The sequence below is a fragment of the Sus scrofa genome, chromosome 6 (assembly GCF_054392235.1).
Source record: "Sus scrofa isolate SSC_HxYL_T2T_F1_AM1 chromosome 6, Sscrofa_HxYL_maternal_Yorkshire_Landrace_v2.0, whole genome shotgun sequence".
Lineage (NCBI taxonomy): Eukaryota > Metazoa > Chordata > Mammalia > Artiodactyla > Suidae > Sus > Sus scrofa.
Window position 1 is genome coordinate 61,026,075 of NC_139388.1, and position 135,960 is coordinate 61,162,034.

General features: G+C 46.3%; 2 protein-coding genes, 1 long non-coding RNA gene and 1 pseudogene across 20 annotated transcripts; 3 read left to right on the forward strand and 1 right to left on the reverse strand.

Annotated features, from left to right (window-relative positions):
* The first annotated feature begins 4,564 nt into the window (after positions 1-4,564).
* Positions 4,565-25,921, forward strand: LOC106508676 (uncharacterized). The gene is made up of 4 exons (XR_002345352.2): positions 4,565-4,602; positions 15,669-15,700; positions 17,756-17,882; positions 23,572-25,921. It is a non-coding gene; the product is annotated as an uncharacterized LOC106508676 (long non-coding RNA).
* An 11,511-nt stretch (positions 25,922-37,432) lies between these two features.
* LOC146402437 (uncharacterized) lies at positions 37,433-81,241 on the forward strand. 11 transcript variants are annotated; one of them, XM_084961519.1, is made up of 6 exons: positions 37,433-37,476; positions 44,019-44,117; positions 49,501-49,627; positions 55,512-57,086; positions 63,663-63,778; positions 65,657-65,875. In XM_084961519.1, the coding sequence occupies exons 2-6, from the start codon at positions 44,037-44,039 to the stop codon at positions 65,780-65,782; spliced, it is 2,025 nt and encodes a 674-aa protein (XP_084817645.1). In that variant the 5' UTR covers positions 37,433-37,476; positions 44,019-44,036; the 3' UTR covers positions 65,783-65,875. The 11 variants fall into 11 exon arrangements, with proteins under 11 accessions (XP_084817645.1, XP_084817646.1, XP_084817650.1 ...); XM_084961520.1 differs by lacking the exons at positions 63,663-63,778; positions 65,657-65,875 and adding an exon at positions 81,140-81,241; XM_084961524.1 differs by lacking the exons at positions 63,663-63,778; positions 65,657-65,875 and adding an exon at positions 60,121-62,270 and having other exon boundaries at positions 37,433-39,387; positions 39,666-44,117; positions 55,512-59,925.
* A 3,784-nt stretch (positions 81,242-85,025) lies between these two features.
* Positions 85,026-102,841, forward strand: LOC110261291 (zinc finger protein 480). 7 transcript variants are annotated; one of them, XM_084961614.1, is made up of 6 exons: positions 85,026-85,069; positions 85,181-85,230; positions 92,736-92,833; positions 93,709-93,750; positions 94,710-94,839; positions 102,561-102,841. In XM_084961614.1, exons 3-6 carry the CDS (start codon positions 92,753-92,755, stop codon positions 102,602-102,604), a joined length of 297 nt encoding a protein of 98 aa, XP_084817740.1. In that variant the 5' UTR covers positions 85,026-85,069; positions 85,181-85,230; positions 92,736-92,752; the 3' UTR covers positions 102,605-102,841. The 7 variants fall into 7 exon arrangements, with proteins under 7 accessions (XP_084817740.1, XP_084817741.1, XP_020952922.1 ...); XM_084961615.1 differs by lacking the exon at positions 102,561-102,841 and adding an exon at positions 95,183-99,140; XM_021097263.2 differs by lacking the exon at positions 102,561-102,841 and adding an exon at positions 96,834-99,140.
* A 27,910-nt stretch (positions 102,842-130,751) lies between these two features.
* On the reverse strand, positions 130,752-131,412 carry LOC110261302 (small ribosomal subunit protein eS24 pseudogene; annotated as a pseudogene). The gene has a single exon (XR_014806608.1). The product of XR_014806608.1 is annotated as a small ribosomal subunit protein eS24 pseudogene (transcript).
* Between the last annotated feature and the right edge of the window lie 4,548 nt (positions 131,413-135,960).

The following is a 135,960-nucleotide window of genomic DNA, read 5'->3' on the forward strand; positions in this document are numbered from 1 at the left end:
AACGAATTAGAAAAAGAAGAACAAAAAAGACCTAAAGTCAGCAGAAGGAAGGAAATTATACAGATCAAAGAAGAAATCAATAAAATAGAGACTCAAAAAACAATAGAGAAAATTAATAAAACCAAGAGCTGGTTCTTTGAAAAGGTGAACAAAATTGACAAACCCCTGGCCAGACTCACTAAAAAGAGGAGAGAAAGAACCCAAATCACCAAAATTATAAATGAAAAAGGAGAAATCACAACGGATACAGCAGAAATACAAAAAACCATAAGAGAATACTATGAACAACTGTATGGCAACAAGTTTGACTATCTGGAAGAAATGGACAATTTCCTAGAATCTTACAGCCTGCCAAAACTGAATCAAGCAGAAACAGACCAACTGAACAGACCGATCACTAGAAATGAAATTGAAGAGGTCATAAAATCACTCCCTACAAATAAAAGTCCAGGACCAGATGGCTTCACAGGTGAATTTTATCAAACATATAAAGAGGAATTGGTGCCCATCCTCCTTAAACTCTTTCAAAAGGTTGAAGAAGAAGGAATACTCCCAAAGACATTCTATGAGGCCACCACCACCCTCATTCCAAAACCAGGCAGAGATACCACCAAAAAAGAAAACTATCGGCCAATATCATTGATGAATATAGATGCAAAAATTCTCAACAAAATCTTAGCCAACCGAAGCCAACAACATACCAAAAAAATTATACACCATGACCAGGTTGGGTTCATCGCAGGTTCACAAGGATGGTTCAACATACGCAAATCAATCAGCATCATACACCACATTAACAAAAAAAAAAAAGTCAAAAATCATATGATCATCTCAAGAGACACAGAAAAAGCATTTGACAAAGTCCAACATCCATTCATGATCAAGACCCTCGCCAAAGTGGGTATAGAGGGAACATTCCTGAATATAACCAAAGCCATTTATGATAAACCCACAGCAAATATAATACTCAATGGGGAAAAACTGAAAGCCTTCTCACTCAAATCTGGAACAAGACAGGGATGCCCACTCTCACCACTGCTCTACAACATAGTTTTGGAAGTCTTAGCCACAGCAATTAGACAAACAAAAGAAATAAAAGGCATCCATATAGGAAGAGAAGAGATCAAACTGTCACTGTATGCAGATGACATGATACTATACCTAGAAAACCCTAAGGACTCAACCCCAAAACTCCTTGAACTGATTAATAAATTCAGCAAAGTAGCAGGATATAAGATTAACATTCAGAAGTCAGTTGCATTTCTGTATACCAGCAATGAAACATTAGAGAAGGAATACAAAAATACGATACCTTTTAAAATTGCACCTCACAAAATCAAATACCTCGGAATACACCTGACCAAAGAGGTAAAGGACCTATATGCCGAGAACTATAAAACCTTAATCAAAGAAATCAAAGAAGATGTAAAGAAATGGAAAGATATTCCATGCTCCTGGGTTGGGAAAATCAATATTGTAAAAATGGCCATACTACCCAAAGCAATCTACAGATTCAATGCAATCCCTATCCAATGACCCATGACATTTTTCACAGAACTAGAACAAACAATCCAAACATTTATATGGAACCACAAAAGACCCAGAATCGCCAAAGCAATCCTGAGAAAGAAAAACCAAGCAGGAGGCATAACTCTCCCAGACTTCAAGAAATACTACAAAGCCACAGTCATCAAAACAGTGTGGTACTGGTACCAAAACAGACAGACAGACCAATGGAACAGAATAGAGAATCCGGAAACAAACCCTGACACCTATGGTCAATTAATCTTTGACAAGGGAGGCAAGAACATCAAATGGGAAAAGGAAAGTCTATTCAGCAAGCATTGCTGGGAAACCTGGACAGCTGCATGCAAAGCAATGAAACTAGAACACACCCTCACACCATGCACAAAAATAAACTCCAAATGGCTGAAAGACTTAAATATACGACAGGACACCATCAAACTCCTAGAAGAAAACATAGGCAAAACACTCTCTGACATCAACATCATGAATATTTTCTCGGGTCAGTCTCCCAAAGCAATAGAAATTAGAGCAAAAATAAACCCATGGGACCTCATCAAACTGAAAAGCTTTTGCACAGCAAAGGAAACCAAAAAGAAAACAAAAAGGCAACTTACAGAATGGGAGAAAATAGTTTCAAATGATGCAACCGACAAGGGCTTAATCTCTAGAATATATAAACAACTTATACAACCCAACAGCAAAAAAAAACAATCAATCAATGGAAAAATGGGCAAAAGACCTGAACAGACATTTCTCCAAAGAAGATATACAGATGGCCAACAAACACATGAAGAAATGCTCAACATCGCTGATTATAAGAGAAATGCAAATCAAAACTACCATGAGATATCACCTCACACCAGTCAGAATGGCCATCATTAATAAATCCACAAATAACAAGTGCTGGAGGGGCTGTGGAGAAAAGGGAACCCTCCTGCACTGCTGGTGGGAATGTAAACTGGTACAGCCACTATGGAAAACAGTTTGGAGATACCTTAGAAATCTATACATAGAACTTCCATATGACCCTGCAATCCCACTCTTGGGCATCTATCCGGACAAAGCTCTACTTAAAAGAGACACTTGCACCCGCATGTTCATTGCAGCACTATTCACAATAGCCAGGACGTGGAAACAATCCAAATGTCCATCAACAGATGATTGGATTCGGAAGAGGTGGTATATATACACAATGGAATACTACTTAGCCATAAAAAAGGATGACATCATGCCATTTGCAGCAACATGGATGCAACTAGAGAATCTCATACTGAGTGAAATGAGCCAGATAGACAAAGGCAAATACCATATGATATCACTTATAACTGGAATCTAATATCCAGCACAAATGAACATCTCCTCAGAAAAGAAAATCATGGACTTGGAGAAGAGACTTGTGGTTGCCTGATGGGAGGGGGAGGGAGTGGGAGGGATCGGGAGCTTGGGCTTATCAGACACAACCTAGAATAGATTTACAAGGAGATCCTGCTGAATAGCATTGAGAACTATGTCTAGATACTCATGTTGCAACAGAAGAAAGGGTGGGGGAAAAACTGTAATTGTAATGTATACATGTAAGGATAACCTGACCCCCTTGCTGTACAATGGGAAAATTAAAAAAAAAAAAGACAAAAAAAAAGAGGTAGGAAAATAATTGGTCTTAAATTTTAAGAAAAAATAAATCAATTATCAATAAAAAAATGTAAACTCTGAGAGTGGACTCTCTCTATCAGGTACTGTCTTCTTTTCTTCCTTTTCTTTTCTTTTTTTTTTTAGGGCCACTCCCGTGGCATTTGGAGGTTCCCAGGCCAGGGGTCAAATCAGAGCTACAGCTGCCTGCCTACACCACAGCCACACCAGATCCGAGCCGCGTGCACGTCTGCAACAGCTCAGGGCAAAGCCACATCCTTAACCCACTGAGTGAGGCCAGGTGCTGAACCTGCAACCTCGGGGTTCCTAGTGGGATTTGTTTCTGCTTCGCCGCCTTGGAACCTCCCAGGTGCTGTTTTCTAATATTTGTAGTGCCAATCTCTAGGGAGTTCACTTCTCCATCCATATGTCGCACCTTAGAAAACATTGAACTCCATTGGGACCTCCACACCATCTGAAGACCTGCAGGTAAGGCTTACTAGGATCTAAAGCTGTCCGAGGCTGACAGCTTTCCCAAGAAAGGGAAAGGCCTGTCCAGATCAGGCCTGTATAACTTTCCTTCAGTACCGACTCTTACCTGGTTTTCTCCTTCCCTTCCCACTCATCTGTATTTCCAATCCCTTAGGGAAGATGGCATCTCTGATTATGGGAAACCAAGGAGCAGTGGCCAGGTTGATTCACTCTATAAATAACTTCGCTGGGGTTCCAGATCCTTTTGTTTGTTCGCATTGTTCCGTGGGCCTAATTTATAAAGGCAGAGTTTTGTTTTTCTCGTTTTGGGCCGCCTCCAGGCATATGGAGTTCCTGGGCCAGGGATCGGATAGATCCCAGCCCCAGCTGCGACCTATCCCGCGGTAACTACCGGATCCTTTAACCCACTGCGCGGGGATGGGGATTGAACCTGTGTCCCGATGCTGCAGACAAGCCGGCGATCTCATTGCACCGCAGCAGGAACTCCTATAAAGTCAGAGTTTCAAGCTCTCCTAAACTTATCCCTTTCTCGATATGGCCTAGCCTTGAGATGGCAAAACCCTTAATATCTTTGGCCTCACTAGCAGGATCTGAGAGAAACCCGTGCGCAAAAATAGCTTTCATTTAAACCGTTTTCAGCTTGTTAAGAGGAAACGTCTTAGTTTCCCCTACAACTGGCCCTTACGAACGTAAGCGTTCGGTTACCAGGGTTACAGACTGCAACTTAAAGTAAGCAGGTCAAGCACAAGGAAGCCCCTTTCGGGCCCGCCCGCTTCTCCGCCCCCAAGCGTTGCGCGCTCAGACCTGGGCTCCCCCTCAACCCCGCCCATCGCTCCTAGCGCTCCGCCCAGGCCACGCCCCCGGCCCGGACGCCCCACCTCTTCAACCCACGCATGCGCAGTTTTATACGGACCCGGAAAAGGAAATCTTGGGACCAAGGTCACACGGCCGAGCGTAAGTAAACTCTTCTAGTTTAAATCTCCGTTTCGCGGTCCGTTTACTCCATCCTCAGGCTCCTGGAGTCCCTGCGGACTTTAAATCCCCCCCACTCCTGCCCCTCCGCCCCAAGTAAGTCCACACGTCACTGTTACAGATCGACTGTCCTTTCCTTTTGGGTTTTAAATTTCTCTTGAGGCCGGTCCTGGAGCTTGGCTTTTCTGCCTTTGGTTCACGTAGATCGCTTTTCGCCACATTTTCCTGCTTGAAACCCTTTGCTTCCTCCGCGGCCCTTCCGCCTCTTCCGCGAGATGAATCCTCGCCCCCAGCCCCTGGAGGGCGGCACGGCCGCCCGGCTCCCGGAGAGGCCGCGTCCTCGCCCTGGTCCTGGGACTCTGGCCCCCGCCCTCTCCTGAGACACCCTCCCTTCCAGGCCCTCTGTCCTCGCGTCTCCTCAGCCCGGTCCTTCTACTCTACAGGCCTCCCCTTCGCAGTCAGCCTTTCTCTTGACTCTGCGTTGGGGGAGATGACCTGTGCAAACTTTGACAACCAGAATTCTTCGGTCCTTAATTCACTTCAGTAGGAAAATGTTCTTTTCCTGTAGGGGGGCATCTTATTCAATGACCATCCCTGTTAATAAGCGGGTGAAGGGTATCTGGAGAAGCAGAAACAGAGCCAGAGAAAAATAGAAAAACTGAGAAGAATGAGGGGGAGTTCCCATCATGGCTCAGCAGAAGTGAATCTGACTAGTATCCATGAGGACGCAGGTTGCATCCCAGGCCTTTCTCAGTGGGTTGAGGATCCTGTGTTGCTGTGAGCTGTGGTGTAGGTTACACACGTGGCTCAGATCTGGCGTGGCTGTGGCTGTGGCGTAGGTCAGCAGCTACAGTCCAATTCAACCCCTAGTTTGGGAACCTCCATAATGCCGTTGGTGTGGCCCTAAAAAGACAACAACAACAACAACAGCAAAAAAGAATGAGGAAGAACCTAAAGAAACGTAGAGAATGGCTGAGGATCTTGCAGAGAGACACTAAAGTGAAAGATATTACGCTTTGAAAGTAGAAGATGGGTAAAATAGGGGAGTTCCCGTCGTGGCGCAGTGGTTAACGAATCCGACTGGGAACCATGAGGTTGCAGGTTTGATCCCTGGCCTTGCTCAGTGGGTTAAGGATCCGGCGTTGCCATGAGCTGTGGTGTAGGTCTCAGACGCGGCTCGGATTCCGCGTTGCTGTGGCTCTGGCGTAGGCTGGCGGCTACAGCTCCCATTAGACCCCTAGCCTGGGAACCTCCCATATGCCGTGGGAGCGGCCCAAGAAATAGCAAAAAGACAAAAAAAAAAAAAAAGAAGAAGAAGATGGGTAAAATAGACAAATGAATAACAGAGCCAGATTTCCTCGGATTGGAGAGGGGCCCTGGATCGGTGGTAGGAGTGGGGACAATGGTGAGGCCCTTTACACAGTGAGTAGGGGAAAAGGATGAAAGAGGTGGAACCTTGGCCATTAGAGCCTTGTGCTGGGGTAGAAACGGGATAACCTGAGACATGAAGAACAGAGGAAGAAGGAGCAGGAAGCATAGCCACTTGGGGGGACCAGAGAATGGGGAGGAAGGAAGTTTAACAGGCACAGAAGGGGGACCCCTGGGACAGAGAGGGATCAGAGATGGGGGAAGAAATAGGCAGAAATACATGCAGATTTAGAGCAAGAGATTTAGAGCAATCAGAAAGATTGGGGAGGAGTTCCTGCTGGGGCACAGTGGGTTAAGGATCTAGCTTGTCTCCCTGGCTTTGCTGGTTGGATCCTCAGCCTGGCCCAGTAGGTTAAGCCTGGCGCAGTGAAGCAGATGTGGCTAGGATTCCCTGGCTAGTATATATTGTTTTTACTCATTATGAAACAAGGTATCACAATAAGGTAAAAACTTCTTAGAGGAGTTCCCTGATAGCCTAGCGGTTAAGGATTCGGCATTGTCACTGCTATGGCTCAGGTTGATACCCAGCCTGAGGACTTCAGTATGCCTTGGCACGCTTGACCCCATCCCCCACAAAAAACAAAACAAAACAAAACACAGATTTGAGGGAAGAAATAGAGAGGAAGGCAGAAACAGCAGGCAAATAGAGGGGAACAAAAAATTGACACAGAGACCGGGAAAGAAACAGGAAGATAAACAGCATGAAATGGAAACACATAATAGTGCATGTAGCGAGGGAATCCTGGATCCAGGTGGATGCTGAGTTCTTTAAATATGGATTATTATAATGTTATGTTGATTTGGCCTTTAAAACCTAATACATTTAAAATCTATTGGAGTTCCTGTCGTTGCTCAGTGGTTAACGAATCCAACTAGGAACCATGAGGCTGCGGGTTTGATCCCTGGCCTTGCTCAGTGGGTTAAGGATCCTGCGTTGCTGTGGCTCTGGTGTAGGCCAGCGGCTACAGCTCCGATTCGACCCTGAGCCTGGGAAGCTCCATATGCTGCAGGTGTGGCCCTAGAAAAGGCAAAAAAAAAAGACAAAATAGAAAAAGTATTAGATTTATTAATCAATTAAACTTTTATCAGATTTATTAGGCTTCCCTAGTAGGGGTGTGTGATCTGAAGAAATTGGGAGGCCCTAGACATTATCATACTAAGTGAAGTAAGTCAGACAGAGACAGCTAGATATCATATGATAATCACTTAAATGTAGAATCTAAAAAATGATACAAATGAACTTATTTATAAAATAGAATTAGACCCACAGACATTGAAAACAAACTTATAATTCCCAAAGGGGAAGGGGACAGAGGGATAAATTAGGAGTTGTGGATTAACAGATAAACACTTCTATATATAAACAACAAGGACCAACTGTGTAGCACAGGGAACTATATGCAGTATATTTTAATAACCTATAATGGAAAATAATCAGGAATTTCCACTGGCACAATATGATCAGTGGTGTTTCTGCAACACTGGGACACAGGTTCGATCCCCAGCCCAGCACAGTAAGTTAGGGATCTGGTGTTGTTGCAACTCCAGTGAAGGTCAGAACTGCAGTTTGGATCTGATCCCTGCCTAGGAACTCTGTATGCCAAAAAAGATTTAAAAAAGAAAAAGAAAATAATATGAGAAGTTTCAGGAGACGTCATTTTGCTGTGCTCCTGAAACTAACACACATTGTAAATCAACTGTACTTAAAGCAAACAAAACAAAACAAAAAATAGGGAGTTCCCATCGTGGCACAGCAGAATGAATCCAACTAGGAAATTCGAGGTTGCAGGATCGATCCCTGGCCTCGCTTAGTGGGTTAAGGACCTGGTGTTGCCGTGAGTTGTGGTGTAGGTCGCGGACATGGCTCGAATTAGATATTGCTGTGCCTGTGGCATAGGCTGGCAGCTGTAGCCTCGTGTGGGAACCTCCATATGCTGCGGGTGCAGCCCTAAAAGGCAGGAAAAAAAAAAAAAGAAGCATACACTTTTTGCACTGAAAAAAAAAGTATGGGAAAACTTGCTTGTTGGTCTCTGTATAGGAGTTTCCTGTCCCTGAACCCCTCCTGGGACCGTGGGCGGCAGAGGCCTGTCTCTTCCACATGGTGAACTCTCCCCTGTGTGTGTAGTTGTGGCACAGGAAGGAATTTGTTGATTGTAAACATGCAATAGCATACTTTCTTGCTTTTTTTTTTTTTTTCCTTAGGGCAGCACCCACAGCATATGGAAATTCCCAGGCTAGGGGTCCAATCGGAGCTACAGCTGCCAGTCTACACCACAGCCACAGGAATGTGGGATCCAAGCTGCATCTGCAACATACACCACAGCTCACGGCAATGCGGATCCTTAACCCACTGACCGAAGCCAGGGATCAAACCCACAACCTCACGGTTCCTAGTCGGATTCATTTCGGCTGTGCCATGACGGGAACTGCAACAGCATATTTTCACCTTTCAGGATTAACTTCTAATTACTTATCCTGAGGAAGAAGCCAGGAAGAGGAGGAAGAGGAAAGATAAGGAGTCAGGAATGGCTGTTTCTCAGGTAAAGTCATATTCTCAGCTGGTTCTCAGTCTGTCCTTTTGGAAATGCCCTTCGTTGGACTCGCTAATCTGACACAGAGACAAGGAAAGAAACAGGAAGATAAACAGCATGAAATGGAAACACATAATAGTGCGTGTAGCGAGGGAATCCTGGATCCAGGTGGATGCCGAGTTCTTGTGCCTGACACCTGTGCATTCACACTCATGGGGGTTGTTCCCTTGGGGCCTGTCACCTCCACGTAGACTCCATGTCCCCGTGACCCAGTGACGTGGAGCTTGTGAAGAGGCCCCACTGGGCATCATCCTGGGCAGGGCTTCACACCCGTAGATTGGAGACAGCATCAGCGGGGATTGCTTAGGGCCCCAACTGGAGGCACGTCTGCTCCCTGTCAACCAGGATCAAGAAGCTGCACATGGAAGTCAGGTATTTCTTTGCACACACAGTACCTGGCAAAGTCTGGAAGTCACACCAATAACAGGAAATTTGTTCAAATTTTTCCTTTTTTGTTTTTGGTGGGTTTTGTTTTTTTTTTTTTTTTTTTGCTTTTTAGGGCTATACATGCAACATGTGAAATTTCCCAGGCTAGGGTTCGAATCAGAGCTATATGTTCAAACTTTTTCTAACACAGTTGAAGCTAGACGAGTCCTTGATTTTTTTTTAAATGATTTTTATTTTTTCCATTATAGCTGGTTTACAGTGTTCTGTCAATTTTCTACTGTACAGCAAAGTGGCCCAGCCACACATACATGTATTTTCATTCTTTTTCTCACAGTAATCCTCCATCATGCTCCATCACAAGTGACTAGATATAGTTCCCAGTGCTGTATGGTAGGATGCGTCCTTGATTTTCATCTTAAGGGTGACAATGGAGTTGAAATTCAGCAAGAATTATTAGTGAGAGAGGGTGTTTTATTCCATCATCAGTTGCAAACTATGAAATCAGTGTACATCTCTGGCACATGAAGAGTCTTAAACCATTTTCATCACCTTCATTCCCCAGACGTTACCTTTTCACTCTGTTTGTTGCCTTCTATGTACACAGCGCTGTCTCATTTTTTTTTTTTTTTTAATTTTCCCACTGTACAGCAAGGGGGTCAGGTTATCCTTACATGTATACATTACAATTACAGTTTTTCCCCCACCCTTTCTTCTGTTGCAACATGAGTATCTAGACATAGTTCTCAATGCTATTCAGCAGGATCTCCTTGTAAATCTATTCTAGGTTGTGTCTGATAAGCCCAAGCTCCCGATCCCTCCCACTCCCTCCCCCTCCCATCAGGCAACCACAAGTCTCTTCTCCAAGTCCATGATTTTCTTTTCTGAGGAGATGTTCATTTGTGCTGGATATTAGATTCCAGTTATAAGTGATATCATATGGTATTTGCCTTTGTCTATCTGGCTCATTTCACTCAGTATGAGATTCTCTAGTTGCATCCATGTTGCTGCAAATGGCATGATGTCATCCTTTTTTATGGCTAAGTAGTATTCCATTGTGTATATATACCACCTCTTCCGAATCCAATCATCTGTTGATGGACATTTGGATTGTTTCCACGTCCTGGCTATTGTGAATAGTGCTGCAATGAACATGCGGGTGCAAGTGTCTCTTTTAAGTAGAGCTTTGTCCGGATAGATGCCCAAGAGTGGGATTGCAGGGTCATATGGAAGTTCTATGTATAGATTTCTAAGGTATCTCCAAACTGTTCTCCATAGTGGCTGTACCAGTTTACATTCCCACCAGCAGTGCAGGAGGGTTCCCTTTTCTCCACAGCCCCTCCAGCACTTGTTATTTGTGGATTTATTAATGATGGCCATTCTGACTGGTGTGAGGTGATATCTCATGGTAGTTTTGATTTGCATTTCTCTTATAATCAGCGATGTTGAGCATTTTTTCATGTGTTTGTTGGCCATCTGTATATCTTCTTTGGAGAAATGTCTATTCAGGTCTTTTGCCCATTTTTCCATTGATTGATTGGTTTTTTTTGCTGTTGAGTTGCTGTCTCATTTTGATGCAGGTAAGGTTCCTGCTTTATTTTGCTGGCACAGACCTAGCTTGCCAGCACCGTTTGGTCCTGAGACTGTTGTGTTTCTACTGTTTGGTCTTGGAACTCTTGTCAGTGCATTTTACATATGTGCAAAAGTGGAGTTCCCATCGTGGTGCAGCGGAAACAAACCCGACTAGAAACCATGAGGTTGCGGGTTCGATCCCTGGCCTCACTCAGTGGGTTAAGGATCTGGCGTTGCCGTGAGCTGTGGTGTAGGTCGCAGACACGGCTCAGATCTGGCGTTTTTGTAGCTGTGGTGTAGGCTGGCAGCTGTAGCTCTGATTCAACCCCTAGCCTGGGAACCTCCATATGCCACAGGTGTGGCCCTATAAGGACAAAAGACAGAAGAAAAAAAAAAAGTTGTATTGCAAAACTCTTTCCGAGCATTCTGTTATCTTGGATAGCTTTATGTGTCTGTGTTTATGCCAGGCCCACACCATCTTAATTATTTTGTAGCATGTTTTGAAAATATAAAGTGTGGTCTCTATTTTTTTTTTTTCTTCTTTTTCAAGAGTATTTTGGCTATTCGGGATCCCTGGAGATTGCCCAGGAATTTTAGCATGATTACTCCTATTTCTGGAAATCTGCCATTGGAATTTTGATAAGGATTCCGTTATATCCATAGAGTACTCTGAGTAATTTGGTTGTTGTCAGAATATCAAGTCTTCCAATCCATGAGTACAGGGTGTCTTTTTTTTTTTTTTTCTTTTTGTCTTTTAGTTTGTGTCTCTTTAGGTCTTTCTATTTATTTATATATTCTTGTAGGTATTTAACAATGTTTAATAGTTTTCGGTGTATAAGTCTGTCACCTCCTTGGTGAATTTATTCCTAAGTATTCTCACTTTTGCTGCTGTAGCAATAGGATGGTTTTCTAGTTTTCTTTTTTTTTTTTTTTTTAATTTTTTTTTGTGTGTGTCTTTTTGCCATTTCTCGGGCTGCTCCCGCGGCATATGGAGGTTCCCAGGCTAGGGGTCCAGTCGGAACTGTAGCCACCAGCCTACGCCAGAGCCACAGCAGCTCGGGATCCGAGCCGCGTCTGCAACCTACACCACAGCTCACGGCAACGCCAGATCCTTAACCCACTGAGCAAGGCCAGGGATCGAACCCGCAACCTCATGGTTCCTAGTCGGATTCGTTAACCACTACGCCACGACGGGAACTCCCTCTAGTTTTCTTTTGACATTTTCTGTTGTGTGTAGAAATGCATCTGATTGTTGCATGTTGATTTTGTATCCTGCAACATTCCTCAAATTTTTTTGTGGGAGTGGCTGAAGCATGCAGCCACTTAATGTATGATCTCGTTCCCAGACCAGAGATTGGATTGGGCTACATCGGTCAAAGTGCCGAATCTTAACCACTAGACCACCAGGGAACTCCCTGAAATTATTTTTTGATGTAGCAGTTTATTTATGAACCTTTACAGTTTTTAACATATAAAATGCCATCTATGAAAAAAAGACAGTTTTACTTTTTTTCAACTTGGGTAACTTTTTTTTTTTTTTTTTTTTGTATTTTCTAGAGCCGCATCTGAAGCATATGGAGGTTCCCAGGCTAGGGGTCTAATTGGAGCTGTAGCCGCCGGCCTATGCCACAGCTCACGGCAACGCCGGATCCTTCACCCACTGAGCAAGGCCAGGGATTGAACCCGCCACCTCCTGGTTCCTAGTTGGATTCGTTAACCACTGAGCCACAACGGGAACTCCTCAACTTGGGTAACTTTTATTTCTTGTCTGATTTCTCTGGCAAGGATATTCTATACTTTGATTTTAACTGGCGTGTAAGACCAGTGTAACAATATTTATGCAAACACATTAAAGGAAGAATAGAATACATATTTTATGGCCATACCTGCAGCATATGGAAGTTCCCAGACCAGGGCAGATCGGAGCGGTCCTTTACCCACTGTGCACCAGGACTGGGAGTGAACTGGTGGCTCCTTGGGCAGCCTCAGCTGCTGCGGTTGGATTCTTTTTTTTTTTTTTTTTTTTTTTGTCTTTTTGCCTTTTCTAGGGCCGCTCCCGTGGCATATGGAGGTTCCCAGGCTAGGGGTCTAATCCGAGCTGTAGCCATTAGCCTACACCACAGCCGAAGCAATGAGGGATCTGAGCCTCGTCTGCAACCTACACCACAGCTCATGTCAACGCCGGATCCTTAACCCACTGAGCAAGGCTGGGGATCGAACCTGCAACCTCATGGTTCCTACTCGGATTCGTTAACCACTGAGCCATGACAGGAACTCCTGCAGTTGGATTTTTAATCCACTGTGCTGCGGTGGGAATTCCTGTACTTGGTTGAATAGAGAAGGCGTGTTTATCTTTGCCTTCCTCCTGATCTGAGAATGAAAGCTTTCTCGTTTGTTGAGTGTTTATATCTTGAAAGGTTGTTGAATTTTGTGAAGTGCTTTTTTCTGCATTAGTTGAGATGAGCATGTGTTTTTCTCCTTTATTCTGTTCATTAATTGATGTTTGTTTGCTGAGTCAGTTGTTGCCTTATAGTAATAAAATGTGCATAAAATAAAATCATTTTAATGTGCTGTTGAATTTGCTTTGGTACTTTTTTTTTTTTTTTTTTTTTAGGGCTGCACCCACAGCATATGGATGTTCCCAGGCTAAGGGTCGAATGGGAGCTACAGCTGCTGGCCTACACCACAGCCACGGCAACACAAGATCCGAGCCGTGTCTTCAGCCTACCCCACAGCTCATGGCAATGCCAGATCCTTGACCCACTGAGCAAGGCCCGTGATCGAACCTGCAAGCTCATGGTTCTAAGTCAGGTTTGTTTCCACTGCACCATGATGGGAACTCCGCTTCAGTACTATTTTGTTGAAAATTTTTGCTTCTGTAGTCATCAGAGATACTGGTTAGTACTTTTCCTTCTTGTGTCTTTCTCTGGGGTTGTTATCAGAATCATGATGCAGGCTCCATGGAAGGAATTTGCTGCTATCTCTTTTGTGACTCTTGGGAAGACATTTATCAGGGTTAGAGGTAATTCTTCTGTAAATGTTTGGTAGAATTCTCCAGTGAAGCTATCTGTTCTTTGCTTTTTCTTTGTTCGAGTTTTCTATTTACCACTTGAACCTCTCTAGTTATAAATCTGTTCAAATTATTATTACTTAAAGATTTAGACAGGAGTTCCTAATCTTGTGACTCGGTGATTGGGAACCCAGCTAGGATCCATGAGGATGGGGATTCAATCCCTGGTCTTGCTCAGTGGGTTAATGCTCCAGCATTGCCGTGAGCTGTGGTGTAGATTGCAGACGCAGCTAGGATCTGGTGTTGGTGTGGCTGTGGCATAGGTCAGCAGCTGCAGCTCCAATTCAACCCTTAGCCTGGGAACTTCCATATGCCATGAGTGTGGCCAAAAAAAAAAAAAAAAAAGTAGAGCTTTTTTGAGAGTTCCCATTGTGGTTCAGTGGGTTAAGAGCTCAACTAGTATTATCCACGAGGATGCAGGTTCAATCCCTGGCCTCTCTCAGTGGGATAAGGATCTGGCCTTGTCACAAGCTTTGGCGTAGCTCAAACATGTGGCTCAGATCCAGTGTTGCCATGGCAGTGGTTGTGGCAGCATCACTGGATCCTTAAGCCACTGTGCTGGGCCGGGGATCAAACCCGAGATTCAGCAGTGACAATGCCCAGTCCTTAACCACTAGGCCACCAGGGAACTGCATCCATGTTCCTTTTTTTTTTTTTTTTTTTTTCTTTTTAGGGCCACACCCACAGCACATGGAAGTTCTCAGGCTCAGGGTCAAATTGTAGCTATAGCTGCCAGCCTACACCACAGCCATAGTAACGCCGGATCTGAGCTGCATCTGCGACCTACACCACAGCTCATGGCACCCCTGGATCCTTAACCCACTGATCAAGGCCAGGGAGCAAACCCACATCCTCCGGGATGCTAGTCGGATTCCTCTCCGCTGCACCACAACAGGAACTCCTCCATGTTCATTTTTTTCATGATCTTCAATTCGCCAAGAAGCTTCTTTCTTTATTGTTGTTATAATATTTTTCTTAATATGTTGCATTAATATGTAATAATACTAAGCTAATTTTGTGTGGATGTTTTGTTAGTGGGTTATACAGGTAAACTGTTTTGCATTTGTTAATTTCTATGAAATTTTTAGATTCAATTGTACTTGTATTTTTGACTAGATATTCTATAGAGATAGTAAAGTATTCTATTCTTCTTTTTATGTTTGTACCATTTTCCTTTGACTAAGCAACTGTAGAATAAGGTTGACAACGTAAATTAAGTGCAGTTAATCTTTTTGCACTGTCCAAAGGTGCCGAAATGCATGTGGAGAAAAACGATAATGAAAAAATGATCATTTTTATTCAAAAATATGTCAAGAGGCAACCCATATCTCTTTAGATATTTGTGTGTTGGTATGTGTGGATGAGTTCCTGGATGAGTCTGTGGTTTTGAATAAGACGTCATAATTTCATTACTATGTGTTACATCTTTTTATAGTTGAAATTATGTCTGACAAATATTCCCTGACTTCAAATTTTATCTACACTATTGTGGTTTTTTTTGGGGGGTGTTATTTTTTTTTTTTATCTTTTTGGGACCCCCCACCACCACCACTAGCATATGGACGTTCCCAGGCTAGGGGTCTAATTGGAGCAACAACTGCTGGTGTACACGGGATACTTAACCCACTGAGCGAGGCCAGGGATCGAACCCGAATCCTCATGGATACTAGTTCTGTTCATTTCCACTGCACCACAACAGGAAGGCCGTGGTGTTGTGTAAATAGTAGAAATAGTAGTAAGATTACTAACTTGTTACATCCGTCTGTGTGGACCCACATCTGTAATGGCCTTTTATGCCCTTCCATGTTTTTCACCTTGAACTTTTTTCAGATTTTCTCAATGAACCCTCTGTCAATAGAGTTTTTTTTTATTTGCCGCTCCCACAGCATGCAGAAGTTTCCAGGCCAGGAACAGAAACTCTGCCTCAGCAGCGACAACGCAGGATCCTTAACTTTTGGGCCACCAGGAGACTCCTTAATGTACTTTTTTTTTTTTTTTTTTAGGTACACACCTGCACCAGATGGAAGATCCCAGGGTAGGGATTGAATTGGAGCTGCAGCTGCCTGCCTGCACCACAGCAACGCGGAATCCAAACCACATCTGCAACTTATGCTGCAGCTTGTGGCTGCAACGGATCCTTTAACCCACTAAGCGAGACCAAGGGCTGAATCTGTATTGTCATGGGTACTAGTCAGGTTCTTAACCTGCTAAGCCAAGTGGGAACTTCCCCAATGTACTTCTAATGCTCTTTCTGTCAATGAATTGTATGATTCTTTAGCTTTAATTCCAGAGCCCAACGCTCTGAGGTATGGTGCTTGCTGTGTCATCTCTTAGTTTCTTTCTTTCTTTCTTTTTTTTTTTTTAGGGCCACACCCTCGGCATATGGAGGTTCCCAGGCTAGGGGTCAAATCAGAGCTAAGCTGCTGGCCTACGCCACAGCCACAGCAACATAGCATCCGAGCAGTGTCTACAACCTACACCGCAGCTCATGGCAACACCGGATCCTTAACCCACTGGGCGAGGCCAGGGATCAAACCCGCAACCTCGAGGTTCCTAGTCGGTTTTGTTTCCGTGAACCATGATGGAAGGTCCTCATCTCTTAGGTTCTTGACCTGAGTCAAGTCAAGTGTCTCCAAGTGTTTCTGACACAGTAGTCTTCTCTGTAAGACGGGTACAGATCATTCTCTAATGACCTGTGATATTTTTTTTCTGTCTTTTCTTAGGGCCACACCCTTGGCTCATGGAGGTTCCCAAGCCAGGAGTCAAATCAGAGCCACAGCTGCCGGCCTACACCACAACCACAGCAACACCAGATCCTAGCCAAGTCTGCAACCTACACCACAGCTCACAACAATGCCAGATCCTTAACCCACTGAACGAGGCCAGGGATCAAACCTGCATCCTCATGGATACTAATCAGATTCTTTTCTGCTGAGCCACGACGGGAACTCCTGACCTGTGATATTGATGATAAGTTCATATATATAAAGAATTGTGGCGCAGCAGTTAACGAATCCTACTAGGAACCATGAGGTTTCGGGTTTGATCCCTGGCCTCAATCACTGGGTTAAGGATCTGGCGTTGCCGTGAGCTGTGGTGTACGTTGCAGGCATGGCTCGGACCTGGTGTTGTTGTAGCTCTGGCATAGGCCAGCAGCTGTAGCTCTAATTGGGCCCCTAGCCTGGGAACTTCCATATGCCAAGGGTGTTGCCCTAGAAAAGACAAAAAGACGGAAAAAAAAAATTTATTTAGAGGAGTTCCTTGGTAGCCTAGTGGTTAAGGATCTGGCACTGGCGCTGCTGGCTTGGGTCACTGCTGTGGTGCCAGTTTGATCTCTGGCCTGGGAACGTCCGCATTGCATAGGCTTGGCCAAAAAAAATAAAGAAAAAAAGAGGAATTTAATTAGAATGATATTTGGCATCGAGGACTGGTTTCAATACATTTAGTCATAGCTTTGACCATCGTCATAACAGATTTTGACCTTTCATCTAAACATTGAATGTCACTTAGCCTGTAGAACATAATACCTAACACTTCTGCACAGGCCACTTGTTCTTGAATTGTATTTCTTTTTTTCGTCTTTTTGCCTTTTTGCCTTTTCTAGGGCCACTCCTGCGGCATATGGAGGCTCCCAGGCTAGGGGTCCAATCGGAGCTGTAGCCGCCGCCCTACACCAGAGCCACAGCAATGCAGGATCCAAGCCGTGTCTGCAACCTACACCACAGCTCACGGCAACGCCGGATCCTTCACCCACTGAGCAAGGGCAGGGATTGAACCCGCAACCTCATGGTTCCTGTCGGATTTGTTAACCACTGTGCCACGACAGGAACTCCTTGAATCTTATTTCTATGTTTTTCATGTGTTATCTACAACAATGAAAAATCCACATTGAATGGAGGATATTATAATCTCTATGAAAAAGCTTAAGAAATTAAAATTTAGACACATCTTTGCTCCGAATACTTTAACGTGGATTTGTCAGAATACATCCTTGAACCGGCTCCACCCTTGCCCCTCTCTCCTCTTCTCATTTTATCTGAAGATAAGGACTCTCCTCACAGCCCCCTGGTGAAATATGTTTTCATTTCAGGAACAGTTGACCTTCCAGGATGTGGCCATAGAATTCTCGGAGGAGGAGTGGGCCTGCCTGGACCCTGCTCAGAGGGCCTTTTACGTGGACGTGATGCTGGAGACCTACAGGAACCTGCTCTCTTTGGGTGAGGACGCGTCCCCTCCAGAAGTCGGCATCCGCCCTTGAGTATCATTGCATTTTGCCTGTGTGCCTCTTGGGAGCCCCGGCCTTGCTTGGCTGAGCTCAAAGCCCTGTGGACTCAGACGAGTAAACTCCATGACGTGGCCTCAGGAGTTTCAACCTGGTTTTTCTTCAAGCGATCTCTCCATTTCTCCATAACCTCAGGATTGTTCCAGAGCTTAAGGTTTTGGATGTTTTCTGTTTTTTGTTTCACCCGTGGCCTGTGGGAGTTCCAGGGCCAGATGTCACACTCCCACCACAGCAGTGATCTGAGCCACAATAGGGACAAGGCTGGATCCTTAACCTCTTGAGCCACCAGGGAACTGTTCCCTATACCTTTCTTTTCTTTTCTTTTCTTTTTTTTTGCTTTTTAGGGCCACACCCACAGCACGTGGAGGTTCCTAGGCTAGGGGTCTAATCGGAGCTGCAGCCACCCGCCTACACCACAGCCACAGCAATGCCAGATCTTTAACCCATGGAGCGAGGCCAGGGATCGAACCTGCAACCTCGTGGTCCCTAGTTGGATTCGCTTCCACTGCGCCACAACGGGAACTCCTCTGCCTTTCTTGTTTCATCCCCATTTGTGTTCTTGTAAGGCCTCTTCAGAAGATGGGAAAACACTGGCTGTTTCTTGATTCCATCTGGCCCCTCAGAGCCTGCGTGGAGCTGTCTCAAGCCCTTTTTACCTGTTCTGATCTGGCCACATGCTTTAGGGAGGTACCTTGGATCTTGTGTTACCTTTACACTGGAAAACTATAAAGGGAGTGGAGAGAGAGAGCTTCCTTTTTATTTTATTTTATTATTATTTTTTTTAAGTATTTTTGTCTTTTTAGATCTGCACCCACAGCATATGGAGGTTCCCAGGCTAGGGGTCGAATCAGAGCTGTAGCTGCCAGCCTACACCACAGCCACAACGCCAGATCCCACCTACATCTGTGACCTATACTGCAGCTCACAGCAGCTCCAGATATTGATCCCACGGAGCGAGTCCAGGGCCTGAACCAGAATCCACATGGATACCAGTTGGATTCATAACCTGCAGGGCCACGATGGGAGCTCCAGGAACTTACTTTTAAAATATTTTTTTTTTGGTCTTTTTAGGGCTGCGCCCATGGCATATGGAGGTTTCCAAACTAGGGGTCAGATGGAAGCTGTAGCTGCCGGCCTGCGCCACAGCCATAGCAATGCAGGATCTGAGCCACGTCTGCGAACTGCATCACAACTCATGGCAACACCAGATCCTTAACTCATTGATCAAGGCCGAGGATCAAACCAGCGGCCTCATGGATACTAGTCGGGTTTGTTAACTGCTGAGCCACAACAGGAGTTCCTAAAATACACACTCTTAGGGAACTGTATCCAATCTCTTGGGATAGACCATGATGGAAAATAATATATTAAAAAAAAAAGGGAGTTCTCGTTGTGGCGCAGTGGTTAACGAATCCGACTAGGAACCATGAGGTTGCAGGTTCGGTCCCTGCCCTTGCTCAGTGGGTTAACGATCCGGCGTTGCCGTGAGCTGTAGTGTAGGTTGCAGACGCGGCTCGGATCCTGTGTTGCTGTGGCTCTGGCGTAGGCCGGCGGCTACAGCTCCAATTCGACCTCTAGCCTGGGAACCTCCATATGCCACGGAAGCGGTCCAAGAAATAGCAAACAAAAAAAAAAGGAGGAGTTCCTACTGTGGCATAGTGGCTTAAGAATCTGAGTGTGGAGTTCCCGTCGTGGCTCAGTGGTTAATGAATCCGACTAGGAACCATGAGGTTGCAGGTTCGATCCCCAGCCTTGCTCAGTGGGTTAAGGATCCGGGATTGCCATGAGCTGTGGTGTAGGTCGCAGACGCGGCTCGGATCCCGAGTTGTTATGGCTCTGGTGTAGGCCAGCGGCTACAGCTCTGATTAGACACCTAGCCTGGGAACCTCCATATGCTGCGGGGAGCAGCCCCAGAAGAGGCAAAAACACACACACACACACAAAAAAAGAATCTGAGTGTGGAGTGTGGAGGCTCAGGTCATAGCTGTGGCTTGGATTTAATCCCTGCCCAGGAATTTCTGTATGTTGTGAATGTGTCCACTTAAAAAAAAAAAAAAAAGAATGTATGTATATCACTGAGTCATTTTGCCGTATAGCAGAAATTGGTACATTGTATTTGATATATCAAAATTGGTAAATCAACTGTATTTTAATAAAAGATTTTTTAAATTGAAAAAAAGGATACCTATTCCTGGGAAGTTCCCTGGTGGCTCAGTAGGTTAAGGATCCAGTGTTGTCACTGCTGCGGCTCAGGTTGCAACTACGGCTCAGGATTGATCCCTGGCCTGAGAACTTCTGCGTGCCCTGGGTGCAGGCAAATAAGCAAATATAATGAAACACATATTCCTGGGGTCTGAAGTGTTATCTTTGTTTTAGTAATCCATGTGTAGTGGACAGCAATGGCTGGACTCTTCGGGAGTGGGTTTACTGAGTAACAGAAAATACTGGATGGAGAACACTTTCCCGCTTTTGTTGGTTTTTGTTTGTTTGTTTTTGTCTCTTTTTTTTTTTTTTTTTTTTTTTTTTTTTTTTTTTTTTTGCCGTTCCTAGGGCCGCTTCCCGAGGCATATGGAGGTTTCCAGGCTAGGGGTTGAATCGGAGCTATAGCCGCCAGCCTCGTCCACAGCCACAGCAACATGGGATCTGAGCTGCGTCTGCAGCTCACAGCAATGCCAGATCCTTTACCCACTGAGCAAGGGCAAGGATTGAACCCACAACCTCATGGTTACTAGTCAGATTTGTTTCTGCTGCACCACAAAAGGAACTCCTAGAAATATATTTTTTCAAAAATTGCGTTATCAATTTTTTTTTTTTTTTTTTGCCACCCTCAAGGCATGTGGAAATTCCTATACCAGGGATCAAACCTGTATCACAGGAGTTCCTGTCGTGGCACAATGGTTAACGAATCTGACTAGGAACCATGAGGTTGCAGGTTCGATCCCTGGTCTTGCTCAGTGGGTGAAGGATCCGGCATTGCCATGAACTGTGATGTAGGGTTCTAGACGTGGCTTGGATCCCTCATTGCTGTGGCTGTGGTGTAGGCCATGGCTACAGCTCTGATTAGACCCCTAGCCGGGGAACCTCCATATGCCGCGGGAGCGGACCTAGAAAAGGCAAAAAGACAAAAAAAACAAAAAACAAAAAACCTGCGTCACAGCAGCAACCTGAGCCACTAGGATGATAATGCTGGATTTTTTTTTTTTTTTTTTTTTTTTTGCTTTTTGGGGCCCAACTTGCAGCATATGGAAGTTCCCAGGCAAGGGGTCAAATCACAACTGCAGCTGCTGGCCGACACCACAGCCACAGCAACACGGGATCTGAACCACATCTTCGACCTAAACCACAGCTCACAGCAACGCCAGATCTTTAACCCACTGAGAGAAGCCAGGGATTGAACCCTCATGGTTACTAGTTGGGTTCATTACTCCTGCGTTAGCCATTCTTCATTTTCTACATGCTATGTCTTGTGATCTTAAATTGCCATTTTCTTAGATTTTTCATTAGATAGGCCTGTTTGGGATTATGTCTGTGTTCTTTAGCATTTATTTATATACCACAGAATGCAGGAGATATGTATAGAATCATATTTGTTGCCTCCCTGCTTATGAGACAGCAGTATGTTTATATTTAATTGGCAGGTACCTGAGGTCATAATAGAAAAATACTTTGAGACCTAACATACGTTTGCTTAGTGTGATTATTTTTGTTAGAGGGTGTTACAGCTGGGCTACCCAAATACTGATTTGAATTATATACATTCCCTGTTTCTTTTTTTTCTTTGGCAATAGATCTTTAACCCACTGCCCCACAAAGAGAACTACAGAACAACTCTTTCTTTACTAAAGAGTCCTCTTCCAGGAGTTCCTGTTGTGGCTCAGCGGGTTAAGAACCCAGAACAGTATCCATGAGGACTTGGCTTCATCCCTGGCCTCACTCGGTGGGTGAAGGATCCAGTGTTGCCACAAAGTGCCGTGTAGGTCACAGACGAGGCTCAGATCCCACGTTACAGTGTCTGTGGTGTAGTCAGGCAGCTATGGCTCCGATTCAACCCCTAGCCTGGGAACTTCCATATGCTGCGGGTGTGGCCCTAAAAAGTACGAAAAAAAAAAAAAAAGAGAGAGAGAGTCCCGTTCCTTTAGTGTCCCTAAACATTTTTAGTTCATGATTGGGAAGTTTTACAACTTTGTTGGGCATTACGCTTCATTTCTTTTTTATTTTTTTTTATTTTTTTTATTTTATTTTCCCACTGTACAGCAAGGGGATCAAGTTACTCTTACATGTATACCTTTTTTTTCCCCCCACCCTTTGTTCTGTTGCAACATGAGTATCTAGACATAGTTCTCAATGCTGCTCAGCAGGATCTCCTTGTAAATCTATTCTAAGTTGTGTCTGATAAGCCCAAGCTCCCGATCCCTCATACTCCCTCCCTCTCCCATCAGGCAGCCACAGGTCTCTTCTCCAAGTCCATGATTTTCTTTTCTGTGGAGATGTTCATTTGTGCTGGATATTAGATTCCAGTTATAAGTGATATCATATGGTATTTGTCTTTGTCTTTCTGGCTCATTTCACTCAGTATGAGATTCTCTAGTTCCATCCATGTTGCTGCAAATGGCATTATGTCATTCTTTTTTATGGCTGAGTAGTATTCCATTGTGTCTATATACCACATCTTCTGAATCCAATCATCTGTTGATGGACATTTGGGTTGTTTCCATGTCCTGGCTATTGTGAATAGTGCTGCAGTGAACACCTGGGTGCACGTATCTCTTTTAAGTAGAGTTTTGTCCGGATATATGCCCACGAGTGGGATTGCAGGGTCATATGGAAGTTCTATGTATAGATTTCTAAGGTATCTCCAAACTGTTCTCCATAGTGGCTGTACCAGTTTACATTCCCACCAACAGTGCAGGAGGGTTCCCTTTTCTCCACACCCCCTCCAGCACTTGTGATTTGTGGACTTATGAATGATGGCCATTCTGACTGGTGTGAGGTGGTATCTCATGGTTGTTTTGATTTGCGTTTCTCTTATAATCAGCGATGTTGAGCGTTTTTTCATGTGTTTGCTGGCCATCTGTATATCTTCCTTGGAGAACAGTCTATTCAGGTCTTCTGCCCATTTTTCCATTGGTTGATTGGCTTTTTTGCTGTGGAGTTGTCTAAGTTGCTTATATATTCTAGAGATTAAGCCCTTGTCCGTTGCATCATTTGAAACTATTTTCTCCCATTCTGTAAGTTGTCTTTTTGTTTACTTTTGGGAACGCTTCATTTCTTTTTGTCTTTTGTCTTTATAGGGCTGTACCCATGGCATATGGAGGTTCCCAGGCTAGGGGTCTAATTGGAGCTGTTGCTGCCAGTCTACACCACAGCCACAGCAATGTCAGATCCAAGCCGAGTCTGCAACCTACACCACAGCTCACGGCAACACCGGATCCTTAACCCACTGAGTGAGACCAGGGATCGAACCCGCAACCTCATGGTTCCTAGTCAGATTCATTTCCGCTGCACCATGATGGGAACTCTGGGCATAACTCTGTATTACTGGTGTCATAGAGTGTATTCCACATTAAATTTCTGTGAATGAATTATAATGAACAGGACATCTTGTGATTCTTTGTTTCTTGTAGATACCTCTCATATCCATGGGATGGGGAAATTACAGCCAACAGTAAACAATGACAGAGGAGATGTATTCCAAACAGGGACGTTGGAAAGTCAGGAAAGCCATCACATGAAACACTTTTACGTCCCAGAAATACAGGAAGATATGTATGACTTTGGGTGCCAGTGGCAGGATGGTGAAAGAAATTATGAAGTGATGCCTGGAGCCCAGAAGGAAAATGTAACTGACACAAGAGAGAGACAAGGCAATTGGAATGCAGTAAAGAAGCCTCTTGGAAACGGGCTGGCCTTAAGCTTTCAGGATGAACTGCGTATATTGAAGAAGGATATTTACACATGCAAAGAGTGTGGCAAATCCTTTAACCACGGCTCATCCCTCCGTAGACACCAGATAATCCATACAGGCGAGAAGTCCTACGAGTGTGGTGTGTGTGGCAGTGTTTTCCGCCGGAAATCCCACCTGGCAAGTCATTGGACAGTTCACACCCATGAGAAAACCTACAAGTGTCATGAATGTGGCAAAGCCTTCAATCATGGCTCTTCCCTCCGTAGGCATCAGCTCATCCACACAGGCGAGACATTATATAAATGCGACGTATGCGGCAAAGTATGCAGTCAGCACGCCTCCCTTAGACGTCATCAGCGAGTTCACACCGGAGAGAGACCCTACCAGTGTCCCGAGTGCGGCAAAACCTTTAACCGTGGCTCCCACCTCGCCACCCATCAGCTCGTCCACACGGGAGTGAAGTTATGTAAATGCGACGTGTGCGGCAAAGTCTTCAGTCAGAATTCATGCCTTAGAATTCACCGCAGAATCCATAATGGAGAGAAACCTTACAAATGTCACGAATGTGGTAAGGCCTTTCGGCAAAATTCTCACCTTGGACGACATCAGAGAATTCACACCGGGGAGAAGCCCTACAGATGTAGTGAATGCGGCAAAGTCTTCAGTCAGCATTCCAATCTTGCAGGTCATCAGAGAATTCACACTGGAGAGAAGCCTTACACCTGTCAAGTATGTGGCAAGGTCTTCAGCCAAAATTCCAACCTTGCCAGTCACCAGAGAATTCATACCGGAGAGAAGCCCTACCAATGCAATGAGTGCGGCAGGTCCTTTAACCAAAAGGCATACCTCGCAAAGCATCAGAGGGTTCACGATGACGAGAAGTCTCACACGTGTCATGTGTGTGGCAGGGTCTTCAGTCGCAATTCCAACCTTGTCAGTCATCAGAGAATTCATACCGGAGAGAAGCCCTACCAATGCAATGAGTGTGGCAGGTTCTTTTCTCAAAAGCCAAACCTTGGAAAGCATCGGAGAGTTCATACTGGACAGAAGCCCTTCAAATATAATGAGTGTGGGAAGGTCTTTAGTCAACATTCCCTTTTTGCAGTTCATCAGAGACTACATATTGCGGATAAACCTTTCAGCTGTAGTGATGTCGAGAGGCCTTTACTCAGATCCCAACCCTCCCGAAACAGGTGATTTCTACACGGGAAAAGCCGTAGAGGAGTTCCTGCTGGGGTGCAGCAGGTTAAGGATCTGGCGTTGTCTCTGTGGTGGCGCTGGTTCGATCCCCGGTCCAGTGCAGTAGGTTAAGGATTGCGTGTTGGCACAGCCATGGCAGAGGTCACAGCTGCAGCTCAGATTCTGTCCCTGACCCCAGAACTTCCATCTGCCGGGGGTTGGCGCCAAAAAACAAAAACTGAGAGAGAGATCATATAAATGTGATATATATGGGGAGGTCTTTTTTTCAAAATTTATGCTTTACGTGTAGTCAGAGAACTGATAGTGGGGAGTGGCTAACCAAATATTAGGAGTGTGGCGAAGCTTTTGTGCATGCGAGCCTCACTTTCAATCAGATAATCCATACTGGAGAGAAACCTAATGTGTGTAATGAGTGCCTCAGAGTCTCCATTTGAAATCCATACCATAAGATCCACCAAAGACCTCATATGCAGAGAAATCTTTCAAATATGATGAGTCTGCCAAATCCATTAATGTCTGTCAGGCCTGGAGTTCCCATCGTGGCACAGTGGAAACGCATCTGACTGGGAACCATGAGATTGCGGGTTCGATTCCTGGCCTCGCTCAGTGGGTTAAGGATCCGGCGTTGCCATGAGCTGTGGTGTAGGCCAGCAGCTACAGCTCCCATTAGACCCCTAGCCTGGGAACCTCCCTATGCTGCAGGTGCGGCCATAAAAAAAGACAAAAAGACCAAAAAAAGAAAAAAAAAAAAGTCTGTCAAGCCTAATTTACCATCGGGTAATCCATACTGGTGAGAAACTAGAAATGTAGTGAGGTGACAAGGCTCTTAGCAGGTGTCTACATCTTAGTCTTCATTAAAAATTCATTCTGGAAAGTTCCCTTGTAGCACAGCGGGTTAAAGATCTGGTGGTGTCACTGCTGTGGCTCAGGGCACTGCTGTGATGTGGGTTTGGTCCCTGGCCCAGGAACTCCCCCATGCCGGAGGTGCTGCCAAAGAAAAAAAAAAAAAAAAATGCCCAAAGATCTCATTCTGGAGATGCCCTCACAATGCCACAAATGTGAAATTATAATAATCCTGCGTCTCAGGTAAGACAGTTGTTTGAGAGTGACAGAGCTCGTGGAGCACAGCCATTGCAGGAAGTATGAGGTTTATCATTCTGAGCCAACAGGAAGTGCAGAGGGTGCCATGCGGGGCATGCTGCATCCCCTTGCCCTGTCTGCCTCCACAAACGCTTAGTCTCCCGTGGGTTAAGGGTCCACTCTTGTCACTGCTAGGACTCTGTTCTCGGCTCTGGCGTTGGTTCCATCCCTGGCCCAGGGACTTCCACATTCTGCAGGTGTGGCAAAAAAAAAAAAAAAAAAAAAGGTGAAATATTTATCCACAACAGACATCTTATGAAAGATGGTTGATAGAAGCATTTTTAAATTTATTCTTTATTTCATTTTTGTTAGAAGCATTTTTTTAAAGTAATAGCCAAAATGTGGGAAGAACGTAAAGCTCTGTCAGTGATGAGCGTATGAACAAAGTGGATGCTACTCAGCAGAAATAAAAAGTTACGGGGCACTGATAAAATGGATGGCATGGCCATATCTTTTTTCTTTTTCTCTTTTTCTTTTTTTTTTTTTTTTTTTTTGGCTAAGCCCACAACATGCAGAAGTTGGAGACCCAGGGATTGAACCCATGCCACACAGCAGTGACAACATTGGATCCTTAACCTGCTGAGGCCCTAGGGAACTCCTGCAGAATAGCCATATCCGTAGAGATGGAAAGTAGCTAAATGTTTGCTTGTAGTTGGGGGTAGACTACTAATGGGTATAGGGTTTTTTTTCAGGGGTAGGGATGTGTGATGAAAATGTGGTATTTGGAAAATGTTGTAAACATACTAAATCCGTCTGTATAGTACACTTGAAAACAGTATTTTATTGTATGCAAAGAATACAATAAAAGAAGTATCAGCTAATATCTCCATTTTTTTTTTTTTTTCTTTTTTGGGCTGTACCTGTGGCAGATGTGGACGTTCGTGGGCTAGGGGTTGAATCAGAGCTGCAGCTGCCAGCCTGCACCGCAGCCATAGCAAAGCAGGATCCAAGCCACATCTTCGACCTATGTGGCAGCTTGCAGCAATGGCAGATCCTTAACCCACTGAGCGAGGCCAGGGATCAAACGTGTATCCTCCTGGATACAACTTGGGATCTTAACCTGCGGAGCCACAGCAGGAACTCCCAGCTAATTATCTTCATATTGAATTCAGAAGATCATTCTCATCTACTAGCTCTGGCCTACAAGCTGTCTGAGAGGTGACTTCCAGTGTCCATTGTATGGATGGAAGGAAGAAACTGATGGAATAATGGCAAGAAAGGGGGAACTGGAGAAAGAGATTTTTTTTCCTTTTTTTTTTTTTCCTTTTTAGGTCCACACCCACAGCATATTGAGGTTCCCAGGCTAAGGGTTGAATCTGAACTGCAGCAGCCTGCACCATAGCCACAGCAACACCAGACCTGAGTCCATTTGCACCCTACACCTCAGCTAACAGCAATGATGGATCTTTAACCCACTGAGCAGGGCCATAGATCGAACCCACATCCTCATGGATACTAGTTGGGTTCATTACTGCTGAGCCACAATGGGAAATCCTGGAGAGAGATTTTAAAGTAAAATCCGGAGTTCCCGTTGTGGCGTAGTGGTTAACGAATCCGACTAGGAACCATGAGGTTTTGGGTTCAATCCCTGGCCTTACCCAATGGGTTGGGGATCTGGTGTTGCCATGAGCCTGTGGTGTAAGTCGAAGATGCAGCTAGGATCTGGCATTGCTGTGGCTCTGGCATAGGCCCGTGGCAACAGCTCCGATTCGACCCCTAGCCTGGGAACCTCCATATGCCGTGGGAAGCAGGCCTAGAAAAGGCAAAAAGATAAAAAATTTAAAAAATAAAGTAAAATCCACGTATCAGGAGTTCCTCTTGTGGTTCAGTGGTAATGAACCCAACTAGCATCTATGAGGTCTTGGGTTTGATTCCTGTCCCTGCTCAATGGGTTAAGGATCCAGCATTGCTGTGAGCTGTGGTTCAGGTCACAGCCAAGGCTTAGATCCCGATTGCCTGTGGCTGGTGGTGTAAGCCGGCAGCTGCAGCTCCATTTGACCCCTAGTCTGGGAACCTCCACATGCAGTGGGTGCTGCCCTAAAAAAAAAAAAAAAAAAAATCCATGTATGGTGTTTCCAAAATCGCAGGGAGGCACTTGCACATCAGCTCCAAGTCTCTTGCTTCACCGTCAATGAACTTTAGTTCATTTTCTCCTGTCATTCTAATTCTGTCACTGAACTTGAAATGTGAGGAGCTTCTTCATGGTTATAGAACTTCTACTTTGCATCTGTCATTTCTCTGTGTACATTTTCATGCCCCACAAATCTGCAAACACTCCCTTGATGTATACATCCTCGAGGCATTTCACCAAAGTAAAAGGGAAGACAAGCAAAGGAAATAGATCCGCTGTCCTTAAAATAATAGTGAAATAGGATTCAAAAAATAAGTCAGGAGTTCCCGTCGTGGCGCAGTGGTTAACGAATCCGACTAGGAACCATGAGGTTGCGGGTTCGACCCCTTCCCTTGCTCAGTGGGTTAACGATCCGGCGTTGCCGTGAGCCGTGGTGTAGGTTGCATATGCGGCTTGGATCCCGCGTTGCTGTGGCTCTGGCGTAGGCCGGCGGCTACAGCTCCGATTCGACCCCTAGCCTGGGAACCTCCATATGCCGTGGGAGCGGCCCAAAGAAATAGCAAAAAGATAAATAAATAAATAAGTCTCCCCAAAAAACTAAAAAATAGAACCACCTTATGATCCAGGAATTCCATTTATGGGTAAGTAAATACTGAAATTATGAGTGTACTAATTTTTTTTTTTTTTTTTTTTTTTTTTTTTTTTGCTTTTTAAGTCTGTACCCATGGCATATGGAAGTTCCCAGGCTAGAGGCTGAATTCGAGCTACAGCTGCCAGCCAACACCAAGCCGGATCCTTCATCCACTGAGTGAGGCCAGGGATCAAACCTGCATCCCCATGGATCCTAGTTGGGCTCATTAACCACTGAGCCCAAAGGGAACTCCCACGAGAGTACTAATTTGAAAACATACATACATCCCAGTGTTCATAGCAGCACTATTTCCAAAAGCCAAGATATAGGAGCAATGTAAGTGTCCATCAAGAGAAAGGTGAATAAAGAGGAAGTCTTATGTATTTACAGTGGAATATTACTCAGCCGTAATGAAGAAGGGAATTCTGTCATTGGCAACACCAGAGATGGGTTGAGAGCGTGTTGTACTTAGTGAAATATGTCACAGAGAAAAATACTACATGCTATCACTTATATGTAGAATTGGAAAAGAAATGAATATATAAAAATGAAACAGAGACGCACAGAGAAAACAAACTAGGTTACCAGCGGGGAGAGGGAAGGGAAGAGGGGTAGGATTGAAGTATGGGATTAAGAGATCCAAACTACTCTGTATAAAATAGAAAAGCAGTATCTTAATATATTGTAGAGCACAAGGAATCATAACCACTGTTTGGTAATATTTTTTTTGGCTGCACTTATGACTTGCAGAAATTCCCAGGCCAGGGATTGAACCCATGCCACAGCAGTGACAATGCCAGATCCTTTATCTACTAGGCCACCAGGGAACTCCCTGGTAATAAGTTTTAATGAGGTATAATCTATATAAATACTGAATCACTATGCTGTACATGTACAGCTAATGTGATAAAATAAAACCACTGTAGTTCAATAAATAAATAGGTATCATACATATATAATTAAATTTAGGATTCATAAAAATGTAATTTTCCTACAGTTGAGATACAGTGCTTATTACTGTAACTTCAAAAAGAGGTTTGTTTTTAAATACACTCACAGCATATGGAAATTCCTGGACCAGGTATCGAATCCGACTTGCAGCTGTGATCTGAACTGCTGCAGACACAATTCTGGATCCTTAATCCAGTGTGCCACAGCAGGAACTCCAAAAGGAGTGTTTTAAATACCCTTTCAAAATGGCTCTTCTGAAAAATTTTTATTTCTATTTATAATTTGATGAACACCTCCATACGTTAATTTTGTTTTTGTTTTTGTTTTTGTGTTTTTTAGCACTGCACCCAAGGCCTATGGAAGTTCCCAGGCTAGGGGTCAAATCGGAGCTACAGCTGCCAGCCTACACCACAGTCACAGCAACAACGGATCCCAGCAGCATCTGTGACCTACACCACAGCTCATGGCAACTTGGGATCCTTAACCCGCTGAGCAAGGCCAGGTATTGAACCCACAACCTCATGGTTCCCACTAGGATTTGCTTCTGCTGCGCCACAATGGGAACTCCCTCCATACATTAATTTTTATAATACAAATAAAAAATATCTTAGGCCATTCATCTATATGTATTTCCCAAGCATTTCCAATAATCCTATTGTGCAGTAAGATCCAAGGGCATCAAGAAGAGGAATGGATAAGTGTGTTATCAGTATGTGGAAAATCATGGCCTTTCTTAAGCAACACATCAGGAGTTTCAAGGGTAAACATTCAGTTTTATTTCTTTACTTAGTCTTCTTAGGGCCGCACCCAAGGCACCTGGAAGTTCCCAGGCTACGAGTCGAATCGGAGCTGCAGTCGTTGGCTCCAGATCCAAGCCACATTTGCAACCTACACTGCATCACAGCATCCTTAACCCACTGAGCAAAGCCAGGAATGGAACCCACATCCTCATGGATACTGGTTGGGTTCCTTACCACTGAGTCATTATGGGAACTCCAAACATTCCGTTTTATATGAGTCCGACTCCATCTTTCAGGTCTGACTATGGATCTTTAAGCCTCACTATGTGGACAAGGAAGGCTGATAATAAAGCCTGAGGGCTTCTTTTTTTGTCTTTTTGCCATTTCTTGGGTCTTTCCCATGGCATATGGAGGTTCCCAGGCTAGGGGTCCAATCGGAGCTGTAGCCACCGGCCTACGCCACAGCCATAGCAACACAGGATCCAAGCCGCGTCTGCAACCTACACCACAGCTCACGGCAACGCCGGATCCTTAACCCACTGAGTAAGGCCAGGGATCGAACCCGCAACCTCATGGTTCCTAGTCGGATTCGTTAACCACTGAGCCATGATGGGAACTCCCTGAGGGCTTCTTTGGCAGTAGTTGTAGGTTCACCCCACAGTCAAGTACCATCACCACAGCCTGGTCCTTTATCCACGATAATGCAAGGTCATCACCATTTTCTGCTGCTCTAGCCGTTTTAGAAACAACTTGTGAGTCCACCCTGTTCTCCCCAGAAAGCCTCATTATGTAAGAAACATTCTCCTGACACTTTAGTGTATGGAGCCTTTATTCCTGCCATCCAAACTAAACTTTGAAAGGGGTTCCATCCTTTTGCAACAGAGAAAGCCAAAGTGTAAGCTAACAAAACATGGGTTGGAGAGTGCATAGGTGAAATTTCTAGTTTATCTATGGAAAAATCCCATTTTGCATGTTTATTTGTAGAGGAAACTCACGAACACTGATCTCCAGTTCTTTCTCTGAGCACATGAACCACAAAAGATCGATTGAGTCATTATTATTATTATTATTTTGGCCACAACAAAGGCACATGGAAGTTCCTGTGCCAGGGATTATTTTTTTTAATTATTATTATTTTTATTTTTATTTTTTTTGCTTTTTAGGGCCGCACCCCCAGCATATGGAGGTTCCCAGACTAGGGGTTGAATCAGAGCTGCAGCTGCCGGCCTACACCACAGCCACAGTAATGCAGGATCCGAGCCATGACTGACCTACATTACAGCTCACGGCAATGCCGAATCTTTAACCCACTGAGCAAGGCCAGGGATCAAACCCATAGCCTCATGGATCCTAATTGGATTCGTTAACCACTGTGCCACGATGGGCACTCCCACCAGATCCGTCTTAACTAGGCTGGGGATCAAACTGTGTTCAGAGACAAGGCCAGGGGCTTAACCCACTGCACCACAGCGGGAACTCCAGACTGAGTCATTTTAATCCTCATTCCTGAATTTTTCCTTCCTCACGTTTTTTATGCCTGATGCATTTCTTTTCTTTTCTTTTCTTTTGGTCTTTTTTGCCTTTTCTTGGGCCGCTCCCGCAGCACACGGAGGTTCCCAGGCTAGGGGTTGAGTCTGAGCTGTAGCCACCGGCCTACGCCACAGCCATAGCAACGTGGGATCCAAGCCACATCTGCAACCTGCACCACAGCCCACGGCAACGCCAGATCCTTAACCTGATGAGCAAGGCCAGGGATCGAACCGGTAATCTCATGGTTCCTAGTCAGATTTGTTAACCAGTGAGCCACGACGGGAACTCCTATGCCTGATATATTTCTATTTTCATTTCATGTAAATATGTAAACCATGGGTCTAATTCCAGCACTAAAAAAGGCCTGTAGAAATATAATCATATAGTGGATATTCAGGCATGGAGGGAGGGGCAGGATGTAGAGAATTTGTGTTTTGAAGTTCCCAGTGTGGCATAACAAGTTCTGTGGCGTCTTGGGAGCTCTGGGATGTAGGTTCATCTCTGACCTGCAACAGTGGGTTAAGGATCTGGCGTTGCCAAATTGTGGCTTAGGTCACAACTCCTGCTTGGATCTGACCCCTGGCCTGGGAACTCCGTATGATTCAAGGTGGCCAAAAAGAAAAAAGAAAAAAAAAAAAGGAACTTGTGTCTGAAGTTCGTTTTTCAGGTTTGTTTGTTTCAGGGCCACACCTGTGGCATAGGGAAGTTCCCAGGCTAGAGGCTGAATCGGAGCTGTAGCTGCCAGCCTACACCACAGCCACAGCAACATAGGATCTGAGCCACATCTGCACCCTACACCTCAGCTCACGGCAATGCTGGATCCCCGACCCAATGAACGAGGCCAGGGATCCAACCTGCATCTTCATGGATACTGGTTGGATTTGTTTCCACTGCGCCACAACGGGAACTCCCTCCACTGCCATATTATTTTCGTTGTTTTTATTGTTTTGGCTGCACCCTCAGCATACAGAATTTCCTGGGCCAGGGATCGAAGCCATGCCACAGCAGTAACAAGAGCCAAAGCAGTAACCATGCTGGATCCTTAACCCCCTGAGCCGCCAGGGAACCCCTGCCATGGTAGTTTCATTATAGCTGCAGTAAAAATCAGGGGTACACTATGGAGTTCATAACTCTAATGCAAATTATGAATGTCCATAAAATTGTAAGTGGTGGAGAGAAATTGTTGTAGATACGCTTCAACCTAGACATCCTAACGCTGTATCATTAGTGATCATTAGGAAGTACTTCAGTGAGGTACGATTGGCTTGGCTCAGTGGAAAGCTTATACCTCATTCAGGATTTCATTTTATTATTAATGTTTTGGCTGCACCCTCAGCATGTGGAAGTTCCTGGCCCAGAGATTGAACCCTCGCTATAGAGTAGCCTCCAAGCTGCTTCCATGATCTTTAATCGCTGCACCACCAATCCACAAGGGAACTCCATTCAGGATTTTAACAAGACCATATTTCATTAGACATGAAAGTATAGTAGATTCTAACTAAGATGGTATCAAAATGCAATTCCGGTGAATCCATCACACTCTGTACTCTTGTTCTTTTCTTTTTTCTCTTACTTATTTTTTTTTTTTTTTGCCTTTTTGCCATTTCTTGGGCCACTCCTGCGGCATATGGAGGTTCCCAGGCTAGGGGTTCAATCGGGGCTATAGCCGCCGGCCTACACCAGAGCCACAGCAACACGGGATCCGAGCCGTGTCTGTGACCTACACTGCAGCTCACGGCAACGCCAGACCCTTAACCCACTGAGCAAGGGCAGGGACCGAACCCGCAACCTCATGGTTCCTAGTCGGATTCGTTAACCACTTCGCCACGACGGGAACTCCTCTTGCTCTTTTCATTTAACCATGGTCTCTAACACTGTGTCTTCAGGGGCCTGAAATAAGACTGGTTGTCATTAATCTACAATGTATCTATATTTTGGCACTTCCCATGATCCCCAATTTATACCATATCCGTTTTTTTTTTTGGCCATGCCCATGGCATGTGGAAGTTCCCGGTCTAGGGATTGACTCCTCCCCCTCCCCAGCAGTGACCCTCACGATCCCTGCAGTGACAGCGCCGGATCCTTAACCTGCTTCACCAGGGAACTCCAAAATTTCTTTATTTTATCGTTGAGTAATATTCCAGTCTGTATAGTTACACACCATTTTCTTTGTCCATTTGTCCATCTATGTTGCTTAACACTTTTTTTTTTTTTAAATCTTTTTGCTGTTTCTCGGGCCGCTGCCGTGGCATATGGAAGTTCCCAGGCTAAGGGTCAAATTGGAGCTGTAGCCACCAGCCTACACCACAGCCACAGCCACAACAACACGGGATCTGAGCTGAGTCTTTGACCTCCACCACAGCTCACGGCAACGCTGGATCCCCAACCCACTGAGCAAGGCCAGGGATCAAACCTGCAACCTCATGGTTCTTAACACATTCTTGACATCAGATTGATGAAGCCTTTTGTAGATACGTTTTTGCCCCCTGACCAGAGATTCTTTGTCATATTATCAGTATGGGGCCCAACTTTAATTATATTTAAGGTCCCCCAGGTGATTCCAGTCCAGATCCATCCTTGAGCAGCAGGGCTCCGTGTCCTCCCAATCCTGAGGGCTGGGATCTGGGCTGAGGGGGCGGGGGCTCTCCTCTGCACGGGGATGGAGCAGGGCTGGTCTGTGACCTGCAGGGGGTTGTGGGCTCCAGCGGAGGTGCACACGGCTGCAGGGTGGGTGAGGGCCTCAGCAGAAGAATACTGTGATCTGAAGAAAAGTCTGGGAAAACTCCTCTGTTGGTCTCTGTAGGAGTCTCCTGTCCTGAATCCGTCCTGGGACAGTGGGCAGCAGAGGCCTGTGTCATCCACATGGTAAGCTCTCCCCTGTGTGTGTGGTTGTGGCACAGAGATGGGGTGTATTGGTTCTAAGCATCAGGAACATTATCAACTTTCAAGATTGACTTCTAGTGGGAGGTCGAGGTTAGCAGATGTGAGCTATTACACACTGAGGGATAAAAAACAAGGTCTTGGAGTTCCCATCATGGCGCAGTGGTTAACGAATCCAACTAGGAACCATGAGGTTGCGGGGTCAATCCCTGGCCTTGCTCAGTGGGTTAAGGATCCGGCGTTGCCGGATATGAGCTGTGGTGTAGGTTGCAGACGCGGCTCGGATCCGTGTTGCTGTGGCTGTGGTGTAGGCCGGGGGCTACAGCTCCAATTCGACCCTTAGCCTGGGAACCTCCATATGCCATGGGAGTGTCCCAAGAAATGGCAAAAAGAAAAAAAGAAAAAAAAAAGCCAAGGTCTTGTACAGCACAGAGAACTATATAAAATGTCCTGGGACAGCCAGAATGGAGGGAGTCATGGCTCAGCAGAAACGAATCTGACCACCATCCTTGAGGATGCAGGTTTGATCCCTGGCCTCGATCAGTGGGTTAAGGATCCAGTGTTGCCGTGAGCTGTGGTGTAGGTTGCAGACTTGGCTTGGATCTGGTGTTGCTGTGGCTGTGACATAGGCTGCCAGTTACTGCTCTGATTAGACCCCTAGCCTGGGAACCTCCATATGCCGTGGGTGGGGCCCTGAAAAGACAAAAAATATATATGTATCAAAAAGTTTTTTTGACTTGCTGTTACAGGACTACACATCATTGTGAAATGATAATTTTTTAGTAATAAGTAAAGGTGAGTGGTTTCAAAGACAAACATTTATAAAATTGTAAGAGAAATTTAGCTCTTCTGTTTGTTTTTTTTTTGTTTGTTTTTTTGTTTTTTTTTTTTTTGTCTTTTTGCTATTTCTTTGGGCCGCTCCCACGGCATATGGAGGTTCCCAGGCTAGGGGTCGAATTGGAGCTGTAGCCCCCGGCATACGCCAGAGCCACAGCAACGCGGGATCCGAGCCGCATCTGCGACCTACACCACAGCTCACGGCAACGCCGGATCGTCAACCCACTGAGCAAGGGCAGGGACCGAACCCGCAACCTCATGGTTCCTAGTCGGATTTGTTAACCACTGCGCTACGACGGGAACTCCAGCTCTTCTGAATTTGTAAGTTTTAGGTTTCTTTTTTTGTCTGTCAAATCGGTGCTACAGCTGCTGGCCTACACCACAGCCATAGCAAAGCCAGATCCGAGCCTTGTCTGCGACCCACACCACAGCTCGTGGCAACGCCAGATCCCCAACCTACTGAGCGAAGCCAGGGATCGAACCCATAACCTCATGGTTCCTAGTCAGATTCGTTTGGGCTTCGCCATGATGGGAACTCCAAAAGGAGTAGTTTAAAAAAAAAAATATTTTCAAAGAAATAACATTTTCCTTTTATCAGCAAGGAAACCCAAATTTGAATTTTGTAGCAGAGTATTTTTAGCATAAAACTCAATTATCTTTAGCTCTTACATAAAGAAAGCCAAAAGTGGATGTACCCATTTTAGTAATGTTTTAGTATTTTTTATTTTGGAATAATTTAGATATTTAATAACTGCTCAGCATTTAACTTAGAAAAGGTGTGAGGTTTTACGTCACTGAAGAGTTTGAGAAAGCTATTGATAGATTTACTTTGGGAGTTCCCTTTTTGGTTCAACAGATCCACTGTGTCTCTGCCACACTGGGGGGCAAATTCCATCCTCCACCAGGCACAATGGGTTAAGAATACAGTGTTGCCACCCATATGCCTTGCCTAAAAGAAAGGTGGCCAAAAATAAAGAAAAAAAAAATGGGAGTTACCACTGTAGCTCAGCAAATTAAGAACCTGACTAGTATACAGGAGGATCAGGCTAGTATCCATGAGAATGCGGGTGCAATCCTATCCTCTCTCAGTGGGTTAAGAATCCAGTGTTGCCACAAGCTGTGGCAGAAGTTGCAGAAGCGACTTGGATCTGGCTTGGCTGTGTCTGTGGTGTAGGCCGGCAGCTGCAGCTGATTAGACCCCTAGCCTGGGAACTTCCGTATGCCGCAGGTGCGGGCCTAAAAAGAAAAAAAAAAAGGAAAAGCCTTATATCTCATGCACCTTCAGTCAATTCCCTTGGACAGCAGCCTGCTGGCAAAAGAGGCATTTTTTGAAATCATTTTCAACTTGTTAGGAGACAAAATATGTCACCGTAAACCAATAGGAAGGTTCTACCTTAACCTGAAATGAAATGACTGTAGCTTAAAAAGAGCAGTTTCTGGGTCCAGGGACACTCCATCCCCTCGGGGCTCCGGGCCCTGGACCTGGCCGCCCAGCCCCCCACCTGGGCTCCTCCTCGCCCCGCCCCTCGCCGGGGACGTTCCGCCCAGGCCCCGCCCCCAGCAGCCCCGGCCCTAAATCCGCGCAGGCGCAGTCTTTGCGGAAGCGGAAGCGGAGAGCGCGGCGTGAAGGTCACCCTGCTGAGAGTAAGTTTCTCCTTTATAGTGTAACTCTGTGATGTGCCGTCCCTCTAACCCCATCCTTTGGGTGTGGGGGTCACGACGGCCCTAAAATCCCAGCACCCGGCCCTCCGTCCCAAGTTAGTCAATACGTCGCCGTTATAGGTCGGGTTTGTTTTCCTTAGAGTTCGAAATCGCTCTGTGCCTGATCCTGGAGCCCCCGGCTTTTCTGCCTTTAGTACACGTAGACGCAGCCTTTGGCGGCGTTTTCCTGCTTAGATTCCTTTCCTGCCTCCGCCCCGCCATGTAAAGTGCTCTTCCCCGAGGAGGACCCGCGCCCCCACCTCGCTCCCCCAACTGGAGGCAGCGCCGGCCGCCCCGCTCCCGGAGAGGCCGCGTCCTCGCCCCGGTGCTGGGATTCGGGAGCCCCCCTCTCCTGAGACCACCCTCCCTGCAGCCCCTCTGTCCTCGCGGCCCCTCCGGCCGGTCCTTCTGCCCCGCAGGCCTCACGTGTGTAGTCAGCCCTTCCCCGCACCCGGCGTAGGGGGAGGTGACCTCGTCCACCGTGTGACACCCAGCGTTCTTCCGTCTCAAAGTCCACCGGATGAAATATGTTCTCTTCCGGTTGGCGGGCATCTTATTTAGTCTCCATCCCTGTAAATACTTGTGTGAGGGGCATGAGGAGAGGCAGAGACATGGGAATGACATTGTGGCGCATCGGTGTCAGGACCCACAGCAGCGGTTCGCGTCGCTGCTGTGGTTCTGGTTCCATCCCTGGCCAGGGAACTTCAACCTGCCGTGGGCGCCCCCCCCGCCCAAAAAAAAGATGAGCCAAACACAGAAAAGTTGAGGAGAAAATAATAAGATAGGACGGATGGACACGTAGAGGATGGCTAAGGGATTTATAAGGCAGCAAATGAAATACAGTAGGCCTTGAAATTAGCAGGTGCGTGTACTCCAGAAGTAATAAAAAGCCGGATCTTCAGGGGTTGGAAAGCAACACTGGGAGAGTGTAGCAGTGCAGTGATGGGAGGGGTGGCGGCTGTGTTGAGGCACTTAGCAGGGAGAGCGGCGGAGGTGGAGGGTAATAAACAGTGGGAACTACAGGAAATTCAGAGTCTCCTTGTTCTGGGAGAGAAACAGATGACAACTTGTGACTAGCAGAGGAAGAGACAGAGCAGGAAGGAAGCAGAGCCACTTGGGGTGCCAGGGAGTGGGGGAGGGAGTGTAACAGGGACAGAAGGGGTGGGTGGTGTAACCCTGGGGACAGAGAGAGTGTAGAGTTGTGTGAAGGGGGCAGAACTATATGGATATTTAAGACAATTAGAAAGGCTGGGGGAAGAACAAGTGGGGAGTCTACTTGCAGAGTAGGGCAGGATGGATGAGAGATAAGAAACAGGAGGCCAGGGAGTTCTCCTCCTGGCTCAGCAGAAACGAATCTGACTAGAATCCATGCCAGCGCAGGTTCGACCCCTGGCCTCCCTAGGTGGGTTAAGGATCCGGCATTGCCGTGAGCTGTGGTCTCTGTAGTCTGTGTAGGTCACAGACGTGGCTGGGATCTGGTGTTGTTGCGGCTGTGGTGTAGACCAGCGGCTACAGCTCCAATTCAACCTCCATGTGCCTCGGATGTGGCCCTAAAAAGACAAAAAAGAAAGAGAAGAAATAGGAGGCCAGGAGTTTCCATCGTGGCTCAGTGGTTAACAAACCCCTGACTAGGATCCATGAGGACATGGATTCCATCCCTGGCCTTGCTCAGTGGGTTAAGGATCTGACGTTGCCATGAGCTGTGGTGTAGGTCACAGACGCGCCTCGGATCCTGCGTTACTGTGTCTGGTGTAGGCTGGCAGCTACAGTTCTGATTCCACCCCTAGCCTGGGACCCTCCATATGCCGCAGGTGCAGCCCTAAAAAAAAAAAAAGAAGAAGAAGAAAGAAATAGGTTGCTGGGAGTTCCCGTCGTGGCGCAGTGGTTGGCGAATCCGACTAGGAACCATGAGGTTGCGGGTTCGATCCCTGCCCTTGCTCAGTGGGTTAACGATCCGGCGTTGCCGTGAGCTGTGGTGTAGGTTGCAGACGCGGCTCGGATCCCGCGTTGCTGTGGCTCTGGCGTAGGCCGGTGGCTACAGCTCCGATTCAACCCCTAGCCTGGGAACCTCCATGTGCCGCGGGAGCGGCCCAAAGAAATAGCAAAAAAAAAAAAAAAAAAAAAAAAAATAGGTTGCTGGCAGGCGCACCATGAGAATAGTAGGGCGCAGTGGCTTGGGTCACTGAAGAGGTGTGGGTTTGATCCACAGCCCAGGGCACATTGGTCTTGCTGTGGCTCCAGTTCCCAGTTTCCAGGCCCTGGGAACTTCCACATGCCATGTTTTGGGCCATAAAATAAAAAAAAACGGGAGTTCCTGTTTTAGCTCAGGGAGTTCCTCTTGTAGCTCAGTGGGTTAGGGAACACAACTAATATCCATGAGGATGTGGGTTCAATCCCTGGCCTCGCCCACTGGGTTAAGAATTTAGCATTGCCATGAGCTGTGGTGTAGGTCGAAGATGTGGCTGCAATCCATGTTGCTACGGCTGAGGTGTAGTCTGGCAGCTGCAGTTCCAGTTGAATCCCTAGCCTGGAAACTTGCATATGCTACAGGTTCAGCCCTAAGAAGCAGACAAACAAACCACAAAAAGCCGGCAACAACAAAACAAAAACAAAAAGAAGGAGATATAGGGAAAGAAAGAGGGAGATAAATAATGAAATGGGAACACCTGGTAGTGCAGGTAGAGAGGGGAAACTGGATCAAGATGGAGGGTGAGTTGTTTGGATGTGGATGCTTAAAGTGTGATACATGATTTGTAGCTTTAGAATGTAGTAAATTTAAAATTCAGGAGTTCTGGAGTTCCCGTTGTGGCTCATCGAGTTAAGAACACGACATAGAGTCCGTGACGATGTGGGTTTAATCCCTGGCCTCACTCAGTGGGTTAAGGATCACTGCCTTAAGCTCCCGCATGTAGGTGGCAGATGCGGCTCAGATCCAGCATTGCTGTGGCACAGGCTGGCCATTGTAGTTCTCTTTTGACCCTTGGCCTGGGAACTTCCATGATGCCGAGGTGTGGCCATAAAAAAAAGAAAAAGTAGAAAAGAAAAAAATTGCAGTTCCAGCTGTGGTGCCATGGATTGGCAGCATCTTGGGAGCCCTGAGACTTGGCAGGCATAGTGGGTTAAGGATCCAACATTTCGGCAGCTGCATCTTGGGTCTCCACTGCATGCAGCTCGGATCTGATCCCTGGCTCCAGAATTCCATATGCTGCAGGACAGCCAAAAATGGAAGAAAAAAAATTCGCATTATTTCCTTTTATTGATTCAGATTTATTTGACATTTGAGTGCTTTCCTCTCTTTATCTGATATCTTGGAGAAGTTCCTTAGTAACTGGTAAAGAATTTTAGAGTATTTTGATGAGTGCTTGGTAAAGATGTCAGTCCAACAACCCACTTTAACCAGCTAGTCTAATACTAGAGTTTTCCCTGTCACGTGATCTGTGAACAGAGCGAGCTATGCGATGGTGACGTGAGGTTGGTTCCCTTTGCTGAAAGGTCCTTGTGCCTTTTAGCCGTGTTTGCCCATGGGTACGTGGAGGAGAGATAGATGGACAGAGAAGTGGGGAGGGCAGCCTGCAGCAGAAGGGATGTGGAGGCAAGCGTGCGCCTCTGGACGGCCAGTAAAGGGCATGTGCACTTGTCCCTTTATGGCTCAAGGGATGCGTGGGACTGTTTGCATGCGACGTATCCCTTCTGGCGGGAGCACCTGGTATTGGGGTTATGGCTTCTGGGGTTCATTGCATGGTTGGAGGTTCCTTAGTGTGTTAGCTCAGGGTGCCTGGAACATAGCTGCTGAGTCTTAGGTTTACCAGTATCAGTTTCATGATCATCTATGAGGCGGAATGAAGGTAGTGTGTTTAGGCTGAGAAGACATTGTTAGACGTGTGGCCTGAGCGGAGCCCTCAGGGATCACTGGGGGCAGAAGGATGGCAGCCTTGTCCTCAGGCAGTGGAGGTAGAGGGTGCCCCACAGCTTGCACTCCGCAAGTGTCTTGTGTTGGTTTTTTTTTTTTTTTTTTTTTTTTTTTGTAGATCAGGAATTATTGTGCAGAGAAATTGCTTTGGGAAAGATCTCCAGTGTTCTCCTTAATTGCTGCAAGTAATAAAATGCTTCCTGCTCCAGAAAAAAGAAAACAAATAGAAATCATTGTGCAGTTTTTAGAGGAATAGAGGGAAAAATCGCAAAGATCATTTTGTGGGCTACCTTTGATACTTTTTAGTATTTTGTGCTGCAAATGAAAAACATTTCTGACACAGAATGAAAGATGCGAAAGGCAGTTTGGAGTGTTGTGGGTCTCACTGGGGCGTCACCATGGAAACTCTTTAATACATAGTGTTTGGGGGAGTTCCCCTTGTGGCTTAGTAGAAACGAACCCAGCTAGTATCCATGAGGATGCTGGTTTGATCCCTGGCCCCGCTCAGTGGGTTAAGGATCCAGCATTGACAAAAGCTGAGGTGTAGGTTGCAGATGTAGTTCCGATCTGGTGTGGCTGTGGCTGTGGTGTAGGCTGGCAGCTGTAACTCCAGTTCCACCCCTAGCCTGGGAACTTGCATATGCCGGACCTGCAGCCCTAAAAATATCTATATGTAGTTTTTGGAGATGGCATTGTTTGGTATATTTAGGTAAACATTTGCAACATGTACATCTAATTACATTGTGCAGACTGTATTTATTCATACTGTGTTTCTGTGTACTTGGTATTTTCTTTGAAACACTTAAGTGTTCTCAGCACACAGAAATAAAAAAGGAGCAGGAGTTCCCGTTGTGGCACAGCGGAAACGAATCCACCTAGGAACCATGAGGTTGTGGGTTTGATCCCTGGCTTCGCTCAGTGGGTTAAGGATCCCGTGTTGTCATGAGCTGTGGTGTAGGTCAGACACAGCTCAGATCCCGAATTGCTGTGCCTGTGGTGTAGGCTGGCAGCTGTAGCTCCGATTGGACCCCTAGCCTGGGAAACTTCATAAGCCTCAGTCAGGTGTGACCTTAAAAAGCTAATCAATCAGTCAATCAATCAATAAAAATAAAATAGTGAATTGATGGAAGTGTAAAGTACTGTATTGTGATTATCACACAGCTTATCAACTGCCAAAGAATCACACTGAATGTCTCATATACACACCATTATTATTTATCAATTATACCTCAGTTAACCTGGAAAGGAAAGTGGGAGGTGTGCAAAGCCTGCCTCCTTTGAGTGCTGCTTAACCCAGACTTCACTTTAGATCCATGAGGTGTTTTGCATGTACATGTTCTGTGCCCTCTGACCAGGGATTCCCCTTCATGCAGTCATGTGGGATCCAACATCAATATTTAAGGTGCCCCAGGTGATTCCAATCCGGATCCATCCTTGAGCAGCAACGCTCCGCGTCCTTCCAATCCTGGGGGCTGGTATCTGGGCTGAGGGCGAGGGGGCTCTGCTCTGCACGGGGGATGGAGCAGGGCTGGTCTGTGGCCTGCAGGGGGTTGTGGGGTCCAGCTGAGGTGCCCAAGGTTGAGTGTAAGTGAGGGCCTCACCAGGAGAGGAGCTTAATCAGAAGGAAAGTTGTTGGAAAACTCTCCTGTTGGTCTCCGTGGGAGTTTCTTGTCCTGAGTGCCTCCTGGGACAGCGGACCCCAGAGGCCTGTCTCTTCCACATGGTGCGGTCTCCCCTGTGCATGTGGTTGTGGCACAAGAACGCTGCCAAGACCAGCTCAGCAGGTTGGGGCTGAAGAACAGGTGCTGTGAAACTTCAGGAAAAAAAGTTAACATAAAACAAGACACAGAGACATTTATCTTGAGTAAAGGTGGGAACCGGGGAACTCAAGGTCTCAGGGACTAAGAGCCCCACCTCAAGAAACCACACTGCTTTTTTGTGCTCTTGAGGATGACGTCAAGTGAGGAGGGGGCTTTGGGTGCAGGATATAGGTTTTTTTAAGTTATTTTAAAAGTCACAGAGCCGGTTGCTGATTAAGCTTTTATTCTGACCTTTAGGCTTTTAACAGTCATTAGCATTGAGGAAGCTTGGTGTCGGCTCTCTAGGCATAGCATTCTGGAGAATCACCCTTGTGCTTCTGCAGACAGCTGCGTGCCTATCTGCGGCAACCTGGCTGGCATGCCTAGGTTTGCACCTCGGTTCTCCTTGCTCATGCATCTCCTGCTAACGACCCTCATAAACCCCTCGGGGCCATGAGGTTCATCTTCCTCTTATTCTTTAGAGGACATAGCATGCTGTGCACACGGCAGGCCTGGACCAAGGCATTCTGTCCTCATTCAGCTGACCCCATGCATGGCTTATGCCTTTAGGTCTTTGTGCTTATGCTTAAGTCATTTACCGGCACTGCGACTGTTTTCCAAGCAGGAAGATGGGGTGAAGGAAAGCAGGACAAGATGCAGTTTTCAGCATAGAAACCAGAAGCAAAGAGGCTAAGAAAAGATTGCGGAAACCTGTCTCACGGCAGAACGCAGTATGTTGAGTCTAAGCATTAAGCAGCATCTTTTTAACTTTCAAGTTTGATTTCTAAAGACGCATGTTGCCTGAGCAAGAAGCCCGGCGGGGGAGGAGGAGGAAGAGGAAGGAAGACCAGGAGTCAGGAATGGCTGTTTCTCAGGTAAAGTTAATTCCTCAGGGATTCTCCGTCTGTCCTTCCTGAGATGCCCTCCTTTGGCCTCACTCATCTTGTCTGACCCTGTCCCTTCCCAGTCACCCGGGGCCTCCCCTCAGGGCCTGTCCCCTCCACTTATGACCCAGTGACCTGGAGCTTGTGAAGAGGCCCCCTTGGGCATCGTCCTGGGCTTCACACCCGTGGACTGGAGACATAGCGTCGGGCAGGGATTGGGCCCCATCTGGATGCACAGTCTGCGGTCACCCAGGATCAAGAAGCTGCACTCCAAAGTCAGGAGTTTTTGAATCCGACCAGGAACCGTGAGATTACAGGTTCAATCCCTGGCCTCGGTCAGTGGATAAAGGGTCTGGTGTTGCCGTGAGCTGTGGTGTAAGTTGCAGGCACAGCTTGGATCTGATATTGCTGTGGTGGTGGTGTAGGCTCTAGCTCCAATTGGACCCCTAGCCTGGGAACCTCCATGTGCTGCAGGTACGGCCCTAAAAAAAAAAAAATAGAGGAGAAAAAAAAAGGTTTTTTTTTGTTTGTTGTTCGGGTTTGTTTGTTTGCTTGCTTTTAATGGTTGCACCCACAGCATTTGGCAGTTCCCAGGCTAGAGGTTGAATCGGAGCCTACCCCACAGCCACAGCAATGTCAGACCCGAGCCACGTCTTTGACCTGCGCCACAGCTCAGGGCAACACCAGATCCTTAACCCACGAGTGAGGCCAAGGATTGAACCCACATCCTCCATGGATACTGTGTCGGGTTCTTGACCCTCTGGGCCCCGACGGGAAGCCCCCAGATCCATTCTTTTTCTGGTATGTATCTAGTTGCTCAGCATCGTTTGTTACTGAGAATGTCCTTTCCTCCTCTGTGTGGTCTTGGCACCCTCGCCTGTGCATTTTGCATCTTTCACGAGATTATTTCTGGTGTTCTCATCTGTTCCGTTGGTTTATGAATCTGTGTTTATGCCAGTGCCACATGATATTGATTACTTTGTAATGTTTTGAAATCTTAAAATCATGGCCTCCATCTCATCTCTCGAATATGTTGAGCTCATCGGGTGAAGAGCAAGACTAATGTCCATGAGGATGTGAGTTCGATCCCTGGCCTCACTCACATGCAGCACAGGTTGCAGATGTGGCTCAGACCTGGCGTTGCTGGGGCTGTGGTGTAGGCTGGCAGCTGTAGCTCCAATTTGACTCTTAGGCCAGGAACTAACATATGCTGCAGGTGTGGCCTTAAAAAAAAAAAAAAAAAAAAGAGTATTTTCTCTGTTTTATTCCATGAGATTCCCTGTGAATTTTACCATGATTTTTTTCTTTTACTGCAAAAATTGCCTTTGAGGTTGCTGCAGCTGAGGCTTGGGTCGCTTGGATCTGATCCCTGCCCAAGAATTCCATGTGCCGCAGGGCAGCCAAAAAGAAAAAAAAAATTGTCTTGGAAATTTTGACAGACATTCCATTGAACCTATATCACATTTTCAGTCACATGGTCATTTTATTTTAAGTCATCCAATTCACGTATACAGTTTATCTTTAAATTTTTTTATGGAGTTCCCATCGTGGCTCAGTGGTTAATGAATCCGACTAGGAACCATGAGGTTGTGGGTTCGGTCCCTGCCCTGGCTCAGTGGGTTAACGATCTGGTGTTGCCGTGAGCTACAGTGTGGGTTGCAGACGCGGCTCGGATCCCGAGTTGCTGTGGCTCTGGCATAGGCTGGTAGCTACAGCTCCGATTGGGCCCCTAGCCTGGGACCCTCCATATGCCACGGAGCAGCCCAAGAAATGGCAAAAAGACAAAAAAAACTAAAAAAAAAAATGATTTTTTTTTATATATCCTTGGATTTCTTTTTGCACCATTGAGCAGTTTTCGGTGTACCAGTCTTTCACCTACTTGGGGAGTTTTTCCCTAAGAGTGTTCTGTCGCTTTTGTTGCTATAGTAGATAGGATTGTGTCCTAAGTTTCATTGGAATTTGTTGATTGTGTGTAGATATGCAAGTGAATTTTAGGTGCTAATTTTTTTCTTTTTCTTTCAGGGCCGCACCCGCGGCATATGGAGGTTCCCAGGCTAGGGGTTGAATTGGAGCTGTAGCTGCCGGGCTACACCAGAGCCACAGCAACTCAGGATCCAAGCCGCATCTGCAACCTACACCACAGCTCACGGCAGCGCCGGATCCTTAACCCACTGAGCAAGACCAGGGATCGAACCTGTAACCTCATGGTTCCTAGTCGGATTCATTAACCACTGAGCCATGGTGGGAACTCCTGTGCTATTGTCTTTTCTCTGTTTTTCTGTTAATGTTTGCTTCATGTTTGGAGAACCTTTAATGTTGTTTATATATTTATAATTATTATATCTTCTTGGTAATTTGAACCTTTTATTGTTATACAATGTTTTTTGTCTGTTGTTTCAGTTTTTGTCTTTGGCTTATTTTGTCTGATAAAATATAAGTCCCGCCTGGTCTGTTTACAATGCAGCATCTTTTCCTCCCTTTCATTTTTCACCTTCCCATCTCCTTAAATTCATCACTATGTTTCAACTCTTTTTTTTTTTTTTTTTTTTTTTTTTTAGAGCCACACCTGCAGCATATGGAGGTTCCCAGGCTAGGGGTCGAATCAGAGCTGTAGCCGCTGGCCTACACCACAGCCACAGCAACACAGGATCCAAGCCATGTCTTTGACCTACACCACAGTTAATGGCATCGCCAGATCCTTAACCCACTGAGCGAGGCCAGGGATCGAACCTGCAACCTCGTGGTTCCTAGTGGGATTAACCACTGAGCCATGGCCGGAACTCCCAACATTCAACTCTGAGACACACTCTGCATCTCTAGCTGTCACTCTCTGTTTTCCTCCTGTTACTTCCTCTTGTGGTCCCTGTTCAGAGACATTGTACAGTGGTGACAGCTGCCCTGGCTGGCCCCCTTCACTCCGCTGTAACTTCAGAGGAAATGCATTTCTTCTCCCTCCCTCCTTCCATTCTATTTTATTTTATTTTTATTTATTTAATTATTTTTGTCTTTTTGCCATTTCTTGGGCTGCTCCGTGGCATATGGAGGGTCCCAGGCTAGGGGTCGAATCAGAGCTGTAGCCACCGGCCTACGCCAGAGCCACAGCAACTCGGGATCTGAGCCGCATCTACAACCTACACCGCAGCTCACGGCAACGCCAGATTGTTAAGCCACTGAGCAAGGGCAGGGACCGAACCCGCAACCTCATGGTTCCTAGTCGGATTCGTTAACCCCTGCGCCATAATGGGAACTCCCCTCCCTTCCATTTAAAAAAATTTTTTGTCCACAGCGAGCAGCAGCTTGATGTGGGATCTCAGTGTCCAGACCAGGGATTGAACCTGGGCTGCAGCATTGAAAGTGCAGCATCCTACCTAATAGACCACCAGGGAAATTACAAGTGTTTCCTTCTGATTATGATATTTTGGTGAAACATTCCATATTAATTATAATATATTTTTCCATATTCTTTATAGTCATGAGTTTTAATTGTCCAGTAAGCTTTTTTTTTTTTTTTCTTTGACTCATCTTCAGCATGGGGAATTTCCTGGGCTAGCGATCGAACCCAAGCCACAGTAGCAACCTGAGCTGCAGTAGTGAACACCAGGTCCTTAACCCGCTGAACCACAAGAGAACTCTTCTTCAATAAGTTTTGTTTTGTTTGTTTGTTTGTTCATTTTTGGCTGCTTCTTGCCATATGGAGTTCCTGGATGTGAAAGTCCATGGTTTTGTTTTGGTTTTTAATTTTATGGCCACCCCGTAAAATGTGGCATGTGGAAGTTCGAAGCTGCAGTTGCAGCAATGCCCAGTTCTGTGAGCCAGTGCACTGGGCCAGGGATCAAACCCACATCATTGCAGCAGTCTGACCTGTTGCAATCGGATTCTTCACCCACTGCGCCACCGCAGGAACTCCTGTTTTTGTTTTTGCTTTTTTTGGCTGTGCCTATGGCAGGCAAAATTCCCCGGGCCAGGGATCAAACCCAACCCACAGCTGTGCCCCACACCACTGCAGTGACAACATCAGATCCTTAACCCACTTATACCACAAGGGAACTCTTCTGAAATTGGATTTTCGATATGTTCTCTGGCCTTGAAATTTTTCCTTTCTTCCTTCCTTTTTTTAGGGCCAAACCTGCAGCATATGGAGTTCCTGGGCGAGGAGCCCACTTGGAGCTGCAGCTTCTGGCCTGCAGCACAGCCATGGCAGTGATGGATATGAGCTGAATCCTGTGACTTAGGCTGCAGCTTATGGCCACGCTGGATGCTTAACCTCCTGAGCAAGGCCCGGGATCGAACCAGCATCCTCATGGATACTAGTTGAGTTCTAAACTTACTGAGCCTCAGCGGGAACTCCTGGCCTGGAACTTTCCTAGGTTCTCATGTTTATGGTTGAAGTAGTAGTAAGATTACTAACATGCTGTGTCTGTGTGTGAGTGTGTCCACATCTGTTACCTTTTATTTCCTCCCGAGTTGTTCACTTTGAACTTCTTTCAAGTTTTTGCGGGGAACCGTCTGTTTGTGTGCTTCTGATACGCTACTCTTATTTAAATTTTTGCTTCTGTATCTTCGTTCAGGGCTGGCTGTGTCATTTCTTAGCTTCTTGAGCTGAGCTGAGTTTCCCCAAGAATCTGAGAGTTTTCACCTCTGTACGATGGGAGCAAATCTTTCCGTGCTGAGCTGCGATGCTGATTAAGAAAGTTCTTACTTATAGGCGTTCCTGCTGTGGCACAGTGGATTAAGGATCCAGCTGTGTTTCTGTGGTAGCGAGGGTTTGATCCCTGGCCCGGTACAGTGGGTTAAGGGTCCGGCCATGCTGCTGCTGTGGTGTAGGTTGCAGCTGTGGCTCAGATTGGATCCATGGCTGGGGACTTTTCTATATGCCACAGGTGTGATCAAGAAAGAAAAAACAAGTTCATACCTATGAAGTATTTAAAGTAATGCTTAGCTTATCAGAAGTTTCAAACATCTTTATTTATTGCTGTTGTTACTATTATCATAATTTTTTTTTTGTCTTTTTGCCATTTTGGGGGCCATTCCTGTGTCATATGGAGGTTCCCAGGCTAGGGGTCGAATCGGAGCTGTAGCCGCTGGCCTATGCCAGAGCCACAGCAACGCAGGATCTGAGCCGCGTCTGCAACCTACACCACAGCTCATGGCAACGCCGGATCCTTAACCCACTGAGCAAGGGCAGGGATTGAACCCGCAACCTCATGGTTCCTAGTCGGATTCATTAACCACTGAGCCACGACAGGAACTCCACTGTCATCATAATTTAAAATTTAGACTTTTTTTTTTTTTTTTTTAAAGCACTGTGGACTTGGTCATCTCTGAAAGTAAAGACTCACCTTATGGCCCTTGGGGAAACGGGTTTTCCTTTCAGGGACCATTGACCTTGGAGGACGTGGCCATCGAGTTCTCCCCGGAGGAGTGGGCCTGCCTGGACCCTGCCCAGAGGGCCTTGTACTGGGACGTGATGCTGGAGACCTGCAGGAACCTGCTCTCCCTGGGTGAGCATCGCTTCCCTCGAGGGCTGGCATCTGCCCCTGGGTGTCTTTGCATTTCTGTTACGTGGCTCTTTTGAGCCCGTTTTGCGTTATTGATCTGGAATCTCTGTTGACTCCGTGAAAAACTTCAGGAGGAGGCATTAGGAGTTTAAACCTAGCTTTTCCTCAGATGCTCTGCCCACTTCGTGATGCATCAGAGGTGGTTTCAGAGCCGGTGCATTCATACAAGTCAGCAGGCGCCTTTGAACACACCCACTCGCCTGTTTTCTGTGCTTTTTTGCTTTTGGAGTTCGAGGCAAAGAGCTTCATTTCTGCATGTTGTGTGTCGTCAGTCAGGGGGCAGGCCAGGCAAATTTTTGAAGTGTTTTTCTCTCCCCATCTGTACTCACCTCAGTTGCAGTTGGACAAGGAATAAGATTCTGGAAAAGCCATCTTTCTTACGTGCTGGAATGTCTCTTTCTCATCCGAATATTTAACCCATTCTGGAGCAAGAGAAAGAGCCCTGGGCTGTGGAGAGTGACGTGAATGCCTTGGGGGGTGTATCAGAGTGTGGACAGGGATCAGATCTCAGAAGGCCCGGGGGGAGGCCTTGTCTTTAAAGAGTGTTTGGGAAACTCTCCCCTCCCTGGAACGTTCGCTGGGGATACAGAATTTTATTTATTATTTGAGCTCTGGGAGGACATTTTTCTTCTCCACAACTTAGCCCTCTGTCCTTCATCATGTAAAATGTATTCTTTCTCCCTCCAGGGGGGCTGCAGCTTTGACAGAGGCAGAGTCGTTATCGTGATCCTCTGTGCGAGTCATCAGGTGCCCGTGAACTTGTTGCTTGATTTTGGGGCTCCTGAGGGGGACGTTTTTAAAGGGCCCACTTACCCTGTCATCTCTGCTTCCAGACTTGATTCCATTGGATGCTCAGTTCTCAGCCCATGTAGATCATATGTGAGGCCTCCAGACTCTGATGCCTGAACCTCGCCCGGTTCCATCCTCATCTCTTGTTCTCAGGAGACCTCGTCCGAAGATGGACAAACACTGGCTGCTCTCTGAGTCCGTCTGGCCCCTCAGAGCCTGCATGCAGCTGCCTCAAGCCCTGTCTGTGTGTTGACACCCCTCAGACCCACCTTCACTCTTGTCTGTAATGTGGAGGTGGATTCCATCTTATGTCACTGTTACTTGGAAAAACTAAGGACAGTGGACAGAGAGAGAGCCTATCTTTGATTCTTTGATTCCCATTCCTAAAGGGGAGCTTTTTTTTTTTTTTTTGGTCTTTTTAGGGCCACACTCTTGGCACACGGAAGTTCCTAGGTTAGGGGTTGAATTGGAGCTGGAGCTGCCGGCCACAGCCACAGCAACGTGGGATCTAAACCATGTCTGCAGCCTACACCACAGGTCATAGCAACGCCAGATCCTTCGCCCACTGAGCAAGGCCAGGGATTGAACCTGCGTCCTCATGGTTCCTGGTCGGATTTGCTACTGCTGAGCCACAACGGGAACTCCTAGAATGACATCTCAGTGTGAACCAGAATTCATTTTGCTCAATAGACGATCCTTCCCCAGTTAATGTTCCTGGCACCCTTGGGGAACATCCTTTGACCCCATACGCAAGCGTTTATTTGTTTTCTCTGTTGGATGCCATTGATCTCTCTGCCATCATGCCAGGACTGCACTGCTTTGGGTATTTTAGGTTGCTAAGAGGTTTGGAATAATTGTGAAGCTTCCAGCTTCATTCTTTTCAATCTTGTTTTCTGTGTGGAGCATCTTTTGAGATTGCGTGTGACTTTTACCTATTTCTTCAGGACACCCTTGGGATGTTAGTAGCGACTGGGTAGACTCTGCTGCTTATGTAGGGTGGTATTTACATTCCGATGATACTGACTTCCAGCCCAAGAAGTGGGGATAACTTTTCTCATATTTTCTCGTATTTTTCAGCCGTGTCTCTAGTTTGTAGTGCACATACTTTTCTGTTTTGGATCCTCACCCAGGGAGAGCCAGTTCCTGGGGGCGTTTTCCTGGTTTCAGAAATGCTAAGAACATCATCTCGTCCTCTCTGGGAATATGATGTATGTTTTTAGTGAGTCGACACACGGAAATACAACCTGTGCAATAATCAGGTTGATATATGACGTGGCAAGTCGTGTAACAGATGTCAAGTTCATTTCAACTTACAACGTTTTTTTGTTTGTTTGTCTGTCTGTTTTGCCTTTTCTAGGGCCACTTCCCGCGGCATATGGAGGTTCCCAGGCTAGGGGTCGAATCAGAGCTGTAGCCGTCAGCCTACGCCACAGCCACGGCAATGCTGGATCCGAGTGGCATCTGCAACCTACACCACAACTCACGGCAACACTGGATCCTTAAGCCACGGAGCAAGGCCAGGGATCGAACCCGCAACCTCATGGTTCCTAGTCAGATTCATTAACCACTGCGCCACCACGGGAATGCCATCAACTTACAACATGTAAATCTTTCATTCTTTCCCTTACTCATAAAAGAAGTCCTGGAGTTAAAACGGGAGTTAAAACGGGACCGTTGTATGCGACTTGCTAAATCAACTCTTCTTTTTCTTAAAGGTCAGTGTCTCAGTTGCCTCCGTGCAGTTTTGTTCTCACACATGCGCACCGTCACAAGCTGAGCCCCGTGCTCCCTTGTGGGCACCCACCTGTCCCTCCTCAGGCTCTTTCTCGGGCCCCATCTTCCTCCCTTGATGTGGGTGGACACACTGTTATTTCCTGGCATATTTCGTTTATTGTCCTGAACTTCCCCGTCTCCACAGCACTTTTCCACTCAGCCCTCCTCCGCCTTCCACCTCGATACTTACACTGTCAACATAACACCCCTTTCTCTATGGACAGATGTTCTTAGGCCATCACAGCCCTGACGACTCCGAAACCACTTCCAGGAGCTCCCGTGATGGCTCCGCGGAAGTGAGTCTGACGGGTTTGGCCTTGCCGTGAGCTGTGGTGTAGGTTGTAGACACGACTCGGATCCCGCGTTGTTGTGGCTGTGGTGGAGGCCGGTGGTCACAGCTCCAATTTGACCCCATACGCTGTGGGTGCGGCCCTAAAAAGTTAAAAAGAAGAAGAAGAAGAAAAGAAACCGTTTCAGGAAGGGATGGTGACAACCTTGGGAGTTACACAGCTCCTTTCTTCTCGAATCTCCCTGGACATTTGCCTTTAAACTCCTGCTTTTGTTGGAGTATTTTGTAGTCTGTTCTCCTCGGGAGGCCTTCATGTTCAAGAAGCCAAAAGCACGTCGTCTCAGCCTGTCAGGCGAGGTTCACACGCTGGTTCTCAAGACTTTCTGTGTCAGTTGGGATCATGTACAGAAACCTGTGATTTCACCCCCCTGACTTGAAAATTTGTGATAGTTTCCCCCATGCCTTTTTATTTAAAAAAAAAATTTTTTTTTGGCTGTGCCTGCAACATATAAAAATGGCCATGCCAGGGATCAAACTCGTGCTGCAACAGTGACCCAAACCACAGCCTTGGCAATGGTAGGTCCTTAACCATAGGCTACCAGACAACTCCTCGAGCCTTATCTTTTTTTTCTTTCTTTTTTTTTTTTTTTAAATGCTTTTTAAGGGCTACATTCACAGTATATGAAGGTTCCCAGGCTAGGGGTCAAATCAGAGCTACAGCTGCCGGCTTAGCCACAGCCACAGCCTCACCAGATCTGAGCCACGTCTGCAACCTACACCACAGTTCACAATAATGCCAGATCCTTAACCCACTGAGCGAGGCCAGGGATCGAACCTGCAACCTCGTGGTTCCTAGTCGGATTCATTTCCACTGTGCCACGATGGGAGCTCCTTCTTTTCTTTCTTTCTTTTCCTTTTTTTTTTTTTTTTTTTTTTTTTTTTTTTTTTTTTTTGCTTTTTCTTGAGACTTTCAAAGGAAATTGGTAATGTTAGATGGCTTGAAATGGTGCAGATTTTTACAGCAAAAGAATCAAAATTTGCTTTTATATAAAAAGATATGTTAATATTTTGTCGTTTATTATGGTATCCCTTTTTTGCATTATATATTTTATGCTTTTCTTTTGCAATTTATTCTCAACAGTATTTGGTGTAACCCTAGTTAATTTTTTTTTTTTTTTTCTGTCTTTTTGCCTTTTCTAGGGCCGATTCCGTGGTATGTGGAGGTTCCCAGGCTAGGGATCGAATTGGAGCTGTAGCCACCAACCTACACCACAGCCACAGCAACGTGGGATCCGAGCCGCGTCTGCATCCCACACCATGGCTCACAGCAACACTGGATCCTTAACCCACTGAGCAAGGGCAGGGCCGAACCCGCAACCTCATGGTTCCTAGTCGGATTCGTTAACCACTGTGCCACAACAGGAACTCCAACCCTAGTTAAATTTAAATAAATTCACAGATTGCTTGCTCTTCATGGCATATATTTTGGTGCTAGTGAACTGCATATTTTAGGGCACTGTACAGGTAGGGAGTTGCTCCATCTATTGGCTGTTTATATAACTGGAGACTATGTCATTTATTAATATTTCATTGTGGTTTAGAGGTGATGGTCTTTCAGAACGTTTTTGCTTTTTTTCTTTAGGACCACACCTACTGCATATGGACGTTTGCAGGGTAGGGGTCACATTCGGAGCTGCAGCTGCTGGCCTATGCCACAGCCGCAGCAATGCTGGATCCAGGCCTCATCTACAACCTACACCATAGCTCACAGCAATACCGGATCTTTAACCCACTGAGCAAGGCTAGGGATCCAACCCACATCCTCATGGATACTAGTCGTGTTTGTTAGCACTCGGCTACAGTGGGAACTCTCCAGAAGTTTTTATGTTGCTTCATGGGTACACAGTTTTACACGAAGAATTTAGAAGAGCATGTTGTTTTTTAAAACTGTTTTATCAAATTCTCCATTTTGGAGTTCCCGCTGTGGCTCAGCAGGATGGATGGTTTCTCTGCAGGGGCAGGGATGCAGATTTGGTTACGCCCAGCACAGTGAATGAAGGCTCTAGCGTGACCACAGCTGCAGTAAAGACTGCAGCTCTGACTCAGATTTGATGGCTGGCCTGCGAACTCCATATGCCGTGGAGCAGCTGAAAAAGAAAAAAAAAAGTTCTCCGTTTCCTCTGTCCTATATTTGGTTCTCATTTTGAACCTGCCACTCGTTGAGATTATTCACTGAGTAAGCCAGTTATGGATTAGATATTGTCGGGTTTTTTAGCATGCATTTACATTTAGTAAGAATGCGCAGTGTATGTATAGGATAATATTATTTTTCTCCTCAATTATGAGGCACCAGTATATTTAATAGTGATTGGTATGTGCTTTGGGGTCCTGTGATAGCTAACAGAAGTTTTAGCTCTCAAACAATAGCTAAATTGTTATCAATGTGTTTTTGTCATAGGCTGTTTGAAAGTTGGATGCCCCAAAATTAGACAGATTACCTCTGATCACTTTGTCTTTAGTAAAGAATCATTCCTTTTATGTTTCATAAAGGTTTTAATAATATGATTGGGACGCTTCATAACCCTGTTTGGTGTAAGAACTAATTTCAGTGTGATATCATGCATTTAACATGAAATATTTACTTTTTTTTTTTTTTTTTTTTTTGTCTTTTGACTCTGGTTTTTTAGGGCTGCACCCATAGCATATGGAGATTTCCAGGCTAGGGGTCCAATCGGAGCTGTAGCTGCCGGCCTACACCACAGCCACAGCAACACGGGATCCCAACCACATCTGTGACTCACACCATAGCTCACGGCCATGCTGGACCCTTAACCCACGGAGCGAGGCCAGGGATCGAACCCATGTCCTCATGGATACTAGTCGGGTTCATTAACCCCTGAGCCACAACAGGAACTTTGAAATACATACTTATGAGTTCTAATGAATAGTATACTTACGGTTCCTTATATCTTGTAGGGATCTCTCTCATACCTGTGATCAAGAAATTACAAGCCCAGGCGCACATAGATAGAGACGTATGCCAGACAGTGATGCTGGGAGGACATGAACGGAATGAAGTCAACCATTTTCACCTCAGGGAAATTCAAACACATGCCTTTGAGTCTCAGCGAAGCGATGAGGAAAGAAATGACAGAGGAAACCCTACTACCCGTAACGAACATCTCCCTGATAAGGGAGATGGACATGGTAGAAGCGCCGCTATTGGAAACAGACTGGCATCAAGCTTTTGGGATGAACTGCGTATTTTTCACAATGAAGAGACTCTTGCTGAAGTTAATCAGGCTGACAAGCGTGTCAGCGGCAGTGCCTCGTTTTCATCATTGCAGGCTTTTTCTCCCAGTGTCGAAACCTGCATTTCTCGTCCACCTGAGCAGGACCTTCTGCACCCTTCGATGCTGGCACGAGAGCAATGGGAACACGGGGAAAGCCCTTACAAACACAATCCGTGCGGGGAAACGTTTCCTCGCGGCTGGAACCCCCCTCGACGTCAGGTGAGCCATACGGGAAAGAAAGTATATAATTGTGATGTATGTTGCAGAATCTTTCGTCGAGATTCAGACCTTGCACTTCATCAAAGAACTCATAGCGGGGAGAAGCCTTCCAGACATAGCAAAGGTGTCACAACCCTTCCTCGTGGCTCCCACATCCCAGGACCTCCGAGAATCTCAGCAAACGAGAATTTCTATAAATGCAATGTATGTGCAAAAGCATTCACTCAGAGCTCCTACCTTGCCATCCACCAGAGAATTCACACTGGGGAGAAGCCGTACAAATGCAATGACTGCGGCAAGGTCTTTAGTCAAAACTCCTACCTGGCGAAGCACCGCAGAATTCACACTGGAGAGAAGCCGTACAAGTGTCACGAGTGCGGCAAGGCCTTCAGTCAAAAAGGAAACCTGGCGAGTCACTGGAAGATCCACACCGGGGAGAAGCCGTACAAGTGTCACGAGTGCGGCAAGGTCTTCAGTCAGAGATCGACCCTGGTGAGCCATCAGATAATCCACACCGGCGAGAAACATTACAGGTGCAACGAGTGTGGCAAAACCTTTTATTTTGCCTCGCACCTCATTCAGCACCAAACCATCCACTCGGGAGATAAGCCCTATAAATGTGACGTGTGCGGGAAAGTCTTCGGCCAGAACTCCTACCTTGCCATCCATCGGCGGATTCACACGGGCGAGAAGCCCTACCAGTGCCAAGACTGCGGCCGAATCTTTAATCACAGCTCGAACCTCAAGCGACATCAGATAACCCACACCGGCCAGAAACTGTGCAAATGCGACGTGTGCGGCCGAGTCTTCAGCTACAACTCCTACCTTACAATCCACCAGCGCGTGCACACAGGCGAGAAGCCTTACAAGTGCCACGCCTGCGGCAAAGTCTTCAATCGGAATTCAAATCTGACCATCCACCAGCGGGTCCACACCGGGGAGAAACCGTACGCGTGTTCTGAGTGCGGCAGCTGCTTCAGTCGCAAGGCCTACCTCACAAAGCATCAGAGTGTTCACACTAAGCCCAGACCTTGTACAGGTAAAGACTGTTGAAACGCCCTCCCTCAGAGCTCAGCCCTCACTGCACACCCGGTAATACGTATAACAGGGTCCATATTAACGTGATGTATGGGGGGGAGGCCATCCTTCAAAATCGCCCCTTCCTTTTTTTTAGTATTTATTTCTGTGGATTTTTTGCTGTGGCATGCAGCAGCGTGATGGCCTCTTAGTTCCCAGACCAGGGACTGAACTCTGGCCGCAGGGCTGAGAGCGCTGAGTCCTATAACCACTATATGTACAGAGAACACCCAACGTTGACACTGCCGCTCTCTTTTTTTTTTTTTCTTTTGGCCCATGCCCTCGGCTGTAGACGTTTCTGGGCCAGGCGTTGAAACCACGCCATAGCAGGGACCCAGAGCCACAGCGGTGGCAATGCCGGCTTTTTAACCTGCGGGGCCACCAGGGAGCTCCCAAAATTAACACTTCAGATTCATGGGAGCTTCATAGTGGGGAGGTATTATGCAAATGCCGCAAGTGTGGCCAAGCCTCACTTACCATCAGATAATCCACACTGGGCAGAAACCGTAAAAATATATTCATGCATTGAATGTGTCACAGTCTTTTTTTGTTTGTTTGTTTTTTAGGGCCGCACCTGCGGCATAAGGAGGTTCCCAGGCTAGGGGTCCATTCGGAGCTACAGCCGCCGACCTACACCACAGCAACACAGGATCCAAACCGTGTCTGCGACCTACACCACAGCTCATGGCGATGCTGGATCCTTCACCCACGGAGTGAGGCCAGGGAATAGAACCCACAACCTCCTGGTTCCTAGTGGGATTCATTTCTGCTGCACCACAGCGGGAACTCCGAATGTGTCAAAAAGTCTTTAGCCAAAATTCACAGCTTAAGGTCCACCAAAGATTGATCCTGGAGAGAAACTTGACAACTCTTATGAGTGACAAATCGGTCCGTGTCCTTTTTAGCCTGCCTTAGCCTCAGGTACTCCATGCCGGTGAGGGAACTGAAGCAAAGGTGTTAGCAGATGCCCTCATCTTGGGCATCATTGAAGAAAATCATCCTGGAGAGAAATCAGAGAGGTGTATTTAGAAGCACCAGGCGTTTAGATAAGGAATTTACTCACCAAAGAATTCACTCTGGAGATGACCTTACAAATGCCTTGAATGGGAGAAACCTTTACTCAGGGCCCACATTCCGCCAAAATCAGGTAATCCATACTGGGCAGAACGTGACAGATGTCCTGAATATGGCAACATTTCAAATTAGTGTTCACTTGTCACTAGATACAGGATTTTTTTTTTTTTTTTTTGGCCATGCCGCTGCCTTGTGGGATCTCAGTTCTCTGACCAGGGATTGAGCCTGAACCCCAGCAGTGAGAGCACAGAATCCTAACCACTAGACCACCAGGGAACTCTGAGGCATGGGACTATAACATGCGTGGCAAGGATTTTTACCCCGAGAGAACAAGATAAGAACATACTGGAGTGATTCTTTTAAAATGCAGTGACTGGGACAAAATCTTTATTTTGAGGTCACGTTTCAGGCAACAGCAGAGAGCTCACTGAACCACACAAGTGTGTGGGCAGAGGCTTTACCCCAGCCTCATAATTCACTGGACTCCTCAATATTCATCTTCAAGAGAAACTACACAGTCTAATGTGTGTTCCAGGGCTTGTACCTGAAGATTCAATGACAGTAACATAGAAGATTGATTTTGGAGGGCAGTGTTGCAGACGTTGCTAAAAGTTTTGGTCGAGTTATCTACACCTTTGGTGTAGTGACAGAATTCATACAGGTCAGAAACTATGGAGATTAACTGAACATGGGAAGAATTTGATGAAATGATGCCCCCTGAGATTTCATCACAGAACTCATATTTGGGAGAATGCTTCTAAATGTATTGAATTAGGTAAAAAAAAGAATTGTTGTTTTTTGCTTTTTAGGGCCACACCTGCAGCATATGAAAGTTGCCAGGCTAAGAGTCGAATGAATCTGAGCTGTAGCTGCGGGTCTGCGCCACAGCTACAGCAAGACCAGATCCGAGCCTCATCTGCCACCTACACCACAGCTCATGGCAGATCCTTATTAACCCACTGAGCGAGGCCAGGGTTGAACCTGCATCCTCATGGATACTAGTCAGGTTTGTTACTGCCGATCCACAATAGGAACCACCAAGTTTGGCAAATTTTTTTGCCCAATTCTTTTTTTTTTTTTTTTTTTTGCTTTTTAAGGATGCACCTGCTGCATAGGGAAGTTCCCAGGCTCAGGGTCAAACCAGAGCTGCCGTTACCAGCCACAGCCACAGCAACTCAGAATCTAAGCCATGTTTGCAACCTACACCATGGCTCACAGCAATGCTGGATCCTTAACCCACTGAGTGAGACCAGGGATCAAACCCGCATCCTCATGGATACTAGTTGGGTTCATTTCCTCTGCACCACAACGGGAACTCCTTGCCCAGTTCTTCAGTCAGTCTGCATATCAGAATCCATACCAGGATAAATGAGCCTTAGTTCTCATAGATTAATCTGAGATATAACCTAACTGCAGAATCACAAGTCACAGTATGTTAAAACTTCAGGTTGAAAGGTATAAAGAAGAGTATAGCCTTTTTGATAAAACTCAATTAATAGAAAACACAGTGAAGATAACAGGCCATTTACACATATATTCTTCTTCCTGTCATACTTAAGTATTATGGGGAGAAAAAAAAGTTCCTGTCATGGCTCAGTGGTTAACAAATCTGACTAGGAACCATGAGGTGGCAGGTTCGATCCCTGGTCTTGCTCAGTGGGTTAAGGATCCGGTGTTGCCATGAGCTGTGGTGCAGGTTGCAGATGCGACTCGGATCTGGCGTTGCTGTGGCTCTGGCATAGGCCGGCGGCTACAGCTCCGATTCGAGCCCTAGCCTGGGAACCTCCATACGCTGCGGGAGCGGCCCTAGAAAATTAAAAAAAAAAAAAAAGTTATGGGGGTGTTTTTTTTTTTCTTTTTGGTCTTTTTAGGGCTGCACTCTCAGCATATGGAGGTTCCCAGGCTAGGGGTCTTAATCGGAGCTGTAGCTGCCGGCCTACACCACAGCCATGCAGGATCCGAGCCGCGTCTGACCTCCAGCACAGCTCACAGCAGCGCCAGATCCTTCACCCACTGCGCAAGGCCAGGGATCGAACCTTTATCCTCATGGCTACTAGTCGGGTTCGTTAACCAGCGAGCCACTCCGGGCACGCCTCAACCTGAAGTTTGAAGTTTCTTGGTCTCAGGCCTTCTCGACAGGCCTTTGACGATGGTCCTGTGGCAGGAGTTGGTGAGGGGCAGGATCTGACTTCTCGAGGGGTGGTACCTTCCCATCCGTGTTCCCTGTGAAAACGAGGAGCCTGTGTTACCAAATGCAGTTGTGTGTAAAGTAGCAGTTGTGGGGGGGCAGAGGATAAAATATAAAACTCTGATGGGACTCATCATTCTTATTGCATTCAGGGTCTTTGTCTATGGTCAGGTGACCGCGGGTTATAGGACACGGTGCCCCACCAGAGATTGAACAGAGCAGGATGGACCTTAAAGGACTGGACTTGAGAGTGACAGCTTCCTAGGGACCGATTATGTGATAGGAAAAGGGCACAGGAACCGTTGGTCACTTTCTTCATTGCACGGGAATAGGTGTGTTTGCATCTGTGTCTGCTGAGCAGTAAGTCCTTGGAATTGAAGAGAGAGCAGTTACCTGTAGCAAAAAATTGAATTACTAGGTGGTGAGGCTTAGTGGAGGATAAGCTTAAGGTTTTCTTTTTTTTTTTGAAGGGCCTCACCTGCGTTAGGGGTTGAACCAGAGCTGCAGCTGCCGGCCTAGTAGGCCACAGCCAGAGCCACAGCAACACAGGATCTGAGCCTCATCTGCGACCTACACCACGGCTCACGGCAACGCCGAACCTTAACCCATTGAGCGAGGGCAGGGGTCAAACCCACATCCTCATGAATGCTAGTCGAGTTCTTAACCCACTGTGCCACAGTAGGAACTCCCGGAATAGGATTCTTTACTAAAGAAAGAATGATTCCCAAGCTTAAGGTTTGAACTTCCAGATTGCCTCAAAGGAAGGAGCCCTCAGGCTTTTTTATCAGCTTGTCTAGATAGGCTGAACAGTAGGGATTTTTTTGAGAATAAAAGGTGTCAATAGACATCAAAAAATAGAATCAGGGAGTTCCCGTCGTGGCTCAGTAGTTAACGAATCCAACTAGGAGCCATGAGGTTGCTGAGTTCGATCCCTGCCCTTGCTCAGTGGGTTAAGGATCCAGTGTTGCCACGAGCTATAGTGTGGACCAAGACTCGGCTTGGATCCTGTGTTGCTGTGTCTCTGGTGTAGGCAGGCGGCTACAGCTCCAATTAGACCTCTAGCCTGGGAACCTCCATGTGCCACAGGTTCGGCCCTAGAAGAGGCAAAAAAAAAACCCACAAATAAATAAATAGAATCAGGAGTTCCCTTGGCTCAGTAGTTAACACCACTAGTATCCATGAGAATGTGGGTTCTATCCCCGGCCTTTCTCAGTGGATTAAGGATCAGGTGTTGCCATGAGCTGTGGTGTAGGTTGCAGACTTGGCTAGGATCCTGTGTTGCTGTGGCTGTGGTGCAGGCCGGCAGCTATAGCTCCGAATCAACCCTTAGCCTGGGAACTCCCATATGCCTCAGGTGCATCCCTAAAAAGACAAAAAAAAAAAAAAAAAAAGAAAAAAAAACAAACCGGACTCTTTAATAAACACTGACTGTTCACTGTTGAAATTCCTGATTTTTTTTTTCATTTTTTAAAGTTTTATTGACGTACAGTTGATTTATAATGTGATAATTTCTGCTGTACAACAATGTGATTCAATGATGCATGTAGAAATTCCCGACTTTTTGATTTGGAAAACCACACTTCTTCATGCTATTAATTTACTACATTTCTTTTCCTGCCTACGCATATATGCCATTGTATGATTCTTGAAAATACGATTCTTGAAAATGCTTGTAAAATACTATTTATATAAATGGCCAGAAATATTTTTATCCTAGTTTAATGATAATTAATGTTTGAAATTGTTTATTAAATAACATAACTAAGCAATTTACTCAAAGAGCAATTTCCCACATGCTATTAAAATGTCAATTTCAAATTGTGATAGTAAGCAGTGTGTTACATTGTTTATTTTTCTACTCTAATAAAATGTTTAGCCATATTATCTTATCTCCACGTATCTTTCTCCTGTTTTACAGCAAGGGGTTTTTGGGGGGTCTCTTGCGACATCATAATGCACACAAGGCAATGACAGGGCAAGGAGCTGAATCGTAAACATGAAAAATGGTTCCTTAAGGGCTTTCGTTCAGTGAAAGAGGTGGAATGGCAAGATGGTGACACGAAATCTTTCTTGTGGGAATTGGCTAGTATCGGGTTCTTGGAAATCAAATGCGTGAAGTTGAAGAAACATGTAGTGAAGTGATGGAGTTCCCATCATGGTTCAGTGGTTAAGGAATCCGACTAGGAACCAAGAGGTTGCGGGTTTGATCCCTGACCTTGCTCAGTGGGTTAAGGATCCGGCGTTGCCATGAGCTGCAGTGTAGGTTGCAGACGAGCACAGATCCCGCGTTGCTGTGACTGTGGTGTAGGCCAGTGGCTACATCTCCAATTGGACCCCTAGCCTGGGAACCTCCATATCCCATGGGTACAGCCGAAGAAAATGGCAAAAAGACAAAAGAAAAAGAAAAAAAAAACATGTAGCGAAGTGAGTGAAATGAGAAGGGTGAATGAGATAAACTCCGAAGTTCCAAGTACAGTTTGTGACAAGGAGACAGTCTCTGTTGCCAGATTCCTGCCAGCCCCTCTGCCGGTTCCCAGTGACGAATTCACACTTGGAGCCAGAGGATCTTGCAGAGAAAATAAGATTTGTCCTATTTGTAGCACGACAACTGACAGCCAATATTCTCTGCTTAGGATTTGTTCCCAACCAGAACAATGTGTTTTTCATTGGTAAGTGGTCTTGATTTTCATTTGGATTATCTTTAATATACTTTCTAGGATTTATTTCTGCTGCTGCCACAGCAGTGAAAGCACCAAATCCTAACCACTAGACCACCAGAGAACTCCTTCACATCAACTTACTCGTTTGTGTTTATTTGTTTGTTTTTGCCTTTTATAGAGCTGCTCCTACAGCATATGGAGGTTCCCAAGCTAGAGAGCTAATCGGAGCTGTAGCTTCTGGCCTACACCACAGCCACAACAACTCGAGATCCGAGCCGCGTCTGTGACCTACACCGCAGCTCACAGCAACACTGGATCCTTAACCCACTGAGCAAGGTCAGGGACTGGACCCGCCACCTCATGGTTCTTAGTCAGATTCATTAACTCCTGCACCACACGAAACTCCATCAACTCACTTGTTCATTATGTTTATTTTTCTTTCTTTTTTTTCTGTTAACTTTGTCTAATTTTGTATCCTGGTGGTACTGGCCTCGTGGATTTAGTTGACAAGTGCTCCCTCCTGTTCTTTGCTTACAGTCAAATGCTATAGAATTACTGTTAAGTCTTTCTTTGTAAATTCGAATTGTCTGAGGCCTTTGTGACTTTGTTACATTAGCTTTTATAAACTACAGCCTCTGTGTGTCGACTGTTGAGCAACAACTCAACACAAAGACTGCAAGGGAAAGTGAACTGGAGACGTTGGTTACTCACAGATCCTGGAGGAGATGCAAGGTAAGACTGGAGGCAGCAGGTCAGAAGTCCAGGCAGGGTCCAAGCAGAGAACACAGGGCAGGCCTTTTATTAGTGTCCATGAATGGGCTTCTGTAGTGTCTGGAGCTGAGGCTGGATTGGTCAAACAAACCATAAAAGTAGGAATTGGTAAGCTTCAGTGGGAGAATGGGAGTCATATTTAAAGAAGAACTCGGGGAGCTCCCAGCGTGGCTCAGCGGTCAACGAATATGACTGGCATCCACGAGGACCCAGGTTTGATCCCTGACCTTGCTCAAGTGGGTTAAGGATCCGGTATGCCATGTGACGTGGTGTAGGTCGAAGATGCGGCTTAGATCCTGTGTTGCTGTGGCTGTGGTGTAGGCCGGCAGCTACAGCTCTGATTCAACCCCTAGCCTGGGAACCTCCGTATACTGAGGGTGCGACCCTAAAAACATAAATAAAAATTTAAAAAAATTGGAGTTCCCGTTATGGCGCAGTGGTTAACAAATCTGACTGGGAACCATGAAGTTGCGGGTTCGATCCCTGGCCTTGCTCAGTGGGTTGAGGACCCAGCGTTGCCGTGAGCTGTGGTGTAGATTGCAGATGCGGCTCAGATCCCGAGTTGCTGTGTCTCTGGTGTAGGTCGGTGGCTACAGCTTTGATTGGACCCCTAGCCTGGGAACCTCCACCTGCCACGGGAGTGGCCCTAGAAAAGACAAAAAAAAAAAAAAAAAAAAAAAGAAGAACTCAGGGAAGGCCTGGGGTGATGGGAAGTGTTGTTATTTCAAGGGCAGTGCAGGGAGTCATCCTGTTACCTAGGATGTGCTGTCAAGGCCAAGGCTAGTAGTGTCAGCTCAAGACTCCTGCGGGCCACTTGGCCACACCAAATAGATGCTGAAACAGCCCTATTATGGAACAGATTAAACTCTCCAAGCCACTGTCTCTGATTACCGGGTTCTTTTTTGGGTGGTGGGCATTTGCAAATTATAAGTTTATTTTTGCAATTCAGTGATCTGTTTCACTTTGGCAATTTGTTGTGAATTATTTTTTTCACGGAATCAGTCCATTTCATTTTCGTTTTTCACTATAATTTTGTAGATTATTTTTTGGCGACCCCACAGCATATGAAGTTCCTGGGCTAGGGATCAGATCCAGGCCACATTTGCAGCCTAGCAATGTTAGCCTGCTGTGCCAGGGCAGGGATTGAACCTGCATCCTGGTGACTCAGAGACTCTGTGGATCCCATCTCGCCACAGTGGGAACTCCAAATTATGTAAACTTCTTTTTTTTTTTTTTTTTACTTAGGGCTGCTCCCACGGCATGTGGAGGTTCCCAGGCTAGGGATCAAATCTGAGCTACAGCTGCCGGCCACAGCCACAGCAATGCAGGATCTGAGCCACATCTTTAACCTACACCACAGCTCACAGCAACGCTGGATCCTCAACCCACTGAGGGAAGTCAGGGATCGAACCTGCAACCTCATGGTTCCTAGTCAGATTTGTTTCCGCTCTGCCACGACAGGAACTCCCAAATTCTGTAGATTTTTAATTGTCCCTTTCTACAGTGTCTGCAGATTCTGCAATGATACTCCCTATTTGTTTATTTATTGTCTTTCTAGGGCCACACCTTTGGCATATGAAGGTTCCCAGGCTAGGAGTCCAATCAGGGCTGTAGCTGCTGGCCTACAACACAGCCACAGCGACTCGGGATCCTTAGCCCACTGAGCGAGGCCAGGGATCAAACCTGCATCCTCGTGGATACTGGTTTCATATTATTTCCAATCATTTATCACCCGCCAGTGAGATAATGCTTGTCTGTCCAGTGATAACAAGCTTGGCTGCTTGACTTAGGCAACCCTTCCTTCCCTTTAATATGACCTCTCTTCCTTGACCGTTTTAGGCACACTTGGCCTTTCAAGTGCCCAGGCCAGTGTGGTGTGCGCAGAATGGCAGAATTCAACTTGAAATGGAAGCTTCCGGAGTTTTTGCTTTCTCTTCTCCCTGCTGCAAGAATGGTCTTGGATAGACTGAAATTTTACCCTGAATGTCAGAACTGAATTATAGAAACACATAAAAAAGGTGAATAATGATATGAGGAAGCAATAAATGTTTGTTGTTGTAAGCCTTCGAGAATTGAGTAATACTTGTTACACAGAGCAAAGCTTGTAAAAAGGTGAGAAGTACACTTTCAGTGACTTTTCTTTTTTCACACTCACCTTAACCTCCCAAAGACAAGGTTCCAAAGGAGAACTCATTATTTCCAGTAATCTTTTAAATCTTGATTTCAAGAATTCCCTTCCTAGGAATTCCCGTCGTGGCGCAGCAGAAACGAATCTGACTAGGAACCATGAAGTTGAGGGTTCGATCCCTGACTTCGCTCAGTGGGTTAAGAATCTGGCGTTGCTGTGAGCTGTGGTGTAGGTCGCAGATGTGGCTTGGATCTGGTGTTGCTGTGGCTCTGGTGTAGGCCGGTGGCTGCAGCTCAGATTGGACCCCTAGCCTAGGAACCTCCATATGCCATGGGTGCGGCCCTAAAAAGCCAAAAAGAGACCAAGAAAAAAAAAAAATCCCTTCCTAGATTATTACCTTCCTTTCTTCTTTCAGTATATATTGTCTCTTCCATTAGAATATCCACTTAGGGAGTTTCCGTCATGGCGCAGTGGTTAACGAATCTGACTAGGAACCATGAGGTTGCGGGTTCGGTCCCTGGCCTTGCTCAGTGGGTTAAGGATCCGGCGTTGCCGTGAGCTGTGGTGTAGGTTGCAGACTCGGCTCAGATCCCACGTTGCTGTGGCTCTGGCTTGGGCTGGCGGCTGCAGCTCCGATTCAACCCCTAGCCTGGGAACCTCCATGTGCCGCGGGAGCGGCCCAAAGAGATAGCAAGAAGACAAAAAAAAAAAAAAAAAAAAAAAAAAGAATACCCACTTAGTTTTAATTCCACTACATATGTGTGTTACTCTCTTTGTCTAACTACAATCAGTTGACCATGGCTTTTCAGTTTTGACACTTCCAACTGGTTTATCATGATGTTTGTAAATAACCTCACTAAAATTGTCCTGTGAACATGATGCTCTCTTCACTTGAGGAAGGAAGCCTCATAACTACATGAGCTCAAAACTGCTACAAACCGGAAGCTAACACCGAGGGCCAAAACGCCAAGCATGAAAGAAATGAAAGAGCCCTAAGGCTTTTCATGTCTTGTGAAATTGCTATTCCTTTCTGACGAATGGTCTTATCAATTCCACATGGTAATTTAATACGAAAATATAGTATATTAATATACCTGTTATATTATAACCGAGGGATGTTCAGAATCAGGGAAGCTACCGTAAGAATTTCCTATGGAGCAGTAGAGACTTAAATAGGATTTCTTTGAAACTACAGGATCTATTTACTTAAGGGTAAACACTTAAAATGTTATTTTATCTTTATTTAAAAATATTATTCATTTATTTATGGCCACACCCTCATCATGTGGACGCTTTGGGGCCAGGGATCAAACCTGTGCCATAACAGTTTCAACACCAGGTTCTTAAGCCACTGTGCCACCAGGGAACTCCAAAATATTATTTTAAAGTGTGTGTTTCTGAAAGACATGAAATGATTCTTTCTTACATTACTGTTTTCAATTCTATTTTTCCATTTATTCACTGTCCACATACAAAATATTGAGTCCCGAATGTCAACATTCTTAAGCATTTTCTTTTTTTAATAAGATATCTTTCAGGGAGATCCCATTGTGGCTCAGTGGGTTACAAACCTGCCTAGTATCCATGAGGATACAGGTTCGATCCCTGGCCTCGCTCAGTGGGTTAAGGATGCAGTGTTGCAGTAAGCTGTGGTGTAGATAGCAGACGCAGCTTGGATCTGGCATTGCTGAGGCTGTGGTGTAGGCCAGCAGCTGCAGCTCCAATTTGACCCCTATCCTAGGAACTTCCATATGTGGCACCTGCGGCCCTTTAAAAAAAAAAGAAAAAGAGAGAAAAAGAAAAAAAAAATACCCAAGACCAGAAAGCACACAGGGAAAGCCCTTACAGATATAACAGGTGTGGCCAAAACGTCCATATGTTGCAGGTGCAGCCCTTAAAAAAAAAAAAAAAAAAAAAAAAAAAAAAAAAAAAAAAGGAGTTCCCATTGTGGCACAGTGGTTAATGAATCCGACTAGGAACCATGAGGTTGCGGTTCGATCCCTGGCCTCGCTCAGTGGGTTAAGGATCCAGTGTTGCTGTGAGCTGTGGTGTAGGTCGCAGATACAGCTCAGATCCCACATTGCTGTGGCTCTGGTGTAGGCCCGAGGCTACAGCTCCGATTTGACCCCTAGCCTGGGAACCTCCATATGCTGAGGGAGCCGCCCAAGAAAAAGACAAAAAAAAAAAAAAAATAGCTTTCATATGAATTTTAGGTGTGTTTTTTACTTTTTATTTATTTTTTTGCTTAGGTGTATTTTTTGCAACAAAAAAGGTCCTATTCCTCATATTTACATTTTGATCATTATATAGTGGAGGCCATTCCTATCTGCTACTACTGATTATCTAGCCTTTTTTTTTTTTTTTTTTTGCTTTTTAGGGCTGCACCCACGGCATATGAAGTTCCCAGGCTAGGGGTCGAATCAGAGCTACAGCTGCTGGCCTACACTATAGCTCATGGCAACTCTGGGTCCTTAACCCACTGAGCGAGGCCAGGGATCAAACCCCTATCCTCACGGATCCTAGTCGGGTTTGTTAACTGCTGAAACTACAGGATCTATTTAGTTGTCGGTAAACACTTAAAATGTTATTTTATCATTTAATATTCCTCACGAAGGGAATTCCACTTTTTTATTTTTTCTTTCTTGGTTTTTTATTTATTTATTTATTTATTTTTTGGCTACCCAATGGTACATGGAGTTCCTAGGCCAGGGATCAGATCTGAGCCACAGTTTTGATCTATGCCACCGGTGCGGCAACACCAGATACTTTAAGCCACTGTGCCAGGCCGGGAATCAAACCTGTGACCTCGTGCTGCAGAGATGCCCCCATCCCATTTCACCGCATCAGGAACGCCTTCCTCCTTCCTCCCTTCCTCACATAGTCGTGTGTTCCCATCAAATGCTGATTGAATAAACAAACTGGAACTTTACTGCTCAGCAGTAGAAAGTTGTTTGGCCACGGCTGGGACATGAGGAAGTTCCCGGGCCAGCGAAGGAACCCACTTCGCAGTTGTAATCTGCCCTCCAGCTGGGGCAAGGCCAGATCCTTAAACCATGTGCCTCCGGTGAACTTCCAGTATGACGTTATAAGGCATGATAACATTTGCAACATTGACGACCCTTAAAAGCAACATACTAAGTGAAAGGAGAAATAATGCCACATATTGCATGACTTAATTTATATGAAATACCCAGAAGAGCCATAGCCATTGGGTCGGTAAGTAGGTTAATCTTTGCCTATGATGGCGGTAGAGGTCAGCAGTACAGATTCTTTTTTTTTTTTTTTTTTTGTCTTTTTGCCTTTTCTTGGGCTGCTCCCACGGCATATAGAGGTTCCCAGGCTAGGGGTCAAATCAGAGCTGTAGCTGCCGGCCTACGCCAGAGCCATAGCAACTTGGGATCCGAGCCAGGTCTGCACCCTACACCACAGCTCACTGCAACACTAGATCCTTAACCACTGAGCAAGACCAGGGATCGAACCTGAAACCTCATGGTTCCTAGTCGGATTCATTAACCACTGCACCACGACGGGAACGCCTAAAGCATGCAGATCTTTTAAGGGGTAGGAATGAACGCTCATATTGTGGTTGGACAAAGTTGCAAAAATACTACATTTCATTGTCTGGAACAGTTTAAAAGTGCATTTTATTGTAGACAAATTATGCATAAAAGGAGCATAAGCTAATAGGTCCCTAGTGAATTCAGAAAATACTTCTGATCTACTAACCACGGCACAAGATGTTATTTTTTTCTCTTTTTGTATAAAATTGATGGGGCTAACAGTGGTCATCCCTATACCCAATAATGTTATGATGAACTGGGTATCACCAATGGTGCTTTGAGGTACTCTTACTTCCGTCCTAGTTGTTATTTATTTTGGAAACATGCAGGGAGTAGGCTGCAAAAAAGGAGGGGATTTCTTTGTGTCTTTGCAATCTATTAGTGTTGCCTGTGTTCCTTATCACAATCGGTTTCATGATTATTCAGTAATAAAACTTTTTTTTTTTCCATTTTACATTCATGAAGGAAAAACTCAGGTCAGGAAATTTTTGTTAACTATATTTTTCCCAACAGTGTTTATGTGGAAGAAAGATTTTTTTTGGGGGGGGATAATTTTTTGGGCTCATTTGGCTCAGTTACTGTGGACTAGTTTAGGTTCAATAATCCTCAATGAGTGCTAACTGCAGGATTACATGCAGACGTTGCAGCAGGTGGGTCTGCATGGGAGGCGTTTAAACATAACACCCAGCTCATCCGCATGTGTGTGTGCTGTTTACATGCACTTCTCTTCCCTAGGCGACAGAATGTAACGATCTTTCATCCTTTTCATAAAAATTTGCCGGTGCCTCACCATCTTATTTCTGTGATGGGGGGATAAACTTTCACATTCCGAAGTCCTCTAGTCTCAGACCCCAGGTCTTGTCTCTGAGTCTCTAGAACTAAGCACAGTGTTGATTTTGGCCTCTTGGTTGAATGTGAACAGAAACAGAAACGCTGATCTATAGGGTGTGAATATGAAAAAGCACCAATTATTGAGGGAGAGTTTTGTATGTCTCATTCTAGTTTGTAATACAGAGAACGGTCTAGTTCTTATTTCTTTAAGCTGCTTAAATGAATTCTAAATTGTTGAAAATGTTCCTGGACCCAACCATTTCTCCACCGGAACCACTTGGAAAACCCAAGCTTCCAGACCTCTGATTTGCTTCCCGCTTCCTCGCAGGACATGCAAGCAAGCTGCTGGCAAAACAGCTTTTTACTAAAACCAATTTCATCTTAAGAGGAAACATCTTAGCTTCCGATGTAAGGGCCACATAATTTTAAGCCTTTACCTTAAAACTTACAGATGGTCACTTAAGGTTTGCAGGTCAAGGTATTGGGAAAGAACCTTAAGGAGCCCCTGCTCCTGGACTGTCCTGGGCCCGCCCCTCGCCCCGCCCCTCGACCGCCCCGCCCCTCGCCTGTAGCGCGGTCGCCGAAGCCCCGCCTCTTCCCTTTGTGCCCCCTTTCCGCCGGAACCGGAAACGGAGTCCACTAAGCTTAGATCACCGTGAGATGTTGTTTCTCTTTTCCGGTGGAGGTCTCAATTCGGTGTTCTCCTTATACTCTTCTCAGGATATTGGGAAAAACTGCCTAGTTTAAATCCCAGCAGCCAGTCCTCCACCAGTGTAAATCCTGACGACGTCATTACAGCTCAGGTATCTTTTCCTCTGAGTTTGAGTGAGCTCAGGGTGGTCCCTGCATTTGCCCCTTGTGCCTCCGGTGCTTGTAGCCCTTGCAGTTCTCCACGCTGTCTGCGTAAAACCATTTACTACCTCCGCACCCCTCATCCCCCTTACAAAGTCCTCTTCCCAGTTCGATCCTCACCCCTAGCCGCGCCCTCCGTTCCTGGAGAGTCGTGTCCATGCCCTGGTCCCAGGATTCTGGAGCCCGCCCTCCTGCGATGCCCTCCCTCCCAGTCCCTCTGTACTCCTCAGACCCGTCTTTCTGCTCCGCAAGCTTCCTCTTGTGTTCCTTCCCTTCTGTTGCCCGAACGCGGTCTCTGTCCAGCTCAGACAGAGTTTTGGGTGAAGGAGGGGGAAAAAATAGCTTTATTTCTTTGCCTGGCAAAGGAGGGTCACAGCCAGCTAATGTCCTAAAGATTGTAGCTCTCCCCTCCCCCTCACCTCCCGCCCCAGGGGAGATTTGGATGTGGGTTTGTAATTTGGGAGTAGAGAATAGGGCGGAAGATTAGGATCAGGGTAGAGTCAAACTTGCCTTGTTTTCAAACCTGGTGTTCAGTGGTCTGGTGGTCCTTTTTCTGAATGAGGATGCAGGTTCAATCCCTGGCCTTGGCTCCGTGGGTCCGGGATCTGGTGTTGCCATGAGTTGTGGTTTAGGTCGCAGACGCGGCTTGGATCCCAAGTTGCTGTGGCGGCAGCTGTGGCTCCGATTCGACCCCTAGCCTGGGAACGTCCATGTGGCACAGATGGAACCCTAAAAAAGCAAAAAAAAAAAAAAAAAAAAAAAAGGCGTGGGGGGAAATTAAGCCTTGAAAGTCTTGCACGTGATATAATACAGAAATAATTAAAACAGGATCTGCAGGGATCGAGGAACAACATAGGGAGAGGGGCCCTGGATTGCAGTAGGAGGGGGGATATCAATGCTGGGGCACCTTCCAGACCCGGAATGGGGAACGAGGATAAACCAGTTGGAACCTTGGGCAACAGAGAAACATGGTGCTGGGAGAGAAAGAGAGGAAAACTAGTGATTTTGTTCTCAGAGAATAGGTTCTTGTCTTCTCCCAGAAGGATTTCAGACAGGAGACTGGGAGGTCAAGAAAGCAAGGGGAGTGTTTTTAAGTGATAGTACACTGCCAAAGAGGGACAGGGCAGTAGCTGCACTCAGTTTCTTCAGCAGGCTTTTTATGTGGTCTCTAAAAATGAAGGGGCAGGGGAGTTCCCATTGTGGCTCAGTGGGTTAAGAATCTGTCTAGTATCCATGAGGATGTGTGTTTGATCCCTGGCCTTGCTCAGTAGGTTAAGGTTCTAGCACTGCTCAAAGTTTCAGTGTAGGCTGCAGATTTGACTTGAATCTGGTGTTACTGTGACTGTGGCATAGGCCAGCGGGAACATTTGACCCCTAGCCAGGGAAGGTCCATATACCATGGACACAGCCCTAAAAAGACAAAAAAAAAAAAAAAAAAGGCATAAAAATTTTAAAAAGATACAAATTTTTTGTTTGAATCACTCAGTAACATAATTAGAAAAGATGAATTTTAGAGAGTTTCAAGAATGAACAATGTACTGAGCTCCCTGGTGGTGCAACAGGTTAAGGATCGGAGTCTTGTCACTGCTGTGGCTTGGGTCCCTTCTGCGTCATGGTGTCCGTCCCTGGGCCTGGGCACTTCCTCATATGGTATGGTTTCAATCCCTGGCAGGAGCAGCCCCAAAAGAATAAAATAAAATACACAGAAAGAATGAACAATATACAAGAGAAATTCTCCCTTTCAGAAGCATGAGAATGTTTCTCTCAGACCTCACCAAAATATTTTCTACAAAAGTAGAAAAATATCCCATGAGATCCGTGAAAGGTGCATACTGTTTGAGACATGTTTCCCACCACCACCACCACCCCACACTGGTATGAAGCCTACTTCGATTTAACTTCTAAGTAGGTTTTTGTTTTTCTTTTTCTTTTCATTTTTTAAAGGCCGAACCTGTGGTATATGGAAGTTCCCAGGCTAAGGGTCCAATCAGAGCTGCAGCTGCCAGCCTGTGCCACAGCCACAGCAGCTCAGGATCCAAGCGATGTCTGCTACCTACACTACATCTCACTGCAATGCCCCAGATCCTTTCACCCACTGGGCAAGGCCAGGGATCCACAACCAGGACTCCTAAATAGTCGTTTTGGTTTTTTTTCCAAATGAGGAGGGAAATTTTTCTGACCACAGTCAACAGACCATCAGCATTTTCTGTGTAGATACCACTGAACATTCATTAAATCTATCAAATGTTCAGACTCAGACCAAAAGGCATTTTTTACCCATTTTCACTAAAGTGCGTATTTTTCCTCATAATTAGGCCATTTGTCAGTTTAAAAAAACTCAGGAGTTCCCTTGTGGTACAGAAGGTTAAGGAGCTGACATTGTCACTGCAGCAGCTTGAGTCGTTGCTGTAGCTTACGTTCAATCCCCCACCTGGGAACTTCTACATGCCATGGTCATGGCCAACAAACAAGCAAGCAAACAAAAATCATATCCCTGGAGTTCCCCTCATGGCTCAATGCTTAATAACCTGTCTAGGACCCATGAGGATGCAGGTTCGATCCCTGGCCTTGCTCAGTGGGTTAAGGATCCAATGTTCCTGTGACTGTGGCATAAGCCGGCAGCTGCAGCTCCGACTCGACCCCTAGCCTGGGAACCTCCATATGCTGCAGTGTGGCCCTAAAAAGAAAAAAAAAAATCTTGTCCCCTGTTTTATTCTTTTTTCTTTTTCTTTGTGTGTGTGTGTTTTATTCCACTGTCCCCTCTTTTATACCCCTGTGCTTTTTTCTCACGTATACCCAGGGGTGGAACTGCTAGGTCATAAACTAGTTCTTATTTTTAATTTCCTGAGACAAGTCTTTCCAGTTTTCCACAGTGGTGGCACCAGTTTGCATTGCCACCACCTGATGGAAAGGGTTCCCTTTTCTCCACATCCTTGCTAGTAATTTGTCCTGTGCTCCAGGAAGTTGCTCACTGGAACCTTGGAATATCAAGTTTCCGCAGAGTGTCTTTGTTTTGTTGGGGGCTTGACCACCAAGCAGGCTCACAGTGTAATTTTTGGTTTTGGTTTTTTATTTGGTTGCGCCCCTGGCATGTGGAAGTTCCTGCACCACATCAGTGACCGTAGCCCCTGCAGTGACAATGAGATCCTTAACCTGCTGTGCCACAAGTGAAACTCTATTCGTGTTCTTCTTCTTCTTTTTTTTTTTTTTTTTTTTTTTTTGGCTTTTAGGGCCACACCGTCAGCTTACAGAGGTTCCCAGGCTAGGGATCAAACCAGACCTACAGCTGCCAACCTACACCACAGCCACAGCAACACCAGATCTGAGCCGTGTCTGTGACCTACACCACAGCTCACGGCAGTGCCAGATCCTTAACCCAGTGAGCTAGGCCAGGAATCGAACCCACATCCTCGCAGAAACAATATTGGTTCCTTAACCCGCTCAGCGACAATGAGAACTCATGGTCTTAACCTCATGGACCCATTGCACTTGAATGACTCTTCAGTTAATTGATAATTTTGTTCACATATCTCCTTATCACGCCAGCATTTCTCAACACATTGTTTTAGTTAAGACACCATGTCATCAGTATACCTGTGTGCTTTCATTGCTCTTCTTATCATAATATTTAATTACTTCTGGCTCTCCCTTATGGGAAACAAACTATTTGAAGGCAGGCTATTGATTGTATTGCCTCCTAAATGATCAGTTGTAAGTTATTCCAAACTCACAGAAGGATCGAATTCAATTTAATGAGTGCAGTCAAGATTGCTGGAATGGGGAGTTCCCATCTTGGCTCAGCAATAACAGATCCAGCTAAGATCCATGAGGATGTGCGTTCGATCCCTAGCTTCAGGGGGTTAAGAATCCAGCCTTGCTGTGAGCTGTGGTGTGGTGTAGATCAGATCACAGGCAAGGCTCTGACCCCACATTGTTGTGGCTGGGGTGTAGACTGACAGCTGCAGTTCCAGTTCGACTCCTCTCCTGGGAACTTCCATCGGCTTCAAGTGTAGCCCTAAAAAGCAAATAAAATAAGATAAAATAAAGATTGCTGGAATGTATAAGTTCATAGATCAGTAGGTTACATGGTCGTGGAGACAGGTAATTATACATGTTACACTTGATTCCTTACTCCCATAATACAACAACCTAATGTTCTGAACATTTGACACGCTCCTGCTATATTTTGTTCACACGTCTGTATTCAAGGCACCATGTGCTAAACGGATCTAACTCATCAACAAGGGAGTGTTTTCATGAATTGTTTTAAAATCACAAGATTTCGGGAGTTCCTGTCGTGGTGCATCAGAAACAAATCCGACTGGGAACTATGAGGTTGCAGGTTCGATCCCTAGCCTTGCTCAGTGGGTTGAGGATCTGGCGTTGCCGTGAGCTGTGGTGTAGGTCACAGATGCAGCTCGGATCCCACGTTGCTGTGACTGTGGCCTAGGCCAGCAGCTGTGGCTCTGATTGAACCCCCAGCCTGGGAACCTCCCTATGCCGCAGCTGTGGCCCTAAAAAAGCAAAAAATAAATAAAAAATAAAAAGACAAGATTTTGGAGTTCCCGTCATGGCTCAGTGGTTAACGAATCCGACTAGGAACCATGGGGTTGCGGGTTCAATCCCTGGCCTCTCTCAGTGGGTTAAAGATCCTGCGTTGCTGTGAGCTATGGTGTAGGTTGCAGATGCAGCTCGGATCCTGCGTTGCTGTGAGCTGTGGTGTAGGTTGCAGATGCAGCTCGGATCCTGCGTTGCTGTGGCTCTGGCATAGGCCAACGGCCACAGCTCCAATTCGATCCCTAGCCTGGGAACCTCCATTTGCCGAGGGAGCAGCCCAAGAAATGGCAAAAAGATAAAAAAAAAAAGTCACAAGATTTTAAATTTAAGATTCTTTCTGAAAGGCTCCATGTTATAACCATCACAAAAGAATAATCATGTATTTCTCAGGTTGAGCAATGTTTCTTGGTGGGTGACAGAGGACCTGCCATCAGTGACTGAGAGAAGTAGAAGGTGTGCCGTTTCCACATAACAGGAAATCGAGGGGGTGGAGCGCAGGGTGTCATGGGTCACTTGGCCAGTCCCCTGCCCCTTCTACTAGCCTAGCACTCAGTCTTTGGTGTCCTTGAAGCAGCATGGCTGCTGGATGACTAAGCACTGCCACATCTGGGTCACTGCTGCAGCTTGGGTCACCATTGTGGGGTGGGTTCAATTGCTGGCCAGGAACTTGTGCATGCCATAGGCCTGGCCAAAAGGAGAGAAAGGAACTCGTGCTGGACAGAAACCTTACATAGGTCCTGAGTGTGGCTAATCCTTAGATAACCTTAAGTTACCATCAGGTAATCCATACTGGTGAGAGGTATTTTATTTATTATTATTATTATTATTTTTTTTTTTTGGTCTTTTTGCCATTTCTTGGGCCGCTCCCGCGGCAAATGGAGGTTCCCAGGCTAGGGGTCTAATCGGAGCTGTGGCCGTTGGCCTACACCAGAGCCACAGCAACGCAGGATCTGAGCCGCGTCTGCAACCTACACCACAGCTCATGGCAATGCCAGATCCTTGACCCACTGAGCAAAGCCAGGGTTCAAACCCGAAACCTCATGGTTCCTGGTCAGATTTGTTAACCACTGCGCCATGACGGGAACTCCAGGTGACAGACTTCAAAGATGTCATGAGGGTGGCAATACCTTTAGCAGACATATATTAGGCTTCTCAAGAAAATTCAGGAGTTCCTGAATGTATCCCCCTAAACCAATCTCATATGTAATGACCTTCCCCCACTACCTTTTCAGAGCAGTTCCCCAGAGCGATCTGAGATGCTGTCTCCTGGGCTATAATCCTCATTTTGCCCCAAATAAAATTCAATTCATGACTCCAGCGTTGTGGGTTTTTTTGTTTGTTTGTTTTTTTGGCATTTCTTGGGCCGCTCTCGGGGCATATGGAGGTTCCTAGGCTAGGGGTCGAATCGGAGCTGTAGCTGCTGGCCTGCGCCAGAGCCACAGCAACGCAGGATCCAAGCCGCATCTGTGACCTACACCACAGCTCACAGCAACGCCAGATCCTTAACCCACTGAGCGAGGTCAGAGATCGAACCCGCAACCTCATGGTTCCTAGTCGGATTCGTTAACCACTGAGCCACAACGAGAACTCCTATAGTTGGATTAACGCACTGTGCCTCAGCAGATACTGCAAAAAAATTATTTTTTGGCTTTCTCTCTTTTGGCTGCACCCGAGGCATACACAAGTTCCCTGGTCAGGGCCTGAACTCCCCCCCGCCAAAGCTGTAATGAAAGCCACAGCAGTGACAACACAGAGTGGTTCCTTAACCCACGGCCACCGTGGAATTCCTTGCTTTCTCTTTTTAGGATATCGTTAGGGAATGACGGATGCTTGATAAATTTGTTGCACCAATTATTTCAACATATGTACATGAGAACATTATATTATGCCCCTTGAAACTCCTAAATGAAGTATTTCAAGTACGTCTCAATAAAACTGGGAAGAAAAAAGTTTGTTTGTTTGTTTTGTGTCTTTCTGTGTTTTTAGGGCAGCACTGCGACATATAGAGGTTCCCAGGCTAGGGGTTCAGTTGGAGCCATAGCCACCAGCCTATACCACAGCCACAGCAACGCAGGATCCAAGCCTCATGTGCCACCCACACGACAGCTCACAGCAACACCAGATCCTTAACCCACTGAGTGAGGCCAGGGACTGAAACTGCATCCTCATGGATGCCAGTTAGGTTTGTTAACCACTGAGCCACTGCTGCACCCGAGGCATATGGAAGCTCCTAGGCTAGTGGTTGAATCAGCTACAGCTGCCGGCCTACCCCACAGCCACAGCAACACCAGATCCAAGCTGCGTCTGTGACCTATACCACAGCTCATGGCAATCCCAGATCCTTAACCCACTGAGTGAGGCCATCAAGCTGCAACCTCATGGTTCCTAATCGGATTCTCTTCTGCCAGGCCATGACAAGAACTCCAGAAGTGATTTTTTTTTTTTTTTGCTTTTTTTCTCTTTTATATGATTTTTATTTTTTCCATTATAGCTGCTTTAAAGTGTGTTTTTTGTTGTTTTTAATTATTTTTTTCCATTATAGCTGGTTACAGTGTTCTGTTGATTTTCTACTGTACAGCAAGGTGACCCAGTCACACATACACATATACATTCTTTTTTCTCGCATTATCATGCTCCATCATAAGTGACTAGATATAGTTCCCAGGATCTCATTGCTTATCCAAAAAAGGCTTTTAAAAGGCAAGACACATTGGGAAAATTAAAGACTGAACAGTGAAATTTACAGTTTCTTAAAAATGTAGTTGTTGTTTTTTTTGTTTTTTTTTTTTTTTAGAATTAGTGTATTTTAGTTTAGTTTTGAGATTAGGTCATAATCCCACATCAAGCCACTGCCCACTTGGAGACAACTCAAGAGCACAAATGCAAGAAACCCGCTGGCAACAACAGCTGTTTTTTTTTTTCTTTTTTTTGGGAGGGGGCCACACCCTTGGCATATGGAGGTTTCTAGGCTAGGGGTGGAATCAGAGCTACGGCTGCCAGCCTACACCACAGCTCACGGCAATGCCCGATCCTTAACCCACTGATCGAGGACGGGGATCAAACCTGTGTCCCTATGAACACTAGTCAGATTTGTTTCCACTGAGCCAGGACAGGAACTCCAAAAAGAGCTTTTTACATGATCTTATTTGCAGAGTTCCCGTCGTGACTCAGTGGTTAACGAATCGGACTAGGAACCACGAGGTTGCAGGTTCGATCCCTGGCCTCGCTCAGTGGGTTAAGGATCTGATGTTGCCGTGGTGAAGGCCAGAGGCTGTGGCTCGAATTGGACCCCTGGCCTGTGAATCTCTATATGCCGTGGGTGCAGCCCTAGAAAAGGCAAAAAGAGACCAAAATAAATAAATAAATAAATGGTCTTATTTGCAGAATAACAACGGATGCACAGAATTTGAAAACAAACTTGGCTACCAAAGCGGGGGTAGAGGGGGGAATAGACAGGAGTTTGGGGTTTATGGACTGAGTGCCCAGTGGGGACATGCCATGTCACACAGGAAACTCTACCCGATTTTGATTATCTAATAATCATATTAAATAGGGAGAGGGCATGTAGAGCAAGAAGTAAGTTCCTCTCACTACATGGTGCCTGTTCAAGGGAGCATTAGGGAGTTCTTGTGGCTCAGGAGGTTAGGAACCCCACTAATACCCATGAGGATACAGCTTCCATCCCTGCCCTTGCTCAGTGGGTTGAAGAACAAGTGTTGCTGTGAGCTGCAAAGTAGCAGATTCGTCTTGGAGTCCCCTGTTGCTGTGGCTCTGGTGTAGGCTGGCAGCTGTAGCTTCAGTTTGATCCCTAGTTTGGGAACTTCCATATGCCACAGGTGTGGCCCTAAAGAAGCAAAAGAAAAAGGGGGGACATTAAAAGGGGTTTTCTTTCTTTCTTTCTTTTTTTTGTCTTTTTGCCTTTTCTAAGGCTGCACCCATGGCATATGGAGGTTCCCAGGCTAGGGGTCAAATCGGAGCTGTAGCTGCCGGCCTACATCACAGCCACAGCAACTCGGGATCCTTAACCCACTCAGCGAGGCCAGGGATCGAACCTGCAACCTCATGGTTCCTAGTTGGATTCGTTAACCACTGCGCCACGACAGGAACTCCTAAAAGAGGTTTTCTCTTTTTTTGTCATAGATTTCATTTGTTGTTTCTTTACATATAATTTTTTTGCAGCTTGGAATAAACCTTAGTTCACTTAATTTCTATGTTAATTTCTTCTAAGCACTTTCTAAAATTTTTTATTTTATTTTATTTTTTTTTGTCTTTTTGCCTTTTCTAGGGCTGCTCCTGCGGCATATGGAGGTTCCCAGGCTAGGGGTCCAATCAGAGCTATAGTCACCGGCCTACACCAGAGCCACAACAATGCGGGATCGGAGCCGAGTCTGCAGCCTACACCACAGCTCTTGGCAACGCCAGATCCTTAACCCACTGAGCAAGGCCAGGGATTGAACCCGCAACCTCATGGTTCCTAGTTGGATTCGTTAACCACTGAGCCACAACGGGAACTCCTAAAATTTTTTATATCTCATGATAATCTTTACTTTTTTTTTTTTTAATAGCCACACCTGAGGAATTCCTGTCGTGGCGCAGTGGAAATGAATCTGACTAGAAACCATGAGGCTACGGGTTCGATCCCTGGCCTTGCTCAGTGGCTTAAGGATCCAGCGTTGCCATGAGCTGTGGTGCAGGTCACAGCTAGGATCTGGTGTTACTGTGGCTGTGGTGTAGGCCAGCAGCTGTAGCTCCAATTGGACCCCTAACCTGGGAACCTCCATATGGCACAGGTGCAGACATTAAAAAAAAAAAAAAAAATTGCCACACCTGAGGCATATGTACTTTCCTGACCAGGGATTGAATCTGAGCCACAGCCGAAACTTACACCACAGCTGCAGCAAGGCTGGTCCTTCAACCCACTGTGTCAGGCCAGGGATCAAACCCGAGCCTCTGCAGAGACCAGGTTGAATCTTTAACACACTCCTCCACAATGGAACTCCACATAATGTAAATTTTTAAGTATACAGATGATAACAATGTACATTCATTTTGCAAAGTGATTACCTCAGTAGGTTTTTTCTTTTTTGGCGGGGGGGGTCTTTTTGCCATTTCTTGGGCCGCTCCTGCAGCATATGGAGGTTCCCAGGCTAGGGGTGGAATGGGAGCTGCAGCCACCAGCCTACACCAGAGCCACAGCAACGAGGGATCCGAGCCGTGTCTGCAACCTACACCACAGCTCCCGGCAACACCGGATCCTTAACCCACTGAACAAGGCCAGGGATGGAAGCCGCAACCTCATGGTTCCTAGTCAGATTCGTTAACCACTGCGCCAAGACAGGAGCTCCTGTATATATATATATATTTTTTAATTTCTTAATTTTTTTGTCTTTTTAGGGCTGCAAGACAGGAGCCCACTGCATGAGGCCGGGAATCGAACCCACGTCCTCATGTGTGCTGGTTGCGTTCATTAGCCGTTAAGTTGTGAAGGGAAATCCTGTAAGTATATTTTTAAATATATTTTGAGGAACCTTAACTTTTTTCCAGAGTGGATGTTCCAATTCACAGTATGTTATGTAATTAATATTTTAGCAACTTTTTTTGGGTCATATTATCAGGTACTATAGTCACATCCTCAAAATGCTCAGATTATGGCTATTAACCCCACTGGAGAATATTTTATTTATTAATATGTGATATATATATATACATATCACATAAGTATGTATGTATGTAGTCCTGATATGTGTATATATGTATATTTGTATATAATTGCGATACATATATGTATACGATTATGATATATGTATGTAATTGTGATAGGTATATATACACATATTATATAATTATATATATATATACACACACACACATATGTACATACACATCACATAATTATATATATACATTTTTTTTAGTGCCAGACCCGCAGCATGTGGAATTTCCCAGGCTAGGGGTCCAGTCGGAGCTGCAGCAGACTGCGCAGTGTATGCGACCTCACACACCACTACTATATCGTGAGTACTACAGAACTGCATTTCAGTCTCTGTCTTCTAATGTAGAAAAAAAGTGAAAGATCTAACTGCCTTTCTTGAAGGATTCATGAGTCAGGCTCCATCCCACCTCGTAAATAAAGAGGGGCTCAAAAGAGCTGTCAAGATCGTGAAGCCTTTATACGTAGAAAGTAGGAAAGATAAAGAGATACTATTAAAAGGAAAGAAAATCTTGTTGGCAAGGTTACCTTTTTAGGGGGAGAGAGGACAAAGGGCTTGCCTGTATTTAACCTGAGCAGTGTGATTCAAGAGACTCCAGACTGGGTGCTTTATGGCCCCACTCCAGTGTGTGCTTGGAGGTTAATTGTGATGCAGTCTTGGTGTGCTGTGCTGGGGGTAAATGACTTCATTTCAGGGCTTTTATTTTGTCGGAACACTCCTGAAACCTGCTGCACATCCATGCGTGCACCACCCATGAATGTAGTTCTTCGCATTCTCTTCCGTGTCCAAGGTTGACATGAGGCTTGCATGCTGATTTATATGATGGGAATATAGTAAGCATATGCCAAATATTAGTTACAGAGTTCCCTTTGTGGCTCAGCAGGTTAAGAACCTGATGAGGGAGTTCCTGCCGTGGCGCAGTAGAAACGAATCTGACTAGCATCCATAAGGATGTGGGTTCAATCCCTGGCCTCGCTCAGTGGATCAACAATCCGGTGTTTTGCCATGAGCTGTGATGTAGAGCGCAGTCGCAACTCAGAGCCCACAGTGCTGTGGCTGTGGCTGTGGCTGTGGCCAACAGCTGCAGCTCCGATTAAACCTCTGGTCTGGGAACTTCCATATACCACACATGTGTCCCTCAAAAGCAAAAAAAAAAACCAAACAAACAAACAAACAAACAAACAAAAACAAACCTGACTAGTGTCCAAGACAATTTGAGTTTGATCCCTGATCCCACTCAGTGGATCGTCTCGGGCAAGTTGCGGTGTAGGTGGCAGATGGGACTTGGATCTAGCCTTGCTGAGGCTGTAGAATAGGTCAGTGGCTACAGCTCTGATTAGACTCCTAGCCTGGCAACTTCCATATGCCTTGGGCACAGCCCTACAAAGGCAAAAAAGAAAGAAAGAAATAAAAGAAAATTTAAAAAACCATACAAACCCTTTTTTGTTTGAATTGCTCAATGACATAATTGGAAAAGATAAATTTTAAAGAGTTCAAGAATGAAAAATATGTAGAATTGCCTGGTGGTGCAGCAGGTTAAGGATCCCTCCTTGCCACTGCTGTAGCTCAGGTCAGGTCGCTGCTGTGGCATGGCTTCCTTCCCTGGCCTTTGGAACTTCTACATGTGGCATGGTCTCAGTTCCTGGCAGGAGAAGCCAAATAAATAAAATACGCATAAAAAATGAACAGTATCCAAGAGGAACTGTCCCATTCAGAGGTATTAGAATGTTTCTATCAGCCCTTGCCACACTATTTTCAATGAAAACAGAAAAATATCACATGATATCTTTGAAAGATGCATGCTGTCAACCCCCAAACTCGCAATGCTATGAAACCTGCATTCATGAGTTGTTGCTTTTTTCCCCCTAGGGCCACCCTAGGCATATGGAAGTTCCTAGTCTAGGCGTCAAATCAGAGCTGCAGATGCTGGCCCATGCTACAGCCACAGCAATGCCAGTTCTGAGCCTGGCCTTTGACATACACCTCAGCTCATGGCCTGCCAGATCCTTAACGCACTGAGCCAGGCCAGGGATTGAACCTGCATCATCATGGATACTAGTTGGGTTCGTTTCTGCTGAGCCACAACAGGAACTCCTTAAATGCTACTTTCTTTTTTTTTTTTTTTTTTTTTTTTTAATGAGGAGGGAAATTATTTTCACCAGAGTCAGCAGACCAGCATTGTTTTCTGAGTAGATACAATTGATCTCTTCAGTAAGGACATCAAATGTTCAGACTAGAGCAAAACACATTTTTTACCCATTTTCAATAAGATGTATTTTTTCTTCATAATTAGGCTATTTGCTAAAAAAAAATCGAGTCGGCAGTTTGGGGGGTGGGGGATGTGCTTGCGTTTGGGGTGGAAATCCTGTGAAACTGGACGTGATGATCATTATACAACTACAGATGTGATAAATTCATTGAGTAATAAAAAATAAATAAATAAATCAGGAGTTGCCTTGTGGTGCAGAAAGCTTTGTGACTTCATCAGCTTGGGTCACTGCTGTGGCTTAGGTTCAGTCCCGTTCCTGGGAATTTTCACATGCCATGTTTGTGGCTGAAAAACAAAAACCAAGAAAATCCTATCATTTTATTTCATTCTCTGATATATAACCAAGAGTGGATCTGCTACGTCATAAGAAAGTTCTGTTTTTAATTGCCGGAGAAAACTGTCCAGTTTTCCACAGTGGCTGCACCAATTTGCATTGGTGCAGTTTAAGTGGGTTCTCTTTTCTCCACCACATCCTTACTAATATTTGTTTTGTGTTCCAGGAAGGTAGTCACCAGCACCTTGGAATATCATGCCCTTTTTTTTTTTTTTTTTTTTTTTTTTTTTGTCTTTTTGCCTTTTCTAGGCCCGCTTCCCACGGCATATGGAGATTTCCAGGCTAGGGGAGTCTAATCGGAGCTGTAGCTGTCAGCCTACTCCAGAGCCACAGCAACGCAGGATCCAAGCCGTGTCTGCGACCTACACCACAGCTCACGGCAACGCCGGATCCTTAACCCACTGAGCAAGGCCAGGGATTGAACCCCCAACGTCATGGTTCCTAGCCGGATTCGTTAATCACTGTGCCATGACAGGAACTCCCGGAATATCATGCTTGAGCAGAGTGCCTATGTTTGCTTTGGGCCTTGACCCCCTCAGACGGCCTCACAGTGTAATTTTGTTTCTTTGTTTGTTTTGGTTCCACTCCTGTAGAAGTTTCTGAGTCAGGATGGAACCCGTGCCACAGCAGCAATGAGAGCATCTGCAGAGACAACGGGATCCTTAAGCCACTATGCAACAAGGGAAACTCCATTTATACTGTTCTTTTTCATGGTAGTATTTTATGGAAAACTTTTCTCTCTTTAGAGGAAGAATCTTCGTTTCCTAAGTAACTGACCCCCACGATTTTATGCATTTATCTTATAACCGTTGCAGAGAGTCTCTTAAAGTTAGCAGGTGCAGGAAATCACCTTAAGGACGCCGCCCTTCCCGGCTCAGGTGCTGCCCAGGGGTCGCTCCTGGCCCCGCCCCGCACAGACAGCGCCCCGCCCAGGTCCCGCCCCCGGAAGTCCCGCCTCTTCGCGGCGCAGACATTTTCCTCGGGAAAGGGAAACAGTCCAGGAAGTGAAGGTCAGATAGCGGGTCGGGTTTTTTTTGCTCCTTTCTTGTGTAATTTGGCTGCGAGGTGCCCCTTGCTGTGTCCTCACAGTCTTGGGAGTGACTGTCGAGTTTCTATTCCAGCAGCGGCGTCTCCACCCGGAGCAATTCCGGACGTCGCCGTTCTGGGTCAGGTATGTTTTCCTTTGGGTTTGAAATCGCTCTGAGGCCAGTCTCTGCCTTTGACTTTTCTGCCTGAGGTCCACATAGACGCTGCGTTTCGAGATACGTTCCTGCTTAAAAACCTTTAGTGCCTTCGTCGCCCCCACCCCCCACGTAAAGTCCTCTTCCGCGAAGAGGACCCGCGTCCCCACCTCGCCCCCCGCCCTGGAGGCAGCGCCGCCCGCCCGGCTCCCGGAGAAGCCGCGTCCTCGCCCTGGTGCTGGGATTCGGGAGCCCCCCTCTGCTGAGACACCCTCCCTCCCTGCAGCCCCTCTGTCCTCGCGGCTCCCCAGGCCGGTCCTTCTGCCCCGCAGGCCTCCCCTGCGTCGTCAGCCCTTCCCCGCATCCCGCGTAGGAGGAGGTGACCCTGACCAGCCGTGGGACCCCGGGTACTGTTCCTTCTCAGATATCTCCGGATGAAAAATGGTCTCTTCCCGTAGGCGAGCGTTTTATTCAGTTGCGAATACGTAGGCAAGGGGAATCCAGGAGAAGCAGGTGCAGAGGGCGACAGAGAGAGAGAGAAACTGGAGACAAGAATTACAGAGGACGATAGTAACTTAGGCGATGCCGGAAGCTCTTCTAGGGAGACACTGGCATAACAGCGGTTTATCCTTGTACCTGCTGCAGTATGATAGACGTAAATAAAGAAGTAATTAAAAGAGGATCAGCAGGAATTGGAGAAAATCCCTGAGAGACCGGCAGCGTATTAGTGGTAGAAGGGGGGGATAACAACGGTGAGGCATTTCAGGCAAAGTGAGAGTGGCTGGGATAAAAGAGTTGGAACCTTGGCCTTCATAGCAACAGTTGCTGGTGTTAGGAAACTCTTGACCCCAACCACAAACCTTGGCCAGGCAGCTTAATTACTGCTAGCATGAGACATTTCTCAATGGGGGCCCTGATAAGGAAGGTGGTGCTGCCTGGAAAACAACCAGGTGGAGTCTTGAGGAAGGAGAGAGGACCAACCTCCCAGATGCCTTGGAGCTGGAACCCATCTTGCCTGAGAGAGTCACTTGCCACCAGGAAGGGCCCTGAGTCAGATCGGATATGGGCAGAGCAAGAGACAGCCCAGAAACTGACCCCATTCCCATAAAAGGTGATACTATCTATGATCCACATGGCAGAGCAGTTGTCGGTTCTCTCACCCTACTGCCCTGGGCCTGAGTGTTCCTTCCAGAACAGTCTTTTGCTTTGTCAGCACACTCGTCAGATGATATGTTTCTGAGTGTTAGACAGGAGTCCTTGTTCAGGCCCTGGACAGGGGCCCCATTGTTGCTACACTGGGCATAATTGGAAATAATGAGAGGAGCCAAGAAAAAAGCCAGCAGGAAGTAAGCATAGCCCCCTGAGGGTGTGAGAGTGTGGCGGCAAAGGAAGCACAACCCAGATAGAAGGGTTGTAGCCCAGAGGGCAAATCAGGATCTCCAGGCCGGGAACTGCAAGTTTGTGCATTTAGTAATTATTTGTAACAAATGATAACTTGCTTTTGCAATTCCTGTTCAGCCTGGGGCAGTTGCCTTGATTTAGGCAGTTGCATGTAAGCCGTAGTGTGGGGTGGAGGAAGGGTGGAGATTAGTAGGGAAAAAAGTGTCACTAACTGGTGCCTCTTTAAATGAACATTCAAAGTGTTGTGGGTGTTTTGTACTGCATTTACATTTTGTTTCGCAGTTGAATTATTTGGAGCTTGAAATTAATCAGTATGTTCAATTTCTACTTTCTTGTAAATAATTACTAACTTCTGAAGTGACTTATGGTGGCCTTCTGTAATCTGGTCACTTCATTCGTTTTTAAATATGCTGTATTCTCAAGTATTTCAAACTTTGGCGCAGAAATTCCCATCGTGGCTCAGCGGAAACAAACGCGACTAGCATCCACGAGGATGTGGGTTCGATCCCTGGCCTCATTCAGTGGGTTAAGGATCTGGCAGTGCTGTGGTGTAGGTCTCGGATCCAGTGTTGCTGTGGGTATAGGTGTAGAGCAGCAGCTGCAGCTCCAATTTGACCCCTAGCTTGGAACCTTCCCTATGCCACAGATGCGGCCTTAAAAAGTAAAAAACATAACTTTGGCACAAGAATATTTAGATTATAAATAATTGACACATTATTTCCCTTTAAATTTCTTTGAGGTTTGTTCACCATCTGTGTTTTCTTTTTCTTTTCTTTTCTTTTTTCTTTTTTCTTTTTTTGGCTTTTTAGGGCAACACCCACCGCATATGGAAGGTCCCAGGCTAGGGGTCGAATCAGAGCTGTGGCTGCCAGCCTACACCACAGCCACAGCAACCTATACCACAGCTCACAGCAACACCAGAAGCTTAACCCACTGAGCGAGGCCAGGGGTTGAACCCAAATCCTCATGGATCCTAATCGGGTTTTTTAAACCTCTGAGCCACGAAGGGAACTCCTGTGTTTTCTTTATCTTGGTAAACTTCCTTGGTGAGTGATCAATGATTTTAGACTATTTTGTTGAGCACTTGGCAAATACATCACTAATCTTTTTCATATTAACGTTAAACTAGTTTAACCGGTTAGCTTTATATTCCGTTTTCTTCCTTTGTCTGTGATGGGTGCAGTAGTGAGCGGTGACGTGATATCAAGACGTTTCCCTCAGGTCCCTCCTAACTGTCCTCTTCAGGTGATGAGCGATGGGCTGGATGGACCGGAACCTTCTGCTCATCATGAAGAAATTTGCCCAGAGCTTATTTCTTTTTTTTTCTTTCCTTTCTTTCTTTTTCCTATTTCTTGGGCTGCTGCCAAGGCATATGGAGGTTCCCAGGATAGGGGTCTAATCGGAGCTGTAGCCACCGGCCTACGCCAGAGCCACAGCAACTCGGGGATCCGAGCCACATCTGCAACCTACACCACGGCTCACGGCAACGCTGGATCCTTAACCCACTGAGCCAGGGCAGGGGTCAAACCCACAACCTCATGGTTCCTAGTCGGATTCGTTAACCACTGCGCCACGACGGGAACTCCTCTTTTCTTTCTTTTTTTTTTTTTGCATTTTAGGGCTGCGAGGCAGCATATGGAAGGTCCCAGGCTAGGGGTCAAATGAGAGCTGCAGCTCTTGCCCTACACCACAGCCACAGCAGGGAGGGATCCAAGCTGTGTCTGCACTTACACCAGTTAGAGCTTATTTCTAAGCTGACTCCTTACAGTGTTTCCTGCACCCGTGGATATAATGTTGCAATTCTGTATTTTGATTTTTTAAAATTTTATTTATTTATTTATTTATTTTTGTCTTTTTTTGCACCACACCTTTGGCATATGGAAGTTCCCAGGATAGGGGTCAAGTTGGAACTGCAGCCCCCGGCCTACACCATAGCCACAGCAAGGGATCTGAGCCACATCTGTGGCCTCATAACAGCTCACGGCAATGCCAGATCCTTAACCTACTGAGCAAGGCCAGGAATGGAACCTGCATCCTCATGACTACTGTCGGGTTCCTTAAGGCTAAACCACGATGGGAACGCCAGACAGATCCCATTAGAGAATTCAGGCACACCTGATTTCTGTTCCCTCTTCGCAAACTGCCTCATGAATGTCTCCCATGTGGGCCACAGGGAGCCCCCTTGTAACATGGAGATGAGAGGACAGAGCAGCAACGCCTTCTGAGCAGCACTGACCCCTGAAAGGATTGGCCTAATTGGGTGTGTGTTTGTTTGGGGCACTTCTCTTTGGAGTTAGAGTTTTAAAGGGGTCCTCGTCCTCCCAGCAGGAAGGAGAAGAGCAGAAAGGCTGCCGTGGAGGCAGGACTATAGGCTCGGAGTAAGAGAGACCAGAACGAGTGTCTCCTGCAAACCCGAAGGGAGTCGACGTGTTTCCTGATGCCCAGACCTCCGCAGGCTCTTCTTGGGCCTCAGGACAGACCCCGACTCCTCCCTGTGGTGGCACAGCCCTGTGTCGCCCTCAGGGCCCTGCCTGTGTCTGCAGCCCCGTCCTGGGAGCAGACCCAGTGCTGCGGGTTCACTGCCCGGGGCACAGTCTCCTTGTCTGTCTCAGCTCTTCGTTCCTCTTCTTCCCCTTTGCCTTTCAGGCACCAGGGCTCAGGCCCTTTGTCGCCCTTCAGATCTCGGCTCAGAGAGGTCCCCTGTCCTCCTGACAGTCTCTGCTGCCACCTTCAGTGTGTTTGATGGCCAGTATATCAACCCCTGTCATCAGAAATTCCTGTCTCTGTGGATTATTGACTCTTTTCCGTCTGTTCTGTTGTCCCTCCATTGAAGGGAGCCCAGTGTCCCTGCTCCTCCCAGGGGGGCTGCAGCATCTCCCTCTGGGGATGCATTTATCTTTATTTATTTACTTTTTTTGAATAATTTCACGGTTGAGGGGAATTTTGTTGTTGTTGTTGTTTTTGTCTTTTTGCCTTTTCTAGGGCCGCCTCCCGAGCATATGGAGGTTCCCAGGCTAGGGGTCTAATTGGAGCTGTAGCCATCGGCCTACACCACAGCCACAGCAACGTGGGATCCCAGCTGTGTCTGCAACCTACACCACAGCTCACGGCAACGCCAGATCCTTAGCCCACTGAGCAAGGCAGGGAACGAACCCGCATCCTCATGGTTCCTAGTCGGATTCGTTAACCACTGAGCCACGACGGGAACTCCGAGGGGAAGGTATTTTTATCTTTTAGGTTTTTATGGCTGAACTTGTGCTATATGGAGGTGCCCAGGCTAGGGATGGAATCTGAGCTACAGCTGCCAGCCTACATCTCAGCCACTGTGACACCAGATCCGAGCCTCATCTGCGACATACACCATAGCTCTCACCAACGCCAGATCTCCAACCCACCACGCAAGGCCGGGGAACGAACCCGTGTCCTCATGGATACCAGTCCGGATCATTACCACTGAGCTGCAATGGAAGCTCCTGGGGATGTGCTTAAATTCTGGGGCTGTGGTGGGGCTGAGTCATCCTCCTAGAAGAGCAAGGAAGGAGGACAAGCAAGGAGGATCATTCCCATGTTTGATCTAATTGGATTTTTTGTCTTTTTAGGGCCTCACCTGCAGTATATGGTGGTTCTCGGGCTAGGGGTCCAATCGAAGCCGTAGCTGCCAGCCTACGCCAGAGCCACAGCACCTCCAGATCCGAGCCGCGTCTGTGACCTCCGCCATAGCTCATGGCAACGCCTGATCCTTAACCTACTGAGCGAGGCCAGGGATCGATCCTGTGTCCTCGTGGAGGCTAGTCAGATTTGTTTCTGCTAAGCCAGGACGGGAGTTCCCAGTTCTAATTGTTTATTATTTGATGTGGCTACTTAATTATGCAAAATCAAAAAAAAAAAAAAAAAAAAAGAACCATGTAGGGAGGCCAAAAAAGACCTTTCTGGAGTTCCCGTTGTGGCTCAGTGGGTTACAAACCTGACTGGTATCCACAAGGTCGAGGGTTCAATCCCTGGCCTCACGTAGTGGGTTAATTCCTGTGAATTCCTGTGTAGGTCATGGTTGTGGTTCAGTTCCAGCGTGGCTTTAGCATAGGCCGGCAGCTGTAGCGCCTATTCACCCCCTAGCCTCGCCACTTCCACATGCCACAGGTGCCGCCCTTTAAAAAAAAAGGGGGGGGGTGCTTTTCCATCTGGTGTCCTCCTACAGGGTCCCCAGGTATCCCCATGTTTAGTCTGCTTGTTGGCGTAGCTTCCAGGCTCTGCAGTTCCTAAGACCAATGACCATGTTTTCATGACCTTCACCTTCCGGCAATGTGTGTGGTCCGATTACGGAATCGTGATTTCACTGCGCTAATCGTGTCAGACGGTCCAGAACCTAAGGGGCCGTGAGGGAGGCCCCGTCTAAGAGCTAGGGCATCTTTTAATTATCTGCGAGTGGGGAGAACAGAAGACAGGACTCTTGGGACCTTCTGTCTTTGTGACTTCCTCGCTTTGTGACTTTGTAGCTGGACTCTGTAACAAATCTGGTCGCTGGCCCATTTTCGCAGGACGTCCAGCTGCTTGACCTTCGTACTAAATGCCCAGTGTCTTTTGGGTGGTAGCTTGTGTGAGGTCTTGCTCTGCCCCTGCTGACGGGTCTCGTTGCTCTTTCCTGTTTCCTCATGTTGGCCTGGAAGAGAGTGGAGGGGCGCCTGGAGGGGCCCCGGGAGGAACATGGCGACACGTGTGGGCATCAGGGTGACCCAGTGAGTGGTGCGGAGTGAAGGGGTGTGTCACACTCCAGGATGTCTCAGTTCTGTCTGGCGCATTCAGGGTGGGTTGATGGTCATGATGATGGGCTTTGCGTGATTGGAGGTGCCGTGGTGTCCATTCATGCTCCCGCAGACATAGATGCTGAGACTGAGGCGTCCATGCATCGGTGTCATTGGTTATTTCATGGTCACACCTAGGGAAGGATGGCGGCAGTGGATTTAGAAAGAACCAAAACATGTTCATCCAGTGTCCCTGGAAGTATGGCCTGAGCTGAGTCTGTGGGAGGTCTGGACGCAGGAAGGTGGGCTTCCTGTCCGGAGGGAATGGGTAGAGCCTGGCCCGTGGCTTCCGCATGTTACCCACTGACGTGGTTGGGGTTTTTGGAGGGCTCAAATCATGTGCAGCTCTTAGAGTAACCCAGAGAAAGTTGTAGGCATCATTTTGTGGCTTACCTTTGGTATTTTTTTTTTTTTTTTTAGCATTGTGGGTTGCAGCTGACTGTTTCAGACCCACTAGGAAAGATGTAAAAGAAAATGTTGAGTGTTTTCTTGGACGATGCTGGGGTCTTGGAAATGTTGGGGTCCCAATGGAGCATGAGCGTCACTGAAGACTTGTCTCTCTTCTTAGTGGTTTCTGGAGTTGACTGTGTTCAGGCTGTGTGCAAATGAACATATGCCATTTTGTGTCTAGTGGATCCTTTGTTGCCTTCTTTATTTTTGTCTTGTGCATGAGTTATTAGTGTTTGAAATGCTTTCTGTTATTGTATGCGAGATGAGGGAATGACTAAGGGGTGTCTAGAGAGTTTGTTGAGAACCCATGAGAATTTTGATTAGGAAGGGGCGCGTGGGCAGAAAGGAGCAGAATGAGGGAACCCAGGAGAACTGGCTCGACAGTCACAGCTTTTATGGGAATGGGGTCAGTTTCCAGGTCATCCCTGCATCCCAGTCATCCTGCTCGGCCCGGACGGGGTCTGGCTCAGAGCCCTTCCTGGTGGTGCTCACAGCTCTCGGCTGAGATGGAGCCCAGTGCCAAGGATCCTGGGAGGTCGGTCCTCTCCTCCCTCCGGTGGGCCCCTCCTCAATGCTCCTGGTTAGGCTTCAGGGCGGCACCTGTTCCTCACCAGGGCCTCCCGTTAGGAGTCAGCTCATGCAGGCGGCTCTCACTGTGCCTGGCCAGGGTGGGCGGTTCCAGTCAGTGGTCCCCTGACAAAATGAGCGGATGATGGAAAGACTTTTATGTACAAATTTGTATGTGTCTCTTCCACATGATGAGGTTTCCCTTGTGTGTGTGGTTGTGGCACCGGAAGGGGGTGTGATGATTCTAAGCCTTAAACAGCATCTTCTCACCTTTGAAGATTGACTTCGAAGCCTCATGTTGCCTGAGCAAGAAGCCCAGCAGGGGAGGAGGAGGAAGAGGAAGGAAGGCCAGGAGTCAGGAATGGCTGTTTCTCAGGTAAAGTCAATTCCTCAGGGATTTTCCGTCTGTCCTTCCTGAGATACCCTCCTTTGGCCTCACTCATCTTGTCTGACGCTGAAGTGTCCTGCCCGACACTGTCCGTTCCCAGTCACCCAGGGCCTCCCCTCAGGGCCTGTCCCCTCCACTTATGACCCAGTGACCTGGAGCTTGTGAAGAGGCCCCCTTGGGCATCGTCCTGGGCTTCACACCCGTGGACTGGAGATGGGGTGTCAGTGCTATTAGGGCCCCGTCTGGATGCACAGTCTGCTCTCTGTCAACCAGGATCCAGAAGCTACACATGCAAGTCAATGCACTGTGTGTGGTCAAATCTGCAAAACACACCCATGATTGGAGGATTTCTTAACCTTTTGTTTGTTTGTTTGTTGTATTTTTAGGGCTGCACTCACGGCACATGGAGGTTCCCAGGCTAGGGGTTGAATCGGAGCTGTAGCCACCGGCCTACGCCAGAGCCACAGCAACGCAGGATCCAAGCTGCATCTGCAACCCACACCACAGATCACGGGAACGCCGGATCCTTAACCCACCGAGTGAGGCCAGGGATCATTCCTGCCACCTGCATCCTCACGGATGCAGTCAGATTTGTTTCCGCTGAGCCACGACGGGAACTCTGGATATCACAATCTTATTTAAAAAATAACAGAAGAGGGTAAACTTAGAAACACATAATGTGCTTCAGTAACTTTATATGAATTTCTCAGAATACTTACTTTTTTAAAATTTGAATGCTATATTTTATTTGACCCAATAAATGCAGAGTATGAGCGATCCAACTTGTGACCAATGTAAAAAATTATGGAGACACTTTACATTATCGTTTTCATTCTAAGTCCCGTGTATGTGTTACGTTACAGGACGGCCCTGTTCTGACTGGCCGCATCTCAAGGACTCAGGAGGTAAGCATATGTGCCTTAGTGGCCACTATGTGAGGCTACGCATTTAGTGAATTTAGTCATCATCGCATTAAAAGCAAAACCTATAGAGCAGTCTGTCCCTTGATCTCAGGACATGCACAAAAAAAAAAAGAAAAAAGTAACGGCAAAGAGTTCTTCGGCATTTACTCTGTGCCATGAGACGGGCGAGTTTCTTAGACATGAACTTTCCCGAGGTGGGCCCTCTGCCTGGTGCCTGTCTGTCCCTCTCCCGCCACTTGCCAGGCGCCAGCCCCCGTGAGCCCCTGGCTCACCTTCATCCCAATCAGGGTCGAGTAATAGGTGCCCCAGCAGGGGCAGGGGAGGTGCAGGTCATCTGCTCTCGGAAGCAGCCCAGGTGGATAAGAATCCTTTGGGGCCCGTCCTTGGGCCTGAGCAGCCACCAGGGCACCAACTCTTGCCTGGATTTCTCTCCTTCCCACTTCTCCTCCGGGTCATCCTCTGACGCCTCCTCTGATTCCTTCCCCACCTCCTCCCTCTCCTCGCACTGGTGCTCAGTCAGAGGTGCCACCATCCCGAACTGGCCCTTGCACGCTCAGATTTGCTGGGTCCCCTGCTGTCGCCCTCAGAAGACTTACATCAACTTAATCCTTACTCTTCTTCTTTTTTCCTTTTGTTAAATCTTTTTAGGCCTGCAGCAGAGGCATATGGAAGTTCCCAGGCTAGGGGCCAATTGGAGCTGCAATTGCCAGTCCACAGCCACAGCAACACCAGATGCAAGCCATGTGCGGGACCTACACTGCAGCTCATGGCAATGCCAGATCCCTAACCCACGGCATGGGGCCGGGGATTGGACCTGCGGCCTTATGGGCACTAGTCGGATTCATTAGCTTTGAGCCACAACTGGAACTCCTCTCTTCTTATTTTGTGTTAAAATAAAGTACCTCTTCCCAGCCCCTCGGAGAAATGTGTTTTCATTTTAGGAACAGGTGACCTTCGAGGACGACGTGGCCATCAGTTTCACTCGGGAGGAGTGGGACTGCCTGGACCCTGCTCAGAGGGCCTTGTACAAGGACGTGATGCTAGAGACCTACAGGAACCTCATCGCCGTGGGTGAGGATCACTTCTTGTTTTTCGGTTTTGTTTTTGTTTTTTAAGTTTAAAAATTTTTTTGTCTTTTTGCCTTTTCTTGAGCTGCTCCCGTGGCGTATGGAGGTTCCCAGGCTAGAGGTCTAATCGGAGCTATAGCTACCGGCCTATGCCAGAACCACAGCAACTTGGGATCCGAGCCGCGTCTGTGACCCACACCACAGCTCACGGCATCGCCGGATCCTTAACCCACTGAGCGAGGCCAGGGATTGAACCCTCAACCTCATGGTTCCTAGTCGGATTCGTTAACCACTGCGCCACAACAGGAACTCCAAGGATAACTTTTGTTTTTGTTTTTGTTTTTTAGGGCCACAAACACAGCATATGGAAGTTTCCAGGCTAGGAGTCTAATCTGATCTACATTTGCCGGCCTGCACCACAGCCACAGCAACTCGGGATCTGAGCTGCGACTGTGACCTACACTATAGCTCACAGTACTGCCCCATCCTTAACCCACTGAGCGAGGCCAGCGATGGAACCTATAACCTCATGGTTCCTATTTGGATTTGTTTATGCTGTGCAACAATGGGAACCCCAAGGATAACTACTTTTTTTAAGAGGTGAAGTCTGCCCTTGCACTTTCCCCTGTGTGGCTCTTGGGAGTCCTTTTTTTTTCCATGGCTGGGCCCTTGGTATGTGGAAATTTCCTGGCTGGGGATTTAGTCCAAGGCACAGCTGAAACCTACTCCACAGCTGGAACAGGCCAGGTCCTTTAACACACTGAGCTGATGGGTGATTGAACCTGCCCCTTTGCAGCTTCCTAAGCTGCTATATCGGATTCTTAACCCGCTGAGTCACAGTGGGAACTCCGTTAGGCCCTGTTTTGGGTGAGTAGTCTGACAGTCCTGTTGACTCAGCCATGAAAGGTTCAGTATATAGCATCAGGGGTTGCAACATCTTTCCTCAAATGGTCTCCCCACTTCATGATACATTTGGAGTTGTTTCAGAGCTTTCGTTTTTTTCAAGCTCAGTGGCAAACTTTTAATACACCCACTTTCCTCTTTTCTATTCATGTGCTTCTAATTTTGGAGTTGTAGGAAATGACTCTTACTTCTGCAGTATTCCACTATAGGCTGTGTACTCAGAAGGAGGCAGGCAGTGGGAGGATTTGTGAAATATTTTTCTAGACCCACCTGTATTGTCCTCAGTTCTCACCTCCACAGAGATCTCGGATTCTGGAAAAGTCAGAGCAAATCACCTTTGTTTCACTCAGGTGGAGGAATTTCTGTTTCTCTGGTGAATGTATTAGCCATGTTGGGGCAAGAGAAAGGGCCGGGGGCTGTGGAGAGTGCTGGGAATGAGCTCGGGGGTGTATCAGAGGGAACCCAGGTCAGGTCTCAGAAGGCCCGAGCAGGAGCCTCACCGTTAATTGCATTTGGGAAACGCTCCCCTTGCCGGAGAGTTCTTTGGGAATGCAGGAGACAGTTTCTTCCTGTGAACTCTTTAGAGTAGAGCATCAGATGATGGGTACACACTGGCTGCTCTTGGATTCCATCCGGTCCCTCAGAGGCTGCATGGACCTGTCTCAAGCCCTGTCTGCTTGTCCGGATTCCTCAGACACTCCTTCTGTTCTGCTGTTGCTGTGCCCTTGAGGCACGTGGGCAACAGCCTGGTGGATCGGATCGTCTTTGCATGTTACTTAGGGAATGTGTGAGGCCCTGGACGGAACATGATTTTAATGCCCTGTCCCTTTGGGGGTGACTGTGTGATGCTTTTGCTTTGGCGTTTGTGGTGAAAGGCACGTATGCGTCCATGTGAAGGTCACTGTCTGACCCACGTGCCTTGAGCTGGTTTCCCTCCTGTACAGCACTACCCAGTGGGGCTCGTATACGCCTTCTCATTTTGTATTCCCCTAAGTGGGCATGGTTTTGCCTCTGCAGCTTGCTGTTGAAACACACAGTCCTAGGGTCTGCAGTTTTATCTGGTTTCATCGATTAACTACAAATTAACCTTTACAGATCATCACAGAATTCATACTGGGGAGAAACCTTACAAATGTGTTGTCTGTGGGAAGTTCTTTAAACAAAAATCGACGCTCACAGTTCATCAGAGAATCCATACTGAAGAGAAAGCTTACAAATGTAAGGAGTGTGGGAAAACCTTTTGCTACCGCTCGCTCCTCTCAGTACATCAGATAACCCACGCCGGAGCCAGGCCCTATCAGTGCGAAGTGTGTGGGAGAAACTTTCGCCACAAATCATCCCTTGGAGTTCACCGGCGGATTCATACCGGAGCGAAACCTTACCAGTGTAACGTCTGTGGGAACTTCTTCAATAAAAAATCAATCCTTACAGATCATCACAGAATTCACACGGGAGAGAAACCTTACAAATGCAGTGAATGCGGCAAGGCCTTCAGTGTTAAAACATCCCTGGCGTATCATCAGAGAGTGCACACCGGGGAGAGACCTTACAAATGTAACGAGTGTGGGAAAACCTTTTCCTCTTCCTCCCACATCATACGACACAAACTCATCCACACAGGAGCCAAGCCGTATAAATGCAGCGTCTGTGGGAAAGCCTTTCGTCAAAGTTCAAATCTCTCCAGTCATCAGAGAATTCATACTGGAGAGAAGCCTTACAAATGTAAAGAGTGTGGGAAAACCTTCTGTTACCGCTCATTCCTCTCAATACACCAGATAACCCACACCGGAGCAACGCCCTCTCAGTGTGAAATCTGTGGGAGAGACTTTCCTCACAATTCAGCCCTTGAAGTTCACTGGAGGATTCATACCGGAGCGAAGCCTTACCAATGTAACGTCTGTGGGAAGTTCTTTAATAAAAAATCAACCCTCACGACCCATCACAGAGTGCATACCGGAGAGAAACCCTACAAATGCAATGAGTGTGGCAAGGCCTTTAGTCAGAGTACAAACTTTGCAAGTCATCGGAGAGTCCACACTGGAGAGAGGCCTTACAAATGCAGTGCGTGTGGCAAGACCTTTTCTCATTGCTCCACCTTCATACAGCATAAAATAATCCACACAGAAGCAAGGCCGTATAAATGCAATGTATGTGAGAAAGCCTTCCGGCGAAGTTCAGAACTTGGGGTTCATCAGAGAAGTCATACTGGAGAGAAACCTTACAAGTGTAATGAGTGTGGGAAGACTTTCACCCAGTGTTCCTCTTTCAGGCGTCATCAGAGAAACCACATAAAGGAGATATTACATAAGTGTGATGTGTGTTTCAAGGCCTTTAGTAGAAAGTATTACCTTAATGTTCATAAGAAAATTCACACTGGAGAGAAACGTCAACAATGTAACGATGATGGAAAGATCCTTCGTCAAAAAAGCCTTTCTGGATTTCCGGTTGTGGCTCAGCGGTAACGAACCCGACTCGTATCTTTGAGGTGGGTTTGGTCTCTGGCCCTGCTTAGTGGGTTAAGGATCCGGCGTTGCTGTTAACTGTGGTGTAGGCCACTGATGGGGCATTGCTGTGGCTCTGGCCTGGGCTGGCAGCTGCAGCTCTGATTCGACCCCTAGCCTGGGAACTTCCATATGCCTCAGGTTCCACCCTAAACATAAAAAAGCCTTTCTAGGAGTTCCCGTCGTGGCTCAGCGGAAACGAATCTGACTAGTATCCATGAGGACACAGTCGATCCCTTGCCTTACTCCGTGGGTTAAGGATCCATTGTTGCTGTGAGCTGTGGTGTAGGTCGCAGATGTGGCCCGGATTCCGCGTTGCTGTGACTGTGGTGTATGTAGGTCAGCGGCTCCAGCTCCAAATCAACCCCAAGTGTAGGAGCCTCCATATGCTGCAGGTGCTGCCCCAAAAAGACAAGAAAAAAGAAAAAGCCTTCCTGCTCATTGGAGACTATAAATATATTTTTATATCTATACTCTGGCACCCCCATGCTGTCACCTCTGTCCCATAGTGCATCTGAAAATGATTGGGTTTTTCCTTGTCACATGGATATGAGTAAATCCCACAGAGTGAAGTAGGTCCTTCCAGTTGAGATGCTGTATCCTGGTGTATCGTCCTCATTTTGCCCCTAACAGTACATAACTCACACCTCTCGCATTGTGCAGCTTTTCAGTGGATGTTCTCACAAAGGAAAAAAAATTTCTTGCTTTCTCTCCTTTTCGTTTCTCTCTGAGATGGTTGATGCTTATTCAACTTATTACGGTCATTGTCTCAACGTATTTAAGTCCGGACATGATGCTGTACTCCTGAAACTCATACGGTGTTCTCTGTCAAGTATATATATCAGTGAAACTGGAAGTAAAATATTGTTTCAGAAGGTAAATAAATCACTGTTGTTAAAAAGGAAATGCGATTTATAACGTTTGTAAAAAAATGCATGTCTTGGTCTTTTGAAGCAGTGGTTTCCTATGGAAATCATCATGTGTGCATCCTTCGTTCCCTGAACCTGACAGCGTGTAGAAATGCCCCCTTGGCAGAAACAAGGACTAAAGGAAAGCTGTTCAGCAGGGCATCGGTATGAAATGGACTGTTCTACCCAGAGAGAGTTTTGTATTTCTCATTCGGGTTTGTAATACCGAGGCACGTCCAGGTCTTGTTTCCTTAAACAGCTTAATTAATTCTAATTGCAGGAAATATTTCCGGATCCAACTACCCCACCCCTCACCCCATCCCCGCTGGCATCCACCATTCGAACACCCCAGTTTACAATCCCTGAATTGTTTGAGCCTTAAGAGCAGGACAGAGTGGAGTTCCCGTCGTGGCTCAGTGGTTAACGAATCCGACTGGGAACCATGAAGTTGCGGGTTCGATCCCTGGCCTTGCTCTGTGGGTCAAGGTTCCGGCATTGCTGTGAGCTGTGGTGTGGGTCGCAGACGCGGCTCGGATCCCGCGTTGCTGTGGCTCTGGCGTAGGCCGGCGGCTGCAGCTCCGATTTGACCCCTAGCCTGGGAACCTCCGCATGCCGGGGGAGCGGCCCTAGAAAAGGCAAAAAAAAAAAAAAAAAAAAAAAAAAAGCAGGACAGAGTAACTGCTGGCAAAAACAGATTTTCATAGAAACCCTTTTGAAGTTAATAGGAAATAGTTTCGTTTCCTACAGCGTTGCTGTGAGCTGTGGTATAGGTTGTGCATGTGGCTGGGGTCTTGCACTGCTGTGGCTGTGGTGGAGGCCGGCAGGTGCAGCTCCGAATTGACCCCTGGCCTGAGAATTCCCCTATGCCGCAGGTGCAGCCCTAAAAATAAAAAGGAAAACTTTTCCCGACCGAACCTTAAAGTAGGCAGTTTCAAGGTACCGGGAATAAACCATTCGCTTCCAGATCGCTTAGCCAGTGCCTGGCTCTTTCTTCAGAGACCTGGGCTCCCTCCTCTCGCCTTTGTCAGGGGGACGCTCGGCCCAAGCCCCGCCCGCGGGGGTCCCTCACCCCCCTTACTCCGCCCAAGCCCCACCCCTTACTCCGCCCAAGCCACGCCCCTGGGAGCCCTACCCTCTTACTGCGCCCAAGAGCAGTTTGTTGACCGGAGCAGAAGTGGAGAACCTGGGCGCAGATTTGTGACTTATTTCCAGTGTAAGTCTGTGCCGCACCGTCTTCGCGACCCTTTTCCCAAGGTGCGGACTCCCTGCAGACCTGATCCCAACAGCCGCCCCTCCGCCGGAACTGCAGATGTTGCGGTTACAGGTCGGGATTGTTTCCCTTTGGGTTTGAAGTCGGTCTTCTGTTCCCCGCCCTTGTCTTTTCCGCCTCGGGTCCACGTAGACACCGCCTTTTGCGCTGTTTTCCTGCTTAAACCCCTTTGCTGACGTCCCCCCTTCCCCCCATCTGCTGTGTCGCCCTCGTGTAAAGTCCTCTTCCCCAGGAGGACCCGCGCCCCCACCTCGCCGGCCGCCCGGGTCCCGCTCCCGGAGAGCACGCGATCTCGCCCTGCTCCTGGGACTCGGGAGCCCGCCCTCTCCTAAAACACTCTCCCTCCAGCCCTGCTGTCCTCACGGCTCCCCAGGTCGGTCCTTCTGCCCCGCAGGCCTCCCCTGCGTCGTCAGCCCTTCCCCGCACCCCGTGTGTTTCACGCATTGTTCTGAGTCCAAGTCCATCGGGTGGAAAAGGGCTCCTGCAGGCGGGCAACTTAGTCAGGGTCTTTCTAAATACGTGGGCGAGGGGATCCGGAGAAGCGGACAAACAGAGGACTCGAAAAACAAAATTATGAGGTAGAACCTGTGGAAACACAGAGATGCTGAGGGACGTGTAAAGAGACTGAAATGAACGTGATCAAGACTTGGAAGCAGCAGGTGACTAAAGGAGAGAAGCAAATGCAAAAGCCGGATTTCCAGCGGCCCTGCGTCCGTGGTGGGAGCACGTGTAACAGCGGGGACGCGCTTCACCGGAGAGTCTGGGAGAGGATGGAAGGTGGTGGAACCCTGGCTTCAGAGCATCGTGGCGCTGGGAGAGAAAGAGGAGGGAGGGTGACAAGAAGAGCCGAGGAAGAGACAGCAGGAAGGACGCGGAGCCTCCGTGGGTGCTGGAGAGTGGGGAGGGAGTGGACCCCGAGGGCAGAGCAGGAGCAGAGGTGGGGGAGAAAGGGGCAGAAACACAGAGATGCAGGACAGTCAGGAAGGTTGGCGAGAAGGAGCCTCAAGAGGAAGAACAAAGAGTTCCCTTTGTGGCGCCGTGGCAACAAATCCGACTAGGAACCATGAGGTTGCAGGCTCGATCCCTGGCCTTGCTCACTGGGTTAAGGATCCGGCGTTGCTGTGAGCTGTGGTTGTAGGTCAAAGACGCGGCTCAGATCTGTCGTGGCTGTGGCTGTGGTGTAGGCCGGTGGCTACAGCTCTGATTGGACCCCTAGCCTGGGAACCTCCATATGCCAGGGGTGTGGCCCTAAAAAAAAAAAATAGAAAAGAAACACAAGAAAACCAGGGAGAACAAGATGCAGGACAGGACAGTAGTGAGGGAAGGAATCCAGCAGAGTGCAGGGAGAGCAAGGGGGGAAATGATTAAAGACAGACAGATGCAATAGATAAACAGAATGAAATGGAAACAGCAGGGCAGCTGGGGGGAACCCACTGTGGATGGGTAGTGAGATGTTTGCTTTTGGGTGATTACAATGTGATATGGGATTTTGGCTTTAGAATGAAGTAAATTGAAAAATTGGTTGAATTGGGAGTTCCTGTGGTGGCGCCATGGATTAAAAATCAGACTGCAGACACCTGGGGAGTTTTGCGTTTGATCCCTCACCCAGTGCAGTGGTTAAAGGATATGGAGTTGCCAAAGCTTCTGGTCAGAGTCAATCCCTGGCCTAGAAACTTCCATGTGCTACAGCCATAAAAAAATAAATAAAATAGAATTTGTTTAAATTGTGTAGCAACTAGACATATACCAGGAAAATAATGAATCTGGGGAGTGCCTCTTGTGGCTCAGTGGTAACAAACCTGACTAATATCCATGGGGACCTCAGTTCGATCCCTGGCCCTGCTCAGTGGTTAAAGATCCTGTGTTCCTGTGAGCTGTGGTGTAGGTCGCAGAAGTGGCTTGGATCTGGCGTGGCTGTGGCTGTGGTGTAGGATGGCAGCTATAGCTCTGATTCGACTCCTAGCTGGAGAATTTCCATATGCCTCGGGTGTGGCCCTAAAAAGACAAAAATATTAATAATAATAAAAGGACATGAAAATAAATAAATTATATAGGTAAGGATGAGAATTGCAAAACTTTTATCTATAAGCTTGTGCATGTTGTAAATAACTTTTTTTTTTTTTGGTCTTTTTGTGTCTTCTAGGGCTGCACCCCCCAACATATGGGGGTTCCCAGGCTAGGGGTTGAATCGGAGCTGTAGCTGCCAGCCTATGCCAGAGCCACAGCAACGCCAGATCCAAGCTGTGTCTGCAACCTACACCACAGCCTACTGCAACGCCAGATCCTTGACCTGCTGAGCAAGGCCAGGGATTGAACCTGCACCCTCATGGATATACTAGTACTAGTGAGATTCGTTTCCTCTGAGTCAAAACGAGAACTCCCTATTCATATTTCTTTTGAATAAAAGTTTCAGTGTGTATTTCAGATTCCCTTTTGTTTTTCTTTTTTTGTGTTCCTCCACTATATGGACATTCCTGGGCCAGGGATTGAAGCTGAGCAACACAGATGCGACCAGAGCCATAGCAGTGAGAATGTAGGAGCTTTAACCCACTAGGGCACCAAAGAACTCCCTATTATTAATATTTTTTAGGAGTTCCCATCTTGGTACAGTGGAAACAAATCTGACTGGGAACCATGAGGTTGCAGGTTCGATCCCTGGCCTCGCTCAGTGGGTTAAGGATGCAGCGTTGCCTGTATGCTGTGGTGTAGGTCGCAGACGTGGCTCAGATCTGGTGTAGCTGTGGCTGTGGTGTAGGCCAGCAGCAACAGCTCCTATTAGACACCTAGCCTGGGAACCTCCATGTGCCACAGGTGTGACCCTAAAAAGACAAAAAGAGAAAAAAAAATATATATGTATATATTTTTTTAAAGTCAGTCTGCTGTAGTGTAGACCTGAAGCTCTACCTCTGATTGGACCCCTAGCCTGGGGACTTCATATGCTGCAGGTGCAGCCCTAAAAAGCGAAAAAAGAAAAAAAAAATCACAGGGCCAATAACCCCAGAGTGACCACTAGTACAGAGACACATCCACGGGAAGAATGGCCACTACTTTCTTTCCCTCTGGTGGCTAGTGCTGATTCTTGCACTGCCCACCTCTTATCTGTCTCCTAAGGACAGGAAAACTCACTTGTAGGTCTCTGTGTAGGAGCTGACTGCCTGAATCCCCCCCTGGGACCATGGGCAGCAGAGGCCTGTCTCTTCCACATGGTGAGCTCTCCCCTGTGTGTGTGGCTGTGGCACAGGAAGGGGGTATATGATCCTAAGCATTAAACAGCATCTTTCCAACTTTTTTTTTTTTTTTTTGTCTTTTTGCCATTTCTTGGGCCGCTCCTGCGGCACATGGAGGTTCCCGGGCTAGGGGTCGTATCAGAGCTGTAGCTGCCAGCCTACGCCAGAGCCACAGCAACGCAGGATCCGAGCCTCGTCTGCAACCTACACCACAGCTCACGGCAATGCCGGAACCTTGACCCACTGAGCAAGGGCAGGGATCGAACCCGCAACCTCATGGTTCCCAGTCGGATTCGTTAACCACTGTGCCACGACGGGAACTCCTCCTTTTTGCATTTTTTTTGGCTGCTCCCACCAGGGATTGAAACCACGCCATCGGCAGAAGTTCCAAGGGCTAGGGCTAGACGCCCATGACACAGCAGCAACCCGACCCACAACAGTGACGAGGAGGGATCCTTAACCTGCTCTGCCACCGGGGAACTCTGCATATTTTTCATTCTTGAAACTCTTTAAATTCACCTTTTCAAATTATGTCACTTGAGTGATTCAAACAAGAGTTGGTATGATTTTTAAAATCCTTTTCTTTTTCATTTTGGTTTTTCAGGGCCACACCCAAGGCATATAGACATTCCCAGGCTAGGGGTCAAAGTGCAGTCATAGCTGCCCACCTGTGCTCCAGCCGCAGCAACACCAGATCCAAGTTGCATGTGCAACGTACACCGCCACTTGTGGCAACACCAAATCCATAACCCTTTGAGGGAGGCCAGGGATCAAACCTGCATCCTCTTGAATACTTGTTGGGTGCTTTACCTGCTGAGCCACAGCGGGAACTCTGTAATTTTCTTATATCAAGCGTGTGCTGATGATGCCCCTGTATTATGTATGGAGGTGCCTGCCTTCTGTCTTCCTTGGACACAAAAGAGAATATGAAGACCTACATTCAGGTGCTGTGCACGCATGGATGTGCAGCAGGTTTCAGGTGTGTTCTGAAAAAACAAAACGGTCCCAAAATGAAGTCGTGTGCCCCGAAGCCTGCAAACCAACACAGTGTTGCCATTGCACCCTTTCTCGAGATGTGACCTTAACACACTCCATCTGGAATCTCCTGAGCCATATGACTGAGGTTAAATACAGGATAAGTGCTTTGTCCTCGCTTTCCCTGCAACACATAATCTTGCCTACAAGATTTTCTTTCTTTTTGTAGTATCTCTTTATCTTGCCTCGTTTCTCCATATAAAGGCTTTCCAGTTTTTACAGCTCTTTTGAGCCCCTCTTTGTTTAGGAGGTGGGATGGAGCCTGACTCGTGAATTATTCAAGAAAGGCAATTAGATCTTTCGCTTTTTTGTGCCTTAACAGAAGACAGAGTCCGAAAGGCAGTTCTGTAGTACTTACATTTCGCCACATAAATATTCTGGAGAAGAGTTGGAAGAGGATTACAAAAGGACAAAAGATGTGTATCTAAGCTCCTAATTGTATGCTTTTTGAGTCTGTCATGGGAAGAAACACCAGTTCTCTCAACTCTGAGAACCTAATGGTGCACTGTTAGCTTCTGTTATAAAGTGCTAGGGTGGATTAAAACTGTATTGGTGGATGGAGCATGATTCAATTAGGTATTTGAAGAAAAATTAATTCTTTTTTTGTCTTTTTGCCTTTTTCTAGGGCCGCACTGCAGCATATGGAGGTTCCCAGGCTAGCGGTCTAATAGGAGCTGTAGCCGCTGGCCTACACCACAGCCACAGCAACTCAGGATCCAAGCCGTGTCTGCAACCTACACTGCAGCTCACGGCAACACCGGATCCTTAACCCACTGAGTGAGGCCAGGGATTGAACCTGCAACCTCATGGTTCTTAGATTCATTAACCACTGAGCCACGACGGGAACTCCGCACACTATTAATTTTCATAATTCAAGGTCCTTGTTGTTTCCAGGAAAAAATGGATGTGAATGACCCACACCTAGTGAAGTTGGCCCAGTCATTTTGATTCTCTCCCAGAGACTATTGTATTAAAAGCCTATAATGGGGAGTTCCTTTCGTGGCTCAGTGGGAAATGAACCCAACTAGGATCCATGAGGATATGGGTTCAATCCCTGGCCTCTCTCAGTGGGTTAAGGCTCCAGCATTGCCGTGAGCTGTGGTGTAGGTGGCTGTAGTGCTGCGGGCAGCTATAGCTCCAATTCGACCCCTAGCCTGGGAACTTCCATATGCCGTGGGTGCAGCTCTAAAAAGCAAAATAAACAAATAAAAGTCTATAACGAAGGCATAAGATCAACAGACTAAAAACGTCAGGTTGGGGAGTTCCCATTGTGGCTCAGTGGTTTAAGGAGCCGATATAGTGTCTGGGAGGACACAGGTTCGATCCCTTGCCTCATTCAGGGGGCTAAGGATCCACCATTCCCATAGGCTGTGTCTTGGGTGCAGCTTGGATCCAGTGTTGCCGTGGCCATGACATAAGCCCCAGCTGAGCTCCAATTCAGCCCCTAGCCCAGGAACTTCAATATTCCCCAGGCGCAGCCATTGAAAAAAAAAAAAAATCAGGTTGAAAGGCATAAATAGTAATTTAGCCTTTCCAAACAACTCCAGTAGGCTTTCCTTGGAGGTACAGCAGGTTAAGGATACAGTATAGTCTCTGCAATGGCTCCAGTGGCTGATGTAGCGAATATTTAATTCCTGGCCCCTGAACTTCCACATGCTGTTGGTGTAGTCAAAACAAAACAAAACAACAACAACAAAAGAAAACCCTCCAATAATTAAATATGGATACAAAGAAGATAATGGCACATTTCCACATATGTCCTTCTTCCTATCACATGCACTTAAGTTTTAGTATATTTTCAGTGCTGGAGTTCTGGTCATGGCTCAGCTGTTAACGAACCCGACTAGTATCCATGAGGTTGCAGGTTTCATCCCTGGCCTTGCTCAGTGGGTTAAGGATGGGGCATTGCTATGAGCCGTGGTGTAGGTCACAGACTGGGCTTGGATCCTGTGTTGCTATGGCTGTGGTGTCAGCCGGGGGCTACAGCTCCGATTAGACCCCTAGCCTGGGACCTTCCGTATGCGGGTGGGTGCGGCCCTATAAAGAAAAAAAAAAAAAGATATTTTCAGTGCAAAGATTCTGAGGTGTGTCAGTTCCATTAGTAAGGATTCTTCCTAACATGGAGTTCTTTGGTGAACCCTGAGGACAGAGACACATTGTTACATCAGTGTGTTGTCATGTTCAGAAAATACAGTTTCTCAGCTGTAGGAATGCTCTCATTACACCAAAGGTGTGAATACCTGATGAAAATTCTTACCACAGTCAGATCATTTAAAACATTCCTTTCCAAAATAAATCAAAATAAATTTCAGAGCTTTGATGTTCACGTACTGGCCTAAGCACAGGTATTTCTTCGTGTGGTTTCTTCCAAAGATGTATTTTACCAGACTTGAATAGAGCCTTTGCGCCAGCGATTGTGTGGTTTCTCTTCAAAGGACTCTTAGCTGTTGCCTAACATTCGATCTCAAATTTTGATTAAATTAAAGGTTTTGCAACAACCACTGCATTTGAAAGTTCTCACTCCAGTATATCCCATCTTAAGATCCTTGGGTAAAATCCTTGCCACACACATTACATTTGTGTGGTTTCTCTCCAGGATAAATATTTTGATATCTAGTGACAAGTGAGCAATAAGTTGAAACTCTGCCATACTGATTGCATTTTAATTTGTTTTTAATTTTTTTTTGTCTTTTTTATAGCCACACCTGTGGCATATGGAGGTTCCTGGGCTAGGGGTCAAATCGGGCTGTAGCTGCTGGCCTACACCACAGCCACAGCAACTCAGGATCCAAGTCGCGTCTTTGACCTATACCACAGCTCACAGCAATGCTGGATCCTTAACCCACTGAGCGAGGCCAGGGATCAAACCTACATCCTCATGGATACTAGTCAGATTCGTTTCTGCTGAGCCACAACGGGAACTCCCCCAACCATGGTATTTGTGAGGTAATTTCCAGAATGAATTCTTTGATGACTAAATTGCTTGTCCAAAGACTGGTGATACTAAACACATTTATCTAATTCTTTTTTTTTTCTTCTGTCTTTTTGCCTTTTCTAGGGCCGCTCCCGAGGCATATGGAGGTTCCCAGGCTAAGGGTCCAATCAGAGCTGTAGCCACCAGCCTACACCACAGCCACAGCAACAGGGGCTCCGAGCCGCGTCTGCAACCCACACCACAGCTCATAGCAATGTTGGATTCGTAACCCACTGAGCGAGGCCAGGGATCCAACCCACAACCTCATGGTTCCTAGTCAGATTCGTTAGCCACTGAGCCACAACGGGAACTCCTATCTAATTCTTGTTAAGCGTGACTTATGCAATGATGCTAAGACAGGAACACCTACTAATTTCCTTGCTTAAATTCCCTTACCTTGTGGATTACCTGACGGTTAGTTAAGATCTTAACCGGCTGAGGCACAACAGGGACCACCAAGGCTGTCTTTTTAATTTTAATTGTTTTGCTTTTTTAGGGCCGCACCCGAAGCATGTGTAAGTTCCCAGGCTAGGGGTCAAATCAGAGCTGTAACTGCCAGCCTGATGGCAACATAGGATCCCCAACCCACTGAGCAAGGCCAGGGATCAAACTCCTATCCTCATGGATACTAGTTGGGTTTGTTTCTGCTGCCCCACAAAGGATACTCCAAGGCTGTCATTTTTCGATGACAAAACATATTCCAAAGTAACCCAGATGGTGTGGTCCTTGCCTGAACATGGATACATAAGTCAAAGGAACAGGTTAGAATACCAGAAATCATCATTCGAATCATTTGAATCTATGTAAAATGTATTGGGAAGGGTCCCCAGATACACAAAATGAAAAGGACTGTCTCAGGGAGTTCCCGTCGTGGCGCAGTGGTTAACGAATCCGACTAGGAACCATGAGGTTGTGGGTTCGGTCCCTGCGCTTGCTCAGTGGGTTAATGATCCGGCGTTGCCGTGAGCTGTGGTGTAGGTTGCAGACGCGGCTCGGATCCCGCGTTGCTGTGGCTCTGGCGTAGGCTGGTGGCTACAGCTGCGATTTGACCCCTAGCCTGGGAACCTCCATATGCCGCGGGAGCAGCCCAAGAAATAGCAAAAAAAAAAAAGAAAAGGACTGTCTCTGTAACAAATGGTGGTGAGAAACTAGATTATATACTAGGAAAAGAATGAAGCTGGCACCTCATTGCATCAAAAATAAAGACTTAGGAGTTCCCTCTGTAGAGCAACAGGATCAGCAGCGTCTTGGGAGCTCTAGGGCGCAAGTTTGATCCCTGGCCAGGCACAGTGGCTTAAGGATCATTTGTTACTGCAGGAGAGGCTTAAGTTACAATTGGGCCTGGGATCTGATTCCTGGCCGGGTGGTCTATATGCCACAGGGAGGCCAATAAATATATAAAATAAAAACTTCTTTGTGTGAAAGGATACAATCCACAGAGTGAAAACATGACCCTGTGGAATGGAGGTGATGAAAGTGATTTAAGAGTTCCTGAACTTTCGGGAGTTCCCGTTCTGGCTCAGTGGTTAACGAACACAACTAGGATCCATGAGGACGCGGGTTCGATTCCTGGCCTCTCTCAGTGGGTTAGGGATCCGGTGTTGCCCTGAGCTGTGATGTAGGTCACAGATGCAGTTCAGATCTGGTGTTGCTGTGGCTGTGGTGTAGGCCGGCAGCTGCAGCTCCACTTGGACCCCTAGCCTGGGAACTTCCATATGCTGCGGGTGTGGCCCTAAAAAGACAAAAAGAAAAGAAAAGAAAAGAAAAAGTTCCTAAACTTTAGGAATTTCCATCAAGGCTCAGCGGTTAACGAGTCTGACTGGCATCCGTGAGGACATAGCTTTGATCCCTGGCCTTGGTCAGTGGGTTAAGGATCCTGCATTGCTGTGGCTGTCTGTGGTGTAGGCTGGCAGGTACTGCCTAGCCTGGGAACTTCCATATGCCACAAGTGCGGCCCTAAAAGCAAAAAAAAAAAAAAAAAAAAAAGTTCCTGAACTTTCAATTCCATTCCCAATCATTCAAATTTAAATTCAGTCACAATTCTAGTTTCGGTTGAATCAGAAAAGGTCAGAAAAATTTGCCCCTCTCTCCTTTTTATGGAAAACTTTTAAGAGGAAACATCTTCGCTTCCTAAGTAGCTGACCCCCACGATTTTAAGCTTTTACCTTAAAACTTACGGTCGCTTTAAGTTAGCAGGTTACAGGGAATCACCCTCAGGACCCCGCCCTTCCCCGCTCAGGTGCTGCCCAGGGGTCGCTCCAGGCCCCGCCCCGCGCCGACAGCGCCCCGCCCAGGTCCCGCCCCCGGAATTCCCGCCTCTTCGCGGCGCAGACATTTTCCTTTGAAATTGGCCCCGATACGAGGTAAAGGTCAGGGTGCAGAGCGTGTATTGTGTAATTTGTGAAATTTGTGTTATTGTGTAATTTGGCTGGGAGGTGCCCCTTGCTGTGTCCTCACAGTCTTGGGAGTGACCATCGAGTTTCTAGCCCAGCAACCGCGTCTCCACGCGGAGCAATTCCGGACGTTGCAGTTCTGGGTCGGGTATGTTTTCCTTTGGTTTGGAAATCTCTGAGGCCAGTCTCTGCCTTTGGCTGATGTCCACGTAGACGCTGCCTTTGGAGACATTTTCCTGCTTAATTCCCACCCCTTACCCCCTCCCCCGTAAAGTCCTCTTCGAAGAGTAGGTTCCGCGCGGCACTTCATCCCTCGCCCCTGAAGGCAGCGCCTGCCATCCCGCTCCCAGAGACCCCGCGTCCTCGCCCTGGTCCTGGGATTCGGGAGCCCGCCCTCTCCGGAGACACCCTCCCTGCAGCCCCTCTGTCCTCGCGGCCCCTCAGGCCGGTCCTTCTGCCCCGCAGGCCTCCCCTGCGTCTTCAGCCCTTCCCCGCACCCCGGTAGGGGGGGGTGATCCCTCACCCTACTGCTCTGCACCCCGGGTGCACCGTCCAGGAAAGTCTTTTGCCTTGTCAGCACAGGTGTCTCTGACAATACATTTCCGAGTGTTAGACAAGAGTCCTTGCTCAGGCCCTGGAAAGGGTCCCCCCTCCTGCAACACTGGCAGTAATTGAGGAGCAGAGGAAGGAAGCAGTAGGAAGCATAGAACCTGAGGGTGTGAGAGAGTGACCACAGAGGGAGCACAGCAGGGATAGAAGGGTGGTATCCCAGAGGGCAAATCGGGAGCAGAGATGGCAGAAGAAAGAGGCAGAAAGAGCTAGATTGAGGGCAATCCGAACGGTTGGAGAGGAAGCACACAATTAGAGGGGAAAGAAGTTGCAGCGTGGACAGGACACCTGTAGGGGTCCTGGGGTGGCGGCGGGGGCGGGTCCTCCTCGGGCCTCTTCCCGTCCGTCGCCCGCGAGCGCCTCTCTCTCCCCCGCCCCTCCGCGGCCCCCGCGGCGCCGCAGACGGAACCCCTTTATTTAAAAAAAATAATAATATATAGGAGGGCAGGAACCGCATTGAGGAACAGAAGCAGACGAGAGTTCTCCCTGTGGTGTAGCGAGCTCTGGACATCTCTGGAACCAGGGCCTGGGCCCAGCACAGTGGCTACAGATTCTGCATTGCCACAGCTGCACTGTAGGTTGCAACTATGACTTGGATCTGACCCTGCCTGGGGAACTCTGTATGCTTGGGGCAGCCAAAAACAAAGGAACTAACAGTAAAAAAACCAAAAAAACCCCAAAAAACAAAAAACAAGCAACAAAGAAAAACCAGAGCGTTCCCTGTGGACTAGCTGTTAAGGATTCAGCATTGTTACTGCTATGGTTTGGATCCCTGGCCCTGGAACTGCTGCATGCATCAGATTGGGCAAAAAAAAAAAAAAAAAAAAAAAGAAGGAAATAAATAGGGAGACAAGTAAAGAAAATGAAACGGAAATGCATAGTAGTGCTGGAGACAGGAAAAACTGGTTTCTATTGGGTGGTGAGTGGGTTATGGATGATTAAGTTGTGATATATCGGTTTGTGGCTTTATATTCTAATTTAAAATTCGTTTCGGGAGTTCCCGTCGTGGCGCAGTGGTTAACGAATCCGACTAGGAACCATGAGGTTGTGGGTTCGGTCCCTGCCCTTGCTCAGTGGGTTAACGATCCGGCGTTGCCATGAGCTGTGGTGTAGTTGCAGACGAGGCTCGGATCCCGCGTTGCAGTGGCTCTGGCGTAGGCCGGTGGCTATGGCTCCGATTTGACCCCTAGCCTGGGAACCTCCATATGCCGCAGGGGCGGCCCAAGAAATAGCAAAAAGACACACACACAAAAAAAAAAAAAAAAAAAAAAAAAAATTCGTTTCGGAGTTCCCATTGTCATGCAGTGGAAACAAATCAGATTAGTATCCATGAGGATGTAGTTTCGATCCCTGGCCTCGCTCAGTGGGTCAGGGATCCATCCAGTAGTGCCGTGAGCTGTGTGTGGGCCAGTAGCTATAGCTCTGATTTCACCCCTAGCCTGGGAACTTCCATATGCCGCAGGTGAAACCCTAAAAATATAAAATAAAATAAAAATAAAGAAATAAAATCTGTTTCCTTAGATTATTCAGTTCAGGTGACTATTGCAATACATTGTGTAAACTTTGTGCTTGCTTTTTTTTTTTTTTTTTTTCTTCTGGCCCCTCCTCAGCACATGGAGTTTGTGGCCAGGGAACAGATCTGACTACAGCTGTGGCAACACCAGGTCTTTAACCCACTGGGCTGGCCCGGCGATGGAACCTTTGTCCCAGCCCTCCAGAGATGCCACGGATCCTCTGCCACACTGGGAACTCCCAAGTTTGTGCATGTAGTAATTTGAATCAAATGATACCTTGCTTTTGCAATTACTATTCAGCAGGGGGCAGTGACTTGACATAGGCAGTTGTGCGTCACCCTTTTCCCTTTTCCTAGCGTGGGGTAAAGGAATGGGGGAGAGAAATGTGGAAAGAAATGACTACTATCACCTGGTGCCTCTTTAAAGGAATATTCAAAGTGTTGTGGGGTTGGTTTTTTTTTTTTTTTTTTGTAATGGATTTGCATTTTTTTCTATAGTTGTAATTATTTGGAGCTTGAAATTAATCAGTATGTTCAATTACTTTCCTATAAATAATTATTCACTTTTGGAATAAGCTTTAGCAAGTTCTGTAATCTAGTCATATCATTCTTTTCTAAATATACTATATTCTCAAGTATTTAAAACTTTGACACTAGAATATTTAGATTATTGGAGTTCCCGTCATGCCTCGGTGGAAACGAATCTGAGTAGCATCCATGAGGACACAGGCTCAGTCCCTGTCCTCGCTTACTGGGTTAAGTATCCAGTGGTTCCGTGAGCTGTGGTGTAGGTCGCAGACGCGGCTGGGATCCCGCATTGCTGTGGCTGTGGTGTAGACCGGTGGCTACAGCTCCAATTCCACCTCTAGCCTGGGAACCTCAATATGCCTTGTGTGCGGCCCTAAAAAGACAAAAAATATAATAATAATAGTAATTGACAGATTATTTCCCTTAACATTTTTTTTTTGAGGTTTATTAAATATCCCTGTGTTTTCTCTGTCATGGAAAACTTTCTTGGTAAGTGATAATTTTGGACTATTTTGATGAGCACTTGGCAGATACATCACTGATCTTTTATATTTACATTAAAATCTGGTTTAACCAGTTAGCCATCACTGATCTATTTACATTAATATCTAGTTTAACCAGTTAGCCAGGGATCTAACCTGCAACTCATGATTACTAGTCATACTCGTTTCCACTGAGCCATGACAGGAATTCCCCTGGCAGTTCTTTTTGGAGAGTGTCCTGTTGCAGTTAGAATTGTATTTTATTATTATTTTTCTATTTTTTGTCTTTTTAGGGCCATACCCACAGCATATGGAGGTTCCCAGGCTAGGGGTCAAATTGGAGCTGTAGCCATTGCCCTACATCACAGCCACCCAACACGAGATCTGAGCAGAGTCTGCAACCTACTCCACAGCTCACGGTAATGCCAGATCCTTAACCCACTGAGTGAGGCCGGGGCTCAAACGCACGTCCTCATAGTTACTGGTCGGATTTGTTTCCACTGTGCCAAAATGGGAACTTCTGCAGTTAGAGTTTTAAATGAGTCCTTGTCCTCCCAGCATGAAGGAGAAGAGCAGAAAGGCTGCCGTGGAGGCAGGACTATAGGCTCAGAGTAAGAGAGACCAGAACGAGTGTCTCCTGCAAACCCGAAGGGAGTCGACGTGTTTCCTGATGCCCAGACCTCCGCAGGCTCTTCTTGGGCCTCAGGACAGACCCCGACTCCTCCCTGTGGTGGCACAGCCCTGTGTCGCCCTCAGGGCCCTGCCTGTGTCTGCAGCCCCGTCCTGGGAGCAGACCCAGTGCTGCGGGTTCACTGCCCGGGGCACAGTCTCCTTGTCTGTCTCAGCTCTTCGTTCCTCTTCTTCCCCTTTGCCTTTCAGGCACCAGGGCTCAGGCCCTTTGTCGCCCTTCAGATCTCGGCTCAGAGAGGTCCCCTGTCCTCCTGACAGTCTCTGCTGCCACCTTCAGTGTGTTTGATGGCCAGTATATCAACCCCTGTCATCAGAAATTCCTGTCTCTGTGGATTATTGACTCTTTTCCGTCTGTTCTGTTGTCCCTCCATTGAAGGGAGCCCAGTGTCCCTGCTCCTCCCAGGGGGGCTGCAGCATCTCCCTCTGGGGATGCATTTAGATGCTGGGACTAATTAAAGAACGGTGGGAAGTTCTGTTTCACAGTCACACCTGAGGATGAAGGCAGTGGATTTAGAAAGAACAAAATACTCTCCTCCAAAATGTCCTTAGAAGTATGGCCTGAGCCAAGCCCATGGGGAGCTCTGGATGCAGGAGGATGGGTGCCTTCTCCTGAGGGACTGGATAGAAACTGGGCCATGTATGTATGTTATTTGATGACTTTGTTATGTTTTTTGGAGCATAGGAATCATTGTGTAAATCTTTCTTTCTTTTTTTTTTAACGGCCTCATCTATGGCATATGGAGATTCCCAGGCTAGGGGTCTAATCGGAGCTGCATCTGCAGGCCTACGCCACAACCACAGCAATGCAGGATCCAAGCCGCATCTTCGACCCACACCACAGCTCATGGCAACACCCGAGCCTTAACCCACTGAACAAGGTCAAGGATTGAACCTGCGTCCTCATGTGTGCTAGTCAGATTCATTAACTGCTGAGCTACGACAGGAACTCCATTGTGCAACTCTTCAGAATAATATGGAGACAATTGCAGAGATAATTATTCCTTAGAACAAAATGTCTAATGAATAATTGTTGCAGGATGGGGGACCCCTTTCTAAGGCCCAAGAACGGGCTCTCGTCTCAATCTCAGACATGAATTATCCAAGGAGACGAACGTGCTGACACACACGAACTTTCTTGGGAAAGGACGCCCCGAGGGAGAGCAGTGGGGTGAGGGGACCCAGGAGGACTGCTCTGCCACGTGGCTCGAGGTCTCCAGTTTTAGGGGAATGGGGTTGGTTTCTGGGTCATCCCTGAACAATCGGCTTGCTTGGCCCGGACGGGGTCTGGCTCAGAGCCCCTTCTGGTGATGCTCGCAGCTCTCAGCCAAGGATCCTGGGGGGTTGGTCCTCTCCTCCCTCCTGTGGGCCCCTCCTGAATGCTCCTGGTTAGGCTTCAGGGCGGCACCTGTTCCTGGTCAGGGCTTCCTGCTGTGAGTCAGCTCATGCAAGAGGCTCATATTGTGCCTGGCCAGGGTGGGCGGTTTTAGTCAGTGGTCTCCTAACAAAATGAGCGGATGATGAAAAGATTTTTTTTCATATAAATATGTATGCATGTGGGTGTACCGTATATTTAAAATAGATGTAATTCAGCCATAAAAATGAAGAATCCTGCCGCTTAAGACAAAATGTAGGATCTCAAGATCGTTACGCTCCGTGACATAAGCCCGACAGAAAAAGACATTTTATATGTGGAACCTAAAAATGTTAAAACTGGATTTTCCGTTGAGGCTCTGTAGAAATGAATCTAATATCCATGAGGACACAGGTTCGATCCCTGGCCTCATCTCAGTGGGTTAAGGATCTGGTGTTGCCATGAGCTGTGGTGTAGATGGCAGGCGCTGCTCAGATCCTGCATGGCTGTGGCTGTGGGGTAGGCCAGCGGCCACGGCTCCTATTTGAACCCTAGCCTGGGAACTTCTATGTGCCATGGGTGCAGCCCTAAAAATAAAATGAAATGTCAAGACCATAGAGAGGAGATTGGGCAGAGTTGGGCAAAAGTGTGTGAACATTCAGTTGCATGCGGCCTCTGCCTGATCTAAGAGAATATTGTGTAAGTCTATTCATCGCTCAGAATTGAACTGAAAGTCATGGCTTCCTGGAAGTGTAAGTTACCAGATTCTGACAATTATTACACAATGTATACATCTGTCAAATAATCACAATGAACTCCGTATACCCACATCATTTTATTTTAACACCTGGAGGCATTTGGGAAGTTCCCAGGCCAGGGGGTGAACCAGAGCCACCGTAGAAGCAGTGCTGAGCAGTTATGCTGTGAGCCACCCGGGAAGGGCATGTGCACATCATTTTTATTCATCAGTTATACCTTCATAAAACTGGAAAAAACAAAGCATTTGGGAGGCCTTCTGGGTTTGCCTCCTCTGAGTGCTTCTGATCTCAGGAGTCACATTAAGTTGATAAGGCATTTTCCTTGTGTGTTTGCTGCCCCTCGAGAAGAGCTACCCCTTCAAATTGTTGGGGTGGGGCCCTGCCTCAATAATGTTTAAAATTCCCCAAGGAATTCCAATCTGGATCCATCCTTGAGCAGCAAGGCTCCGTGTCCTCCCAATCCTGAGGGCTGGGATCTGGGCTGAAGGGGCGGGGGCTCTGCTCTGCTCGAGGATGAAGCAGGGCTGGTCTGTGACCTGCAGGGCATTGTGGGGTCCAGCGGAGGTGCCCATGGCTGCAGTGTGGGTGAGGACCTCACCAGGAGGGGAGCGAGATGAGAAGAAAGTGTGGGGAAAAGCTCCCCTCTTGGTCTCTGTGTGGGAGTTTCCTGTCCTGAGTCCCTCCTGGGACCGTGGGCAGCAGAGGCCTGTCTCTTCCACATGGTGAAGTATCCCTTGTGTGTGTGGTTGTGGCACCGGAAGGGGGTGTGATGATTCTAAGCCTTAAACAGCATCTTCTCACCTTTGAAGATTGACTTCGAAGCCTCATGTTGCCTGAGCAAGAAGCCGGGCAGGGGAGGAGGAGGAAGAGGAAGGAAGGCCAAGAGTCAGGAATGGCTGTTTCTCAGGTAAAGTTAATTCCTCAGGGATTCTCCGTCTGTCCTTCCTGAGATGCCCTCCTTTGGCCTCACTCATCTTTTTTTTTTTTTTGCCTTTTTGCCTTTTTGCCATTTCTTGGGCCACTCCCACGGTATATGGAGGCTCCCAGCCTAAGGGTCCAATCGGCGCTGTAGCTGCCGGCCTATGCCAGAGCCACAGCAACGCGGGATCCCAGCCGCGTCTGCAACCTACACCACAGCTCATGGCAATGCCGGATCCTTAACCCACGAGCAGGGCCGGGGATCGAACCCTCAACCTCATGGTTCCTAGTTGGATTCGTTAACCACTGCGCCACGATGAGAACTCCTGGCCTCACTCATCTTGTCTGACGCTGAAGTATCCTGCCTGACACTGTCCATTCCCAGTCACCTGGGGCCTCCCCTCAGGGCCTGTCCCCTCCACTTATGACTCAGTGACCTGGAGCTTGTGAAGAGGCCCCCCTGGGCATCGTCCTGGGCTTCACGCCTGTGGACTGGAGACACAGCATCAGCAGGGATTGCTTAGGGCCCCAACTGGATGCACAGTCTGCTCTGTATCAACCAGAATCAAGAAGCTGCACCTGGAAGTCAAGTGCATAATTTATGGTAAAATCTGCAAAACACACCAATGATTGGAGGACATCACAATCTTATAAAAATATAAGGGGAATCCCCATTGTAGCACAGTGGAAATGAGACCAGCTAGCATCCGTGAGGTTGCAGGTTCAATCCCTGGACTCCCTCAGTGGGTCGAAGTTCTCGAGTTGCCGTGGCTGTGGTGTAGGCCGGCGGCTATAGCTCTGGTTCAACCCCTAGCCTGAGGACCTCCATATGTGAGGGGTGTAGCCCTAAAAAGACAAAAGAATAAATAACACATGAAGGTAAACTTAGAGGCATAATTGGCTTCAACAACATTACATGAATTTTTCAGCATATTTATTTCAACTGAATTGATCCTTAGTCATTTCCTCTTTTTTTTTTTTTTCCTTTTTGTCTTTTTGCCACTTCTAGGGCCGCTTCTGTGGCATATGGAGGTTCCCAGGCTAGGGGTCGAGTTGGAGCTGTAGCCACTGGCCTACGCCAGAGCCACAACAACGCGGGATCCGAGCTGTGTCTGCGACCTACACCACAGCTCACAGCAACGCTGGATCCTTCACCCACTGAGCGAGGCCAGGGATCGAACCTGCCACCTCATGGTTCCTAGTCGGATTTGTTAACCACTGAGCCACGACGGGAACTCCTATCTCTTCTTATTTTGTGTGAAAATAGTCTTTCCTCAGGGCCCCTTGGTGAGCTATGTTTTCATTTCAGGAACAGTTGACCTTGGAGGATGTGGCCGTCACTTTCCCTTGGGAGGAGTGGGCCTGCCAGGACCCTGCTCAGGGGGCCTTGTACAGGGGCGTGATACTGGCAGACCTTTGGGAACCTGATCGATGTGGGTCAGGATGACTTCTAGAGGGGGACTCTCTCTTGCATTTTCCCCTGTGTGCCCCTTGCGAGGCCCTGTTTTTTATCTTTTGGTTTTTAATGGCCACACCCTTGGTATTTGGAATTTTCCTGGCCAGGGATTTAATCTGAGGCAACACTGATACCTACGTTGCAGCAGGCGCAGCATTCAGCTGTCTAGGGATCAACCCGGCACCTCTGCAGCATCCCGAGCCCCTGTAGTTGGATTCTTAACCTCCTGGGCCACGGTGGGAACCCTGGTCGGCCCTTTTTCACTTGGGTAGTCTGGAAGCACTGTTGACTCAGCATATGGCATCAGGAGTTGAAAGCTATTGTTCCTCAAATGGTCTCCCCACTTCATAATACAGCAGGAGTTGTTTCAGAGTTTAAATATATTTCAAGCTCAATGGCAAACTTTCAATACACCCAGTTTCCTCTTTTCTTTTCTTTCTTTCTTTTTTTTTTTTTTTTTTTTTTGTCTTTAGTCTTGAGGGCCGCACCCGCTAATGTGGCTGCTCTTTGATTCCATCTGGCCCCTCAGAGGCTGCATGGACCTGTCTCAAGCCCTGTCTGCTTGTCCGGATTCCTCAGACACTCCTTCTGTTCTGCTGTTGCTGTGCCCTTGAGGCATGTGGGCAACAGCCTGGTGGATCAGATCTTCTTTGCATGTTACTTAGGGAATGTGTGAGGCCCTGGACGGAATATCGTTTTAATGCCCCCTTTGGGGGTGACTGTGTGATGCTTTTGCTTTGGCGTTTGTGGTGAAAGGCACGTATGCGTCCATGTGAAGGTCACTGTCTGACCCACGTGCCTTGAGCTGCTTTCCCTCCTGTACAGCGCTACCCAGTGGGGCTCGTATACGCCTTCTCATTTTGTATTCCCCTAAGTGGGCATGGTTTTGCCTCTGCAACTTGCTGTTGAAACACACAGTTCTAGGGTCTGCAGTTTTATCTGGTTTCTTGATCTGATAGTCCATCCTTAGTTAATAAACAGCCTTTTGTTTTGTTTTGTTTTAGGGCTGCTCCCACAGCATATGGAGGTTCCCAGGCTAGGGGTCTAGTCGGAGCTGCAGCTGCCAGCCTATGCCAGAGCCACAGCAACTTGGGATCCGAGCCATGTCTGTGATCGACACCACAGCTCACGGCAACACCAGATCCTTAACCCATTGAGCAAGGCCAGGGATTGAACCTGCATCCTCATGGATGCTACTCAGATTTGTTTCCACTGTACCACAATGGGAACTCCTCAAAACATCTTAATACGTGAGCTTAGAAAGTTGAATGATATATTAGATGATGAAACATCATTTGTTTAATTTAATAGGAAGCATTCCCCCAGTGTGTGGTCCTAACACACTCTTGGAACGTCATTTGACCAAGTACATCAGAGTTTATTTCTGACATCTTTGTTGTCCTCTTCTGGTATAGCTTTTTTCCCAGGACCACACTGCTTTGATTAGTTTAGCTTTGTAATAATTTTCACATAATTGTGAATTCCCCAACTTTGTTGTTTTCAGCAACTTTGCTTCTCCTATAGAGTGTCTTTTGAAATTATATAGGAATCTATGGATGCATTTATCTATTTATTCGAGAAATGATATTGGGATTTTACCAGGGATTCCATTGACTCTGTGAATCTTTTTGGGTAGTGTTGACATCTTGAGAATACTGACATTTAGGAGTTCTTGCTGTGGCACAGTGGGTTAAGAATCTGACTGAAGGGACGCAGGTCACTGGAGACGTGGGTTGGATCCTCTGCTCGGCACAGTGTGTTAATGCAGTTGGATCCTATGCTCTGTCATTGCAGCTGTGATGGATTCAGTCCTTGGCCAGTAAATTTCCATGTGCTGTGGTTGTGGCCATAAAAAAAAGAAAAAAGAAAAAAAAAAGAAAATACTAATTTCAGTCCATGAATTTGGGATATGCATGCATTAATTTACATCATTCCTAATATTTTTTCCTCTGAGTTTTTAGTTTACAGTTTTTTCTGTAAGCTTATTCCAAGTGGTTTATTTAATCATTTAATCATTGTATTGTAAGTGGAATTGTTTTCTAAATTTCCATCTTGATTATTTAGTTTTTGTGTTTAGAAGGAATTGATTTTTGCCTTTTCATTTCATATTTTTTAATTTTTCTGTGTTTGTTATTTCCAGCAATGTTTTTGGCAGAACCTTCAGGTTTTTCTGCATATTTGATCATGTCATTTTTCAACAGAGATAATTTTGTTTCTTTTGTCTTTTCTTTCCTTTTTAAATTTTTTTTTTTTTACAAAGGAGCGCCTATAAATCATAATGAAAATCTCACTGATAAGAGAATGATTTGGTAGAAATTTTACAGGAAGGAAGACTACCGAAAACATGCTTGCATTAAGCTTTCAGGATATACCACCTATTTTTAAAAGTGAAGAGAAAATAGAAGAATGTAACCAAAGTGACAAGAGTATCAGCAGTAGTAGAGCCTCATTTTCACCAGTTCAAGGAATTTCTTCACGTGTCCAAAGCAACATTTCTTATGCATCTGAAAATGATTTTATGCATCCTTCAGTCATGACACAAGACCAGGAAACACACAGGAAAAGACCTTATAAACATAATGCAGGTGGGAAAACCTTTGATTACCACTCACTTCTCTCATAGTATGAGATAATCCATACAGGAATAAAACCATATAAATGTGATATACATGGGAAAGTCTGTGATGAAAATTCATACATTGCACTGGGTCAGAATTCATACTGGAGAGAAACCTTACAAGTGTAAAGAGTGTGGGAAAGCCTTTCGTTACTGTTCATGCCTCTCAATATGTCAGACAAGCCAGATGGAAACAAAACCATATAAATGTGAAGTATGGGGGAGAAACTTTGGTCAAAATTCATCACTTGAAATTCATCAGAGAATTCATACTGGAGAGAAAACTTGCAAATGTAATGTCTGTAGGAAGTTCTTTAATCACAAATCAACCCTTGTAGGTCATCAGAGAGTTCATACTGCAGAGAGACCTTACAAATGCGGTGAGTATGGGCAAACTTTATCATTCCTCTGACTTCATACAACATAAAAATATCCTAGAGACTCTTATACTGAATGAAGTAAGTCAGAAAGAGAAAGACAAATGCCATATGATATCACTCTTATCTGGAATCTGATAGACACACAAAGGAACCTTTCCACAGAAAAGAAAATCATGGACTTGGAGACTAGACCTGTGGTTGCCAAGGGGGAGGGGGAGGGAGTGGGATGGTCTGGAAGCTTGGGATTAATAGATGCAGACTATTGCCTTTGGAATGGATAAGCAAGGAGATCCTTCTGTGTAGCACTGGGAACTATGTCTAGTCACTTTTTTTTTTTTTTTTTTTTTTTTTTTTGTCTTTTTGCCATTTCTTGGGCCGCTCCCACGGTATATGGAGGTTCCCAGGCTAGGGGTCTCATCGGAGCTGTAGCTGCCAGTCTATGCCAGAGCCACAGCAACACGGGATCCAAGCCATGTCTGCAACCTACACCAGCTCACAGCAACGCTGGATCCTTAACCCACTGAGCAAGGGCAGGGACTGAACCTGCAACCTCATGGTTCCTAGTCGGATTCATTAACCACTGTGCCACGACGGGAACTCCTGTCTAGTCACTTATGATGGAGCATGATAATGTGAGAAAAAAGAATGTATACATGTATGTGTAACTGGGTCACCATGCTGTAGAGTAGAAAATTGACAGAACACTGTAAACCAGATATAATGGAAAAAAATAAAAATCATTATATATTAAAAAAAATCCACACAGGAGCAAAGCCTCATATATGTGATATATCTGGGAAGGACCTTGGTTGAAGTTCATATCTTTGAAAACATCAGAGAATTCATACTGAAGAGAAAGCTTATACATGTAAAGAGTGTGGGAAAACCTTTCATTATCTCACACTCCTGTCAATACAGCGGATAACCCATATAGGAGTGAAACCTTATAAATGTGAAGTTTGTGGGAGAAACATTGGTTACAATTCATCTCTTAAAGTTCATTGGAAAATTCATACTGGAGAGAAAACATACAAATGTAACAAATGTGGCAAGACTTTTAGTCTTTTAAAAAATCCCTTGCAAATCATCAGAGAGTTCATACTGGAGAGAGACCTTACAAATGTAATGGTGTGGGAAAACCTTTTCTCGTTCCTCCCACCTCCCATGACATAAACTAATCCATACAGAAGCAAAGCCATATAAATGTGATGTATGTGGGAAAGCCTTTGGGAGAAGTTCACAGCTTTCAAATCATTGGAGAATTCATACTGGAGAGAAATGTTATACATGTAATAAATGTGGCAAGGCTTTTAGTCATTAAAAAAAAACCCTTGCAAATCATCAGAGAGTTCATACTGGAGAGAGACCTTACAAATGTAATGAGCGTGGGAAAACCTTTTCTTATTCCTCCCACCTCCCATGACATGAACTAATCCATACAGGAGCAAAGCCATATAAATGTGATGTATGTGGGAAAGCCTTTGGGGGAAGTCCACAGCTTTCAGATCATCAGAGAATTCATACTGGAGAGAAACCTTACAAGTGTCATGAGTGTGGAAAAACCTTTAGTGTGGGTTCCTCTCTCAAGAGTCATCAGACAACCCATACAAAAGAGTGTGATGTATGTGTCAAGGTCCTTAGTGGAATGTTCTACCTTACTGTTCATAAGAAAATTCATACTGGGGAGTTCTCATCGTGGCGCAGTGGTTAATGAATTCGACTAGGAACCATGAGGTTGCGGGTTCCATCCCTGTCTTTGCTCAGTGGGTTAACGATCCGGCGTCGCCGTGAGCTGTGGTGTAGGTTGCAGACGCGGCTCAGATCCCGCGTTGCTGTGGCTCTGGTGTAGGCTGGCAGCTACAGCTCCGATGAGACTCCTAGCCTGGGAACCTCCATATGCCGTGGGAGTGGCCCAAGAAATGGCAAAGAGACAAAAAAAAAAAAAAAAAAAGAAAGAAAGAAAATTCATACTGGAGAGAAACATCATAGGTGTCCTGTTTTAAGTAACAAAATTTAAAACTTAATCACTTTTGCCATAACCCTTGATGAATCTGTTCCTTCCACCAAGACAGTTTTAAGCCCTTCTTCGTTACTTTATAAGAGAAGGTAATAATGCACCATTAGAGTGTCAAGGTTGAGAATCTATAACAATGTCTTCCCAATGTGGAATCAGACAACATACAATTGGGGGACTAGATACTCATAATTTGTGCTTGAGTTATTCTCTCTACACTCTAGTCCGGATTATTTAAGTGAGAATAATGCAAATAGAGAGGTGCCCCAAGGAGCTGTACAAAATGGAAAGTTATCTTAGGCAGAAACTTGGTGGGATAAGAAAGTTATTAGTAAAGGAAAAGGTTCTTGGAGTTCCTGTCATGGCTCAGAGGTTAACGTATCTGACTGGCGTCCATGAGGACGCAGGTTCGATCCCTGGCCTTGCTCAGTGGTTAAGGATCTAGTGTTGCCGTGAGCTGTGGTGTAGGTTGCAGACATGGCTCAGATCTTGAGTGGCTTGGCTGTGGCATAGACTAGCAGCTACAGCTCTGATTTGACCCCTAGCCTGGCAACCTCCATATACCACGGGTGCGGCCCTAAAAAGCAAAAAAAAAAAAAGAAAGAAAGAAAAGTTTTTCAGGCAAGTTTACTTTGGGGATGGTGGAGGGCAAAAGTCTTATCCTATGGATTACCTCACTAATGTTCAGCAAATTCCCGACAATCTGCTCCCCATTCATGAATATGAGGCACATATATGTATTTCTTCATGTTCTTTTATGTGTTCAAATAAATCACATGGCATGCACTTGATTTATATGACAAAAAAATAGAAATATAGTAAACACACAAAATATTAGAAGATTTAAAATCATCCAACTTCTATTTTATCCTTGATGCACTCAATACAACAATTTGAAAATAATCAGAGTTCTCATGGCGGCTCAGTGGAAACAAACCCAACTAGTATCCATGAGGATACTGGTTGAATACCTGGCCTCAATCAGTGGGTTAAGGATCTGGTGATGCTGTGAGCTGCAGTGTAGGTTGCAGATATGGCTTGGATCTCCAGCTGAAGTGGCTATGGCATAGGCTGGCAGCTGCAGCTCCAATTCAGCCCCTAACATGGGAACTTCCATATGCCACATGTATAGCCAAGAAAGAAAAAAAGGAAGGGAGGAAGAGAGAGAGAGAAAGAGGAAGGAAGAAGGAAAACCAATATTCTTGAATTTTCTCTTAAAAAGTATTGATTTTGGAGTTCCCGTCGTGGCACAGTGGTTAACGAGTCCAACTGGGAACCATGAAGTTTCGGGTTCGGTCCCTGCCCTTGCTCAGTGGGTTAACGATCCGGCGTTGCCGTGAGCTGTGGTGTAGGTTGCAGACGCGGCTTGGATCCCGCATTGCTGTGGCTGTGGTGTAGGCCGGCAGCTACAGCTCCGATTCGACCCCTAGCCTAGGAACCGCCATATGCCGCGAGAGTGGCCCAAAGAAATAGCAAAAAGACAAAAAAAAAAAAAAAAAAAGTATTGATTTGCATTGGGGCCATTTATGTTTTATAGGTAAACTATATACATCACCCTAACACATTTTTTTCCTTTTTTGGCTGCCCTGCAGCATGTAGAGTTCCCCAGGCCTCAGCTGAAGTTGCAACCTACACTGCAGCTATGGCAATATACTGCAGCTCTGCCAATGCAGGATCCTTAACCCACTGCCAGGCAGGGCATCAAATCACGTCCCACTCAGTCCCGCAGACCCCGATGATCCCCTTGCCCCACAGTGGGACTGCCCACATAGCACTTTTCTGTTATTGCTAATTTGCAGTTGCTACTACTTCCTGGAATAGGATGGAACCCCACCCTCATGTTAGTTCGGTCATGTAGACTGATTGTAATATTATAAGAATGTTTGTTAAATACTTTAGCTTTCTAGGGGGATGGGAGAATTCCAAGGTTTTCAAAGAATAATTTGAGGAAACAAAATGTTTACTGGCTGGTGCGCTCAGGTGATGACTGGGTGGGATTTAGCCAAGGGTCCCCACTTTTGGTTTGAACATCTATTTGAAATCAACGGAGGAAGCTCTCCGACTTTGTCACCTAGACCATGTAGGCCAAAGAGGAAAAAGTTTTGACACATATATTGCATTTTTTTTCTTTTTCTGATATATATATTCTGTATATTCTTTTTCCTATTTCTTTCTTTCTTTCTTTCTTTCTTTTTTTTTTTTTTTTTTTAGGGCTGCACCAATGGCATATGGAGGTTCCCAGGCCAGGGGTTGAAACAGAGCTGTACTATAGCCACCAGCCTACGCCAAAGCCGCAGCAGCACAGGATCCAAGCCACGTCTGTGACCTACACAGCTCACAGCAACGCTGGATCCTTAACCCATGGAGTGAGGCCAGGGATCGAACCTGCAGCCTCATGGTTCCTAGTCAGATTCGTTTCCCCTGAGCTACGATGAGAACTCCTATTCTATATATTCTTTTCCATTGTGGTTTCTCACAACACTGAGAAACTAACGGTGTTAGACAGTAGGACCTAGCTGGTCATCCGTCCTACAAACATCTGCTATTTCCAAACTCCTAGTCCCTCCACCACCCTCCCCCTTGGCAACCATGTCTTCCCTATGTCTGTAAGTCTGAATAAGTTCATTATTGTCATGTTAGTTTCCACATATAAGTGGTATCATAAAGTATATGTCTTTTTTTATTTTTAGGGCCACACCTGCAGCATATGGAAGTTCCCAGGCTAGGGGGTGAATCAGAGCTGCAGCTGCCGGCCTACACCACAGCCACAGAAACTTGGGATCCAAGCCGCATCTGCAACCTACACCACAGCTCCCAGCAACACCGGATCCCCCACCCACTGAGCCAGACTAGGCGTGGAACCTCCATCCTCATGGATAATCGTTGGATTCTTTTCGGCTCTACCATAATGGGAACTCTGGATTTGTCTTTTTCTCTCTGACAGCCCTTACTGTGGTCATCTCTGGGTCCATCCATGTTGCTGTAAATAGCATTATTTCACTCTTTTTAGTGGTTGGGTAATCCAACGTGTGTGCACACTTGCACTATTTTTTTTTCTTATGTGCCCTTTATTCAGTTTTCCATAATAGCTACGTCTTACATAACTATAATACATTACCCAAATCAGAAAATCGTCATTGGTGCAATGTTTATGTACAGTCATATACCATTTTAACACACGTATGGATTCATGTGATAAGTACCTTAACCAAAACACAGATCTATTCTATCACCACAAAGATTTTCCTTATGCCTCCTCCACTTCCCCGCTCCCTTCTTTTTTTTTTCTTTTCTTTTTTTTTTTTTTTTTTGCACTAATTTTTTGTTTGTTTGTTTGTTTTTTGGCCACACCATGGCATATGGAAGTTCCCAGGCCAGGGAATCAAATCTGAGTGGCAGCTGCAGCAAAGCTATATCCTTCACTCATTGTGCCACAGTGGGAACGCCCTAACACATTGGTTAACACAGGTTTTTTCATTGCATCTTTTCTCTTCCTTTCTCATTTCCCACGTTTTACAACAAGGGATATTTAAGTTTTATCATGTGATAATACACATAAGGCAATGACACATACAAAGTTAGTTCACTATTAACATGAATAGTGTTATTTTTCCACCTTAGTTTAGTGAAGGAAGTAGAATAACATGAAACCTTTTTTTGTGGGAGTTGGTTATGGTCAGGTGCTTGATACGCAAATGTGTTGAGCTGAACAAGTAAGCAGGGAAGCGAATGAAATGCAAGAGTGGATGGATAGAAGTCTCTTAAGATTTTTAGTGTGTGACAAGGAGTTAAGCTCCATTGGCAGATGCCACAAAACCATTGTGCCCTTTCCACACAAAGTACTCACATTATGAGCCAGAGGATCTTGCAGGCAGAATAAGATTTGTGCTAATTTTATTTTTATTTTTATGGACACGCTTATGGCATATTGACGTTCCCAGGCTAGGTAGGGGTCGAATTAGAGCTGTACCAGTCAGCCTATGCCACAGCCACAGCAATGGGGGATCCAAGCCTTATTGCCATATACACCACAGCTCATGGCAATGCCAGATCCTTAACCCACTGAGGGAGGCCGGGGATTGAAGCACATCCTTGTGGATACTAGTCAGGTTCTAATCCATTGAGCCACCGCAGGAACTTCCAGGTTTGTGCTAATTTTAGCATGAAAACTGAAATCACATACCCTCCACTTAGAATTAGTTCCCAACCCACACTATTTTTCTTTGATAAAATGATCTCGATTTTGATTTATATTTAGTATCATACACAGATTAAGAGTCACTGTTATTCATGCTTTGTGCATATTAAATTACTAAATTTTCCTCTGAAAATATTGTTTATTCCCATTTCACAAATGAAGGAACTTGGGACAAAGACAAGTTTAAAGACTCTTTCAGTCCCACCTCAGCAAGCGGGTAAATCAGAAAGTGAATCCCAGGAAGTTCCCGTCGTGGCTCAGTGGTTAATGAATCCGACTAGGAACCATGAGGTTTTGGGTTTGATCCCTGGCCTTGCTCAGTGGGTTAAGGATCCAGCATTGCCATGAGCTGTGCTGTCAGTTGCAGACATGGCTCAGATCCCGCATTGCTGTGGCTCTGGTGTAGGCCGGTAGCCTAAGCTCCAATTAGACTCCTAGCCTGGGAACATCCATATGCCAAGGGTGCGGCCCTAGAAAAGACAAAAAAAAAAAAAAGAAAGAAAGAAATTGAATCCACATTGGCCTCCGAGATAAACCTCTTCAGCATGTCTTTACACTAACAAGAAAAATTACTTATATCCTTCAACTTAACATCTCTACTTAAATTTATATGTATCACTTCTCATTTTTTTAACCAGTAAAAACCTGGAAGCAACCTAAATGTCCAATGACAGAGGAGTGGATAAAGAACATGTGATACATATACATAGTGGAATATTATGCAGCCATAAAAATGAATGAAATAGTGGCATTTGCAGCAACATGGATAGACCTAGAAATTATCATGCTAAGTGAAGTTAGTCAGACAGTAAGACACCAATTCATATGCTCTCACTTATATGTGGATTCTAAAAAATTAGGATACAATGAGCTTCTTTGCAGAATAGATACTGACTCACAGACTGAAAAACTGATGGTTTCCAAAGGAGACTGGTTGAGGACTGGGGGGATGGGCTGGGGGTTTGGAATGGAAATGCTGTAAAATTGGGTTGTGATGGTCATTGTACAACTATAAATGTAATAATAAAATTCATTGAGTTAGGGAGTTCCCATTGTGGCTCAGTGGAACTGAATCTTGCCTAGTGTCCACGAGGATGTGGGTTCCATTCTTGGCCTCGTTCAGTGGATTAAAGATCCAGTGTTGCCATGAGCTGTGGTGCAGATCAAAGACATGGCTCAGATCCCAAGTTGCTGTGGCTGTGGCGTAGGCTGGCGGCTGCAGCTCTGATTCAAGCCTGGGAACCTCCATGTGCAATGGGTGTGGCCCTAAAAACCAAATAATAGTAATAATAATAGAGTTAAACATTTTTTCCTTTGTCGAAATAAGTGTTGTGTTTATTCCCATTTCACAAATGAAGGAACTTGGAACAAAGTTATGTTTAAAGACTCTTTCAGGCCCACTGCAGCAAGTGGGTAAATCAGAAACTGAATCCACATTGTCTGGCCTCCAAGACAAACCTCTTCAGCATGTCTTTACATGAACAGGACAAATTACTTCTATCCTTCAACTCAGCATCTCTACATAAATTTATTAGTACCCCTTCTCTTTTTTAACCAACCAAAACCTTGGCTTTCTTTCTTTTTTTTTTTTTTTTTTTTTGTCTTTTGTCTTTTGTTGTTGTTGTTGCTATTTCTTGGGCCGCTCCCACGGCATATGGAGGTTCCCAGGCTAGGGGTTGAATCGGAGCTGTAGCCACCGGCCTACGCCAGAGCCACAGCAACACGTCTGCAACCTACACCACAGCTCACGGCAACGCCGGATCGTTAACCCACTGAGCAAGGGCAGGGACCGAACCCGCAACCTCATGGTTCCTAGTCGGATTCGTTAACCACTGCGCCACCACGGGAACTCCTTTATTTCTTTTTATTTTCTTTTTAACAGTTATTTTATTGTATTTGGTTTCACTTCTCTTTTTTTTATCATTTTTTTTTTATTTTTTAGGGTAATTTATTTTGGGGAGTTCCTGTTGTGGCTCAGCAGGTTAAGAACCCGACATAGTGTCTGTGAGGATGCGGATTCGATCCCTGACCTCGCTCAGTTGGTTAAGGATCTGGCATTGCTGCAACCTGTGTCAGGTCGCAGATGTAGCTCAGATGCAGAGTTGCCATGGCTGTGGCGTAGGCTGGCAGCTGCAGCTCAATTCAATCTCTAGCCTGGTAACATCCATATGCCGCAGGTGCAGCCTAAAAGAAAAAAACATATATTTTTTTTGCTATTTAGGGCCACACCTGTGGCATATAGGAGTTCCCAGGCTAGGGGTGGAATTGAGTTGCTGGCCTGCGCCAAAGCCGTAAGCAACACCAGTTCAGAACTGCATCTCCACCACAGCTCCCAGCAACTCCAAATCCTTTACCCAGTGAGCAGGGCCAGTGATTGAACCCACATCCTCACGATACTAGTCTGGTTCATTACTGCTGATCCACAACGGGAATTCCTTATTGCACTTCTTATAATAATGCTTAATTATTCCTGATTTTTCTCTTGTAGAATATAAGCTATTTGAAGGCAGGCTCTTGTCTTCATTGCCTCCTAGATCATCAGTTTCTAGTTACTCCCAACTGACAAAATGAGTGAGTTCATTTTAATGAGTGCAATCAAGGTTGCTGGAATGTTTAGGCTCGTAGATCAGTAGGTTACATGGTCGTGGAGACAGGTAATTACATGTGTGGCGCTGGATTCCTTACTTCTGTAGCACAACAACCTAATGTTCTGAACATTTGACATATTCTCCTGCTATGTTTTGTTCACACACTCTGAATTTTTTAGGCAACACGTGCTAAACAGATCTAACTCATCGACAAAGGATTGTGTTCATGAATTTTTTTTTTAAAGCAACAAGATTTGAAATTTAACCCTAAAAACCAAAAACCATTAAAAAAAAAAAAAAAAAAAAAAAAGGACTTCCCATCTTGGCTCAGCGGAAGCGAATCCAACGAGGAACCTACACCACAGCATAGCAACGCCAGATCATAGCTTTGCTTGTGACCTACGCCACAGCTCCTGGCAACCGTGAATCTTTACCTCACGGAATGAGGCCAGGGTTCGAACCTGCATCCTCATGGTTACTAGTTGGGTTCTTAATCCACGGAGGCACAGCTGGAACTCTTACCTCTCTGAGTTATAGTTTTGTTTGCATATATGCCAGGCGTGGGGTTGCTGGATCATAGGGGTGTTTTATATTTAGTTTTTTGAGAAAATTCCATACTGTTTTTCCCTAGTGGGTTTGTTTTTTTTTTTGACATGTAAAACTTCTTCGTTGATTAGGCTCCTCGTGAAAATTTTGCACAGTCACCGCAGACACAGTCACTGCAGACTCTATACTCCTCCCTTTTGTCCAGCACCAGCGTTGGCCTTTGCAGTTCCCCCGACTTTCTTCATCCTGTTCTTGCGTTCTTTTCTCTGTTTCCTGGAGGTCTTGCTCTTCTCATATAAGCCGTGTCTTGCACGCTTGTGTTTGGGCTCATTTGTCTTTGTGTAATCATCCAAGGAATCATGACTCATGCCAAAGCCAGTTGTCTTGCCACCCCCAAAATGGGTTCTGAATCCAAAGACAAAGATGACATCTGGCGTCCTCTTGTTCATTTTGGCTAGTTTTCCCCAAATTTCTGTCTTAGGTACCGTTGCCTTCCCAGGGTGGAGGACACGGATGACCCTTTGTTTCCCTGGAAGTAGTTGGTTGGTCCTGAACTTCCTGGTCCGGATAGAAGCTGTGTCCTGCATGATGGTGGCTGGCCTTCAAGCCTCCATAGTGGTTGTACCAGATTACATTCCCACTCACAGGGCAGGAGGGCTCCCTTTTCCCCACACCCTCTCCAGCCTTGGTTACTTGTAGACTTACTAATGATGGCCATTCTGACCAGTGTCAGGTGGTGCCTCGTTGTCATTTCGAATTGCGTTATCAGTAGCAACGTTGAGCATTTTTTCCTGTGCCTATTGCCCATCTGTATGTCTTAGGTCTCCTTAGGTCTTCTGCCCATTTTTTGATTGGGTTGTTTGTTTTTTTTTGGTTTTTTTTTTGTCTTTTGTCTCTCTTTTTGTTGTTGTTGTTGTTGTTGCTATTTCTTGGGCCGCTCCCGCGGCATATGGAGGTTCCCGGGCTAGGGGTTGAATCGGAGCTGCAGCCACCGGCCTACGCCAGAGCCACAGCAATGCGGGATCCGAGCCACGTCTGCAACCTACACCACAGTTCACGGCAACGCCGGATCCTTAACCCACTGAGCAAGGGCGGGGACCGAACCCGCAACCTCATGGTTCCTAGTCGGATTCGTTAACCACTGCGCCACGACGGGAACTCCCGGGTTGTTTGTTTTTTGTGTTGTTTAATCGTATGTGTTGTTTGTACATTGTGCAGTTTAAGCCCTTGTTGCTTGCATTGTTTACAACTGTTTTATCCAATTCCATAGGTTCTTTTGTTTACATTAATCTGTAATCTACAACAGCTATTCCATTTATTTATTTATTTATTTATTTAGGTAGTCTGTTTAGGGCCACACCCACGGCATATGGAAATTCCCTAGCCAGGGGTCGAATTGGAGCTGTAGCCACTGGCCTACACCACACAACTCACAGCAATGCTGGATCCTTAACCCACTGAGCGGGGCCAGGGATCGAACCTGCATTCTCATGGATGCTAGTCAGATTTGTTTCTGCTGAGCCATCATGGGAACTCCAAGGAGGATATTTTAGATCATAGTTTTAGATCTATACTCTGGCACCCCCATGCTCTGAAATCTATACCATAGGGCATTTTACAATGACTGTCAGTTTTTCCTTGTCCTGTGGATATTAGTCAATCCCACATAGTGAAGTCGGTCCTTTGATCTGAGATGCTGTCTCCTAGAGCATAGTCCTGATTTTGCCCCCAGTAATACATAACCTGCAACTGTTGCATTGTGCATTTTCTCAGTGGACATTCTTTTTAAACGCAGTGAATTTTATTATCTTTATAGTTGTACAATCATCACCACAACCTAATTTCGAAACATTACCATCACAAATCCCCAGCATATTCCCCCCCACCCAACCTGTCTCCTTTGATAAACATAAGTTTTTCAAAATCTGTGAGTCCATATCTGTTCTGCAAAGAAGTTCATTGTATCCTTTTTTAAGATTCCACATACAAGTGATAGCACCTCATGTTTGTGTCTCACTGTCTAAATTCCCTTAGCATGGTAATTTCTAGGTCTATCCATGTTGCTACAAATGCCATTATTTCATTCCTTTTTATGACTGAGTAATGTTCCATTGTGTATATGTATCACATCTTCAATCACTCCTCTGTTGATGGACATTTAGGTTGCTTCTGTGTCTTGGCTATTGTATATTGTGCTACTATGTATTTTTTTGTGTGTCTTTTGAGGGCTGCACCTGAAGCATATAGTTTCCCAGGCCAGGGATTGAATCAGAGCCATAGCTGCTGGCCTATACCACAGCCAAGGCAATGTAGGATCATTAACCCACTGAGCAAGGCCAGGGATCGAAACCGCATTCTCATGGATGCTAGTCAGATTCATTTCCACTGAGCCACGATGAGAACTCCTGTGCTGCTATGAACACTGGGTTACATGTATCTTTTCAAGTCATGGTTTTCTCTGGATAAATGCCCAGATGTCGGATTGCTAAATTCAATGGTAATTCTATTTTTAGTTTTTTGAGAAATCTCCATACTGGTTTTCATAGTGGCAGCACCAGTTTACATTCCCACCAGCAGCGGGACAGCGTTCCCTTTTCTCCGCACCCTCTCCAGTAGTTATCGTTTGTAGACTTTTTGATGATAGACATTCTGGCCAGTTTAAGTGGTACCTCAGAGTAGTTTTGATTTGCATTTTTGTAATAATCAGTGATGTTGAATATCTTTTCATGTGTTTTTTGGCCATCCAAATCATCTGTTTAGGTCTTCTGCCCATTTTTTGATGGGGTTGGGGGTTTTTTGGGTGTTGAGTTGCAGGAGGTGTTTATATATTTTGCAGATTAATTCCTTGTCATTTGCTTCATTTGCAAATATTTTCTCCCATTCTGGGAGTTGTCTTTTCATTTTTTTTAAGTTTTTTTTTTCTTTTTGTCTTTTTAGGGCCACACCCTCAGCATACGGAGGTTCCCAGGCCGGAGGTCTAATCCGAGCTGTAGCCGCCGGCCTAGCCACAGCTACAGCAACGCCAGATTTGAGCCTTGTCTGTGATCTACACCACAGCTGACGGCAATGCAGGATCCTTGACCCACTGAGCAAGGCAAGGGTTCGAACTTGAAACCTCATGGTTCCTAATCAGATTAGTTTCTGCTGCACCACGATGGGAACTCCCTTTTTTCACTTTGTTTTAGGGTTTCCTTTGCTGTGCAAAAATGTTTAAGTTTAATTAGGTCCCACTTGTTTTTTTGGTTTTTTTTGCCTTTTGCCATTTCTTGGGCTGCTCCCACGGTATATGGAGGCTCCCAGGCTAGGGGTCGAATCGGAGCTGTAGCCACCGGCCTACGCCAGAGCCCCAGCAACGTGGGATCTGAGCCGAGTCTGCAACCTACACCACAGCTCACGGCAACGCCGGATCCTTAACCCACTGAGCAAGGGCAGGGATCGAACCTGCAACCTCATGGTTCCTAGTCAGATTCGTTAACCACTGCACCACGACGGGAACTCCGACTTGTTTATTTTTGTTTTCAATCGTCATTACTCTAGGAGGTAGATCTGAGAAGGTATTGCTGTGGCTTATGTCAGAGAGTGTTTGACCTGTGTTTTTCTCTAAGTGTTTTATAGCATCTGGTCTTATATTTAGATCTTTAATCCATTTTGAGTTTATTTTTGCGTATGCTGTTAGGAAGTATTCTAATTTCATTCTTTTACATGTAGCTGCCCATTTTTCCCAGCACCACTTATTGAAGGGGCTGTCTTTTCTCCATTGTATATTCTTGACTCCTTTGTCATAGATTAGTTGACTGTAGGTGTGTGGGTTTGATTCTGGGCTTCCTATCCTGTTCCACTGATCTATATTTCTGGTTTTTGTGCCAGTACCATACTGTTTTTATGACTTTAGCTTTGTAATATAGTCTGAAGTCAGGGAGCTGGATTCCTCCAGCTCCAGGGCCTGGTTCAGGAAAGCACAACACTTGGGCTAGGTCATATTGTCCTCATCTTATTTCTGGTGGAAGTGTCCCAGGAAGGCTCCACGATGCAGCTCCAAAGAGAAGGCACCAAATAATGCAGGTTGGACTCTCTGGATATTTTGTTTTGAGACAGTATAACCATCCTCCAGCTTTTTTTCCACAGAAAGTTCCAATGCTGCTGGTCAAGTGGGATGACCTCAGGGTCTTCACAGAAATCTGTGTCTCTTTGGCCACGCAGCCACCTCCTTGACAGGAAAGAGTGGCAATAAAATATTTTTAAAATAAAAAAATTTGCACTTTAAAAAATTATGCTGCTGCATACTTTATAGTGTCTCAGTGTCACATGTTGCCAATTCTCCTGACATTTCAAGCTTTTTCATTATTATTAATTTGTCATGTTTCCGTGGGAAAATAAAGTAAATTTGCACATCCTCAAACTGGTGCCGAAACATCGGCCACCTCTGAACACCGATGCCAAATAGAAATGCGGAGACAGAGTTGGAGGAAACACAAAAAGTAGCTTGAATTGCCAAGCAAAGAGGGGAACACAGCAGGCTAGTGCCTCAAGGACTGTGCCCCCTTCCAAAGGCGGTAGTCAGGAATCTTAGAGTGTTGGAGAGGCCGGGGCGTGATGAGGTCCCAAACGTTTTCCTGATTGGTAGGTGGTGAGATAACTGAGAGTCAGCATCATCAACCTTCTGGTTCCAACCTGTCTGGGGTCTACATGCTTGTGGGCAGCATCCCGTTGATGTTTTCTTCCCAGTGGGGGCTTTGGCACCTGCGAGAGAGCTTCAAGGACATAGCGCAGAATATTATCTACAGCCTTTGAAGAATGGAAGGTCCTTGACTTTGTTGAATGGCTGAATTTTTATTACTGTTTCCTTTTTTCTCTGTATTTTTTTCACTTCTCTGATTAAATTGGTTTTTGACTAAAGTTTTTCTATAGATACAAAGGCAGATGGCGGATATGAGTGCGGCGTCCACTCTGGGAAAAGGCCTCACAGCATCCCATTTAGTTACCACACCCGGGTTAAATGTTAACTTTATTTATTTGTCTTTTTGCCTTTTCTAGGGCCACTCCCACGGCATACGGAAGTTCCCAGGCTAGGGATCCAATCAGGGCTGTAGCCACCGGCCTATACCACAGCCACAGCAACACGGGTTCCAAGCTGTATCTGCAACCTACACCATAGCTCACGGCAACGCCGGATCCTTAACCCACTGAGCAAGGCCAGGGATCGAACCTGCCACCTCATGGTTCCTAGTCAGATTCGTTAACCACTGAGCCATGACAAGAACTCCTT

Bases quoted from the DNA above. Each gene is read 5' to 3' on its own strand.
- LOC146402437 (XM_084961519.1), top strand. From the start codon at position 44,037: ATGTTGCCTGAGCAAGAAGCCCGGCGGGGGAGGAGGAGGAAGAGGAAG. The intron at 57,087-63,662 runs GTAAAGACTGTT...TTGTTACATTAG, and splicing joins TAAGCCCAGACCTTGTACAG to CTTTTATAAACTACAGCCTC. The intron at 63,779-65,656 runs GTAAGACTGGAG...TGACCGTTTTAG, and splicing joins GATCCTGGAGGAGATGCAAG to GCACACTTGGCCTTTCAAGT.
- LOC110261291 (XM_084961611.1), top strand. From the start codon at position 92,753: ATGTTGCCTGAGCAAGAAGCCCAGCAGGGGAGGAGGAGGAAGAGGAAG. The intron at 92,834-93,708 runs GTAAAGTCAATT...GTTACGTTACAG, and splicing joins CAGGAATGGCTGTTTCTCAG to GACGGCCCTGTTCTGACTGG. The intron at 94,840-96,833 runs GTGAGGATCACT...TAACCTTTACAG, and splicing joins CAGGAACCTCATCGCCGTGG to ATCATCACAGAATTCATACT.